Here is a 128,322-nt window from a genome sequence, read left to right on the forward strand (position 1 = left end):
GTGCACAGAATCTTGTCATATCGCTGACACCTTGCTAGATCACCTTGGTGACAGGGTATTGTACAAAATCGATAATCCGCAACGAACAAGGTCGCTGTATTTTCACGCCCCTCAGACTCGGATTATAGGCAATACATTAATTTAATTAATGAAAGTTAATCGTTTTTAATTGCTTACTGCCAAAATTGCAATTAATGTTGTGTCTCAAATTCTGCCGATAAAGGAAAGTATATTGAGTAAAACACAAACGCAAATCGGGATCTTTAGATGTCTTTACATAAAATATATTAAATTAAATTTTGGCATGATGTTATGCAAAATGTAAGCTTTCCTTCTTTGATTTGTCGGGGTAAATTACATCACTGTATAGCTTTCAACGTGCTTGTTATATTTAGATAAAATAAAATTTTATTAAATGAAAGCCCTGAAATTAATAAATTAATCGCCGTAGAAACAGCAATGTTACAACTATTTGGGGCTAGGCTAGACGCCGTTTGCGTGGAAAAAAAGTGTGTTAAATCAAATAGGTATGTCAAATATTTGACTACATTAAGATAGACTGAATATAAATGTACAATTTATTAAACATAGAATGTTAGATATGTGTTAAAAAAAACTTGTACACAAACATAAGTAATTCCAATAGACTTTCATCTAATAGCATTTACAAACACGAATTTAAACTAGAAAAACATCTACGCGTTATCTAAGCTAATCCATATATCAAGAGGATATCAAAATAAGCGATTAAAACACTGATATTTGGAAAAAGGCACTGCTGCACAGATTTATAAAGCAAGAAGGTCATGATGACCCTGGATCGCTCATGAGCTACATTGACAAGTGTAAGAGATCAGATAAGAAAGTCAAATGTAAGTAAGCATTGAAATCTTTTCTGAGTTGTGTGAACATGTTTCGAATGTCAAATTGATGCTAAAATATTAACAAAGTAGGTCACTGGAAGTCAGTTTTAAGATTGATGTGCAAAACTGTATATGACATCCAAATTTCAAGGCTGAATTAAAAAAAAGTAGGTCAGTATATCAAGGTCATGGTAAGGTGACCTATAATCACTTGGGGTCATCAGGTAATTATAATCAAACAGTCTAGGAAATAAGATCTGATAATACTTAAAGTATTTTTCCTATATAACTCAGATAACAAGTGACCCTCGGGGTGGGGCCTCTTTTCACCCCAGGGGTATAATTTGAACAATCTTGCTAGAGGTCCACTACTCAATACTACATACCAAATACCAAAGGCCTAGGCCTTGAACTTTCAGTAAAGAAGATTTTTCTTATATGGGTCTATGTAAAACTTTGGACCCCCAGGGCGGGGCCTCTTTTCACCCCATTGGACATAATTTGAATAATCTTGGTAGAGGACTACAAGGCAATGCAACATACCAAATATCAAAAACCTAGGCCTTGAAATTTCAGACAAGAAGATTTAAAAAAATATCCTATATAAGTCTTTGTTAAACTTGGGACCCCGGGGCAAGGCCTCTTTTCACCCCAGGGTCATATTTTCATAAAGAGCCATTAGATGATGTCACATGCTAAATATCAAGGCTCTACGCCTAGTGGTTTTAATACATGACGATTTTTTAAGTTTTTCCTTTCAGTTGCCATGGCAACGAGAGTTCTCCATTGATTTCAATTCTTTGGCAATTTTGAAAGTGGGCCACCCAAGGATCATTCCTGTGGAATTTGGTGTAAATCTGCCCAGTGGTTTTGAAGAAGAATATTTTTTTAGAAATTGTTGACACACGACGGACGATCGAGCGGTCACGACAAAAAAAGAGCTAAATATGTGGCCTTCTAGAATTAAGCCTACATTTATACGCCACTGGTAACCAGTGATCACAGAAAACCGTGAAAAACTGCCATACAAGAGACCTTGGAGCGATTGATGTAATCTATTAACAATTGAAACCGGCTTTGGATTTTTCAGAATTTAGATTTTCAAGATTTCAAGATTTTATTTACAATAAATGCATAAGTCCCACTATAGCGGGAAACATCAGCAGTATGATATCATATATTTATATATATCATACATAATGGAAAACGGCTATATATTACATTTACAGACAATATATAAAGTGCATATAAATTCGTACAAACGTATTTCAAACTTGAAACATATAAATGTATCATCTTAAGTATGTACAACATTTATAATCATGTTGATCATTTGCCATGTATGTTCAAGAAATTTACGCGACATGTACAGACAAGAAAAAAAAGAGTAAAAAAAAAACAAATACAAATTGCATGCCGATATTGTTTTGAAAAAGAAATATAAAACACTTAACTTTACATAATAAGCTTTTCAATAATTTGATCATAAAATAGCCTTATGACAATGTACATTTTAAAACCTGAAATCCATATAAAATTTGGCGGATATTAAAGGTGCCCCGTTTTCAGAATTGCGTAAACATTGGGTGAAGAAAATACCCTGTGAAATAAAGACTACGAGTACGGTGACCTGTGCCTTTTCTGCTCTTATTTGTCTTAGAAAATAATATTCTTCAAGCGCACAGGATATGTAAAAATTCTTCAATGTAGAAAAAAAACGATCCTACTTGCAAACCAACGTACCACTGGTTTATGGAGACATCTCTTAGCAAATGCATTTACAATATTGCTCAAAGAAGCCATGAGCAGAAAAAAAAGACTTTTTTAAATACCGGCACAATTATACCCTCGGTCCATTTCTCTGGAAAAAAACCAGATTCTAATATTGCATTGAAAATATCACAAAGATGGGAACACAAAATATCTATTGTTTCTGTAAAGCATTCATTCAAAATAAAATCTGAGCCTGGAGCATGTTATAAGCTCGTTTATTTATTGGAATGGACAATCCATAGAATTAAAATCATGTTCATTGCAAAATCTTTTTGATTCTTCATTTTGAGACTGAAATATACTATTTGACAAATTTTCAAAATACTGCATAAATTCGTCAACAGATATGTCATTTCGGGGCATACCAGATTTCTTTTTCTTAAAATGGCTCCAAAATTGTTTGGGTTTACAAAACCTTAATCTCTCAATTTCAGCATATTTGCGTTTTAAATAATTTTTCTTTTTCTTCCGAACCAACTCTTTACACTCTTTTTTATATTTACAGAAATTTTCTCTACTAGCAGTATTTTTACAGCTATTAAATGCTCTTAAAGCATTTAAATAAGTGTGTTTTGCTGATCTACAATCAGCGTCAAACCAGTCTGCATCATTTGAATAACTACGATCCAAAAACGAGACCTGTTTTTTTGTCGTGAATGCTTTAGAAAACAGAGGGTCTGCAACATCTCTAATTATACTAGTAAAATCATCTAAACTTTACTTACTGATAATCGGTCGCTCATGTCAATGTCAAAAGTAATTCGATTCAATATTGGTAGTTTAGCGATTAGACTGGTTCGAAAATTGTCCTTTAAGGTGTCATTCCATTTGTATTTAAGTCCAGTACTATCAGGTAAAACATGTATACAATAATTGGAATACAATGAACAAGAGCTGTCCGTAAGACAGCCAAGCTCGACTATTCGAAATATTGTCCCAGAAGCAGGAAAATATTACCCAAAAAGGTTAAATATCAAAAGAGTTTTAAGTCCAAAAGGGGGCATAATTTGCCCAAAACACATGCCAGAGTTATGGGACTTGACCCAGTGAGGTTGGTAATTGTTCTAAAACTTTAACCAGAATTTTAGAAGTCCAAAAGGGGGCATAATTTGCCCAAAATACATGCCAGAGTTATGGGACTTGACCCAGTGAGGTTGGTAATTGATCTAGAAAAAGAAAATATAAGTTTCAAATCTATATGCCTTTTAGTAATTGCTGTATGTACTTGCACGCAAAACTTTAACCAGGATTTTCTAAGTCCAAAAAGGGGAATAATTTGCTCAAAATACATGTAAGAGTTATGGGACTTGACCCAGAGAGGTTGGTAATTGACCTAGAAAAAGAAAAAATAAGTTTCAAAGCTATATGCCTTTAATTGATGGCTGTATGTACTTGCATGCAAAAACTTAACCAAGGTGTGACGCCGACGCCGACGCCGACGCCAGGGTGAGTAGAATAGCTAGACTATTCTTCGAATAGTCGAGCTAAAAACTAACGGGAGCATGATCACTCCATTCGTTTACAGATTGTATATTAAATGAACTTATCTCTGAAAAATGTCTCTCATTGAGATGAGATAATCAATAACTGACGCCCCGTTATGCGCAACATATGTATAGTTACCAACGTTAAAATCATTACCTAATCATCGCAGATTACTAGAGCGACACAGATCTATTAATTTCACTCCAAAATTATTACAGGTTTTATCTAAGGAGGCCCGTACCATATACGTGTCAGGAACATAAGTATCATCATCAATAGACTGGCTTATACGATCACAAATAATAAAATCGTTTTTAATACCCACTCTGCTATTAAAGTCGCCAATAAGATACACTGTACCTAGGTTTCCGAAATGGTTTACATCATTTTCCATACATTCAAATAAATCAACGTTGTCTGTATTATATGCGGGTGAGTCCTCACCCCAGAGGTATACACCGCAAATATAAATATCATCTGCTATATGAAAAAAGTTTTTATCTAGTTTCACCCAAATTAATGTATCATACCTATTTTCAACAATACTAATACCATCCGAAAGTGTCTCTTTATAGTACAAAGCGAGGCCCCCACTAGAACGTTTTGCTTTGCGGTGTTGAAATTTACGATATAAATTATGACTTACGTAACCGGATAGCTCAATATTACTGTCTTTTGTTGCAAATGTTTCATAAAGAAATATAATGTCGTGTTTTGATAACAAGCCTGCCAGTTCTATATTGTCTCTTTTGGCTTTACTCAAACCATTTATATTCCACGAAAGAATAGACAGTTCATCCCCGGCGTATTCCTAGTCTTTGACTGGTTTGCCATCAATGTACAGCGTATCGTATGATATACAGGCTGTCTTGCCTTGGTCCCTGGCCGCCTTCATCTTCGGATCAAGTCGCTTCCTCCTATCGACCACTTCCTTCGGGAATTGTTCATTCACATAGAACTTAGTACCGGCAAGTTCTTTCCATTGTCTTCGCACTAGCTCTTTCTCCTTGTACAGTGTGAATTTAGCCACGATACTACGATTGCGGCCATTTATGTTGCTGCCCATGCGATGCACTCTTTCGAATGAGATTTTATCAACAAGGTCCTGGGCTATTTTCATATTGTTTACTAGGAATTGTCTTAATTTCACCTCTGTCTCCTCATTTTTTTCTGACGGAGCCTCTGGTATATTGGAAAAAAACAAGATTGTTCCGCATTGATTGCGACTGTAGATACGTCATCTCTTCTTGTAAATCCTCCTTTTGTTTTTCCAATGCTGTGACTTTACTTGTAGCCTGCGCGAGTGCAAAATCAAACGAATCCGTTTTCTCCTCTACACTATTAATTCTATCCTTTGTTTTTATGTCCGTGTCATGTAGTTTGCACCAAATCTTTTTTAGTTCACTGTCGAAGTCATCTACTTTCTTTTCCAGCTTTTCAAGAGCCTGGAGTTTGCTATCCATGCATGTAATTTTCATGTCATTTTTTTTCATATATACCATCAAATCAGCATTACTTATTGTTTCGCTAGGTTTCTCCATGTTGTTTAAGTGCGAAAGTTGTGTATCACTAGGTTTTGAGTCAGTTAAAGTCTGATCCTGTAATCCGCTCGAAAGATTAAACACGTTATCGTCAGTATTTTCCGTATTATTATAAAGAATACCGTTAGCTTCATTTAGAACATTGCTCACTACCACCGGGCTACAACTTGTACTAGAATTTGAACGATATCTTCCCGCCTTTGGTGTTTGTATATTGTTCTCCCCCTGACTACTGTTTTTCCATTTTTCATTTCTATTACGCTTACTTTTTCCCCATGAAAATTTATTTATGAAATCCTCATTATATTGTCAAATGTTCCTCACAATTTGTTTTAGAGAAAAATGCTTTAAATTTAGATAAAATCCATTTTTTTTACTCCACAAATTTATATCGACTTTCACACCTGATCACGTGACTTTACGTGACAGAACGAGTAAACAATGGCTTGCAACCAAGCGGTCGATAATTTTACATGTTTTACTTTAGATGATTTAAAGATAATAAAGGTGAATGAACTGAACACGATTTTATGGATCAATAATGAAAGCCTTAGTGGTCAAAAAAGCGAAGCTGATTTCGCGAGTGTATTCCTTCATATGCCGCAAAAAGCGTATGACGACATTGTAATGAAAGGCACAGCATATAAGAAAGATAGTTCGTATTTGGGGATATTACATGAGTGTCTTTTCATATTGAATTTATTAAACTCGGCAGAGCCTCGCATTTTATTATTTTATTAACGAGTTTAATAAATTCAATGTGGAAAGTCACAAATGTAATATTCGTTTTATCACATGTTAGCCTTTCTTGTCGAAACATCAAAGATTCGACTTTCTTTTACTACATATTTCACAAGACAATTTGACCGACGTCGCTTATACAATAAATGACGTCGACGTCAAAGCTTTATTACAGAACAGAACAGAACAGAACATACCTTTATTAACTCAAAAAAAAAAAAAACAGTACAGGTATATGAGTATACAATGCGATACAATTATACAGATTCACATGACATGGTGATTGTTGTGTGTACATTGGAAAGAAGAAAAAAGGTTTACATATAGCATGGTACAATTTGGAGAAAGAAAATAAGACACATTAAGTAACAATCAATTGCTCAAAGTAACTGAGTGAAAAAATTGAATGCTTGCAGAAGGAAACTATGTAATAAGAACAGAGGGAGAGGGGGAAATGTTGTAAAAATGTAATCACCAATTATATAGCCTATGTTGAAACTCATTATGACTTGACCGATTAATAGTTTTGATATACACTTTACTGTGGGTAATTTTTGAAATAGACTATAAATATTCTATTTATATACTATAATACAGGTACTAATAAACTTTGATAATGTGGCAGTTGAGTCCAATAAGTCCAGGGGTGTTCAATGATAATCCGTCATAGATCTATTGTAAACCAAATATTGGATTTACCTGTATTGGAAATTAAACAGTGTCGATTGTATTTAGGTCAACTGCCACATTATCAAAGTTTATTAGTATTATTGGAAGTTTATGACCTACTAAAATAGCTGTGTAGAACATGTGCGTTTGTTTTTGTTTTAATGTCACAATGTGCAGTTGTGTAATAGTACAAACATGTGATAAACGTTTTTTAAATAGGGAAACGTAGGAAGCATTCAAACTGCACATAATTAGGGTTATTGCTCAAAAATAACCAGGTTTATTTTAGCGACGGTTATTCGTTTTGATTAGATATTAATCGTACAGAAGTTAAATAAATGAATAAGTAAATAAATAAATGAAATATAATTTACTATAAGAATAGCACTCCAGCTTTAGCGAATACGGCGGAAACTGCCGATGATTACCGAATTTGTCGTCATTATCAATAATGACGTCATAAGCACCCTCTTTTCACGAGGAAGCCAATGCCTGACTAGCAAAATTCTGACAAAAAACTTTATCCGATTTAATCGCTGAAATGAAGGAGAAACTTGCTAAGAGAAGAACGGCAGATGATAAACAAGTGCCTAGTACTTCTCAGAGCAAACGATCGAAGACGGGCGAGGCCGGTCCGACAGAAAATTCTGAAGTTTTGCTGAACATGTCAGATTGTTGGTTACACAAGATTCGGTGCATACAGGTAATGTTGATTGCAACGTTATAGATTGTGATTCTTTGCTAAATAAACTCACAGATAGTTTTAGTAATAGAATGTCAGGGTGTGGTGGTGATAGTCTGCCTTCTGTGGCAACAGATGCCTATTCTGCTTTATTGACCGGCCAAGCGGGTATCGAACCTATGAAATCGCCCTCAGACGACATGCCTATACATAGACCAATACTGTAAAGCATCAAACTCGCAAATATGGCGGGTGGAATATATAAAGCTGTATTGAGCTGTAAGTCATGCTTTAAATTTCAATTGCTGCACTGTAAGTATTCTGGGAAAGGAAGTGATTAATGAATTCATAGGTCTAATAGATCTAGATAAAATTTAATCGTGACAGTGAGGCGATGATTCGTACCCTTAATATTCCGATATCCAAATGCCTTTAGTAATTAGTATAGAATCTAGTTTAATAATAATTTATTGTATTTGTTATCAAGGCATACAAACAACAATATGAACATGATAATCATAAGGAGGATAATTAATTATTTATACAAATGGATTGGGCCAAAAGTTATGTCAACATTTTTGCAATTAATCACTTTCATTTCAGTCTGATTAGCCACGTCTGAAAAAAAGCGTTATCGTACATTAGTGATTCACATTAAATTAAACTGTAAGTTCCATATATTGATCTATAGGAAACGAAATAGATATTATAATTTGCTGTAGGTGGTACATTTATCTCGTGAACAGAAACTTTCTTCAGCATGTTCTGCATCAAACCTATAGAAAAACAGTTAGCATCTATTAAAATTATGAATGAACCTATTGCATAGAGCTTTAAGCACAATGTAAAGTCACGTTCGTTTTATCTTGGATGCTCACGAAAGAAAAAACACACAAGAATAGATATGAATATATCTCCTCAAATATTTTTGCTTTCAAATGTTGTAATTTGATGTTAGAACCTTGTAAAAATATAACTTATAGCGCTAATAGACTTAGAGCTATATAGTTGGCCAATGAATATACGTTACTTATTCGCTGTTATTCAATACTGGTACATGACGGCGAAAGAAATGCGCTGTGGCGTAATAAAGCTGTGACATCACCAATGGAGAAAAGCAAATCGATAATAAAGGTCAGAGGGTGACTTTCTTCAGGTAGTGCGAAGTGCTCATAACATGACATATAGCGTATAACACACAAAAAAAAGCATAAGAATAAATGTTCTATTTGGAAATATTTTTCTTTTCGCCCTTAAATCTTCATTGTGCTGGTACATCTTATCTGAAAGACCAAAGTACCTCAATTAGATTCTACGCCTATTTTAAATAGTTGACTCTAAATAAGTGACAGCTCATCTCTGTGAATAATTTTTCAGCTATGAACTTTGAACTATGATTAGATACAGATCATCAGTTCATTAAAGCAAGTTATTTTATTATGGTCGACCGCCAGCACCTGCAGCAACACACAAACACCACTTAAGGAACGCCAGTAGTTAAATACACGTATTAGTAAAACATTCTTAGCTCGAAAGCAGATCCGTACCTTGCATCGTACGTGCTATAATCTCTATAGCACATCTTCAACGTATAGTAATAGGTATTATAAAGAATTGCCCCTGTAATTGAATTTCTTTTCAAACTGAGGGCGCAGCACTCGATGTATTTCCATAATTAGAAATTTGGGTGATCAGTGTCGCGCATCCCGCACCAGCTTATCCTTATCGCATATTTTTCGAAATATATTTTAATAAACTCGACATTGTACGTATGGATTATTTTTCAAATTAAAATCAATATCCTTCACTGGAATTATTGCAAGGCCACTTCCGATTATATAATAATAACAATAAGATGAAAGACGAACCAGTTCCTACACAACATTTTGCAGTAATTTGAAGGAGCTACAATTTTTAAAAAATGAAATACCTGACTTTTATGTGGCTGGTGGTTTTTGTCCAATAATAAATGTCATCTAAGCTTTTGGACCAAATAATGGTCTTATTGTGAAGATGTTGTCATTTTGGCATGACATAAAACATAAAGAAATCAATTAAGTGGATCAAAGATTAACATTTATTCCGATTTAATAGGACATACTTGACACAATAACCGATACTTAGTATTTAAAATATCTACACGGTAACCATATTTAAGGTTTGAAGCAATGATATTTAGGTTAATCGTGCATCAATTTCGGATCGATAGCTATTTGATTTGAATTTTCGGGTGAATAATTTTAAAATTTATCGTAGTGGCAAAAATGAAAAACGGATAAGCGGGCAGGCGCATGTGTTGATAATTTAATTCGTTAATTTTATAGACTGAATATTATATGCGTTTACGGATTGATTTCTCCATGGGTAGTTCATAGTTGTTATTAATGTACTGTAAGAGATTTCAGTCTCAGTAGAAGTCAGTGCCTTGGTTGATTTACCGTGTATGTACACAACCGCAAGTTTGTCCGTAAAGGTAGGAACGTTCAAGTTTGTCCGTTAGTAATTATGTACCAAAACGCCATTCTGTCCGCAAAAGGAGTACCGCCGGTCTGTCTATTCAGTGCCAGGGTTTATATCAAGTAGTAAATTAAATGCAGTCAAACGCAAGCTTGTCCGTGTAAGTTATAAGGTATACAAATGTCTGTTGGTATGTGTAAGTGGTGCGGTATACAAATGCCAGTAGATCTATGTCCGTGTAAGTAATCAGGGCGTGTCCGTCCCCGTGTATAGAATCAGTTTTGTCCGTATAAGTGCAAAATTGTCCGTGTAAATAATAATGTGCACAAATGTCTGTTGGTATGTGCAAGTTGTGCGGTATACAAATGCCAGCATGTCCGTGTCAGTAATCAAGGTGTGTCCGTGTCCGTGTTTATACTAGCATCATTTTGTCCGTTTAAGTGCATATGTCTGTTGCTATGTGCAAGTTGTGCGATATACAAATGCCAGCATGTCCGTGTCCGTAATCAGGATGTGTCCGTGTCCGTGTTTATACTACCATCAGTTTGTCTGTTTGTGTGCAAACTTGTCCGTGTAAGTAATAATGTATACAATATCTTTTGGTATGTGTAAGTTGGGCGGTAAACAAATGCCAGCTTGTCCGTGTCAGTGATCAGGGCGTGTCCGTGTTTATACTAGCATCAGTTTGTCTGTTTAAGTGCAAACTTGTCCGTGTAAGTAATAATGTATACAAATGTCTGTTGGTATGTGTAAGTTGTGCGGTATACAAATGCCAGCATGTCCGTGTCAGTAATCAGGGCGTGTCCGTGTCCGTGTTTATATTATCATCAGTTGGTCCGTTAAAGTGCAAGCTTGTCCGTGTAAGTAATAATGTATACAAATGTCAGTTGGTATGTGTAAGTTGTGCGGTATACAAATGCCAGTATGTCTGTGTCAGTAATCAGGGCGTGTCCGTGCCTGTGTATATACTAGCATCAGTTTGTCCATTTAAATGCAAACTTGTCCGTGTAAGTAATAATGTGTCCGAGAAAGTTACTGTTCCGGGCGTGTCCATGTATATATCCTCGGCGTGTCAGGGCATATATCAGTTGTGTATAAAAGTGTACATGTCAGTTGTGTATGAAGTTATGTATATCCGTGTGTTGGTTTACGCGGTAAGGTTTTTGTAAACTCGTGTGTAGGAAAACTAGGTTTACGGTGTAATGTTATGTTAACCCGTGTGTTGGTTTTCGGTGTAAAGTTGTGTAAAGTTATGTAAACCTGTGTGGTGGTTTACGGTGTAAAGTTACGTAAACCCGTGTTGTGGTATATGATGTGAAGTTGTGCTAAGTTATGTAAACTCGTGTGTTGGTTTACTTGTGTTTCTGCCGGTCAGTTTAAGTGCGTGAACAAGGTTTTGCCTATGGAAGTGTTCCTAATTCCTAGTTTGACGGTTATGCTGGGCAATGTTACTCTAAACATTCAATTCGAAACTGTCAGGTTACACATGCTCCTACAACAGGCCTCCTTGATACCACAATGGTCCTCTCCTTGTGTATCGTTTCACGTGTCCATTGATAAACTTCGCCGTACAAATGGAATAGGGCATAAGGAAATAGTTCAGAACAGTCGTAACAGGATTCTCAAAATTGACATTTCTTATAAGCGATAGAATTATAATCATTATTTCGCGCAGATGTATCCATTCGTCTAACTCCGGCCTTGATTTTTTCACTTGATAAACTTTGCGTCGCACTTCGACTCGACGAGAGAACTTAGGCTAGAATTTGGCGGAAATTTTCTCGAGAAAATTTTGTGGCGGAAATTCTAGCTTTAGAGTTGCATGTATTTTCCAGCTATTCGAAATTCATTAAAACTGATAATCTTAGTAAATCTTTTACCATTAAACGTGTTAAAGTGAACGTATTTTAAGCCTCCCCTGTTACTGCGTACAACAAAATTTAAAAATACGATCTTACAGGGCCTCGAGGTTCGCTCGTGCATATTTTGGTGTCTCTCGAGTAATCCTTGTTGTTTGGCTAATGTTTTGGGGGGCGCTGCAGCCGGTTGGTGCATACCAGTGTAGCAAGTTGTGCTTGTGTAGCACGTTAGTGCGTGGTGTAACACATTAGTGTGTGGTGTAGCACGTTAGTGCTGTGTGACGTAATGCATGTTAGCACGTATAGTGCATGGTGTAGCACGTTGTCATGTGTACATGTACATGTAGCACGTTAGTGCGTGGTGTAGCACGTCAGTGCATGTGTAGCACGTTAGCGCATGGTGTAGCGCGTCCGTACATGGTGTAGCACGGTAGTGCATGGTGTAACAAATCTAGCGTGTTGTGTAACACTTTAATAACTTACCATATTAGTCCACTGGGTCAAGCAAATCAGGGGATGGCTTAAAATAGTTTTTATTCTTCGTTTGTCACATAACACCTTTTGGTGTCTCTCGAGTAATCCTTGTTGTTTGGCTAATGTTTTGGGGGGCCCTGCAGCCGGTTGGTGCATACTAGTGTAGCAAGTTGTGCATGTGTAGCACGTTAGTGCGTGGTGTAACACATTAGTGTGTGGTGTAGCACGTTAGTGCGTGGTGTAGCACGTTAGTGCATGGTGTAGCACGTCAGTACATGTGTAGCACGTTAGTGCGTGGTGTAGCACGTCAGTGCATGTGTAGCACGTTAGCGCATGGTGTAGCGCGTCCGTACATGGTGTAGCACGGTAGTGCATGGTGTAACAAATCTAGCGTGTTGTGTAACACTTTAATAACTTACCATATTAGTCCACTGGGTCAAGCAAATCAGGGGATGGCTTAAAATAGTTTTTATTCTTCGTTTGTCACATAACACCTTAAGCTTGAGTTTCCGCTACGCGCCAGTCAGATGTGCTTAGTGTGTTTCTATCGCGACTTCAGAATTACTTAGCGGCCACATATCTCCACAACGACAGCAGGACAAATTATAGGAAGCTTTACGCAATACAGGGACAGACGTTTAATTTGAAAACAGTGTTCTAAGGACTTGATCTATCTGTCGCCAATATGGTCCCGCGGTGGATCTGATCTATCTGTCGCCTATATGGTACCGCGGAGGATCTGATCTATCTGTCACCTATTTGGTACCGCAGAAGATCTATCTATTGAAATAAGCATATTGACACTGACTGTTTAAATAAGTAACAATTCATAGTGCTAGTTGTAATAAATTTATCACTGTGTGGGCATTTGCCCGATATGAATAATGATGATAATAATAATAATAATAATAATAATAATAACATGATGTCTTTAATTGAAGTAAAGTTGTTGTGTTTTTAATTATTGTTGGGAGACCTAATCTTCCGTTTGGGTATGAGATTCCCCCAAATGTACATGAATGGTCACCATAAACAAATATTACGCAAAGCAGACCAAGCTGTTCGGGAATCGAACCAAGTGTGTTGGATTATGGTAACCGGAGTCTTAAAATAATAAGAATTTGAGTGTTGTTCAAGCTAAGGTTATAGCTTCCATGAGAGGCTGTTCTTGTATCTGAGAACCAGGTAGATGTTCAACATGTATGCAAGTGTCCATCTTGGTAATACATTGATATATCACCTCATGATATTATTTTTGATATTGATAACTGGTACATAGTTCGTATTTCATACCCATCTCACATTTCGGCATTTTCAATGTCTTTTCGAGTGCTTCATGAAAATGCGGTCTTAAATGGAGTTAAAATCGGTTTTGACTAATTTTGCGGAAATTGAATAAAACTAGGTTTGACAGTTTATAATGTCTATAGAGCTAAATATAAATTTCAAAGCTGATGTGACATGCACTATTTATTGTAATTCGGATAAATATTATAATGTAAACCAAACAGACATCATGTTCAGGTTTAGGAACGTGGTATATTTAGATTCGTTAAATTTACAGATAATCTATAATTTCACAATCTGTAAGTGTACAGATCAAGTGTTTGGAAATTGCTTAAATCATATTTAGACTCAAAATCGCAGCTTGAAATTAATTGATTTACTTATGGTTTACATAAATAAAGGTCAGTTGTAACTTTCGGTTATTTCTGTTATCTTTGATTTTTCTGAAAATGTTAAAAACTCAGTCAACAAAAATGGCTGAAACTCACAAATGACCTTAAAGTACTGGTTTCCCAGTAGTTTCCGGAACGAAATCACTATTTTTTGCCAGTAACTTTCAAACAAAACATAGTAGAAACATAAAATTTTCACAGAAAAAGCTAGGTTCTTCGTTAACACCATGCAGAATTCGTATTACACTTGCGTTCATAACACAAATGTAGATGAGGCCTCAAACGGGGCAATTAATTCCATTAATATCTCAGTTAGTCCGAGTAGTTTTCCGGACCTTTCATTGTAACAGTTGTAACCTTTCTGTAAAAACAAACATTTCCGATTTCGTTACATTTATTCAAAATTAAAACGTAATTCTAAGGCGTGATGACGATTTGAAAAGTATATTTCAAGAATTTAACAAAATAATACTAGATTTATAATACGCTCATTACAGTTACGTCTAATAACGTTTGAATGACGTTTGCAACGTCATGCTAAAATGACTGGACGTATTAAGCGGACTCGTAATATTACAAAAAAAGAAATTAAGAACTTTTAATATAATTAACAGCTTAAAAAAAACGAACAAGACCGGTCTCAAAATTGGTATGCTAACGCCCTGACCACTCGTGCATGGACACTGCTGCTAAACATTTGATTGAAAGACGGTATCGTATGTAAATCCCTAACTATTTTGGTTCCTATTTTTAATCGATAATTTAATGCCCTAGTATAGTGAATAGGTCGATTTTTTCTGACTCATTGTTTTATTTTATTACTATCGGAATGTTCTTACTGTATCGTCTTTACACGGGAGCATCAATAGACTGATGTTTACCTTCATGGAGCCTCAGTTTCTGCGCATGCGCACTGTAACTTGAATTCCCCTGCAGTTGACAATCTCTTGGGTAAACATTACATCGAAATAAGTTAAAACAACCGGGATATTCAAATAATAAATAAGTTCGGTAATGCTAGGTTTTCGCTGCTATGTTAAGGCAACAAAGGTCTTGATATGATATTGTTACCCTGATGCTTTACGACGGCGTAATGTCTAAACAGCACGAAATGTAAAAGCTAGGTCCGGACAACTGCTTGGGTCCGGAAACTACTTGGAAACCAGTATATATACTGTAAATAAACCAATTAATTTCAAGCTGCGGTTTTGTGAATAAATGTGTTTTATCAGCTTTCATACACACAATCTGGTATACATATTAGCATTAGAAACTGTAGAAATTGGTATTTTAGAGTAAAAACCAAGTTTTTAAAATTTGGATGTATAAATATGGAATTTAGATATAGTCTCTTATTATTTTTATTAGTTTCGAATGAGCACACGTTTTAATGGTTTTATAGAGTGTGTATAAATTGTAAATGTGTATGAGACTTTATTCTAACACGATCCACAGCAATTGCTATATAAAACATATAGCGAAAAATCGCCTATACATGAATCTACGATAAAATATAGCCGTTCCATTCCACCCTACGATTGCAACATGACTGTGAGATTCTACTCTGCTTCCGTCATATGCCGACTAAATGCTCGGCCTTTTCAAGTAATAGAAATAAAAAAGCACATCAAATTTTCTGAATCAAACAATGTCTAACTGATGTCTTTTTAGTTTTCACCCTTAGAAAAATGTTTCAGCAAGTCTAGACAGTACCTCAACATCAGTGAGTCTCTATCTGGTCGTGTACTATAGTTTACATTTCTTTGTTGTAGGCACAACAAATGTCAACTATATTCTACTTTTACAGTAAATAGATAATAATATATGTTCCAATCTTCCAGACTCAAGTGTTACGTGTTTATATGCCGAAATGTTCTGGTGTGTATGTTAAAGTGTCATCATTGGTGACGTGCACTATTTTCAGACACTGCATAGAAAAACTTTGAATAAAGTATTTACTTCTGATTTTTTATATTATTATTATTATTATTATTATTAATAATATTATTATTATCATTATTATTATACAAGATTTATATAGCGCCGTTTTCATGATAAACACGTTCAAAGGCGCCTTACATATTATGACAAACGCAGCACACAGGCCGCGAAAATTCATCCTCTACTGGTACAGACACAGAGCGATCTGACCAGAGGCAGCGCGAGATAAAGCCCCCAGAGGTTAAAGGTCAGTAAATCAAATCCTCCTTTGTTTCAAATAGAAAACGACAATGTCAGGTCGTCTTTATGTATCTTTAGAGAACCACTTTTTCCTACACCTATCTTTCATGAAAGTTTTATAAAAAATAAACGAAAAAATGAAAAGAAAATAGGGGTTTGAATAGTTCCTAGTGAAATGCCAGTCAGATGAGGTCTACTAACCTAAAAATTGCGCATATTTGCTCTCGTCCGTGCAATAAACACCTACTTCCGATTTCGATCTGCAAAACTTGCCATGTGGGGTGTATGAACATGAACACCATCTCATTTCATGCAGAATGTATTCTAGCAGTGAAAAAGTGTGATTAAAGCACTCGTTCTTCACGAATTTGCGCAAAAAATGGGAAAATTAGGATCTATTTATTATAGACTTCTTTCGACTACATCACGGAAGCACATTTTCGACCGAATTACAGACCTTATTCCCAGAAGAGAGAGAAAGAACTTTTTTAGATACAGACGCGTCCGGCTAACTTAGCCTATCTATTTTCGAATAAATAGTCTGGTTCTTTAACGTGGCCGGTGTATAGCACCGATATACGCGAAGCCGTCTTTCCTGAGAAGAACCAGTACAGTATAGTTAGGTGGGAGCCATTCAAGAGCATCTCAGAAATTTCCAGTGCTGGACCGGGATTCGAACCCTGGATATCTGCATTGACAGTCAAGCATGTTACCGCTAGACCACCGGCCCATCATATATCCTTAAAAATAACATTTTCACAGCACTAACTAGATCTACTTACTATTTTAATTAAAGTTCACTGAATATCGGAAAATTACGTTATGCAACGCTTTCCATTTTTGGGGAGGTTTTTATAAATGCATACGAGGCAAGTCGAATGACGTATCGAACTAAAATGTAGTGCCGTAAAATGCGTTAAATTTGCGTGGTTAGAATCGAAATAATAAACGTGTTCAAATATCTTTATCGGTTAATAAAATATGAGCAGTCGTTCGGATGTGAATATTAAATCACTCGTGCAACGATCATACATTCCTTCCAGCGAAAAGTAGGACACTTTATGTTTTAAGCGTAACATTACTAAATATCCGGATTTATGTTCACAGTTCAATTTTACATGTAAACGGTAGAACATTTCTAAATGGGGAGAATTATTGTTCCTTCTCTTGAGAAGGAACACTTAGGGCCGGTAAGTCATACTTGACTGAGCAATTGACCTCGAAAGCCGTTGTCATTACAAGCTGGTCAATCAAGTGAACTTAGAAATAACCTCTGACGTTAAACTTATTATTTCCTAATTGAGGCGACTCCCTGACTGAACGCGGATATCATATGATGATTGATTGATTCTTTTATTTCCTCCATTCTTGAAGAGCATAACATATGTACAAACAGATAGACATATAGTTTTATTATATCAGCAAATTTACATGTAAACAACAAAATAAATATTATCATTACCTTCGAATGCATGGTCAATATGTGAAAACAAACCCCAATGCAACCCTCTAATTATGCGCAACAAATTCACGCAACATGTGGAAATGGATTGACGGGGTTAAATGTGTATAGCCAGTATATTCTTGTTACATACTTTGGATGTTCTTATCACAAGAGACACTGAAAATATTGTATCAAATATAGAAGTTACTGACCCAGGACTACCTGATTCTGATGGGAAGATATCACGCTACCATTTTGCTGTGATATTTCATATTCAAGCAGAAAAAACCTGCTCCAATAAAGAAAACTGTGATCTTCCGAAAGTTGAAATCCATTGACATTGAATCATTTAAAAACGAAATAAAATCTTCGGAGATTATTGACACGAACACGTTAATTTCTGATGTTGACGAGCATGTGGAATTATTAAACAACAGTTTGATATCACTCGTTGACCAGCACGCCCCTAGGCTTACTAAAACAATAGTGCTTAGACCGACTTGTCCATGGTATAATGAAGAACTACACGAAGCCAAACATTTGAAACGAAAACTTGAACGCAAATGGAGAAACACAAATCTGACAGCGGATCGTGAAACAGTCTTACAAACCGGTGTTACCACCGAGGAAATTTCGAACACGTAAATAGACAAACTTGTTGAATTCACTCCAGCCTCAGAGAATGAAGTGAAAAAAGTTATTTCAAAATCTGCAAGTAAATCATGTGAGCTAGATCCACTTCCAACATGGCTTTTAAAAGAATGCTTAGAAAAACTACTACCATCTCTCGCTAAAATAATCAATTATTCTTTGGAGAAAGCATATGTACCGAAATCCTTCAAAAGTTCGTTGATCAGACCACTCATCAAAAAGTCAGATCTAGATGCAAATGTTCTGAAGAACTACAGACCTGTATCTAATTTACCGTACGTGTCTAAAATACTTGAAAAGGTACTCGATGCTCGTTTGGAAAGCCACTTGTCTTTGAACAGTCTCCATGAAGAACACCAATCTGCATGCAGAAAATTTCATTCCACTGAGACTGCATTACTGAAAGTTCAAAATGACGTTCTCAACTCCCTTGACCAAAATGATGTAACAATGTTAGTGATGTTCGGCTGCTTCCGATGCCATCGACCACAAGACACTATTGCAACGCCTTGGTATCGTAGGGAAACCACTTGAATGGATAACTTCATATCTGAGCGACCGCTACCAAACAGTGACCATAGATGGTAAATTGTCAAAAACAGTGCAAATGACATACAGTGTCCCAGAGGGGTCCGTTCTCGGACCAAAAATTTTCACAATGTACACTAAACCAGTTGGTACAATATGTAAGAAACATGGACTAAATCATCATTTTTACGCCGCTGACGATGGGCAGCTTTATTTATCTTTCAAACCAACAAATCCGGTCTCTCAAAAAGATGCTTTACGCTGTGTTGAAAACTGTCTCGTAGAAATCGTATCTTGGATGAACAACAATTGTATTTACCTCTCAAAGAAACGAAAGACATATTGAATCGGTTACTGTGAAAATTGGAGAAGAGAACATTAAACCATCTAAATGTGTAAGGAATCTTGGTGCTTTTCTAGACTCCAAAATGAGCATGGAAAACATATTAACTCAGTTTGTAGATCAGGGCACGGACAGCTACGTCAAATAGGCCACATCAGGAAATATCTAAATACAGATGCCACAAAATCTCTAGTAAATTCACTCGTCACTTCACGCCTTGATTATTGCAATGCGCTCTTGTATGGTGTTCCGAATGTCTTGCTGAATAGACTTCAAAGTCTTCAGAACACTGCAGCTCGAATTATAACGAGAATATCGCGTTATGCCGGTATTGAAAGAACTGCATTGGGCACCAGTTACTCATACAGTGGACTTTAAGATTCTAGTTCACACATACAAAGCATTGCATAGCCAATCACCGTTCTATGTTAAAGACTTGCTGGAACTCTATCAGCCAGCAAGAAACTTGAGATCCAAGAACAACTCAAAACAACTGGTTGTTCCAAAAAGCAAAACTGTGAGGTACGGTGGCCGTAGTTTTTCATCAGCTGCACCGAAGTTATGGAATGCTCTTCCGGCTACCATTAGAGACGCTAAAAGCTTGGATGCTTTCAAACGATCATTGAAAACACTTTTTCTTCAAGGTCTATTGAAACTCACTTTGCACTGAAAAACAAGCTTTGCAATGGAAATTATTTCCTATTGTCTATTGTTCTTTACAATATTTAGCATATAAAGTAGTAGCCGCAACCGGGAATCGATCCGGGTCCGGTAATTGAACGCGGATCGCTGGCGTTGTAGTCCAAACTGCTAACCACTGCGCCACTGACTCCCTGATTTGACGGGAGGATACGGAATGTCAATAAGGTAGAATGGTCGATCCTGCGGTTCCATAAACAGATGACCAATATTTTAAACAGACATTGCAACCAAAATTTTACAAGATGATCATTATATTAGTAACGAGCACAAGGCAATGAACAGTGTGGTTCAATGATTAGACGTGAGAAAGTGAAACTTGAATTATTTGTGCTTCACCTTGAACCCATCCAGCTAAGTCGTTATTTATTTGCGGAGAAGAATGCAGTTTACGTTTAAAATAATCAAAGACAAAATCTAAATGAACACCCGTCAGATGAACAACTTCCTCTTTATAAAAACGTCCTTTACACGCCAAACAAACAAGCTCATCCTTAATTGTTGAAATCAAATTGTTCCCCTAAGAGGTCAACTAGTAGTTTATTGTAAGGTTCATAGAAATCTTCTAGTATTTTTCTGGTTTCCACTAACATCCCTCCCTTTTCTTTGTCACTTTTCTTCCTTTCATTTGCCCGCTTTTCTGGACTGGAAATTTGCCTTAACTGATCGTCTGGTAATTGCCCTGAAATAATGAGAAGATGATAATTAATCACATACTCTTTGATTTATACTGATATAACATGTCTTAATAACATTAACTTATTTTTACATGTACGTAACATATTCTATATTTAATTATTGTTTTAATTTTTTGTAACACATTTCCGATGATATCTCTGTGCAATATTCTATGCAACATTTATAGTAATAAAACTACCTTAAACGTCGTTGTCATTATTTTTAATGCGTGACAAACGTAGTAGAGTTCTACTGCATTATGTTACAGGCAATTCAAGAAATTCCAAAAATATAAAACATTCTCTAGAACTAATTGAACCACTTCTGTTTCTTGCTTTCCAATTCTTGCTTACAATTTATAACAAATAGAATACGTTTTCAACATCTTTATGATCTTTAAGTAGGTCAGTATAAACGTATACTTGCTAAATATATATATGCTTGTCTGAAAATGAAGAATAAAATATGCACTTACGTATCTTTAAAAATGAAAAGATTCTCCTCATGTATGACACTGTATTTTGAGAAAAATCTTCTAGCTTGATCACAAAAATCTGTTTCCTTGGGAACACGCGTAGGAATTCTTTAAGATGTAGAAAATAAACACCCCACCCTAGCATGATCTGAAAACAGAAAGTAGTAAATGACCAGAAACATTATTGCACTAACGGTAAGTATTTCTGCACAACCACAACAAGCCGAGAACCAGTCAATCCTGCTTCGCAGAAAAGTTAATTCAGCTCTTCTTTAAGGAAGGTATGATTAGTATTTACTAGAGGTAACCCTATTCCGTGAACTAAACGCTCTTTATTATTGTTGTTGGAAGAGTCAATCAGATATTCTAGTAGATACGTTGGCGAAATTTAGAAAGAATGCTGGAACCAGTTCTATTATATTCTTCTTTATTATCATGACTATCATTACCAACCAAACCCTACTCATCATCATCACCATCGTCGTCAACGTCATCATGATCATCATCAACAACAACACCATCATCCGCAGCAAACACAATAACATCAGCATCAACAAAAAGATCATCATCGGCATCGTTCTAATCATCATCATCATTAATAATAACAATATCATCATCACTAACGATACCATCAGAGGTCGCCATTATCATCACTTTACTAGATCTATCACATTCATCATCAGATCAGAGACCACCAATTCAAAAAGGTACAGGGATTTTTTTTTTTTGGAATGAGCTAATGTTTGTCCGTTCCCTTGGTCAGTAATGTAACAAACACAAGATTTGGTGGTTTTTGTTGGGGTTTTTTGTTGTTGTTGTTTTTCAAATTTTATTTTTTACTGCATTTACATCATTTTATTATACATTTTGGCAATATTTTGTTGTATTTGATGTGTACTGAAAAAAAAATCAAAAGGTTTTCTCCCGCGATACCAATGATGTAAGCAGTGTACATCTCATTTATGCGGAAAAAATACTCTAATAAACTGTCACTCTTCCTATGTTTTTCGTCCATTATTTTCGTGGAACTAAGACAGTTCTTGAGAAGAAAAACAATATGATTATATATACATGTTTCGATTCATGGAATGATAATAAAATGGAAGCCTGTTTGAAAATAATTGGTGGGCTCTAACCAAAATTAGCATCGTAATCATTATCATCACTATCATCACTATTATCTGTAGCGAAGTAATGCTTACCTCGGCCTGAGTGTTATTATCTGGCGCTTTGTAGAAACAGTAGCGTAAACTATTATATTTTAGGCACTCTCGTGTATATAGAATGTTCTTTTTCACCAGGTCATGGAACTCTTCAGGACTTCCGTGCATAAAGAACATATACTCAGAGTAAATTCTAAAAGTAGAAAGAGTCATATTTGAAATCGTACATCATTCACCCATATGCTGGTGATATATTCGAGAAATATTATGCAGTCACGGCCAACATACTTCAGGATATAGGATAAAACAAAACACTTTATGAAGAATTACATGATCTATTATTCGTCCTTAAGAATTAGAAGAGAAATCACATGAATTCGTGACCTGTAATCAGCCTTAAGGTAATGGTATCAGTAAATCGACATCAAATATAATTGAAAGTACAACAACTATTTTGGTTATTAATATGTTGAGTTCGCGACTTGTAATCAGACAAAATGTGGTTGTATCAGTAAATCGATTTCTCGTGTGTTTGCAAGATAATTTATATGAAAAGATTTCGAAATGTATTCGTAACTGAACAACAAAATAAACATCGAAGCAATTGTTTTTCATTAACTGATATTACATAGTTCATGTGTTCGTATGATAATATGTTTCCAACGTAAACATAGTCGACAATGTTTACGATTCGTCTTCTTCGGAAAATTATATCAGAAATTCAACGTCTCTAAGCAATTAGCGAAAATTAAGAGTTGCATTTGATGCAAAGATATTGGACATGTTATACGGACAAATCATGAATTATCTACGACTTCCCAGGCCAACGTAATTGCAATTTGCATTCGTAATTTAGATTAATTACAAATAATCATAATTAATTAAGCTGTAACCGAAGTCGAATGTGATGGATTGCACTTTGAAGTATAGTCAATTTCATGTCTGCCTCGGAGGCTAAAACAAATGGCTTTCATGTACCTTAGAACTCTCATGTAACTTACAAAAAAAATCATTTATGCAGTGTAAAATACAAACAGCAGGTCTCACACACTGCGTAGAAACACTAACGCAGCTAGAAACAAATGCCTCGCACACTGCGTAGAAATACTTATGCAGCTAGAAATAAATGTCTCGCACACTGCGTAGAAATACTAACGCAGCTACAAATAAATGCCTCCTACACTGCGTAGAAATACTAACGCAGCTAGAAATAAATGTCTCGCACACTGCGTAGAAATACTAACGCAGCTAGAAATAAATGTCTCGCACACTGGGTAGATATATCAACGCAGCTACAAATAAATGTCTCGCACACTGCGTAGAAATACTAACGCAGCTACAAATAAATGTCTCGCACACTGCGTAGAAATACTAACGCAGCTAGAAATAAATGTCTCGCACACTGCGTAGAAATACTAACGCAGCTAGAAATAAATGTCTCGCACACTGCGTAGAAATACTAAAGCAGCTAGAAATAAATATCTCGCACACTGCGTAGAAATACTAACGCAGCTAGAAATAAATGTCTCGCACACTGCGTAGAAATACTAACGCAGCTAGAAATAAATGTCTCGCATGCTGCGTAGAAATATTAAGCAGCTAGAAATAAATGTCTCGCACTCTGCGTAGAAATACTAAAGCAGCTAGAAATAAATGTCTCGCACTCTACGTAGAAATACTAACGCAGCTAGAAATAAATGTCTCGCACACTACGTAGAAATACTAACGCAGCTAGAAATAAATGTCTCCCACACTGCGTAGAAATACTAACGCAGCTAGAAATAAATGTCTCGCACACTGCGTAGAAATAATAATAACGCAGCTAGACATAAATGTCTCGCACTCTACGTAGAAAACTAACGCAGCTAGAAATAAATGTCTCGCACACTACGTAGAAATACTAACGCAGCTAGAAATAAATGTCTCGCACACTGCGTAGAAATACTAACGCAGCTAGAAATAAATGTCTCGCACACTGCGTAGAAATACTAACGCAGCTAGAAATAAATGTCTCGCACACTGCGTAGACACTGCGTAGAAATACTAACGCAGCTAGAAATAAATGTCTCGCACACTGCGTAGAAATACTAACGCAGCTAGAAATAAATGTCTCGCACACTGCGTAGAAATACATACGCAGCTAGAAATAAATGTCTTACACACTGCGTAGAAATAATAATAACGCAGCTCACTCACACTGCGCAAAAAAAAAAACGTTCCTTATTTGTTTCGCTTGAAATAGTCTCATATGCTTACCTATCTACTGGATTTCTCAACATGGCAATAATTTTTGCGTTGGGGTTTAGATGATGTACATAATCCGCGTTTGTGTATACTGGTTCGGATACGTTTTTGGATGGTGGGTGTATGGTCCAGTATCTGTTGTCTACCATTACCGTAGCAGAGCAATCACCTTTAAACAGACGAACAGAAATCAAAATAAACACTCGTTAACTGAGCCCTCTGCAAACCGAAGTTCTTCGGACAAATGTACTCACAGTATCAACATTCAAACCTTTCCTCTCAATTTGTCTAGATACCAACATACTTTTACATTTTATGTAAATATTAACGTATAGAAAACATCAATTTTAGATAATTTAGAGTTAAAGATATCAGAATTTTGTATATCATATCATCATACCAAATATCATAGGATGAAACCCAGAAGTGTCCTTGTTCTCCTGTATCTGTCGAGTTCCATCAGAAAATAAAGTAAGATAGTGCTCAAATTTCGGATACACATACCCTCTTTTCTGAAAGAAAAAATATGTTTGATGTCCATCAAGGAATAAGGTAACTATAATAATATAAACAAAAATACCCCGTAAAGAGACGTTGAGTTATGAAGGAAAATATGTGGATTCAGTGTTTATAAAACTCATTATACTGGACATGCTGACGGTGTCGATCTTAAACCCGGAAGTGCAATTTGGCACGAAGAGCTATTCATACAGCATCTACAAATTTCCCCGAGCAGTTTTGTCTTATCACCGTCTGAGTAGCCAACAGGTTATTTCAACACTAACGTGTGAAAAAAATTAAAAAAAAAAATACTTATCTGTTTCATTTACGGGATTTTTCTCTCTTACAAAATGTTGCGCTTACGGGGTTTAGTCTCCGCGCTTGCAGTTACAGTACAGATTTTGATTAAGCAACTTATGAAACCAGAGTTATGTCTGCTTTAAAGTATTATCATCTTATATACCATTTACAAGCAAGTCAATAGGACGTTAGCAGAAGAATATTTGCATACATCAAAAGAACCCCATTAGTGTATTTAAGCCTTACATATTATGTCGATACGCCGGTCATTAAACAAGACATAGATCTGATTCTAAAGATCTTTGTTCCAAGCTATAAATGAGCAATATCCTAAAAAGTTCCATTTTGCAGTTATGTAAAGCCCAGGTTTCTTTGCGGGTATTGTTAGATTAAAAAAATCAATGAAATCGAAACAGTTTTCAAGAAAGTTACCGTCCAGGCGGGCTTGTTGTTACAGCAACAAAGATAAAATAACATTGCTGCTTTTAGTGGTAAGGTAGATATATATTATTTCCCAAATAACTCATACTACACGGTTTATCATATACTGACTGACCGTTTGAAAGTTAAGGTTTTTGCTAACTGGTCCTCCCATTTGTTGATACCTGGCCAAAAAGTTCAAGCTTTCAGACTGTGCCAAAAAGACTCGAAAATAACAAATTGAGAATATAATTTGGCAGAATAAATGAGTAATGATTTCAACATTTTTAAGGACAGTTTTTTTCGGCGACGCCGTCTAAATTCGTTTTCGTTACCTATGCCACGTGACCTCAGTTTGCAAATCAAACTTCTTGATAACGCATTATAGATAATTTATCAAAATGGAAGATTTATGCAACACTCTGCCTGACTGGACGAGAGTGTCAATTTCTTTCACTCTGTTGATTGTGCTACGCTGAGTGAAATGTAGACAAAGCGTTTATCCTAAACGACGCTGTTCACAGTTTTAAAGCTAACTTTGGCTCAGTATATTTAGCAAGAATATTGATATATCTCAAAATGATAAGTAAGTTTAATAAATATGATAAAAACCTGTTCAAATACCAACATATATCAAATTAAAGAAAGAGCTGAATACGGTCTGCGTGAATTTAGACGGCGTCGCCGAAAAAGTAACCAACTTATTTTCATATTATTTCATAGCTGAAAAATGGTCCACTTATTTATGAAGTAGTACAAAATTAATGAGTATTCATTGTTCCGCCTACTATGGATTTCCCACATTCAGGGAGGGGAAGTAACTGCCAAAACAGGGACTGCGTGTCTATATAATGAAGGACCAAGTATATAAATATCAAATTGTGTTTTTTCTTCTTTTTAATAAAAGCTGTTCTTTCATAGTTCAAGTTTTACCTTTCACTCTTTGTATTATCTCCAAGATTAACTAAAATCAACTGTAAACCGGTGGTCAGTTACAGTACCGCTACTGGTCTAGAATAAACCAGAATGTAAATGTTGAGCAGCCGACAGTGGTATAATATTACTTTGTCTTGTTTTGTTTGTTAGTTACAGTTGCTTAAATCAATAGAACTGTTAGATTACTATGAGTTAAATCCGACATTATATTTACATTGAAGAAGAATGTAATATTGTGTTCTAAATCTACCCGTTACGTAAGTTGTCTACTATGTATTTACATCAACATGATCTTGTGTACAAACAACGTTGGCCACACCTCCCATTCAAATCTTAAACTTTTTTTCTCAAAGTCACCTTAGCAAAATAAAACGGAAACAGATTGTAAATAAGATATCGTAAAAAGTCACTGTGTACAAATGTGCAAATTAAAAAAGATCTTTCTACTGATTTAAAGGTTGTTCAAAAGAAGGGTTCCCTGTGTGGTTTAGATTACTTGTGACGGAGATGTCGCCGATTGATGAAGAGGGGCGTTTTAATTATAAGTCGGTAATAGATGCGCGCCGTTTCGGCAAACTTAATTGCATTAGAAAGTCAATAAATGATCTATAACCTATACATACAATATGTTTTCCCCAAGGCCATACCAAATTGATTAATAGTTCTTCGGAAAATTTTCAAAAAAAATGGGAGCGAGCGATTTTGATTTTTTCAGAGGCGGGTAGATTTTACATGGAGCGAGCGGGAATATTTTTTTTAAGCTTGGACTCTGAAAGGAGGCATAACCAGTTATGATTATACATTAAATTAACATTTCTTTAAGAATAACACAGAAATCAAACATTTACAGTGTGACTATCACAGTAGATAGCTTTTCTATATGTTTTAAAGACTACATGAATGGTTTTGCAAATAAATTCTTGCCAAAACTCACTGAATCAGTTTGTTTTTATTTTGTATTTATAATAACTAAGGAATGAGTGTCTTATTTTTAATTTTGATTGTTTTACATTAATCTGAAGGCGTGCCCATTTAACGACAGAGGATGAGGAATATTTAAGACAAGCGGAATAACATATCTTCTGAAACCCTGTTAGATGGCTTCGAAGAATGAGCAACTTTGTGTCCCTAGTGAAACTCCAAACGGTAGAGGTGAGGGGAAAGTAATAAATCACTTGACCAATGAGACCAAACAGAGTTGGGCACACACATGCTTCGACATTACTCGAATCCCACTAGAATAATTTCTAAACAGATCAGGCTAGCTTAAGTTTTTGTGGTAGAGGTTCATTTCAGTCAAAAATGATAACAGACGGACACAAAATGATCCCAATATGGCCACTCTTAAAAGTGTTATTTGTTGTGCTTTGATTGACCAAGAAATTCTGAGTTGGGAAGGTCTGTTTTTTTCAGTTTCTTTCTTTCGATCAATTCACAGCCAATTAATAGATATCTATACAAACTGGGGAAATTGGGGTTACAGTACGACAGAAATTATCTTTATATCTACACTACTTATTTGAAAAGCTAAACATTTTTTTAAATTGAATATATGCATTTTGATAGAATATCTGACTGCCATACTAAAGAAGTTAATTCAAAATGATTTGGGCCCGAGACAATTAAATTTAATGTGATGGATCAGTCAGGATCTGTGAACAAACTTTTTTTTTAAAGAAAGCACTTTGCATTGGCTCTAGATCTAACATATTGAACTAAACAACTGATAACAAATAGTTTGAAAACTTTATCTGAACAATATTTCTATGTTTAATCCAAATATTTTTAACTGAATCCCTGTGCACGTCTTACAAGTCGGGCTCTGTTCTTTTCAGTGTATTCTGTATTGAACAATCGTAGAACGTGCCTACTTCATCACCTACCGGCACATCGAAGGCCAAGTGTGGCATTAGCACAAGCACTCCAGATTTAAAACAAATGATGAACAACATCTTAATTCCTGGCTTTTTGAGTTTTGAGGAATAAGGTCAGTAATTCGGTCGAAAATGTGCTTCCGTGGTGAAGAAGTCCATAATAAATAGATCCTAATTTTCCCATTTTCTGCGCAAATTCGTGTAGAACGAGTGCTTTAATCACACTTTTTCGCTACTAGAATACATTCTGCATGAAATGAGACGGTTTTCATGTTCATACAACCCACATGGCAAGTTTTGCAAATCGAAACCGGAAGTAGGTGTTTATTGCGCGGAGGAGAGCAAATATGCGCTATTTTTAGGGTAGCAGACCACAACTGACTGGCATTTCACTAGAAACTATTCAACCCCCTATTTTCTTTTCATTTTTTCGTTAATTTGTGATAGAACTTTCATGAAAAATTGGTGTAGGAAATAGAGAATCCATCATTGGTGTTCGGTTAAGATCAGAAAATCCCAACCCGAGGGCGCACCGCTCAAGTCTTAAACGAGGCTGAGCCGAGTTTAAGACTTGAGCGGTGCGCCCGAGGGTTGGGATTTCCGATCTTCACCGAACACCAATGATGGATTCTATTTCTCACTTACCACAACAGAAACAATAAGAACAAGCATAAAAATATGAAACTACTTAAAACGCGGGAAATTGGCGTCCGTAAGCAGAAGTGACGTCGTGATATTTCAGTGACGCACAATAACAAAGTTCCGCTTTAGTTTTATCGTTTGTAACGTAACGGTACGTTCTTATCATAAAGTAATGAATTTTGAATCGAGAAATACACTATAAGGAAAGGAGAGAAAAGATAAAGGTACCTGATTTTTAATTATTTTACATAAATAATATGTATATTCAGCGCATGAAGGAGTCCGTCACAGGAGTGTGGGATAACCCATGTGAGATAAGATTTTCCAGCACTTCTAAAAGTAGAGATTTTTCTGTCCGATAGGTGAGAAAAAGTGATGTTCTCTAAAGATACGTAAAGACGACATGAAGTTGTCGTTTTTTTATATGAAACAAAGAAGGATTTGAATTACTGACCTTTAACCTTGAGTCATCAGCTACATGTATTACGAACGCATGAATTCCGATCAACATCACTTTGACGCATTAAAACAGCGATAAAACCTGTTTTGCCGTTATCATTCCGGACCGCGTAATCAGAAAAAAAAATTCGGAGATTTTTACCTGCGTGCGGGCGGATGAATTTCTTTTTCTTTTTCTCGGGAATGAAATCATTGATGCGGTAGTTTCGACGAACGACAAATCAATTTGGTATGGCCCAATACTGTCACCGAAAGAGGGAAGTTCTGTTGAAATCTCCTGACAAGTTGCTTATCATTCGTCATGTTAACTGGTTATTATTGAGTGAATGAGTACAAAAAGTAGTAAGTTTTTTTGTTTACGACACCAACAAAAAACAAATACTTCTTAGTTAACAATGCCAGAAGTGCTCCTTCCAAGCAGACATAATTTTCATTACAGTAAACTCTCCTCAGCAAGACCCTTTATGCAACAAACACTTTTCAACCTTCCCAATGCTATTCCTTCAAAAAAGGTGGCACTGTACTTACAAAAGCGGTTCCTACTGAACCATTGAGGTTCTTTCACGATACGATCAGAAATATCTGGGTGTTGTACAAGTCTTCTTTGTAAATCCGTTGTCCCGCATTTAGGAGCGCCTATTAAATAAAAGTACGGCAGGCACTTGAGTCCATTTGATGTATCACTCTCTTCGTCCTCAAACCAGCATGGATTTCGGTACTGTTCGTGAAATTTGAATGGACCCTGCAATTTCAAATTTTATAAAATATTTTGACAAAGATATAACGATTTAGGATATTTGATGTTTTTGCAATTGAAACCATGGATAACAGGTGAGCGTAAAAATGTAATTACCTTCAATCACTAATACATCGTTTCAATCTGATGTTTTCTGAAATATTTCACGGAAATCAAATTTCAACCCAGCAGTCTTTGAAACATGAAAAGAATGCATAAATATGATAATGTAGAAAAACCGAAGACGAGTCCTTCAAAACAAATATCTCTACTATAAGATCCTCTTTAATAGCACTTTCTTTGAAAAAAATTACAATATCTCTTATCTCTGAAGTGAGCCTAGAAAGAAAATGGTTTTCTGAGAAAATATCAGTGTCAGAATGAAGAAAGAAATTAACATTATTACAGATTATTTTATCTCACCAGACTTTGCAAGTCTAGACAAACCGTTATTACGTTGTGAAATCAGTACTTTTTCATAATTTGTTTCATTAACGAAACTCCTATATCAAAGTATATTTGAGACGCGCCACGAGAAAACCAACATAGTGACTTTGCGACCAGCATGGATCCAGACCAGCCTGCTGCGCAGTCTGGTCAGGATCCATGCTGTTCGCTTTCGGTTTCTCTTATTACTATAGGCATTGAAAGCAAACTGCATGGTTCCTAACCAGACTGCGCGGATGCGCAGGCTGGTCTGAATCCATGCTGGTCGCAAACCCACTATGTTGGTTTTCTCATGGCACGGCTCATTTAATCATAAGTATAATGTAACTGTTCCCGAACCATTCAATTAAGGCTACTAGTACCATTATAAGGGTATTACTTGAAAACCCGCCAGCTAAATATTGTCATTAATGGAATTTAGGAACGTAAAACACGGTAAAACAATAAAAAAACGTATGGAAAAAAATCTGAGAACAGCTGAATAACGTAAAGAAAAAGCACGCCAACTGTTGGTAACATCTGCAGCGCCAAGCGACATCCGACGTCATAACGTCGTTTCGTAAATCATAATGGAAATAAACCCAAGAGGCTAAATCTACAACAAATATAGATATATGTAGTATCAATTGTATTATATATATATAAACTCAGGCATACTGGTGGCCAAGCGGTAAGACGAGTTAACCAAGGAAGCCGGAATTACTTAAAGCATCTTTCTATTAAACTTTAAAGGAACTGGCCTCCAGATCGTTCGACAACAAAAAACATTAAGACTTTTAGATATACATGGGTTTTTTTTTAAACTATTAAAGGGCAATAACTCTAATGTAAATTGACCAATTAAAAAAATGACGGGTATCATCGAAGTATGTTGGTTCATATATATTTCAAGTTTCATAAAATTCTACCAGCTTGTTACTGAGAAATGGCTGCAGACGCGGATTTTTCATTAAATCAAGGGCAATAACTCTAAGGGAAATTGACCAATCAAAAAAAAAAAAAAAAATGTTTATTTAAAGTTTCATGAAATTCTACCAGCTAGTTACTAAGAAATGGCTGTGGAAGGACAATTTGGGCATTTTTCATTAAATCAAGGGCAATAACTCTAAGGGAAATTGAGTAAGAACAAAAAAAATAAAAAAACTTGACGGGCATCCCCTCAGTATGTTGGTTCATATTTATTTCAAGTTTCATGAAATTCTACCTGCTAGTTACTGAGAAATGGCTGCGGACGGACGGACGCACGCACGCACGGACGTGGACGGACAACGCCATTTCAATACCCCCCCCCCCCCCCTCCTCCCGATTTCATCGGCGGGGAATAATAAAAACTACAGATTTGTACATAACAAACCAACCAATTGATAGAATATCATTAAACTTCTTTCATTCTTTTCCATGAACATTTATTATAAACATGTGAAGTTGTGTACCCACACCTGGTCACCACCTTGCCTTGGTCACACACCCTCCCCCCCCCCCCCCCCCCCCCCAAAATGTATATGAAATTTTTATTTTGTTTTCAAACCTTCCATGAATATAAATCAACACGCAAAGTTTTACCGTTCCCCCACCTCACTCCTCCACCCAGTCATGCCCACCACCCCAATCATGCATAATCACTCACCCGCCACTCCCCCCCCCCCCCCCCATTCTTTTTTTTTTTAATTCTTAATTTTTAATCAACATGTGATATTTTGAACCCTCATCCGGTCACTCCCGCTGCCTCCCTACCCCCCCCCCCACCCCACCACCACCACCACCAAAAAAAGCATTCATTTTCTGTTAAATTGATTTTGTCTATTGAAATTGTTCGCTTCTTAGTAACATCCTTAACTTTTTGCCGGATATCTTTTTTGCCATTCCTCACCACAAACCCTTTCGGCGGGGGATACCAATTCATCGAATTTGCTTGTTGTCATAATTCACTGAACAGGAAGATGTCTTTGTTGCCGCGGCGATCCGATGTTCGATTCCCGGCGCGGTCATCTTTTTTTCTTGAGGTAGAATTTTTAGAACTGTTCATAATATGACCAAACTTTAATTTGAAAGATCATTATTTTAAGCCAAATCTGGAGGTCAGTGCCTTTAATCCTTTAAAAACAAATAAAAGCAACGCTGAGGCGTTAAAAAAAATGAAAACATAGAAATCATGAAACAATTCTAACATGACTCGGTTTGATTTCCAGTTAAACAAAGAAGGAAATCAAGCTCTGTATATTCTGTATAAACAAAGGTTGACGCGCGAGAGCATTATGACGTCAAATGGGACGTCAAATTGCTGCATGACGTCTGATACATAACTCCTCGCGTAAATGAATTCCAACATAATATTTATTAAAATATATCAATGAGCATGTCAGAATGAAAACAATCTAGGCCTTCTTGTGATTTATCGTCTAATTTACCACGGTTCATCGTTCAGATGCTTCAGTATTTAACCGCTCGGGCTAACGCCCTCGTGGTTCAATTCCTACGCATCTGAACTCTGAACCGTGGTAAATCAGACGATAAACCACTCGAAGGCCTAGATTATTTGTTGATTATACAATGGGAACCATTTGTGCGAAAAAGAAATTAAGAGTCAAATCTCATTTCCAGTTTACGGCGGTGCTACATTAGACTGATTACACATACCTGCGTGAAAAAAAACACGGTAAAACCTGTTCATTGCATGTCAGATCATTACAGTTAACAAGGTTATTAAAATACCAGCTTACACACACAGATTTAACCGTTCACTTATTAGTCAAAAATGGGTATAACTTTGGAAATACGTGGAGATACGTCCATGTCAAATCTTCTCACTGATGACAAGTGTGTGAAATTTCAATCAGTTTCCACTAGTTGTTACTGAGATATCAGCTTACATAAGAAAGTGCATTAAGACTTATTGTGGCTTACATGGGTACACACCAACGACTATAAATAGATACAAGTAAAGCATGTTTACCAATGTCATTATATCAACAGGCTTGTATTTTCCAGACGCAATGTTATGGTAGTCTTCTTCCGTCGGATGCATCCGTCTTTTAAGCAAAAACGTTCTTTTATCCATAGTTTCAGGAAGATACTCTTCCACCGGACCATAAATCGATGGGTTTAATGTCCTATTCCAGAGGTTTATGTCCTTGAAACTCAAAATTTTCAGTTTTGGTTTTCTCTTCTTCTTGGCTGAGTAATGGGCAGTGTCATATCTGCGTGGCAGAATAACAATGTCAAACAAAGAAGAAACATACAGTTTTTAACTTGTCCTTCGGTCCACTAATCCGTCTAGTATTTTTGTTTTCTGAACATTTCTAATCAATTAAAGCATATTAAAAGGTAGACAAATTTCTGACTGTTCCAAATTCTATAGCTGAAGATCATGGTCAGGGGTAGCTGATATTCGGTGGTGATATATATAAAATCACTAGGATATTATACAGGCATTAATACACTTCATTTCATAAGTGCGCTTATCTTGAATACAATAAATCATTCTGTTCTAAACTGAGAACTTGAGATATTCATATTTTCTGATACGTAATTAGATAAAGATGTAAAAGACATTGAAGGAACAAAGTACAATACGCAGTGTAATTTCTGCAAAAGCAAGCAGTGAAATTTGACGCGTGCGCCTTCGTTCAATTATGTGAGCAATATGGGGTTCGTTAATGTTGTATTACCCTTTAGTGTCAGTCATTTTTCCACTTTTTACGATCAGATGACTCCAGACGTTGAATGGAAACGACATCAGATTGAATATGTTCAACAGGAATACCACAAATAGCACCATCACCAAAAGATAAAATCGCCTCTGAAATGAAAGCGACACATCTATTTCATTGATATAGGAGACGGTTTCAAATAACTACTTTGAGAATTATCCTTATTATTATTGCTATAGATATTATCATCACTGTTATGACTGTTTTACTGTTATCATTATTATTATTAATATTATTACTGTTAATATTATACTGAGTGTAAAAGTATAAGCCAGGGATAGCATTCAACTCATGCCTTTTACGATCCCAGTATGTTGACTTTCTCCGACGTAAAATGGAAACATCATAAGATTGCATTTTGAAAGTTACCATCATTTTAATTCAATGCCATGGCGTTTTTTTTTCATTTATTCTGCATATTTATTTTCATAGTTTAATCACGAAAATCAGAGATCAGTGAATACTAATATGTAAGACTGCGAGTCGTGTATAACTTTCAGCTCCGCCATGTTGTGACGTCATGTTTCTGTTCACTGAGTAAGATTAAGGCCTATTTTTTCTACAGTTGTGTACTGTTTCCGGACTAATTTTTGTTAACGCAACACGACTCTACTCTTAGACTAGTATTTGCAAAACAAATAAAACAATGCAGGCTGTAAATGTTTTCATCTTTGAAATTCAAAGCAATCAGACCCTCCATATAACGTTTGAAAAGCTCGTAACAGAAACACTAGCTTGTGATATTCTATGTGATTGTATAATGGAAAGAAATATCAATGGAACACAACACCAGAATCTGTCCTCTTCTGAAATGTCTTTATATGCGTTTACACGTCACGTGTGGACGTATACAAGAATTTGTTCTAAGATCTATTCGTGATAGTGCTTATCTCAAAATACCAAAGAGGTCAATAATAATGTAAGGGAAGTAACACAATAAAATGTGTATTAGTACATCCTTTCATCTTCTGCTTATGATAATATTAAAATGAATGTTGTGTTCACTCTTATTAATCATATACAGTCGAAACTCGGTATCTCGAATTTCAAGGGACCGTGCTTTTTATTTCGAGATAACCGAAATTCGAGTTATGAGGAGGGATGTATATGGACGAAATGATGGAAAAAGTTGATTAAGTTACGAAAAGATTTAATAAGAAATAAAATCTGTTTCCTTGATGCCGTGTATACGCTCTGGGCACTTTACGCGTACACGATTCTGTACAGTTTGTGTTTATCAAAGTTTTCAGTTTTTCGAAGAATAAAAATGATACTAACCTCAGATGTTTTTTGAGGCAAGTTTCCTTTTCGTACCACGTTTCTCTCACGGAGGATTGATAGCATTTCGATCTGACATTTTGAACGAATGATGCTTTACCCAAAGAAGTTATTTTTTTTACAGTCTCATCGAGATTACCTCTAATTAATCCTTATTAATGATCCCAACTGATCAAACTAATGAATTCATTTAGTTTAAATTAAAAGCAGTTTTCATAACGTTTCAAAAACAAATGATCGCTGATTAAGAAATCTAGTGTTTACATCAAACAATTATCATTATGGCACGTGCAAACAAGTATGACATCATCTCACTTTGATAATGGCCGTACCTTTGATATGTCGGCATCACGGCTTTCTGGTTAGGCAATAAACATGAACATGTGTTAAAAACCAGCCACATTCACAATGAGATGTGTGAAATTTTATCGCATATTTTTCTCACTTCGACTTACCGAGTTTACAATGCACTTGAATTTTATTGACGGGACTGAAAATCCCTTTCAACATATCCGGAATCTCGATAAGTCAAATTTTGACGTAACCGGAGTTGAAGTACGTATGTAAAGAAGGAAATTTGACGGGACTTGAAAATTTCTTCGACTTAAGCGGGATTTCGAGGTAAGCGAGTTTGAGATACCGAGTTTCGACTGTACGTTATACATGTACTAAGAAAATTGTCAAAGGGCCATCACTCATGGTAAAATTGTCGAATATGAAATACATGTGCGAAGTCGTCGAGCATTCTTATCTTATAGTGAATATATTTTGAAAGAATTCGATGCCCAGTAGTTCAAAACCCTCAGATTGAGAACAAACAAAGAAGAAGAAGACAACGACGAAGGCAGTGTTAATGAAAACCGCGTCAAAAATCAGAAGTTATCGATATTTGCCAGCTATGAAAAGCATAACTGTATTGATGTAACAACTTTGTATGGAAGCCCTGGAGGGACAATTGATTTCCGTACTTCCCGCTTCTGACTTCTAACTTTTGCACTTCTCACTTCCAACTTCTTGACTTCCTACTTCTAACTTCCACACTTCTGACTCCTAACTTCCGCACTTTTGACTTCCAACTTCCTGACTTTCGACTTCTGATTTCCAACTTCCACACTTCTTACTTCCGACTTCTTGACTTCTTACTTCCTTCTTCTAACTTCCTGACTTCCGACTTCCAACTTCCGCACTTCTGACTTCCAACTTCCTGACTTCCAACTTCAGCACTTCTGACTTCCAACTTCCTGACTTCTTACTTCCGACTTCCAACTTCCACACTTCTTACTTCCGACTTCCAAAGAGGGAAAGTTGGAAGTCAGAAGTGCGGAAGCCAGGAAGTTAGAAGTCAGAAGTGTGGAAGTCAGAAGTGCGGAAGTTAGAAGATGGAAGTAAGAAGTCGGAAGTAAGAAATGTGGAAGCTGGAAATCAGAAGTCGAAAATCAGGAAATTAGAAGTCAGAAGTGCGGAAGATAGAAGTAAGAAGTGTGGAAGTTGGAAGTCGGAAGTAAGAAGTCAGGAAGTTGGAAGTCAGAAGTGCGGAAGTTGGAAGTTGGAAGTAAGAAGTGCGGAAGTTGGAAGTCAGGAAGTTAGAAGAAGGAAGTAAGAAGTCGGAAGTAAGAAGTTTGGAAGTTGGAAATCAGAAGTCGAAAGTCAGGAAGTTGGAAGTCAGAAGTGCGGAAGTTAGAAGTCAGAAGTGTGGAAGTTAGAAGTAGGAAGTAGGAAGTCAAGAAGTTGGAAGTGAGAAGTGCAAAAGTTAGAAGTCAGAAGTGGGAAGTACGGAAATCAATTGTCCCTCCAGGGCTTCCATAACTTTGTCTAAATTAAATTACCGATACGCAATGCAGCATAATGGTCGTTATACAAGATATGAGATCGATAAAACAAATGATCTTTAATCTATATAGTAGCTTTATCGATATTCAATAAGCCTAGTGTAATTGACATACCTCTTTGAAAGGGTGATTCATTGTCGATATAGGGCAGGTCATCTGAACATCTACCTATAAAAAGAAACAAGAAATGTTGTAAAACACAATTTTTTCCAGTAGGGTTGACAATTGATAATCCTCCTTAAAGTTTGACGATTGTAGGCCGAAATGTTCTATAGTCAACGAGCCGAAATCGTTTCAAGGTTCAAGGTAACTTAGTGACCAATGACCTACCGACCTACAAAACATTAGGGGTCAGCTTATGTGTTCTTTTGTTATTTAGAAGAAAACATACCGAGTCTTAAGGTCACTGTAATCTTAACCTTTGTCCTACTAATCCCACAAACATTAGGGACTGCAATCATTCTAAGAATTGTGAGACCAAGCAATCGGAAGTCGAATGGACTGACGGATCAACTGACAATAAGCTTGATAATCATAAAAAACATGAACGTATGTTGGTATAGCATAAGATATAAATAACAAGAAATATCTTTAAAAATGATGGTCGGCGAATTGTAATAAGGAAAGAAGTTTATGAATTTTTCATCTAACATTCATCTTTCATCTAACATTTTTCAAATTGCAAAACTAAACACCGCACTTTAACAATTTAAATGGTTCTCTTTTCATTTTTCGCAAAGGTTTCGTAGGGTTGCAATTTTGTTTCGTTTATCCTTAGACGAATAATTACAGCAGTAGTTTGATGAAGATTCATGAAGCGGTTCATGAGAAGAGGTCATTAAACGTGTTTATATTTTTAGCTAAATTGGTCCCTATCCCCATTTGTAACAAAATAGCAGGAGACCTTACGATATTGTTACACATCGAGTTTGATAAAAATCCATTACATTTTAGTGGTTAATGCGAAGAAAGGCATATCTACTTTTAGCAATAGTGGTCCCTAATAGGGCCTAAGTTCCTATATAAATAAATTTGGAAGAGGACCTTTTAATGATGCTCCAGACCAAGTATGACAAATGTCCCAGCTGAACAAAGTTGGCTGCGGGCCTAATAAAGATGTTACAAATCAAGTTTGATTAGAATACATGAGAAAAAATCAATTAAAGGATTTTTTTTATTTATTATTTTTATTTATTTCTAAAATAGGCCAACTGATCCCGCTTTAACAAATGCATATTCGCTATTCATGAATCTTTGGACAATGACGTCACACCTATAAAAAAGTGAAGGTCAAGCAAAACATACAATTGTAATTATTTCAATATTTTTGTTTCATAAGCAAAGTTTGACCGTAGTCATATCACATAGATAAACTGTATGCAGCGTACCTTCATTTCAGTGTAATGAGATTCAGTCATTATATAGCATATATATAATAAAACAGATTTCAACTGAGTTCAATATTTGCATACCATACTAAAGAAAAATATTCATATATAATAAATCAGTTAAATAATTTATAACAAATATATCAAAGCAAACAAGTACTCATTTTAATATGCAATCTGAATAAGTCACAAAAGCAAGAAACCTTTTCATATCATTTCCGCAGCCTTAACGTACTAAAACGTATTAGCGTCTGATGGCCCTTTCACGCTTCCGTAGAAACAACATTTATGACACGAAACTTATTTTGAAAATATTTCTGAAATGTCTAGGTCTGCAGCTCTCAAATACGGTTATATCTTACATCTGAGGCATATACTGACACTCTCAGACAACATCAAAAATGACATTTTGAGCGATTTGATGAAGTTCCAAAATTATCAATGTACCCTTGGTCCGTTACGGACCCCTGTGGGATTTCTGTTTATCCAGAGCTCATATATTTTTTCATAGATTAAAAGCTGACATGCTGTACTAAAGCCCAGGTAATTTCAATTTGTAATAAAGTGCTGGAAATTGGCTCCCCAATAGCAAAAAAAAAAAAAAAAAGAAGAAGTCCACGCCCATACATTTAGACTGGGTGACCCCTGCGCGTGACCCCTGACTATCTACGAATCAAAGTGCGGCTTTCGTTTTCAAGTTTAGCATTTCTACTTTTATACATTTTATTTACATTCCGGAAATAGCTGAAGGTCGAGTGACGTCATTTTCTGTGTTGTCAAAAACATACGTATGCCTGGCGAGATTGCATAAATATGTGCTGGCCGTCCTTAGGATATACATGTACAGACGACAATTGTAACAAGGAAAATCTTTAAAAAGCACTTCTCTACATAAAAGACTCTTATCACACCCTTATTCATGTGATACGCAGACCGTATTCAGCTCTTTCTTTAATTTGATATATGTTGGTATTTGAACAGGTTTTTATCATATTTATTATTATTTTGAGATATATCAATATTCCTGCTAAATATACTGAGCCAAAGTTAGCTTTAAAACTGTGAACAGCATCGTTTAGGACAAACGCTTTGTCTACATTTCACTCAGCGTAGCACAATCAACAGAGTGAAAGAAATTGACACTCTCGTCCAATCAGGCAGAGTGTTGCATAAATCTTCCATTTTGGTAAATTATCTATAATGCGTTATCAAGTAGTTTGATTTGCAAACTGAAGTCACGTGGCATAGGTAACGAAAACGAATTTAGACGGCGTTCGCCGAAAAATGTTGAGATTCAGCGTTCGATACACATACATTAATACTGCTTTTAAGTCCAACTGAATAGGAAGCAATGCATCAACGATACATCATCATAAGTTTTCATGAGTATGACATTCTCTTATCTGCCTAAATCAGGAACCAAATTCACCTGATTCTTTTAGACTTAAATAAAGCCTTTGACACGGTATAAATCATTAAGTCCAGACCTTTATAATGTATATGTATCTATTTATCTTTTTATACTGATTCACTCCTCTTTACGAGTATTACATGCAGCTGCGCGCCTGTACAAGAAATTTAAAAGTAGAATGGACATGAGAATAAAAGTAATACACGATGTGTATTGCGAGCATGAATACAGTTGATAGTGTTAAAAACAAGAAGGATTTACAGATAAAAGCAGTTTAAAAACAGGTCTATCGTGTTAAGCATTGTGTGCAAGTTTAGTCACACCCTGCTTAAACTGGTTCTGGGCGGGGCTTGCACAAGTTGTACTGGAAGGGAATTCCAAAGTACTATGGTGGCTGGAAAAAAAAGAGTACTTATAGTAATTACAGGGAGTGAGGATCTGGGTACAGGAGTGGGGATGCATATGTCTTGTTAGACGGGATCGGGGGCTGACATAGGGAGGAAGTGGTACAGCAACCAAACCATTCACTATTTTGTAGAACATAAGGAGGCGTGAATAAGATCTCCTATTTTCAAGGATACGCCATCTCAGCTGACTTAACATGTTTGTGACACTGCTGTAAGGGGAGTAGTCATAATTAACCCATCGCGCTGCTCTCCGCGATCATCATTTCGATCTGGTGGATGATAAGTTGGGTATAAGGGTTCCAGACGCAGCTAGCATATTCCAGCTGTGGCCTGACTAGGGCTTTATAAGCTACTTCCCGAACTTTTGGGTTTTTGCATCGGATATTTCGCTTAATGAAGTTAAGTATTCGAGTAGCTTTGGACGTGACTAAATTGATGTGTTTATTCCAGTTAAGATCTGAGGATATAGTAACCCAGAGATACTTTGCACCAGGAACTGTTTCCAAGACTTGGCCATGGAGTGTATACTTTGATTTGATTTAAACATATTTTATTTCAAACATATGTGCATATTACATTTTACAATTTACAATATCGAAATTATACATGTTGAAAAAGGATAAGATCCGAAAGCTAAGCTTATAAAGGTCTTCTCCTCTACCCATACTTTGATTTGAAAGGGTTTTTTGACCTTGTTATGTTCATAACTGTGCATTTTGAGGGGTTAAACACCATGTCCCACTTACTTTCCCATAACTGTAACCTATTCAAGTCTTGCTGGAGAATGTTTTCTTGGGCAGGACTATTTACAATTAAAAAGACAGCAGTATCATCGGTGAATAAACGGACCTGTGAAATCAGATTTTCAGGCAGGTCATCTATGTAGAGTAAAAACAGAAGGGGGCCTAGGACGGAGCTGATGTATTATACGAAAAAGGTGCACGTATAAAATTTTAATAGCTCATAACCCATGGAATATAATCTGAAAAGTAGATCCCAGATCCCTCGGAAGCACCGAGGCAAACAGTGAAAATTGCAGACTCGGTTAGATGGAGTCAGTTCATGAGCAGTAATGGAAAATGCAACACTGTCTTGCTGCTTCTATCAATTGCCCTGTATCTGCCGAACCCCTTGTGGGACGTAGACGTGCGGCGCGTCAAGTCACTCGGATGATAAAAGAAAACAGTAAAGTATAATAGACGTGGCAAGTACAGTTTTTCACTGTGTATGGAGTTGTGTATGGTGGCTGATTTCTGCCATTTCGTGTTGGCGTGTTGGCAGGGCGAAAACACAGCAACACTTAAACACTAAAACTCGACAAATACCTAATTTGTCGAGTTTTCGTGTCGACGGGGTGAAAACACGACACATTGTACATTCAGAAGACACGACACGACAAATTTATCTATCGAGTTTTCGTGTTGGCGGGTATAAATGTGTCGCCCTTTATTTGTCGTGCTTTCTCTCCGCCGACAAGAAAACACGACAAATGCTATATATAGTACATTTTAAACATCACCGATAAAACGTATAGTTATTCGGATGCCGGTGGAAAAGGGTTTTAAAAGCAATTTTCTTTCTATTTGAACGAACCGTCAATTGAGAATTTATATATTCACTAAAACTGTATCAGGAGATTTGAGATGCAATGCATATAAATATAATAAAACAGTTTAATAATATGTCAGAAATCAATTACTGTTTCAATAATATGAAGTGTAAGTATAACAGACACGGTTCCAGACATATATCGACAGGGTGGGGTGAGCGGCACAAATTAAGAATGAAGCCGTGTGGATTGAATACGGAAGTGGGTAACTCTCCTTTAAGGCGAGTCAGGGCATATTTGAAATACATGTATATTCATTTATTTTGTTGGATTTATCGTCGCTCCAAAACAAGTTTAGGTCATATGGTGACTTTCCAGCTTTGGTGATGGAGGAAGACCCCAGGTGCCCCTCCGTGCATTATTGCATTACGAGCGGGCACCTGGGTAGAACCTTCCTCACATGAAGAACTCAATGCCTTGAGTGAATCCACATCGATGAGAGGCAAGTAATTTGGAGTTAGTGACCCTAACCACTCGGCCACGGAGGTCCCTCGTTTAAAATATAATATGTATAAAATAGTGGGCTCTGTTGCATTTTTGAGTCCAAATTTTGAGGTACAAGAGGAATTAACCCCCTCCTGGCAGTGAAATCACAGGAGCTATCTCTGGTCATTTATCAAATATAAGTATGTTTTTTTTTTGTTCACAAACTTGTAAATCATAAAATTTATTTTATTTTTATTTTGTTGGGTTTAACGTCGCACCGACACAATTTTAGGTCATATGGCGACTTTCCAGCTTTTTAATGGTGGAGGAAGACCCCAGGTGCCCCTCCGTGCACTATTTCATCACGAGCGGGCACCTGGGTAGAACCACCGACCTTCCGTAAGCCAGCTTGATGGCTTCCTCACGTGAAGAATTGTAAATCATAATATGATCTTTAACTATCTTAATGCTGTTTCAGAAGTCTAGCCCTAGGTCAGTTTTTACTTAATTGGATAAGCAATCCGAATAGGAAAATGCCCGAGGTCCTTTATTGTATGTGTAGTGTGGTGCTTTATCATGCGTTTAATGTTTTATAAGAACAAATCATAATGATAAATCAAAGCCCGTACAAACGTATAAACGAGAGAAGTTAATCTTCATTGAGACCCACGTGTACACGTAATTTCTAATTGTACAGGCTCGAATCCAGGGCCGGTCCCGAAGGGGTTCGTGCTAGGGGTGTCCGTGCCCCCTCCCCCAATTGACCGGCTGAGAAGTGACCTGTACTCATCAAAGTTGCGCCCAACTATTTTTATAAATGTTGATGGTAGTGAAGTTTTAAATGTGCGCTGGGCATTAAAAATTATAGGCGAAATTAGTTATCATTTAATCTGGGCCTACAGATAATTCAGGAAACTGAAAAACTAAACACACCAAAAATGCAATATAAAGGGACCTTGAAAAGAGCAAATAATGCATCTAGAACGTGCCCAAATGTGTCATAAAATGCTTAATCCTAGGCACCCCTGGACTCACAGTGACCTAGGCAGTCCCCTACATCCCTCCGCAACAACTGAAAAGGGCCAGCTACGCCAATGCATGTCAAAATAATTGAGGCCAGCTACACAACTGCGTGTATTCAATATAATACACGGTCAGTTTTGTAAATGCATGTATCAATACAGTACATCATTGATGCAACCATCAAAGACGCCGCCAAGTGTTGTGTCTGAAGTACATTTACTACTCCCACTTCATGGCAGGCTAGAACTAACATCTCCGGATTTCGTGGAAAATTGTATTGAACTAACAATGAAACAGTTGAAACGGGCTTAATCCAAAAACGAACAATTATTTAATGTTTCAGGTTTCAAGTTTATTGGCATAATCAGCAAAAATAATTTTCCTTTGGCCATTTACAAATAGTTAGCAAGAAAAATGGCAAAGGCATTAAGCACAGCAATATATTACACATATAAAATATACATAAATAGTTCAGCTAAGGAAACAGTCATAACTTCCAGAGTATTTTACTTCAAAAGCGTCCTTAATAAACCGTGTCAGATTATAAATCCTTGTTTTTATTTGTAGACGACATTTAAGTATTAATCTCAGGCCATGATATATGATTCAAGTATTTTCTTCGGACTTGCGAGTATTTAGTACAGCATAATATACAAGAGCTCCGCCAAGAACAACAAAGGAAAGAAATTCAAAAAAAATTTAAGTCCACAAAAAATCATTACCATGCAGGTACAGGTATGTCAAAATACACCTAAAATTGGAGGTACCATCCATGTTGTACCACAGAAAAGTGGTCTCGGGTTTTCCCTACGGCCAATAATAAAAACGTTTCAAAATAAGCTATTTAAAGTAACATAAAAGGAAAGTAATTAAAAAAAATATATTGAAAATGAACAAAAAAAAAAAGGATCTGCCAAATAAAAACAACAGCACAGCAATGCAGAGTAATATACACAAAACAAAGTCATACTTGACATTTGACCTCTAAGTGTGACCTGGACCTTAAAGCAAGTCATCCGAAACATGCGCTCTGCACGTCGTTTCGGTGTGGTGAACATTTGTGTCAAGTTTCTTTGAAATCCTTCAAGGGAGTTACAGAGCGGACACGAAATTTCTAACGTACGGACGGACACCGGGGTATAACATAATACGTCCATTCGGGCGTATAAAAATGCTATTCAATTTCTGTGACATTTGCATTACACATTTTACATAATAGCCTGTCAGAGTAACTTCTCTCGTTCGTTTGTACGGGCTTTGGTTTTATTATTTTGATATAAAATTGGCTAAATTGGTATATATGTTGAAAACTATTAGTAGTGAGCCATACATAAAATTTCGAGCAAAGACAATTTATATTGAATGCGACACGATTGTGTAAAATGTTTTATCAAATTATGTAACTGAAGTATTATTTTTATGCAAGTAATCCTTCTATTTGTACTTTTCAAACATTCTCATCAATTTGATTGTCATTCTGTGACTGTCACATTACTATTGTTGCCATTATTGCCATGCTATTATTTATATCTATATTGGCTTATGTCGATGTGCTTTATATGCATAAGACTTAATGAAATTTCTAATCTTTTTCTGATATTTTTTTCTATAAAACATTAAACGTATGGCAAAGCACAACCTTTAATATCATAGAAATAAATTGTTATTCTGTAAAGTCGTCGTGGAATTAAAACCAGACATATCGAATATTTATCCCGCAATTTTAATACTACCTATTGATAAGCTATTCCCTTTACAAACGGTTAACAGTTTTAATCCAAAAGGATTTATGACGTGTTGACCCTAACGGGTAAATGAATAGATTGACCCGTATTGTCCGGTATATTGACATAGCGCTACGAAAACTAACACCAAACGAAGCAGTTTTACGGTAAACTTGGTAGATTTCCACTGTCTGTGTTAGCTTAAGAAAGAGCAATTAAATCCTGGTTAAAAGTAAAATGAATCATGGTACATCTATTAACACTATGTACACTGAACAATGTAACAACACTGATGGGAAAAGTTGGGGATATTGCATGAACTCTTTGTTAGAAAATTTAGGATATTCATACTTTTAACTGATTTTGATGAAAATTTTAATTAGTTCAGTAATCTAAAAAGACGTCTACGAGATCAGTACATACAGGACTGGCATGTGTCTATTAGTAATAAGCCTAGAGATCCTACTTTCCACCAAGGAAAATGACATGTTTGGCTGTCACAGTGGCGGTGAAGGATTCGTTCGATTAAAAATAAAATTGAGGCGGAGTAGTAAGAGTAAGGTAAACCATTAGGCACTATATTCTTTGTTGAGACGACATAGCTGGCAAATAACTGATATCTCTCTGTGCCAGAGTTTCGCACACAGTATTTGGAGAAGATTGTGATTTTGTCAGTTTCTCTCCTCCTTTGTTCTTTGATCCCATTCGATCTTTTTAACACATTAGCCGACATTTACATTAGCTACTACAAATAGTATGGCCCAAGGCAAATAATGTTCCTTACACCGACGAAAAATGTCATTAAGGCAGTCAGTGGTTAGCAGGTTGGACTACAACGCCAGCGGTCCGGGTTCGATTTCCGGTCGCGGCTGATATCCCGACTAGTGTTCAGTGCCGGGTGATTTACTTAAATTGATACTGTTACCAGCAGTATTGGCCTAGACTGGATGCTGAGGAGGTAAATATGACACCTGCCGTGGGTTCGGCTCAATCCATTCCAGGTGGGGACTTTCGTCGACTACCCAAATTAAACAAGAAACTTTTGTTTATTTACCTAGTGAGCGGAATTCACTTAATCCGATAAAATCCAGTAATTGTTTCATAAAATATTGTAACAACGTTAATATCCTTTGTTTTATTCGTTAGATTTTATGCTTTAACTCATTTTCCACAATTCCACATAAATTTCCACAAGAAATACCAAAATTAAAGCACTGAAAACATGTTTTTAAGAGCACAAAACAACGCGACGTATCGATACTTCGTCATTAATAATAGACGGGTATGTATTAATCTATAACATACATTAATTGTAAAATAATTACAGATATTAAATATTACATTTGTATTTGTGTATTTATTACATTATCTAATTGCAAAAAAATAATCTTTCAAGTTTACCTCTTAATTAAGAAATACGGTTTCCTATGCATATCCTTTAAGAACCAATCTTTCAATACCAATTTTAAAGAGTGAATGCTGTACTGTACTTTCAAATAATCCATTATACATACATGTTTTCATATACAATGTTTCAATAACAAGCGAAACCAATTTACCAAATTGTGTACATAAGAATGGTTCAATTTATTCTGTTGTTAATCCGCTTATTGAACGCGACATGTCCTGGTTATTGCCAAAGGCAGATAAATGCCGACTTGCAAATAAACTTGACCTGACATGACTTGACATGATTAACATTGCCACTTAGGCTTAGTTGTAGCCTGGGAAGCCGTTGATAATATTTGTGCTTTGTCAGAAGAAATCATACCTAATACCTATGCATTAAAGATCACTTAATTTGCGCTAATTAGTGTTAATTGGCATTCATCGAGTTTCTGATATTATCAACTGTCAATTTGCAGGTATTAAAAAAGTTAGAAATTGTCAGACTGGATTCCCAGGCTAGCTTAGTTGTTGAGGGCGATGTATTCATGTAAGTATGCGCCAATAAATTAATCCATTGGTTGCTATAGATTTGTTAGATTTGTTAGATCATAACATGAGTAAGATTAAAATCGAATATGGAATAAGGAACTGGTAAATGGTTTAGTGGTAACATTGTTTGACTATGCAACCAGAGGTCGTGAGTTCGAGCCCCGCTCCTCTAACTAAAAACTGCTAACATTGGAATAAGAGTCCCATGTATATGTGCTTTACACATGGCACGTTAAAGAACCAGGGAAGCTTCTGGAATTGGAGCGTCTTCTGTATCTTGCACTATCCTGCTACTAACATAACTAACAGCCTTCTGGAGGAGCCGCCCATATGGGTAACCGGTGGCGACTATAAATAATACATTGTATATTTCATTGTTTTATACTATGGTTGTTCCAAATTCTTAGATATACAAGTACATTAAATAAAGTTATATACACACGTAGGAACTGTTTTTCTATTTCTTTTTCAAAAGTCGAATAAGGAATAGAACATAGAAAATGAAAATACTTTAATCGCAATAAAATCGTTTTAAAAAATGCATGTTTTGTTTTAAAGATATATATCAAAGTAGTATTAAAAGGCATGTCGTTTTAACTGTGCTAAAGGGGGAATGCGCCTAATGCGTCTGTGTACCCTATTCGCGTCGAAGAGGCGACAACGGAAACCTGTGGCAATGCTACTGAAATTTTCCCTGGGGACTGTGTATGAACTGTAGAGGAGGATGCCTTGATAAGCAATTGGATCAAGTATAGAGATAAAGCTGAAATTAGAACATTGCAAAGTCAAGATACGGCTATTTCTGAATTTTACAATGTATCAGTTCAGGCACCGAGGATGGGGACGTATCGGTTCAAATCCCGGGCGAGCAAGTAGTTGAATTTTCACCTGAACCCGAACTAAAGCCCGAACTGGAGCCCGAACTGGAGCCTCAGAGTCCCATATGAACCAGAGTGGGTCGAGCGGTAAAACCGCGCGTACGGTACCCGTCGTAAGATTAATAGGGTATCAGTTTAGATTTAACAGTATTAAAGTTTGTCTTGAAATAAAGGTGAATCGCATCAATGTTAAATGTTTAATATTTAGAGTGTTATCATGTATAAATTTATTAAATATAACATAATGGTGGTTCAATTTGAGTAAATAAAGTATCATAGTTATAGATGTCAGTGTACTACCAGAATTTAGTGACCTTATTTATATTGAGCCTCATCCCTTGAAATTTTGTCCGCCTGGGTCCGTGACATTACACTGTATGTTTTGGACGTAAAACTATATATGAGCCGCGCCATGAGAAAACCAACATAGTGGGTATGCGACCAGCATGGATCCAGACCAGCCTGCGCATCCGCGCAGTCTGGTCAGGCTCCATGCTGTTCGCTTTTAAAGCCTATTGGAATTGGAAAAACTGTTAGTGAACAGCATGGATCCTGACCAGACTGCGCGGATGCGCAGGCTGGTCTGGATCCATGCTGGTCGCACACCCACTATGTTGGTTTTCTCATGGCATGGCTCATATATAATTCAACATAATGGGGAAAGCAGTTCCTATATGTTTTTCAAAATGGTAATCCCCGTTGTTTCTGTTTAAATATTTAAATATTTTGGTGCCCCTTATCTTTATAGTTACTAGGTCACAGTGTTTGTAATTGTTTACCTTTTTATAACGGTAAACTACCCTACTTACTAATAAAGATATGAATTCACATCTGTTCAATTCAGAGTCAAACTTCCTAGAACGTTTGCATTCATTTAGTTAGTACACTTGTGCTTATCGTTCGTTAAGTACTTTTGTACCCCTTTCTTGCACAAGTAAATTGATGCTTTATTTCATTTACTTATTCTAACGCTAAATTTATACAGTACATTTCCCATTCTTGTTCTTTTGTACTTCCTACTTACATTATTAATAATAAAATAATGTAGATTAGGGAATACTGGGTTGATACAACAAAATTTTGTTTTCTTTGGATAAATAATAAGCAAATGCTAGTCCCCATGGCAACGTCATGTGACGTCATCCGGTCCAGTTTTGTCTCCTTTTCTATAATACATGCGCTAAAACTGGCGTATTTTTCAAGCTACCTTTTCTTTAATTGGGCAAATATAAAATATGAAGTGTAAGCGCTACGCCAATAACGTCAAATTATAAATGTGGCATCATTTAAATGTTTGGCAGGCATATTGTGTTGGCCATCGCTTGAAAGTCAGTGTTTAACGGAGTCATGAGATTAATAATGTCTGTCATGTGCTTACGAATCGGATAGAAATATCCGTCCCGAGGGCACCTGCGCATTGGACGGTAATGAGGCTTGCCGAATTACCGCCCATGCGCAGGTGGCCGAGGGACGGATATTTCCATCCGATTCGTAAACACATGACTGATATTTTTTCTTGCATATCGTATACATGTTAGCATTTTATTCTGGCAAATAATTTTTCTTGCATACCGTATTTTACAAATAACAGGTCGAAATACTTTCTTTGTTGCACTCTTTCTTATAGTAGAGCGCGGGAAATTAACGTCCGTAAGCAGAAGTGACGTCATGATGTTTTGCGTTACGCACAATAACAAAGTTCCACTTTAGTTTTATCGTTTGTAGCGTAACGTTATGTTCTTTCGGTAAACTAACGTATTTTGAATCGAGAAATATACTATAAGGAACGGAGAGAAATTATCAAGGTACCTGCTTTTTTCGTGTTTTTACATAAACAATATATTATCAGTGCATGAACCACGAGTTGTCATTAACAGCACGAGAGTCATCTGGCATGGGGGTGCCAGATGGGTTTTGCCGGCATGGGTAAAATCACCGGAAACGCCAGTCCGGTGTGCAAGAATAATAATATCTGTCATGTGTTTACGAATCGGATAGAAATATCCGTCCCGAGGGCACCTGCGCATTGGGCGGTAATGAGGCTTGCCGAATTACCGCCCGTGCGCAGGTGGCCGGGGGACGGATATTTCCATCCGATTCGTAAACACATGACTGATATTTTTTCTTGCATATCGTATACATGTAAGCATTTTATTCTGGCAGATAATTTTTCTTGCATACCGTATTTTACAAAAAGTAGATATCCTTTCTTTTTAGCACTCTTTCTTATAGTACAGAATGAACTCAAGCTCTATACTTGACCTCTTCTTCGTTTCTAATCCAAGATCTGTTGTAGCTTCCGGTGTCAGTGATCACTTCCTGGAACAGGAGCTCAGATATCATTGTCCCACGTACTGTATTCTTAAATTCTGTAAACCTAAGCCAATTACGTTTACAAGGCTTATTTGGATGTACGATCAATGCAACTTTGACCTCTTGCGACAAAGTCTTTCGTCAGCAGATTGGGAATCGTGTTCCAACGCAGATGTCAATGCGTACGCTTCTAACATAACAGACACAATTTTATCGATATGTAAAAACCTTATTCCAAATAAAACTGTTACTGTACGTCCTAGAGATGTCCCATGGATGACAAGCGCAATACGACGGTGTATTCGGAGGCGTAAACGTGCATATAAAAAGCAAAACTGTCGGGATCTGCCGAGCACTGGTCTAAATTTCGAAGGATCCGTAATGACACTATACGTTCCATCAAGCAGGCCAAATCCACGTACTACATTAATCTCGTAGATAAACTTAAAACCTGCACATCTTCTTCAAAAGACTGATGGAATACATTGAAGCCTTTCATAACTAAAGATTCTTCTGTTTCTATCCCACCCCTTATCGATCCTGTCACTAATATGCCAACCACAAGTGATGCAGAAAAGGCTGACCTTTTAAATACGTACTTTGCAAATCAGACTCAACTAAATGATGACGGTAAAACTCCACCGAATCCAACCGTCCCTCCAATTGAACGCCAGCTATCATCTGTGACTCTTATCCAGAATGAAGTTGAGGATGTTCTCAGAAACTTGCAAATAGGGAAGGTTTCTGGTCCCGACGGAATTAGTAACCGTATACTGCGCGAGGCTTCTCGGCAACTTTCCGGCCCTCTCTGTTCTTTATTCAACTATTCTCTGCACTCAGCAAACGTTCCTCTGTCCTGGAAAGATGCAAACGTGTGTGCTGTTTTTAAGAAAGGCGACTCCTCTCTCCCAAACAACTATCGGCCTATATCCCTTCTCAGCTGTGTAGAAAAAGCATTTGAAAAAGTTTTATTTAAACATATTTACAATCACCTTCATGACACAAATTTTCTAACCCCGGTGCAGTCTGGTTTCTTACCTGGCCACTCCACTGTCAGTCAGTTGACCCTTCTCTACAATACATTTTGCAAAGCTCTAGATGAAGGGCTTGAGGTAAGGGCTGTCTTTTTTGACATCAGCAAAGCTTTTGACAAGGTTTGGCACAAAGGTCTTCTTGTAAAACTACAAAATGCAGGTATTACTGGATCTTTACTTGAATGGTTTTCTAACTATCTTTTCAATAGACGCCAACGGGTTATCCTTCCTGGAACCTCTTCTACTTGGAAAGGTATCGGTGCTGGTGTCCCCAAGGATCTATTCTTGGGCCTCTTCTGTTCTTGATTTTTATTAATGACATTGTAGTTGACATTGGCAGTGAAATCAGCTTGTTTGCTGATGATACTAGCCTTTATATTATTGTTGACCAACCTGAACAGGCAACTCAGTTACTACAGACGGACATCCAGAAAATATCCAGATGGGCCGATAAATGGTTAGTACAGTTCAACCCTGCAAAATCTGAATCTTTACTGTTTTCTCGCAAAGCAAATCAACATTTACATCTACCCCTCTTTATGGCAGGACTCCAGATTCCTGAGGTTTCCTATCATCAACATCTTGGTGTCACTCTGTCAAACGATTGTAAATGGCATCATCATATCAACTACATAACAAGCAAGGCTTGGAAAAGGGTTCATGTTATGCGCAAGCTGAAAATTGTCTTAGATCGAAGATCTCTTGAAACGATATACCTTTCCTTTATACGACCGATTTTGGAATATGCAGATGTAATCTGGAACAACTGCACAGGATATGAAAAGGAACAACTTGACAAAATTGAAAATGAGTGTGCCAGAATCGTAACTGGAGCCACCAAGCTAGTATCACTGCATGACTTCAGACTAGAGGTGAATTGGAGGACGCTTGAAGATAGAAGGCGCGATCACAGAATTATCATGTTTTTTCAAATGTGCACAGGCGCTTCTCTTTCGTATCTGGTCAGTCTCGTCCCGCCGGTCGTTAATTCAGTTTCCGTCGCTTAGTGTGTTAAAGAGGCGTCTTAAGGCCGACCAGCGTCAAACTCCCTCTTATTATTACTGTGGAAGTAGAAAAGCACAAATTCTTCATGCTAGACTTCGTATGAAATGCAGTTGTCTCAATTATCATTTGTTCTTACGTAATATTGTTAACTCTCCGCTTTGTCATTGCGGACAACCCGAGACCAGCTCACATTTTTTGCTTGAATGTAGACTGTATTACCTTCCTCGGCATGTAATGTTAATTTCTGTTGGTAATTTCACCCAGTCTATCACTGTTAACACCTTACTTTATGGTGATACTTCTCTGTCTGATACTGACAACAGACAAATCTTCACAGCTGTCCAACAATTTATCCTTGGAAGCCATAGGTTCGCTTGACTTGTGATCTGACCCCTATACTGTTTCACACTGTCATTATCTCCAGACAACAAGATTGTTAAGTATATAAAGCTAGGAGTGGTTTGGGGCAGCTGAACATTTTCTCTACATATTTTCTTCCTTCCCTTTTCATTCTAGAGAATATAGTTCTTTTATGTACTATTTCATACTTTAACCATTATGGTTACCTAATTTTGCTAAAATATTCTAAATACTAAAAAGGCGATGTACTAATACTTTTATTTCATCTTTACCTTCCATTTCTGAGCATTTTGTTGTTTTTCCTTTTTTTTTTTGGTTTTTCATTTTGCATTTTTTTCCTTTTCATGAATAACTAAGAATGTGTTACACATTAGTTTAACAGCCATCCATAGTATTGTAAATATTATCTTTCCGGAGGTTGACTCGATAAGTATTTCAATACTTCCGTCAATATCCTATTGCTTGTGTTGTTATGTCTGTCTGTATGTGTATGAATGTATCTTGTGTAACATTTGCAATAAAATATTCTTAAACTAACACAAAGCGTGGGAAATTAACGTCCGTAAGCAGAAGTGACGTCATGATGTTTTGCGTTACGCACAATAACAAAGTTCCACTTTAGTTTTATCGTTTGTAGCGTAATATTATGTTTTTAAGGTAAACTAACATATTTTGAATCGAGAAATATACTATAAGGAACGGAGAGAAACTAGCAAGGTACCTGCTTTTTTCGTATTTTATATAACAATATATTATCAGTGCATGAACTACTAATAGTTGTCATTAACAGCACGAGAGTCATCTGGCATGTGGGGTGCCAGATGGGTTTTGCCGGCATGGGTAAATTCACCGGAAACGCCAGTCCGGTGTGCTAGAAAACACTTTGTTTTGAATCGAAAATCGAGAAAAGAGACAAATGCTATACTGCTAAAGATTTAATGGGCAATGCCCTGAAGAAAAAAAAATTTTGTTACTGGAACGCGACGTTTAAAAGTAGTCAGGATAATATCTCTGACGACCCGTGGTACAGACATGAAAAATGACGTTCAGTTACGTTTTATCAATTAAAGAGCACCTTGATACGGCATCACAGTTCAGTGTCCCATTTCATCAATACGACAGAAATATCATATGACCAATATTTGTTTATCTGTAAAAGTTGTAGAAAATGCATTTAATTGCGATATACATTGAACTAATGGTAATCACGAGTTGTATCGATTAATTGTTTGTGATATGACAGCGTCTTAATGACGTTGGGTCGCTTTTTAGGAAATGAGGTTGCCTAGGAGATGATAAATAAATATTATGCATGTTCATATATCTGTAATTAAATAGTCGCATTTATTATGTTTATATCCGTCATATTTTCAAATTTCAGAATAATAGGACCAGAAATAAAGAAATGAGAGCACATTTCCGCGTATTTATTGAAAAGCCCTAGTACACTAGTGTAATAAAGTTTTGACGTTGACGTTATTTATTTATAAGAGATCTTGAGCGAATTTACTTGGTCTATAAAAGGTAAAGAAAGAAGAAATTTTGATGTTTAACTAGGAAAAGCATGTGATGAAAAGAATATTACATTTGTATCTTTCCACATTGAATTTATTAAACTCGTTTAATAAAATTGATAAAATGCTTGACAGAGCCTCGCATTTTATCATTTTATTCAACTCTCTTAATAAATTCAGAATGAAAAGACACTCATATAAATAGAGGATATTACATGAGTGTCTTTTCATATTGAATTTATTAAACGAGTTGAATAAAATAATAAAATGCGAGGCTCTGCCGAGCATTTTATCAATTTTATTCAACGAGTTTAATAAATTCAATGTGGAAAGTCACAAATGTAATATTCTTTTTATCACATGTTATACTTTCTTGTCAAAACATCAAAAAATCGACTTTCTTTCACTATATAAACAAGACAATTTGACCGACGTCGCTTACACTATAAATGACGTCGACGTCAAAGCTTTATTACACTAGTGTATTATCATTTTTATTTAATGGCATTATTACACTCCCGCGACGTCAAACATGTGATAATATCCTTTATTAAACGTTGCGTCCCTTAATATATATTGTTTCTTGCATACCAGACGAGGATTTCGGTATTTTTACCGGTGCTGGAAAAATCCATCTTACACCCCGGGGTGTAAGATGACTCTCGTGCTTTAAATGACGTATTACGAACTACATTTATGTAGTTATTTATATTTTATTTCTAAAAACGGAATAAAAATCCAATACCTTGGCAGTTCCTCTTTGTTCCTGATAGTATATTTCTCGATTCAAAACACGTTATTTTATCAAAAATCCATAACGTTACGCTGGAACTGATAAAACAAAACCGGAACTAAACATTGTTGTTTGTCTTTGAAACGTTATGACGTCTTTCCTGTTTACGGTCGTTGATTTCCCGCGCTTTGTTTAAATACGCTGCTATAAGAAATAGTTCTAAAAAGAAAGCCGTTCGACTGATTTTATCTTTATTATTATATCTTGATATCGGATAGCTAATTTGCCACGGTTTATAGTTGAGATGCGTAGGAATTGAACCACGAGGGCGTTTGCCCTCGTGGTTAGATACCGACGCATCTGAACGATGAAACGTGGTAAAATCAGAGGTAGGCCTTGACTGTTTTCATTTTGACGTACTCATTGCATTGACATATTCTAATAAATATGCCGGACTTCATTTAACCGAGGAAAAATGTTTCGGGCGTCTTGCGACAATTTGACGCCATAATTGATGTCAAAATGCTCTCTTACCGGTTCGCGCATCAGCCTTTATTTATCGCAGAATATACATAATATAGAGTTTGCTTTCATTCTTTACATTTCTTCACATGTTTGACGTCGCGGGAGTGTAATAAAGCCAATGTTACATAAAAATGATAACATACTAATGTAACAAAGCTTTGACGTTGACGTCGTTTACAGTGCTGGAAACGTTGGCCAAATTTATTTAATCAAGCCTTTGAGTGGTTTATCGTCTGATTTACAACGGTTCAGAGTTCAGATGCGTAGGAATTGAACCATGAGGGCGTTAACCCAAGTGGTTAAATACTGAAGCATCTGAACGATGAATCGTAATGAATTAGACGATAAATCACAAGAATGCCTTGATTGTTTTCACTCTGACATGCGCATTGACATAATTAATATTATGCTGGACTTCATTTACCCGGGGAGTAATGTATTGGACATCATGCGGCAATTTGACGTCATAATGCTCTCTTACCGGTCCGCGCGTCAACCGTTGTTTATCGCAGAATATACAGAGCTTGATTTTCTTCTTTGTTTAAATAGAAATCAAATCGAGTCATGTTAGAATATAAGATTCTTTCACTGGTTGTAGGTGCAGATGGGAATATCCGGCCTCGAGGGTAACTGTTTAGGCGGTAACGAGGCTCCCTGCCGAGTTACCGCCTAAACAGTTACCCGAGAGCCGGATATTTCCATCTGCACCTATAGCCAGTGACAGAATCTTTTTCTTGCATACCGATTTCAAGAAATAATAATAGAAATAAAATCAATCGAACCGCTTTCTTTTTAGAACTATTTCATATGGCAGTGTATCTAAACAAAGCGCGGGAAACCAACGTCCGTGAACAGGAAAGACGTCATGACGTTTCAAAACAAATAACAATGTTTAGTTCAGGTTTTGTTTTATCAGTTGCAGCGTAACGTTATGAATTTTTGATAAAATAACGTGATTTGAATTGAGAAATATACTGTCAGGAACCAATAGGAACTGTCAAGGTATTGAATTTTTATTCCGTTTTTTTTTAAATAAGGCTGGTCTGGATCCATGCTGGTCGCAAACCCACTATGTTGGTTTTCCCATGGCACGGCTCATATAATATTTACTCGAGTCTCATCAATGTACATGCAGTATATTATACAAAGTTATAAACAAAAAACAATATAAAAGTACATATCCACTCGTGTAATGAGTTATAGGAGTCCTTTAGTACATTTAACATTACATTATTTCACTAAACTATTTACATACATAAGAAGTAGACGCTAATCTATTTATTAAGATTATACTAAAAAAAATAAAAAAGATTATACTAAAATGAGCGTTTAAAACACTGATATTTGAAAAAAAAAGCACTACTCCGCAGATTAGAAAAAAAGAGAGAGCTAAAAATGTTAGCCAGTGATCAAAAAACCTGTGACATACAAACATTCGCAGATTTGTCATACAGGAGAACTTAGAGCGGTTGATGTAATCTATTAACAATAGAAGCCGGCTTTGAAATTTTAAGAAATTATAATCAGTTGACAACTTTTGTGTTGATCATTTGGCATGTATGTTCAAGAAATTTACGCGGCATGTACATACATAAATATAAAAAAATAATATATAAAAAAATAACAGAGTCAGAAAAAATTCTACAAACTGCATGCCGAAATTATTAAAAAAGAAAAAACACAAAACAACAACAACACACACACACACACACACACACAACCACTGTACCGCTGGTTTAAGCGATTGTATTTACAGTATTACTCAAAGTAGCCATGATTTGTCTTTAACGGACAGAAAAATGACTGTGGATATTTTTTATTGCCCAACGTTTAAAATATCAAGTATTTTGAATAAAATCCAAGATGAAACCGACCCGCGGCAAGCTGGAAACATACAAAATATATAAACCAAGTATATGATTATATATATGTACTCTCATAATGCAATTAACTGAATCTTGTCAAAATAGTTGATATACAAAGTTAAAAATGTGTCTTACACGCCGCACCCGTGAAATGAACTAGCAAATATTCACGAATGTCAGTCTTGTGCTCACCGTCTTTTACTTAACATACCATACTGACAGGGCGTTTTTCAAATTATCTATTATGAATTTAATCAGATAAATCTCGGTAACTTGGTTTTATCCCGAAATGGTTTATAGATTCCTTTTACAATGGTTAGTCGTTAATAATCAAACCATGAAGCTTTTTCAACAATTTTAAACATGTTATTAAAGCTTCTCAGGTGTAAGTATTGTATATGTATTCCTGCGCCGACCTAGAAGAATAGAACAGAACAGAACATATATTTTATTAGATTTGTACATAGTACATCATCAATATAAATTTAACATTTACATTGCATATAGTATAGCATCACGTGTAACTGTATAATAAATTATAATAAAAAACAGTTTACATAGAGGATGATCATAGATCATAGTTTGCAAGACATTTATAATAGTATTTCTAATTTCTAAACTTTCTTTAACATATTTTGCAAGTTTGTATAATAGAGGTTTGCAACAGCTGAATAAATTTGAGCATTGATGATCTTACATAAAAGTATTTCTTTATATACGTAAATTCCTGTAACAAGGACAAATTAAAATAAAGTGGTACTCATCTTCGATACATGGGTATTACAACATTGGCAATGTCTCTCATTTCGTGGCAGTCTATTTCTATTAAAACGACAGGTTTGTATTCTGAGAGAATGAGCGGATAGTCTTAATCTAGAAATGTAAAATCTTAAGTTACCTGGTAAAATATTAAGATAATTTTCATATGACAAACTTGTTTTACATTGTATTTATTCATTTAGTTGGGTTTTACCATTTACGGCGCACCAACACAGTTTAGGTTATATTGTAAGTAAAGTTCTAACACCTTGCTGTTTTGAATGGAGTTATGCCAGTCTTGCATGTATTTATAAATCAATCTTTGTTTAAATATATTAGGGAATGTTTCATAATATATCTTAACACTAATTAAATTCGAGATGTACAGCCAAATATTATCGTGTGTATGATGCTATTCCTTGATTTCGTAAATCTTAAGTCTTGACTTACAGATTAGGACATGTTCTATTTCGTAAGTTTTGCCTTACGTACCACCCGCGTTGACAAGCAACAAATTGGTAAATAATTAGTTGATAAGAGGTAAAGCCCTCTACAGACGGTAGGTTTTTGTTGTACAACACTAATTATCTCAAAGATGTACAATTTTGAAATTGTACATTTTTCACATACAGACAGTATTCCATTCCCATATAAATCACAGAGATTTACCTAGTAAACATAGTGCATCAGGTACTGAAAAGAATGTAACCATTGATAATATAAATGATATTCACCTTTTTATGTCCCATGAATTTGATTACGAATGACATAAATAAGCCACGCCATGAGAAAACCAACATCGTGGCTTTGCGACCAGCATGGATGCAGACCAGCCAGTGCATCCGCGCAGTCTGGTCAGGATCAATGATGTTTGATTTCAAAGTCTATTGCAATTAGAGAAACCGTTAGCGAACAGCATGGACCAGACTGCGCGGATGCTGGTCGGAAACGCATTATGTTGGTTTTCTCATGGCGCGGCTCAAATCATTTAACTTTCCAGTGTCATCCTTCTTCCATTATGCATTAGAAGCCATTTTATATTCAGATTTGTGTTTATTTTTGGGGCAATTGTTTCTGGAATTTCATTCACTTGCCTCTTTATCAACTAATTATTTACCAATTTGTTGCTTGTCAACGTGGGTGGTACGTAAGGCAAAACTTACGAAATAGAACATGTCCTAATCTGTTAAGCCCTCTACAGACGGTAGGTTTTTGTTGTACAACACTAATTATCTCAAAGATGTACAATTTTGAAATTGTACATTTTTCACATACAGACAGTATTCCATTCCCATATAAATCACAGAGATTTACCTAGTTAACATAGTGCATCAGGTACTGAAAAGAATGTAACCATTGATAATATAAATGATATTCACCTTTTTATGTCCCATGAATTTGATTACGCATGACACAAATGAGCCACGCCATGAGAAAACCAACATCGTGGCTTTGCGACCAGCATTGATGCAGACCAGCCTGTGCATCCGCGCAGTCTGGTCAAGATCAATGATGTTTGTTTTCAAAGTCTATTGCAATTAGAGAAACCGTTAGCGAACAGCATGGACCAGACTGCGCGGATGCTGGTCGGAAATGTACTATGTTGGTTTTCTCATGGCGCGGCTCAAATCATTTAACTTTTCAGTGTCATCCTTCTTCCATTATGCATTAGAATTCATTTTATATTCAGATTTGTGTTTATTTTTTGGGCAATTGTTTCTGGAATTTCATTCACTAAAACAGTCAGAAAATCCATACGTGTCTAACAATCTTTTGACATTTGATAGCCAGTTTTTACAACCTTTAGAGCAATCGGAAACATTTTGCTCATAAATCCTTTTCGATATAATATTGTCTGTACTTAACAACTTACACCAAATATCTAATTACCCTAACATATCGAGAAATAACAGAGGATATCTCCCTAATTCACCATACACTCAAGCATTACATGTGCTTAATCTAACCTTAAGAATACTTTTACAAAATTTGAGGTGAATACGCTCCGTTTCTTTAGATTTAGTACAACCCCAAACCTCAGCAGAATAATTTAAGATAGAGCCGACAAAAGAATCAAATAACTGGCACTGGAGTTTAGGTTTGACATCATATTTTTTTTTACAATTGAGCATCAGTACTTTCAACGCTTTTAGTGATTTGCCTGTTAGATGTTCTAGATTCATTGAAAAATTACCAGTATAATTGAAAATGGTACCGATAGTTAAAATTATCTACAGTTTCTTAAGACTCCCCCTTATATAATCACTTTTTAGTTGCAAGAATATTGCCTCTTTTTCTAAATACCATTACTTTAGTTTTATGGGTATTAACTTCTAATCCCCAGAGAGAACAATAATCAGACAAACTATCAAGGCTGTTTTGTAGGTCTTCAGGTGATTTTCCCAGGATTACCATATCATCAGCAAATAGCAATAATATTAAAACAATATCATCAAAAAGCAAACCAGAATCACTATTACTTTGTAAATGTAGTTCTAAGTCTTCAACAAATAAAGAAAAGTGCAGAGGCGAAATTACCTCCCCTTGACGCAATCCGACTGCATAGCTGAAGAAATCTGAAAACGTGTTACAACATCGTACACACGATTTCACCTTTTCATACATGTCTTTAATAAGGCGTAAAATTTTACCTTGGATGCCATTGCTATATAATTTAAGCCACAAACAGTTTCTATTTATGCTATCAAAACAGGATTTCAAATCAATAAATCCAACATATAAACGTTGATTGTTACTCAAATAATGTTGTATAACGGAATGCAAGATATATATAGCGTCTACAGTAGATTTGCCTTTGCGCATCAGAACAGAAATAGACAGTCGACACACAACACGATGCGGCAATCTAACACGACATGACTCACTACAATGCGATCTAACACGACATGACTCACGACAGTGCGATACGACGCGCGTCATGGCCTGTTGTGTTGTCAGCTCTTTTAACTTGAAACATGACATTTGATACAACAAAATTAAAAAAAAAAAGAAACACGTGATAACAATTACTAAAACTAAACTTTAACTTCGATGTTGGCAATCTTTGCAAATTTGCAAAAAAAGCAGACAGGCAACTAAATATTTTTCAAACACTTAGAAATAACCTGAACAAACTTAACAAACTTAAAATCTTTCATACATTTATACTTTCGAACTTTAATTTCTGTCTAATGGCATGGCATTTTTGCTCAGAATATAACACAAAAAAAGTGGAAAAACAGCAAGAAAGGGCATTAAGATTTGTATACAATGACAACTCTTCCAGTTACAAAAATAAATTTACCAAGCTTGCATATTAGAAGAATGAGAATGATGGCAATGGAAACATATAGAATCTTAAATGAAATTTCTCCAGTTGTTCTTTCAGATCTTGTTATAAAAAGAAATTCAAGTTTTAACTTCAGATATTCAAATATTTTGCAGGTTCCTATAGTAAAAACAACAATCTATGGTAAGAATTCTTTTAGGTATGCTGCCCCCTTGATGTGGAACTCTTTACCAGATGATTACAGAACTACGGCAAGCTTCAATCAGTTCAAGAAGTTGATATGTTCTCATGAACGGGAACTGATTGTGTGTTGCATGTTCGTAAGGAGCACAGCACAGGGGTTGCTGCCAATATTTCAGTGTAAATTTTTGTCGTTGTGTCCTACCTTATTTATTTGTGCATTATTTTTACTGACTTTTTCTCTCATTTATTTGCTGAATTGTTTTTGTTTGATCTGTGCTAATACATGTACAATGTTTCATTATATTTTTGTTGATAAATGTTCTTTATTTATTGCTTTCAATGTTCTTACCTATATTCCCATCACACTTGCATGTACTTGTAGATGTATCATTTAACAGCTTATAATGTTTCTTTTGTTTGTTCCTATAACAACAACAACAACAACATTACCTTTATTAAACTCAGATCACAAAGTGACACAAGAGTATACAGTTACATATATCTGAAAAATGTATACCAGAAATATATATGTGTTTTCCTACAATATATGTACAATTAACAACAAAAAATATCAGTCAATAATATATGTCTATTGCTTTTGTTTTAATCCTGAATTTTTTGTAATTTGTACGTCTATGAAGGAGTTGCGGATCAGTTATCCCCAAATCTGATTTGGGGTGACAATAGGTCTTTTAGATTTGGGGTGATAATAGGTCTTTTATAACCATTTTCTAACTATACACAACTATACACAACTATGTCGTTTTTTCTCTAGATCTTCTCATAGTAGTTTTTAAGGCCCTTAGGACAAGATTAGCAAATCCAGCATTCCTTTAATTATGACTTGCTCGAGTTGTCTCTCTTGTTTTACAGCTTTTTGGTTGCGGGTTTATCCCGCTACCAAAGTTACAAGTGTATTTCTGACAATCATATAGCATCTTTATTCTGTTCCGAATCACATCCAAAGGATGTTCATGTGCTACACAAAATAGTCCCATTAATGAACAATGCGGATAAATTATCAATTATTCAACCTGTAGGTCAGGGACCACCAATTCAAAAAAGTACAGGGAACTTACTGGGAATGAGGTAAGTGTATACCTGGGAATAAGGTAACGTCTGTGCGTTCTGATTGGCCAGTCATGTAAACAAACCCAGGAAGTGATTATTTTTTCAAAATTGATATTTTTTCACTGCATTTACAGTATTTTATTATACATTTTGACAAAATTTGCTACATTTTATGTGTATTGAAAAAAAGTTTTATCAAACGAATTTCTCCCGCCATGTCAATGATGTAAACAGGGGGTCATCTCATTCAAACGAAAATTACTTAAATAAAGTATCACTATTCATATGTTTTTCGTCCGATATTTTGGTAGAACTAGGATAGTTCTTGAAAAACTTGTAATTAGATATACATGTTTCGATGTATGGAAGGCCGTACACGACATAATGTTACAATGTAAGTCTATGGGAAAACAATTGGTGGTCTCTAACCTGTATCCACTCACACTGACCATTTAGATTATATAAGATCTATCAATGATAAGGTATTCCAGCCCATGGTTAAATCACAAGCTAGGTCAGGCAGAGTTCATCTTAGATATGAGGCACATTAAATTTGTATTTGTTTCTCATTCATGTATATTCATAGACTGGCGTTTAAACAGAAAATAAATCTACCAAGAACCCGCAACCATCAGACATTTCAAGGCTTTGATTATAGTCATGTTATTAGTCGGTTCAAAAGCTCTTCAGGGCTTATGTTATAATGTTGCTTTCTTGCCGACTTTAAATAAATCTTATCTTATCTTATCTTACTAAATGAGTAAATAAGGCAAATGAATGAAAATTGGGATAATGTGTAAACCGAAAACAATATAAAAAGATGGGATTTAGCAAAATTAATTCCTATGCCTTATTCCTAATTCTGCGTATATAGTTTTACGGGAAAATGCTGGCAATATGCAAAATAACATATGTTTTTATGCTAATTAAATTGAGCTCGACAGTGTTGAAAGCTTAAATCTTATTTGAAGCACTTTCAAGTCTTCTATGTGGAAAAACCATTACTGTGTCATATAAGGTGTGATCATGACCTGTATGGGACTTGAACCTACAACCTTCAGCTCGAGCTACCGGCAACTTTATTCATTATTTTTCTATTTTATTACTAGAAAGCTAGACTGAAATCCACTTGGCACTTTTGGAGATTTTTTGTACACTGATACAACTTAGGTTCCAGGTTTGAATGATAGAGATAACAATAGTCGCCCCTCCGGGCATAATTTCGTCACAGGCCGGCACCTGTGCAGATCCGCTGTCTTTCTACAATTAACTTACTGGATGGCTTTGTCACATGAAGAAATCTATGCACCAGGCGGTCTCTAACTGATCGGTAAATGGCAGTTACCTCAACCATTAGGCTATCGGGGTCTCTCTTCTGGCGATATTTTTAAACCAATCTTGAAAACAAAATAGGTTTTACAAGAGTGTGGTATGACACAATGCGATGCGTAGAAAATTTTTAACATTTTCCATGTGCTCCATGCGACAACATGAAATTTGACTCCAGAAATTTGGCCTGAACAAACCTGTTCAGAGTTCCACTTATTAATCTACACGTGAAACAGGACAAACTTATCTATAATAAATGGTAAGACCTTAGCCATTGTCTTTTTTATCAATCTTAGGTATACTGCGACTTTGACCTTTAACCTTAAAAACCACAGGGGGCTCATGTAATATCAATATTCATCTTCATTTGGAATTTGATATTGGTCCTAGCGTTATCATAAACAGTCTAAACACACTGGTTCCAAGAACATCTACTGGACGTTTAGGAGTTCTTCTGTTTGAAACTGTTTTCAATCTTGAGGTGACTTTGACCTACTAACGCTCTAAGATACACGAATCACTCACTTACTGGTCCCATGTGGTTCTGGGACGATCTATGTATGAAAAGAATTGGAACCACTGCCTTACCCTTGCATGATCGTAAGAGGCGACTAAAAGGGTCTTAACACTTAGATTTGCTGTGACTCTGTGATTCCAGCAGTTATGCAAATTTTGATTCCACACCTCGTTTTTATTTCGATGTAAATGCGATGTGGAACCAAAATTTGTAGTCCTGTTTGGCGCCATGTTGGTGCACCGTAAAACCAAAATAAATAAATAAATAAATAACTCACTTACTGATGATTTGACAACCATATACTGACCACATAAAATGACATTTAATGAGTGTAGGCCCAAGCATTCTACAGTTATTGAACAGAAACCAAACTGTCTACCAAAAAACCAACCAACATGACTAAACCAGTAATACAAAGGCCAAACATTTACATCCATCAAGCTGTATTAGACATACTTTTGTGGAAAACTGAAACACACTCGTAGAACACAACACATTCAGTGACTACACAAGGAACAGAAATTATTTGGTCACTGCAGTGCACTGAACATTTGACATACCGACCTCAAATGAATAATTATGGGTCATTTACTAGTCATAAGTGACCTCTGTATCAAATATGATCTTAAACCAAAGCATTCTCTAGTTACTTGGCAAAACGAGTTCTACTGTTCTGCGTCGATGTGGCCTTGAACTACTGACCTCAAAATCAATAGGGGTCATCTGCTGGTCATGATCAACGTCCCTATTAAGTTTCGTGATCCTTGGCCCAAGTGTTCTCAAGTTATTGTCCGAAAATGGTATAACTGTTCCGGGTCACTGTGACCTTGACCTTTGACCTACTAACCCTGAAGTCAAGAGATCAACTGCTGGTCATGACCAATCTCCCTATCAACTTTCATGATCCTAGGCCCAAGCGTTCTTGAGTTATCAACCGGTAACCATTTAACTGTTCAGGATCACTGTGACCTTTACCTTTGACCTCAATATCAATAGGAGTCATTTGCTGGTCATGACCAAGCTCCCTATCAACTCTCATGATCCTAGATCTAAGGGTTCTTGAGTTACCATCCAGAACCAGTATAAGGTATTAGGTCACTAACAGTAATGTTTACAAAATGGCCTTTGCTTGGTATATTCTGAAAGATAACCATGTTGTACACTATTTTGCAAAATTTAACAACTTTTACCGTGCCGTTTTTTTTTATAAATTTTGAATAACTTATGGTATCTCCTCAAGCTCAAGTAGAGACAAATTTCAAAGTTATAGCCACTATCCAAAACGTTTGCAAAGAACTCATTTTACCATTAATTTCAATAGAAGAAACATCAAACTATTGGTAAACAATTATAAAACACAAAATAAAATATGTCGATACCATTTTCTCTACGGTGCCTCAAGTAAACGGATTTAATGAGACAGAATTCATACTTCAACATTGAAAAAATAAGGTCGAATGCTGTGTTTCTGTTTTGAATTTTGCTTATTCCATTTAAAAATAACCTAAGGGAAGATGTAAATCCTACCTAAATTTCTTCCACAATATATAATCTAAGAGCGAAAGCAAAACAGGGAACTTTCACCGCATGTAACTCAATATTTTTAAAGATGTGTAACTCTACCCCTTCTGTTTAAGTAGTAAAATCGCTTTGAACACCAAGAAATTGCTTATAAGATTAATCTTTTTCCATTTTTGTACAAAAATCAATAATAAGTCTTGAAAGAAGTAAAAACTTACTAGTAAAAAAGGAAAATAAGGAGAAAAAAATTTGGTCCCAGTAGGGCTTGAACCTACGCACCACTAAGAATTGCTGTAAAAGTAGGTTTATTGTAGGAATTGAATACTCTTCAAAAAGGAGGTTCTCTATTAGTGATCTAATACCTTAACTGTTCCAGGTTAATGTGACCTTTGACCTACCGACCTCAATATCATTACCGGTCATCTGCTGGTCATGACCTACCTCCATATTAATGATCCTAGGCCAAAGCGTTCTTGAGTTATCATCTGGAAACAGTTTACCTTATCCAGGTCACTGTGACCTTGACCTTTGACTGACCTCAAAATCAATTGGGGTCATCTGCTGGTCATGACCAACCAGTTATCATCTGAAACATCTGCAGATGTCTCTAAATTGCTTTTTGTACTTTTAGCATGTGTAAATGTCGAGTTCTGCTCAACCCGGGGCTAGGGGGCGTGGACGGTAGCAGGCATTTCCACTACCATCCATGTACAGGCTCAATCAAACCGAGCCTGCAACATTTTCGTTTTTGTCGTGTTGGGCGACTTGTGAAGTTTCCACTTTTTCTATTCTAATTGATCTACATACCGACCGACATCTGCAAAACAATATACCCCACCTTCTATAAAGGCGTAGGCGGAGGGGGTGGCATAAATATGTCTCACATATCCGCCTTATGAAAAGACATTAGTGTCTGCTTTACACTGATTTTCCAACTTTGATGGTGGAGGAAGACCCAATGTGCCCCTTTGTATATCATTTCATCACGAGCAGGCACCTGGGTAGGACCAATGACCTTGTGTAAGCCGGCTTGATGGCTTGAACCCACATTGGTGAAAGACAAGTGAATTGAAGAAAGTGACCTTAACCACTCGGCCATGGAGGCCAAACATAAAGGCACAAATCAATAACATAGACATATTATTTTTGAAGCATTGCTTTTTATATAAACAAATAAGACTTTTCAACAAATGATACTACATGTATGTTCTTACATACAATATATTTACTTTACAAGCATTGCAGAATGAAATGTACAAGCAAATATACAATATTTAACTTAAAATATCAACAAAATTATATCACAAAATCAAATAACGAAAGTACTAAGTAAACAAAATTATGACAAAAATTAGAATGGCAATCACCTAACTGATAAAATAACAAGTGATCCAGGTCCTGTTTGTTTCATGTTGACTTGCCAATGTAGAAACACAATTACTAAAGTGGAATTTATTTATTTATTTTGTTGGGTTTAACGTCGCACCGACACAATTTTAGGTCATATGGCGACTTTCCAGCTTTGATGGTGGAGGAAGACCCCAGGTGCCCCTCCATGCATTATTTCATTACGAGCGGGCATCTGGGTAGAACCACCGACCTTCTGTAAGCCAGCTGGATGGCTCCCTCACAGAAGAATTCAACGCCCCGAGTGAGGCTCGAACCCACATCGATGAGGGGAAAGTGATTTGAAGTCAGCGACCTTAACCATTCGGCCATGGAGGCCCCACTAAAGTGGAAATAATTATAAATTCTCTACTTGGCTTATGTGACCAATGAACTAATTCATGATACCGATTCCAACAATGTTCTACATATGCAGTAAGTTTAATCAGCAAAGGAGGAATTACTTATTGAAACATTAACCAAAGGCGTGATAGTATTTTTTCTGTGACCTTCCAAATAATGCAACTTTTATTGCCAACATGTATTTTTTCCTTTGTAAAATTGTGTCCCAAGGAAAAACTGTACCTTTTCTACTAGGAAATGTTGCTTTAGTTCCAATAAAATTATACACTCCATCATAAAATTGAGTCAATATTAATGCTAAAAACTTTTTGGTGCGCAAAATGACTGGTCTGTTTCTGTCAAAAAATTCAAAACTTATGAAATACTGAAAATCAAAATAGTTCCTATTACCATCCTTAAAAATTCTGTAGACTGATGTATAATATGAATCATGCTGTCTCATTGTTAAAGAAAATTCAAGAAGAAACATTGCTACTAAAAAAATGATGATCTTTTTAGTCTTGTTAGGAACATTGACTTGCAGCAAGCTATCTGTACTGCCAAAATTGGGTTTCAAACGCACAGGTAAGTGGCCAAGTGATTCAAGGTCAGCAAGTATAACCACTCAGCCATGCACATACCACAGTTGCTTATAACTGTATATGCAAAGAATGACAACATCACCATGCCTAAAAGCAAGCCATTTTTTTAGAATTTATAAAGAAAATATTAGATAGTATTATTATGCCAGTTATTGCTGTACAGTCATTAGTCAAATTTCCATATTTTTCCATAGATTTTAATGTTTCACCTAACACAATGCTGCATAATCCCACGAGGCAGGTGGTCTTTGGCACAGGTATCACTGTTTCACATTAACTTTATTAGGCAGTGTATTTTTCAAGTAAGGTCTTCTTTCAGAAGTAACAACTATTTACTAAGTAAGCCTGTCCACCTGGTTCAACATGGAGCTCACAGATACACAGAATCATGGGGCTGTAAGTTCAATCCCTAGCTGAGGTGTATGTTTCTCCCTGAAAATTTGTTAGAAGACAATGTGTGGAAAATCATTTGTCCTTTTATATTACGACTGATTCATGTGGAAAAGTCAGCAGTCATTGCAGCAAACAAATTAACCCTCACCCTGCTAAATTTCTATAATGAACTTGTCTATCTTTCAATCTGGAAACTGTTAAACGGGGCGCTTACCAAAAAGACACCGACTGAATGGCAGAGTGCAGATCATGATCAGACTGCACAGATGTGCAGGCTGATCATGATCTACACTGGTCTCAATGGCGGAATCAATTGTGTCCAGCATGATGAGGGTTAATACTGGTACTGAATTCAGGACCACTGCAACTGAATACTGTTGAAAAATTGTGGTAAAACTGTGTCTGACCTGGGTGTATGAATTCTCTTTCCACTGTAAACATCATCAGCTAACGAATTAAATGTGATACTACTTGATCAGATTTTGCTGCAATGACTCTAGGCAATGGCCTAAACAAATAGTCCGGAGTTTGATTCACAAATTATGTTCTTCTAACCTAACCTATTTCCGTACTTATTATTTCTTGACGAAGGTAAGTAGATACATTTTGTTAAACAAATTCTCTTAAATTAAACTTCCTCAATAAATGCCAGTGTAACAAGGCAGTCTGAAAGACAGCTAAATCCCCCGCCACTGCTATGGATAGTGAAAGGGTAAACCTTTGATTTTAGCTGTGACCTTGACCTTGAACTGACATGGCTAACTCATGAATTCTGCACAACGTCTTGATGAGGTGATTATTTGACCAAAGTTTCATGAAAATCCTTCAAGGGGTTTAGGAGATACAGAGCTGAAACCTTTGACCTTCAGTTGTGACCTTGACCTTTAGTTGACATGGCTGACTCATGAGTTCTTGATGAGGTGATCATTTGACCCAAGTTTGATGAAAATCTTTCAAGGGGTTAAGGAGATCAGAGTGGACACCAAATGGAATGCTCAAACCTTCGACCCTTAGTTGTGACCTTGACCTTGAGCTGGCATGGTTGACTCATGATTTCTGCACATCGTTCTGATGAGGTAATCATTTGACCCAAGTTTCATGAAAATCCTTCAAGGGGTTTAGGAGATATGGACCGGACACGATTTTGTTACGGACGGAAGGACAGACGGAAGGACGGACGCAGACCATTCCTATAATCCCTCCGCCATGGCGGGGGATTAAAAATGGCATTCAAAGAGACATTTAAAATGTGACATGCAAATAACGAAGTGTGCCCATTTCAATTAAGGCATGTAATAAAAGAAAAGTTAAATGGCAATGGCATCTCTTAAGTGCAACTTGTAACTTTATAACCTATAACTGCACTCTTTCCGCTTAATAAGAGCAAATAATAATAAATCTGTATTAAAACCAAGAAAAAAACTGAACAGGAAAACATTTCCACTTCTAAAGCATTTACGAACAAAGTGAATTTAAAGAGACTTCAGAATATAGCTGAATGAGGTACTCAACAGATTTGAAGTGACAGTGATACATGACCTACTTTTCTTACACTGAGCTAAGATTGGTTGAATAATTGTGCATTGTAAAAATATAACTCTAAAATGTCTACATGGAATGCTACGTTCTTTTGAAAAAGAAAATGCAACTGATTTAGGATATCTCATATTTTGTATAAACATTTGCCACATTTTTCCTCTTACAAAGTTACTCTGGGGACAAGTGTAAGGCAAGGTTGTACTGTAACATGTAAAATTACAACATACACTATAAGGTGACATACAATGCCTTATTAGGTTTCTAGTCCTTTATCATATTTAGAAAGTATTTAAACTATTACATTTTTGGTAGACTGCTTAAAATAAACAAGAGCTGTCGGATGACAGCACGCTCGACTATTCAAAGAATTGATTGAAGAATGGGGTCAAAATATTAACACAGATTTTCAGACAAAAAAAAAATAGATTTGACAAACAATGTTCCTGTGTTTGTGGATTTCGCTAAGTCTTGCACAAAATGGCAATGTGCGACCATGATGGTAATGAAGTGTTCAAAGTTTCAAAGTCAAACAGTTTAAACAAAATATGGAATGGTATGAGAAACTTAACTTATTTCTATGTCAAAAAAGGGCTAAACTGAGTTAAAGTCCTGGCCTAGTTATGAAGTCTTGCCTATATAATGTAAACTGTCATGGTAAACAAGTGGTCAAAATTTCAAAGCCATATGACAGACTTGTACGAAATATTTAACTGATTTCCAAGTCCAAAAAGGGCCATAATTCAGCCAAAATAGTTGACAGAGTTATGTACTCTTACCTGCAGATGGAAATCATGTTGATAAACAAGTGTATAAAGTTTCAAAGCCAGTTCAAATAGTTTTGAAAAAACGCTGACTTGTACGAAAAACCAAACCAATTTCAAAGTCAAAAAAGGGCCATAATTCAGCCAAAATAGCTGACAGAGTTATGTTCTCTTGCCTACAGATGGAAATCATGATGATAAACAAGTGTTCAAAATTTAAAAATCATATGTCAAATAGTTTTGACAAAACATGGGCTTGTATGAAAACAGAACAAATTTCCAAGTCCAAAAAGGGCCATAATTCAGCCAAAATAGAGTTATGTACTCTTGCCTACACATGGAGACTATTATACTGAACAAGTGATAAAAGTTTCAAAGCCATATGCAAATCACTTTACAAAAAATATAAACCGGTACAAAAAACTTAACCAAGATTTCTAAGTCAAAAGGGGCCATAATTCAGTCAAAATCCTTGATGGAGTTATGTACTCTTGCCTATAACTGGACATGGTGATGGTAAACATGTGTTGAAAGTTTCAAAGCTTTATCTCAAAAGACTTTGTCAAAATGTGGACTGGTACGAAAAACTTAACCATGATTTCTAAGTCAAAAGGGGCCATAATTCAGCCAAAATCCTTGACTGGTACGAAAAACTTAACCAAGGTGTGACGCCGACGTGAGTAGGATAGCTCTACTTATTCTTCAGATAGTCGAGCTAAAAATTAGAATTCGTCATAAAACATTTGTAACAAAAATGATTTTTTTTTGTTCTTTTCTATGCTAAATTTTGCTTGACAATTTACACAGACACTTGTTGCTAGGTTACCAAGTGAAATATTGATAGGAAATATTGGAAAGTTGAAGCATGTAAACACCTCACTCATGTCACTGTAGCAAACACTGTAAATAACCTGCACTTGTTACACAATACCAATATAACAGACATAATATCAAAAATATTATATATATGAAAACTGAAATATTCTTTGGATGAAAAAGCATGATAGTATTTGATACAGTTACTCCACTACAACATAAAAATATGTTTTATCTATACAATATTGATGACTGGCGATCTATATAAACTGCTCATATATTTTTTAAGACTTTTAAACTGAAAAAAAAAATGGCATATTCAAAGAACAAAAAAAAACAAAATGAAATTCATTTACAGAATTAAGTATTGTATACTTCCTTGACAAACTCGAGCATTAAATCATAGTTTTTTTCTGATCATTTCTTTTTGTGAACACTTGCAGCAAACGCCATAATTTTTAATTTTCAATTTTTGGCTCCAAGTCCTCCTCAAAACAATTTAAGCTGTGGTGAATACTCAGTTTATATAACACATCTGTATTTCATGCTTGCTATGATTTTGAAACTATCCAGGACTATCCACTAAGAAAATGTTTAGAAATCTATTTCTTCCCAGGTGTTTTGCTACTAGGAAGTTATTAACACTTTTCAACGTCATTTGTCAATGAGCACTATCAAACCTTTCAGGCTGTGGACAGTACTACAACATCAATATGTTAAACAAATACAAAAACAGAAACATACTTAAACACTTGTTATGCTTAACATAGTTCAAAATGTCATTTTTAACAGTATTTCAGATGAAAAATTAACTTGTGTTTAAATCCAGAAATAGTTTTCCTTCAGGAATGAGAAAAATACTTAAAAAGTGTTGTCTGATCAAAACGGGTAATAAAGAAAATTTCAAAGGACAGCATTTTATAAAGAAAAGACTAGACAAGTAACTGTCGTCAATCCTGGCAGTCAAAAGATTGAAATCTGGACCAGTCCTGAAAAATCCTAGGTCTATACAGATACACAAAGCTTGCTTCTTCTTTTCTTTCATAATGATTGTTTTTTGAAAACCATATACAACATGAATGTTACTATTAAAGTGAAATTTACAGCCTTTTAAAGTGTAAGACTTTGTAAGACTTTATTTTTCTAACCATGGTGTCCATTAGGCAGGTCAGAATTGATGTTAACTTGTCTGCATTGACTGCAATCAGCCCAATATAAGCAAATTACCTACTTACTTAGCTTTTTATTGCAGGTTCACAGATATTTTTAAGGTAGACCCAACGTTCCATACTATGTATTAAAGAGGCATGCACACAGATCTATATCAGAGTATCAAATGTTCTTAAAAGTTAAAATGATGACAAATCTATAAAGTATCAAAAATCATGAATCAATGTTCCCTAATTTGTAATTTTATGAGTACAATGTAAAGTACAGTATATTCCATCTACCATACCTCACATTGTTACAATGTGACTAATGTAGGCAGTTGACCATCACTTTTGTTTTTACTGATAAATATTACCCAGAACTCACTGAACCCCTGTGTTTACTTTTTTTTAACAACTTACTAACAAAATGAAAACTTTGTATTTACAAAGAAAAAGAAAAACTGCCATTAATCTAATAGAGTTTTACCAGGACACAGATTACAATCAATTCTTTTGAAGTAACACAGCCATCTCTATTCTTTATTCTATCTAACTTACATGTCATATATTTTGAAATTAAAGTAGGTAATTTTATCGACCAGTGAAATAATAACAAACTACAATAGCACTATCATTACCAATTATGTTGTTTATCAAACTCAAGTTCATTGTATTGATCATTAAGGCTTTAAGTATCTTTAATCCACAATTTTGGAAGTTGGAGAAATTCTGCCATTCTTCATCGCCAATTCGCAGCTTTCACGTCTAGCACGTTTCATATTACCACTTAGTACATCCACTTCTTTATTACATAATTCTTCACTTTTACTTTTCTCCGAGACAGAGTCATCAATTTGACATTTCTTCTTTTTATAGATTTCTTCACTCCTACATTTTGAGAGGGTCTTTTCTTCACTGTTACTGTACTTACAGAATTTCATTGACATTGACGAGACGCTACTGTTCAGACTGACAACAACATCATTACTACTGCCATCAGAGAGTGGCGGTGTTAACGACATTGTACTTTTCTGTTTATCACTACTGTCGCTATCACAATCCACATGTTTATCAATGTGTGGCTCGACATGAATAAACCCAGGATGATCATTTTCAACCTCAGTTAATAAAACTGCTGGTTCTGAATTTATTCTTCCAGACGTGCGTCTTTTACTGCACCTATCCAATGCTTCGTCTGAATCAAAGCCGTCTTCATTGCACATTTCCGAAAGAGAATCAATACCATGTTTACCCATTGGCAGGTCAAGGACAGCATCGTCTGCCTGGAAACTTTGCAAACTGACTTGGTCCGAAAAATGAACATTCATTTGTTCTGTTGCATTTTTTTCTGCAAGTTTCGCTGCACGGCGACACTTCCTGCACCTAGCACTGTGGTGGCGGGAACCATCCTCATGTTCTAACATCATGCCACAGCTAGAATGAGGGGAACCAGGACAGGAACTTGTCTTCTTTTTGTCATCATGAGAGATTCCTGCAAAAGTCATTTCAATTCTGTACTTTTTGTAGAGTTCTAATACTTTGTTTTAGCTTAAGCTTTTTTTTTTTAAATGTCATTGAAAGACCCTTGGTGCTTCTCCAAGCATAATTTCAGGCACACATGGTAGAAACACCGACATCCTGAAGTTCCTCAAATAAGCTTAATGGTTTCCTCATGTAACAACTGGAGAAACTTGAAACTGTTTTATTTGATTAAACGCCTATTTTTACGTAAAATATATTCAATGGCATTTTACAAACACATAAAAATTTTTACATCTAACAAGAGCTGTCCGTAAGACAGCCAAGCTCGACTATTCGAAATATTGTCCCAGAAGCAGGAAAATATTACCCAAAAAGGTTAAATATCAAAAGAGTTTTAAGTTCAAAAGGGGGAATAATTTGATCAAAATGCATATCAGTTATGGGACTTGCTGCTATCAACTAGTTTTATAACCCCAAAGGCACATGTGAAGTTTCAATTCAATATCTGCATTAGTTTTGGAGATAGAAACTCGCATGTAAAACTTTGACCAGAATTTTCAAAGTCCAAAAGGGGGCATAATTTGCCCAAAATACATGCCAGAGTTATGGGACTTGATCCAGTGAGGATCTTTAACCAGAATTTCCTAAGTCCAAAAGGGGGCATAATTTGGCCAAAATGAAGGTCAGAGTTATGGGACTTGCTGCTATCAACTAGTTTTATAACCCTGAAGACACATGTGAAGTTTTAAATCAATATCTGCATTAGTTTTGGAGATAATAACTTGCATGTAAAACTTTAACCAAAATTTTCTAAGTCTAAAAGGGGGCATAATTTGCTCAAAAAACATGTCAGAGTTATGGGACTTGATCCACTGAGGTAAGTAATTGATCTAGAAAAAGAAAAAATAAGTTTCAAATCTATATGCCTTTTAGAAATAGCTGTATGTACTTGCACGCAAAACTTTAACCAGAATTTTCTATGTCCAAAAGGGGGCATAATTTGGCCAAAATGAAGGTCAGAGTTATGGGACTTGCTGCTATCAACTAGTTTTATAACCCAGAAGACACATGTGAAGTTTTAAATCAATATCTGCATTAGTTTTAGAGATAGTAACTTGCATGTAAAACTTCAACCAAAATTTTCTAAGTCTAAAAGGGGGCATAATTTGCTCAAAATACATGTCAGAGTTATTGGTCTTGACCCAGTGAGGTTGGTAATTGATCTAGAAAAAGAAAAAATAAGTTTCAAATCTATATGCCTTTTAGAAATAGCTGTTACGTACTTGCACGCAAAACTTTAACCAGAATTTTCTAAGTCCAAAAGGGGGCATAATTTGGCCAAAATGAAGGTCAGAGTTATGGGACTTGCTGCTATCAACTAGTTTTATAACCCAGAAGACACATGTGAAGTTTCAAATCAATATCTGCATTAGTTTTGGAGATAGTAACTTGCATGTAAAACTTTAACCAAAATTTTCTAAGTCCAAAAGGGGGCATAATTTGCTCAAAATACATGTCAGAGTTATGGGACTTGACCCAGAGAGGTTGGTAATTGTCCTAGAAAAAGAAAAAATAAGTTTCAAAGCTATATGCCTTTAATTGATGGCTGTATGTACTTGCATGCAAAAACTTAACCAAGGTGTGACGCCGACGCCAGGGTGAGTAGAATAGCTAGACTATTCTTTGAATAGTCGAGCTAAAAGTTAAGAGATTTTAAAGATGTAAGAAATAAATGAGCATAAATATCATTGTGAATAAACTATTTAGTAAGTATTAAACAAAAGATCAGGCATCAGATAAGATTAATAAAATATGAGAATATTAAGATACAGTAAGATAGCTGTTTTGTTTGTAAGTAAGTAAAGTGAGTTATTGTGACATGTCCATAACAACTATACTTTTGTAATAAACAGTGATAAAGTTGTTCATATTATACACAGTAAAATTCATCCAGTTCATGTTACCATAATATCTTCAAAAAGATTGGTTCAAACTAGAAGATGCTTTTGCAGGAAAGCGCATATCTCCCCCAAAGCATAGTAGTGATAGGCAAGAAGTTAATCTGGGACAGGAGCAAAAATCAAAGAGACACTGAGTTGACTTAGTGATAGAAATGCAACAGATAAAGTTTCAATGTTCTGGGTCAAGTGGTTCTCAAGTTTTTTGTTTTGTTTGTTTTGGGTTTAACGCCGTTTTTCAACAGTATTTCAGTCATGTAACGGTGGGCAGTTAACCTAACCAGTGTTCCTGGATTCTGTACCAGTACAAACCTGTTCTCCGCAAGTAACTGCCAACTTCCCCACATGAATTATCAGAGGTGGAGGACTAATGATTTCAGACACAATGTCGTTTATCAAATAGTCATGGAGAACATACGCCCTGCCCGAGGATCGAACTCGCGACCCCACGATCCGTAGACCAACGCTCTTACGTACTGAGCTAAGCGGGCGGGCTGGTTCTCAAGTTAAAGATTAAAAACAATTTTTCCATGTTCTGGCCCCTATGACCTTTACCTTTGACTGAGTGACCCCAAAATCAATATGGGTCATGAACTTTATGTCCAATCATCCTAAAAAGTTTCAACATTCTGGGACAAGAGGTTCTCAAGTTATTGAGCAGAAATGGTTTCCATGTTCAGGCCCCTGTGACCCTGACCTTTGACTAAGTGACCCCAAAAACAATAGGGGTCATCTACTCTGTAAGTCCCATCATCCTATGAAGTGTGACCTTGACCTTTGATCAAGTTACCCCAAAATCTACAGGGGTCATCTACTATGCATGTCCAGTCATCCTATGAAGTTTCGACATTCTGGGTCAAGTGGTTCTAGAGTAACTGATTTGAAACAGTTTTCTATGTTCAGGTCCCTGTAATCTTTGATGGAGTGATCCAAACAATCAATAGCGGCCATCTACTCTGCATGTTCAATCATCTTTTGAAGTTTCAACATTCTGGGTCAAGTGGTTCTCAAGTAATTGATTGGAAATGGTTTTCCATGTTCAGGCCCCTGTGACCTTGACCTTTGATGGAGTGACCCCAAAATCAATAGGGGTTATCTACTCCAAAAGCCCTATCAAACTATTAAGTTTCAAAGTTCTAGGTGAAATGGTTCTCCAGTTATTGATCGGAAATGAAGTGTGATGGACCTTTAATCCTGTGACCCCAAAATCTATTGGGGTCATCTTACTGGCATGTCCAATCATCCTACAAAGTTTCAACATTCTGGGTCAAGTGGTTCTCAAGTTCTTGATCGGAAACAGTTTTTCTTTTTTAGCTCCCTGTGTCCTTTGATGAAGTGACCCAAAAAAACAATAGGGGCTGTCTACTCCATAAGCCCTACCATCCTATTAAGTTTCAAAGTTCTAGGTCAAATGATTCACCAGTTATTGTTTGTTTGTTTGTTTTGGGTTTAACGCCGTTTTCCGTATTTAAGTCATGTAACGGCGGGCAGTTAACTTAACCAGTGTTCCTGGATTCTGTACCAGTACAAACCTGTTCTCCGCAAGTAACTGCCAACTTCCCCACATGGATTATCAGAGGTGGAGGACGAATGATTTGAGACACAATGTCTTTTATCAAATCGTCACGGAGAACATATGCCCCGCCCGGGGATCGAACTCGCGAATCCGCGATCCGTAGACCAACGCTCTCTGGCGGGTTCACCAGTTATTGATTGGAATTGAAGTGTGACAGACGGACAGACGTTCCTACATATGGGTATTTATGTGGCTATTCTTCTGTTCTCTCTATTGTTCCTTTAGCCATGTAAAAGGAAAATAGCCACATAAAAGCATACGGAATGAATGACATCAAAGAAAAAGTACAGTTACAATTGTTCCAATAGCCACCTAAGTATGCAAATGTAAGCACAGACTGACTGACAGACAATACAGACAAACAGGGCAAAAACAATGTGAGGAGACATAACTAATAGAAGTAAAGGGAGAGTGGTACCAAAACACAAACCATTACCACTCTGAAAATGAGCCCAAGAAACAAAGACATGGTAAATTATGTAAGTATCCAAATGTTATTAATATTTCTCTTGTTTTATTAAACATTGTAGAAACAATGTTTACAAGTACTTACTTGAAGAGAGGCTAGAGATATCAAGATCTCTAGGTGTGGAACGTCCTCCTTCAGTTGCTGTATGTAAATGATCTACATCTGCTCTAGACGTTGATGATTTGGCCAAATCAACATGAACATCTGATGGAGTTAAAGATGTGGAGTCAAATCTTAAAAGGAATGATTTTGTTTGCATGAAAAATATATCATCTGGCTGACAAAGTGTTAACAAAGTAATAAATTGTAAGACAGTGAAACTAGGGAGTCTGTGGCATAGTGGTTAATTGGTTAGACTTCAGGGCTAGCTACCAAGGTTTGTTGTAACTGATAACTCAACAAGTGTTAAGCTCTTGACAATTAATTTTGTACCATTGCCAGCTGTATCTGTATAGACTGATGCTGGACTCATCTAAACTGTTCAATTTCATCCATTTAAATTTGGGACTTTGACTACGTATGTGTTAAATAAGAAACAGGGCCTCCTCTGCCATTTGCCAATGAAGCCAAATGCTAGAAATTCAAAGAAATGGCTACAGATTTTTGAAAGTGGCAACAAGAATTTTATTAAAATATGGCCACATTTCAGCAATTCAGCTTCAATTTGGCAGTTTCTCTCAAAGAGTGGCTACAACTTTCTGAGGCCCAGTAGAGGCCCTGAGAAGCCTCCATCTTTCTGAAAATCCAATGTTTGAAAATTTACAAGTTTAACAGATAAAATAAGGCTTTTTTATTTCTTTTAGAAAAAAACGGAGCATACTTATAGTTAGCTATTGAACCAGCCAGGCCACGTGTACTGGCATCATCACCCATGACAGATTTCTCGCCCAGTGACTTTTCTCCGATACTGAAGTTGGCTGAACCACTGCTAAAACTTGCACGCTTTCCAGTCGGCACATCTGCCTCAAGCTCAGCCTGTACTTCCAGTCTGCAAAGAAACCAGAAGGCTTTTACAGTTTTACATCACATATCTTTATAAATGTGATAAGTAAAATGCCTAGTCAAGGTTAATTGAATAATTATTCTAGCATAAAACTGCTGTTCTTGTCACTTTTCGGGAATGTTTTAACAAGAGAGAAAACGTGTGTTAACAGAGAGATTCTCGCGTTCACATGCTGTTGTAACACATTTTTATATATGCGTGTTCCATGGCAAAGCGTAAATGTATTACGACCCCAAAACGGATAATTCAAATAGAAATGACGTCAACGTGAAAAACAACACAGATATTCCCGCGCATTCCATGGAAATTTAATGACAATGAGGTAGAATGTATTCATTTATTAGTTTCTTTTCGCATTTTATGCTAGAATAGCATTAGCGCATGTTCATTTCGTGTTATATCATCTTCAGAATACCTCGGGATACGTTGGTACCCTTGCCCTACGGGCTCATGCACCAACCAATCCCTCGGGATTCTGCAGATGTTATAACACGAAAAAACATACCTACATAAATAAATGATCAGTCAAGATCACGTTTTTATCTGACAAGCAATTTTTTTTTCTGTTGTAACATTATTACTGTAATATTATTTATGCTTTTTATTTGTAATATTTTTAACATTTGTGACATTAATTTGAACAATGTATTTCACAGTACTTTTTTTATAACAGCTTAAACAATGACTTTATTTTGTCCACATACAGAGAGATACAGCACTCGACCTTTCGGTCCAATGGTATATATATTTTTATTCTAAAACAAAACATAAATCTTGGTATATCAAAATACCAATATTTTTTAATATCAACCTATTTTCTATACCAGAACAACCTGCTGAAGTCACAGACTTACCATTTAAGTGTTGTAGGTAGAAATGACTTACTTTGTATGCATTCCAATGACAGCAGCATAGGTACTACCACACATGCTGCCATTTAGACTTGAACCTGCTATGGCCCTATGACTGGCAGAGTCTCGATCACTCTCGTCCTCACGGTTCACACCAACCCTGTCTATGTGGTTTCCGCTTCCACTGTATATGCTGTTGTTCATACCAACACTAGCCTCACCAATGCTTGGCGCAATACTCGGGTTGGGCACCTGGTGACCTGTACCAACACTCTGGCTATCAACAGCACCTACAGGAATATTGTTAATATTATTACAATAAATAGTAACAATATAACATTACTAATGACACCTCTGAACATCAACTAGTATTCTAATATGCTTTTCTCTGTTAAAACACTCTTACGCTTGAATGACATCATGTTAACGTTCAGTGACATCAATGTTTTTGTTGTGACCAAGAAAGAGCGCTACTATATTTTATCTACTGTTTTAGATTAAGGGCATATTAGAATCAAAATAATTTATACCAAAACCGTATTTTAACAATATTTACACACTCGGGCGGTAATACGTCGTACAAATAATTTCACGAGGGCTGTACCCTCGTGAAATTATTACGGCCGACGTATAACCACCCATCGTGCATAAATAAGTGTTAAAACACTCTTTTGCTATAAATCATTTCTCAAATGTCTCGATGTTGTTTTTTTTATTTAATGAAATTCTTAATGAACTAATCTTCCCAAAGCATCAACCTCTGCAAATCAATCTTTCAAGGTGTATTTTCTCTAAAATGGTTCAATGATACTGCAAACAACTTTTCAATTTTCTATTAATTACAACACTGCTAGTGGTTGTAAATATTCTAACATGACTAAAGACTTTATCATATAGATGTCTTATTACATATAGTAACATTAAGCTATTCCCTTCTTAGAATTTATATTTCTAGACTATGTCAGAAATGATTCTATATACTGGACATATTTTTATGGATCTTGCTTTTGTGTCCATTTACAAAATTCTATCAGATTTACTTACTGATTTTAAATTCACAAATTAAAGTCTTTTTAACATAACCCAGGGGTCAAATTTAACAATAGTTTGTACTAGCTGAAATTAGCTAGTGCCCTTTTTGATCACTAGCTAAAATGAAAAGCTACCAGCTAAAGTTAATAATATTTAATTACTCTAATAATATTTAACTGGCCAAAACCGATTGATCTCTTTTAGTAGCCAGTCTCAAACAAGAATATTTTCTATTAGCTTAAAATAGCTTGTGCCATTTTTGTTGAACAATAAAATATCATAAACATAAATGATAACATTCCTTTCATGAAGAAAAATGTGTACCTTCAAAACAATTAAACTTTATTACAGTTCTGAAGACATTTGCTTGTTATATTATTGACTAGCTGAAATTAGCTAGTACATTTCAAACCCACTAGCTATTTTAAAATTCCACTAGCATTTAGCTTGTATGCTTGTCTAAATTTGAACCCTGTAACCATTCTAGTTGTAAGCACAAACTAAATTACATCTTGTAGTATTTTCTTAAAGTAATTCCAGAACAAAATTTATATCTATATGTATTATATATGTATGTAAATTTGAGTGATTTTCCCCCCAAAAGTGTTGTAATATTTCAGATATTTCATTACCTGCGTAAGTTGAGTTGCCAGTTTCGTTTTCCTCAAACTCGAACCTGACACCGCCACTGTTAGTGGTCCTTACCCCACAGCCTCCACTTCTACACAGAGAGATTGGGACTACACCGTACACATAGCCAAGCAGTATAGGTACCCCAATACCTGCAAGATTAAATTTTGTAATGACTATTGGTAACAACACATTTTTTGGGATTTTTTTACTTCACACTTTGAGAGTGAGTAGTTTATTAAATAGCAGTCTTTTGGTACGAGTGACAAGTACAACTGGCAAAATATCAAAGCAAAATATCTGAAACCGAGTGCAGTCCACACTTTTTTACAGATGGATTAGCGAATACTGATAGAATTTACATTCTTTGAACATCCGGAGGGTGTAAATATAATTATCATATTAGGTATATATAGCCTTTACTGGGAAGGTCACAGTGAATCACTTTTATAACAGTCCATGACTTCAAATATTTAAGACAATCTCAAGACTGTTTTCAATTCAGGTGTTTTTATCTGTTAATGCAAATTTTAAATATACTATATAGCTTTTTGCTGTGGGCTACCAGCAAGTATATAAATTTGTCAGACACTGCATATGTCGGTGTATTTTTTCAGTTTTGAGAGAATTATGGCTGGGGCCATTAGGCCAGAAATTCATCACAATGTAACAACTGAAACTGGAAGAAAATTGTGTAATAATAAAATAGTATTGTTCATAAATATGTTACACTCTAGTGGAAAATGACTTAAAATCACGATGTCTAGAGTTTTAAATGGTATGGTTTACACAAGTATGAACATGTTCTATAAGTTTTGGTTGGAAAATGTAAAACAAAACAAAAAATCTTAATCTTATCTTTTTCATTATTTTTTGTCAAACATGTTTCTTTGAGAGAGAAATGGGGCTGACTTTTGGCCCAAAAACATTGTATGTATAAACCCTAGGCATCAAAGATGATAGCATCATCATCTTAATCTAAATACACTTTTTCATAATTTTCTTACACATTTAGCTCAAAATTTTCACCACTAATACTGCATCATTTCCTTTTTTTCAGAATTCACTCACCTACTGCTAGTCCAGCTACTACTGGGGAAACAAGTATGGATGCTGTTACCCCACCCACTATAGCTAAATTATGTCTATGTTTCGAAGAATGTTCAAATCGGGAATGTATCTGAAATTGAAAAATATATATTTTGTAAACAAAAGAACTATCAAAACAAAAAAGTGGGCACTTAATATAAAAGTAACATTTTTTTTATATCATTTTATATATATATATATATTTTTTTTTTTTTGAAGTTGCCTTTCTGACTACTGGTTAAGACACATTATGAAAGGAGTTAAATCTGCTTAAGATTTGAGAAGTCTACCCCTATTCTGGATGACTAAATGATGAAAAGAGCCTACAAATCAGACATGCCATAACTTTTCCAGAATCTGTCAAAACAATCAACAATGTATTTCATAAACTAAACCACTGCACTACCAATGCTGGACTAAGTTTCTCTGACCTAGCTGCCCAGAACACAAAAGATACTTAACACTTACTTCAACTTACCAAGGTAAACATTATACGAACTAAGAATTAATTTGATGTTTTATACATAATTAATATACTGTACTTAACATTCTACCTTATGTAAGTACATTTAACAGATTAAAAATTACATTCTACCTTATGTAAGTACATTTGACAGATTAAAAATTATACAATTTAATATTTCAAGCAAAATCATCTTTAAGCTGGAATCTGAAGTGCCCTGTGCAGAGTGCATTAGGACATCCTACTAATTATTCTGGCTTGCCCTCCAGATCTTTGACTTAATATGGGCACATTAAATTTTGTGTTTCAAACACAACACTGCCATCAGTTGAAAAAATCTATTCAAGAAATTTATTCAAGATGGCATGAAGAGTAAACATGTGCTTTTTTGTTGTTTTGTGGACAATTTAGATGTAATGTCCATGCAGCATCCAACTTTTTCCTTTTGCTTGTATTTGTTTTTCCCTACTTAAATTGTTCTCAAGATAAAACCCATCTTTTTCTCAAAGATAACACCAGAGGTACCTACTACACAGCATTAGCCAAGGTAAATGGTGCCACTTATTCAAAATACACAGTCATGTGTATGAGAATCTATACAAACCTTTCTTCCAACCCAGACTGGAATACCAATTATCATGGCTGGTACCGCAATTCCTGCTAGCAGCGTAATACCTACAGGAGCACCAACCAGGGTACCAAGCTGCCATAATATTTTCTTTTTTCTACTCCAAGGTTTTTTACCCCAAAATGTGCAACCAGATGGACTGAAAGAAAACAATTTACAAAGTAGATAAAATTTGTAATCAAAGTAAAAACGCAGGTAGGTAAATTATGTAAATTTTTTTTAAGCATGTGAAAGCTAAATTTAGGTGAAACAAATATACTTCTATGACATGCACTGATATTTTTTTAAAGATGTACAAGTTATGCATACTGCTTTTTACATCAATTTTGTTAAAAGAATCACTAAAATCGCTGCCAAAATTAATAATCTTCAGTATACTACTTTTAAAAACATTTAATTTCTCAATGTCACATACTTTTATACAGTTTACACCAAATTCTGTCACAACAAAGATAGTCATTGTTTCATCCTTACTGTTAATGTTAATTTCAAGCATGGGTGGGAACCAGGGTAGAACCACTGACCTTCCATTAGACAGCTAAACAGCTGCATCACATGAAACAATTCTACACCCCAAGCACGGTTTAAAAATCCACAGCAGTAACATGAGTAAGGGGCAACTGATTCTATGTCAGCAACCTTAACTAACTGCCAATTTTCAGAACACAACCCACACTGTGTTAGGAGTTGAAAATTTAAGCAACAATACCTATGTGAAATAACAATTAATAACAAAGATTCTATCACAAATCTGCAGAAGGGGATTTTTTGCAACTGAGAACGAGATATTTTACTAATTTATATTTATAACAGCCAAGTCTGCATTGTCTGATACATATATATCGTATTGATCTATACATGTCATATTTAAACAACAGCACTGAACATGTAACTAGGGTAACTATGGTTTAACATTCCATGTTAGCAGGTTAACACTTGTGATGTTCATGTTAGAAGCACTTTGTAAATGAATGAAGTTAAGCAAATTATTGACTTTCTTGCATGCTAAATACGTATTATTTACTACAATGCTGTCTGCTTTGGCTCTAAGGATACGGTAGTTTGTTTGCTGCACTGTTGACTTGAATATTTTGAACACTTAAGTAAACAGAGTAAGGATCAAAATAACTACTGAACATGTAACAGCAATACTTGCTGACGAATGCTGACATTTTCATTTTTATATCAAATGCTTTCCATTGTTCATAGAGAACATCAGAGATAAGACTCAAGGACTTTTCAAGTACTCTTTTTTCAAAATTTCAAGGACTTTTCTTAATACCATATCTTGAAATTATAGTGTGAACTCTGAACAGCATTATCAACTAACTCAAACAGATTGTTTTCATCACTTGTAAAATCTATAGAAAGTTCATTCAATACATTAACTAGGCTAGGTACAAAGAAGAACATTATCAACTTAAGATTTGTCCTACTGTTGCTGTGGCTTTTCAGTGCACATTGCCCCATTCATAATACTTTATATTTACATTTTTGTTGAACAGCATTTTAAATATCAACTTTCAAACAGTTTTTAGTAGCACTTGTCCAATTTATTTTAGTACACGCCCTGGATTTTCTTAATCATAATTTCAGCTGTTTTTTTTTTTTTTATAATGCAGAAATGTAAAATGGTGTCATGGTAGAAATTGCACTCTGCATAAAAATTTAATCACAATAACAAGTGACCATAGCCTGCTACCATTGCACACCAAGATCAGTACGTATCAAAATATCACATTTTCTTTCAAATTATCTTCTTTTTTCTGTAAGTATTGTAAATAAATGCATACCTTCTACAAAAACAATGCTAACTAACCTTAAATAATGAAGATCAGAGATTTCTTTCATACAGAGCCAACAAAACTCTGCCCCACATACAGTGCATGTCATGTGATTACACGATCCGTCATTCTCTTTCACTATAAAGGCTGAACATCGTGGACACGGCTTGATGAAATCTTCTGAAACAGATAATGTGTATGTATATAGCATAGTTACATGATGACATTTACATGACTAATTGATAAATAGCTAATGTCAAAACCAGTAAAAAGTCTACATGAATTTCTTAGCCAGCCTGATTCACAAACAGAGAATATGTAGAATACATAATAATGAAAGTTCAACAGATATTGCCATCTGTCCTAACAGGTCCACTATCTTGGAAAACAATGATGTAGAAAAGACACTACTGTGCGATGATTAAAATAATCTGAATTTAAATAGTAAGGTTAACATTTGAGCATATTTGTGATATCACAGTGATATCATATCAAATATACACATTGTATGTAAGAAAAAACAACATACTTTGAGAATCAGATTCGGGACTGAAGGTGATAGAGCCACTGCGTAGAGCCATTATGGCACGTTCTGCTCGTGCAGTATCACATGTTTTATTTGGATGCCAGTGTTGTTTACAGTGGTAACAGAAATAAGTATTACACCCAGGTCGCTCACACTTTATCTTAGGACATCCTGCACACTCTGTGGCAATTACTGCATATCTGAAAATAACACAGATGACATTTATGAAGTTGCATTGAACCTTAATTAATACATATACCATGTATTACATTTAATTGTGACCTCTAGAATGTTAACTGTCAAATTATTGACAATGTGCAATGGACACAGGGTGATCACAACAGCTCATCTTGAGAACTCTGTGCTCAGGGGAGCTAAAAATCAAAATGATTTTGTCTGCCTCAGGGCAAGATAATGGGGATGGGGACATCTAGGGGTGCAAATTTCCTCCTTTGTCTTGTTGACTTTTTATTCTGATCGAAAGGTTTTTATTACATTTTCAAAACAAAAACACATAAACAATATTTAAATTTCAATGGCATAAACTGATTGCATTTACATTGATTTAACATGAAATCAAGCTATAAATTTGACTCTTGACCTCATGGTGTGACCATCGACCTTGTAAGAAGTGACCTGGGCTGTGTGCTTTGCACATCATCTTGATGGACTCATCCCAGGGGCTAAGATATGGAGCAGACATGAATCATGGATGGACTGTCCAACAGACAGACATGCAGTCTCCAATAAAGCCCCCGGCGAGAGTAAAAATGGTTGATCAAAACTGTGAGTAAAGCTGAAACTTGTCAAGTTAGAATAACTTGTTTTAGCACAAAAGAAGTTCTAGTATGATCTTAATTCAAATCTGATCTACAAAATACAAAACAAATTTATATAACTTATATTCAAAGCAAATTTCTTACCCACAATCAGGTGCTGGACACCATCTTGCATCTGGATCAGCTACCAGTACCCTTCGCAACATAAAATCCTCATACTTCGACATAAGCACCATATCTCCTACAATCTCCTTAATATCATTGGGATGAAACTTCTCAGAGCATTCCGGACAGGCTATGTTTACCCTACTCTCTGTGATTTCAATTTTTAAATACATCTGAAGGCAATTTAAACAAGACCTATGATAACATGTTGAGATTTCCGGAAACTTGTCTGATGGGTGTTCAATTAGGCACAAAGGGCACTCGCGTGAACCGTCTTTACTTTTTCGTCTGACCAGAGTTTGTCCTGGTCCATAATGTGTCAAAGATGGCACAGATAAAGTTGCTGCTGTTGTACTTGGAGCAGCAGTGGCACCTAATGCTGATCCATCTGTCCGGTCACGGTCGCTGATTGAAAACCCAACGTCAGACTGCGCAGATGAGGTAGAGTTCAAACTCATCCGAGACAGTCCTGACCTCCCAGCGTAAAAGATACGTCTGATAGAGAACCGATTCTTCCTCCTGTCGGACCCCTTTGAGGTGCTCGAGGTCGTGGAGATGACCTCACTATCATGCCTCTTCATCTCCTGAAACAAAAAATGACAGTCAGTGATATAACATCCAAGACTTTAAAAACAGATCATAAAATGGATTCAGCAGGATAAAACAATCTTGAGCTATCATAGGAGACAACGTGCTAGACTATTTTGATGCTGGATTGTGAAAAAGGGCACACCTGAGGAAGCTGCTGGAGCTATCACTTTAGTGTCCTAACTCATGGAATATTTCTGCAAGAGTAACAAGAGTAATGCACCATGTTTCATAAATCATGTAGTTTATAATGTGGCCCTTAGTTGTTCACCTGAAATTGATATCTGGCTTTGAATAATCACTCATGAGTTGATATGACACGCTGAACCATGGAAGTTAACTGTGTTTAGTATAAAAGACACAAAAGAGGTCAAGTGCCTACATTTGACTAAATCTGAGACTCATGGTAGTACGATGATACTGTATCAAAGAGAATAGAGATAACTTACAGCACTTTCGTCATCAAAACCATATGCAATCTATATTTAGAGGTAAACAAATATACTCTTTAGTTTTGAGGATGACCCACTGCAACTTTATTCAGTGGAAATTTCAAGTGTTGGGTATAAAAATTACTGGAGATACTGTGAAGTTTTAAAAAGTGTCTGGTTGCTGGTCTCCGACCAGTATATAGATTTTTAATTAGTAATTTTCAAATTTGCTCAACTAAGACAATTTCTGAGAGCATTTTCCCAATTTCAGCGGTGGTAGTGGCATTCCCAATATGATGAAGAAAAGGCCCTATAAAGGTCTATAAAAACGACGAGATCCAAGCCCTATCTGTCTATCTATCTTCTGTTTCTTCATAACCAGGACCAAAGAGCTATAAAAATAAATAGATCAACAACATGAAAGGCATGTGGAGCAAATCTCGCCAACATCACATGGGAACTGAATGAGATCTTGTTTTACCTGTGTATGAAACAGACAGCAGAAGCATAAAAATTTGTGCCGTGAACAAATTTCAGTCAGATCATTTGTTAGAAATGATAATGGTGTCTTTTGAATGCTATTAGTTTTTTCTACAAGGGGAAGGAATCAATTTATGACTGCCTTTTGGAAGTCTGAGAAAGCAACAGTTGTCGTTTGAAAATTGGACCCAATCTGGTTTATTACATGCCAGCCGTATTGCCAGTGTAATACTTAAATAAACTTACATCTGTTGATTTGATCAGAGTTCAGACTGGTCAAGTCAGCAAATGCTTTAATAAGATAAAGCGCTGACATAAGCTTAGGTAAGATTATCTTCTGTTGCCATTCTGTGTATTCTTCAATTCAATTCTTCAATCATGTCCCCTCTCAGTCGCAATATTTCTTTTATGAGCGCCCTCTACCAATTGTTTATGTTCACAACAGTGACAACAGTGTCACTGGTTACTTTCAGTTTCTGTTTAGAAAAGTTTTTCAGCAAAAACATGTTCAAACCAATGGTAAGTATCATAACTGAAAGTTGTACAACAGATTTTAACAAAATCTTACGCATGATACACTGATGTGACATTTTGTTTGCCATTTCTGCTTATTGATCATATGTTTGTCTGCAAAACAAAAAGTCACAAGACCACTTCCTGTCAATTTCTTTTCAACTACGGAACGCCGAACAGGCTTTCCATAGTTTGAAAAAAAGAATGATTCTATAATGGTGTGAGACTATGAGTATGACCTATTTTTTACCCGGTTTCAACATAGCTGCTTCAGCTGCTTGTAGTTGACGTTTTTTACCACATAAAATGACATTTCCTTAAGATTCTTTGCATGATTAGAAGGGAAAGGGATTAAATGATTGCATATTGATGAAATATAAACTTTATAATAAAGGTAAGCTGTATTTTCTTTATTGCACTTGACATACATTAACTAGATGGATACAATGGGGTTCCAGGCTATCATTTTACGTAAGTAAATCGATTAATTTCAAGCTGCTATTTTGAGTCTAAATATAATTTTAGCAAGTTTCAAACACTTTATCTGTAAATTTATCGATAATCTGTAAATATACCACTTTCCTAGATTTCATTTTTGAAGTCGCAAAAATAAAGATCTATAAGGTATTCTATGCAATGCAGGACGAAGCCAGCCCTTTTTTTGTAAATTTGGGGAAGGGTACCAGGTCCCTTTTGGAGGGGAAATTCACGTCGCGAAATCATTGTTTGGAGGAATATATTTGCTGAAAAGTTGTTAAAATCAGGACTGAAAATCAAAACTATTAATTTCATTTTTTTTGCATGGGGAATTTTTGGCCAAGGTGGGGAAAAAAGTATACTTTTTAGATTGGGGAATGGGGCCGAATTTCGGCCCTAAAATCAGCATAAAAAAGGGCCTGGAAGCGTACCACATATGAAATATATAGTGAAATCATTAATAGTGGGACGCTATTTAGATAGGTGTTAAATAACACATAAATTATATTGACCATTAATAGACCAGATTGAGAATTCTGAGCTTTTCAATTACTTTAGATGTTTGAATGTGTTAGACAGAACTCTTGAAAAAGTGTCATTTTTACTTCTTTTATTCTTTTTTAAGGCAACTGAAAGTATAATATAATTAACATTTTTTTTTACACAAAGGTAATAATCAATTATTTTTTATTCTAATTAAATACGTGTCTTCCATATTAAAGTAGACCTTCGTGTATTTTTTCATGAAAACAATACAGTGCTCCAGCTAGCTATTTACTGCAGGGCGCATTGCCTGTTCCGAAATTCGTTCCGCCATGTTGCCCCGCCAGGCACCCAGCACCCTGCCTTTTTATCAAGTGATACAAGCCGGGGGGCATTGACATAATTAGCAAACAATTACCTGCTGTAATCGTGCCCGAGGCAGACCGTGATATTTTAGACTGCTCCACTAGCATTAAAATCACTGAAGCTTAGTGTTAAAACAATTTGCAAACCAGTCTGAAAAGTATAGGTTAATTACTGCAACCACTAACTATTGCAAGTTTTCTTATTTTCCGAGATCAGTGTACCATTGGAACCAACTCCCACTCTAAATTTTTATCACTATATTCTTTCTCTTTTTGATTTTGATGTGCAAACTATGTTCCCGCAAGGGGTTTGACGTCAACGGAAGATAGATAGTATTATTATTTTTGCGCCTCCTGTCAAAGTGTACTTTCGTTTTCTACCGCGTAGAAGTGCCCTTTTCAGTGCCAGCACCCTGCCCTTTTTAAATCCTAGCTGGAGCACTGCAATAGTTTGCAAATATATATTTTTCACTATATATTTGCAGATTTCTGAAACCCTGGTTATATGACAAAGCGTACCATATATATATATAATATATAGTGGTAAGATAATTAAAGCCTCGGGCGTGTATCTCTTGATAAACAAGGGGATTAAAGACAACTATCAAATTTATGTTTGAAGACTAAATTATTGATTTCCGGGCTACGCGATACGGAGTTTCAAGGTAGCCCGGCGGACACGCTCTGAAAAAATTAGTAACCCGACAGAATTTTATGGTAGCCCCCAGGTTCTGGACATGGGATTTCTGAAACCCTGATATAACATGTATAAAGTGGTATGCTACGTCCTGCCGTGACGGTACACTTGTGCAGTGGTACGCTTTGTCCTACATTCATTGTAGCTATTTGGGCAGCTTTGTGCCAATATTTTTAATTGTAACATTTTACATTAAATATGAATATATTAACTCACCAACAAGAGAAGATCCCAGTTTGAATGAAACAGGGAGTGTCTAAATACCTCGAAAATAATTTTCTGAGTAGGAAGAAAAAATGACAAATAATACAAAGCGTAACAGCATTACCTTTGACTACTGGACACTTTTTACCTAAACTACATATATTTTTACACTATTAACAATCGTGTCGTTAATCATTTAAAAACATAAAAGCAAAATCCTGGCATTTTCTGTTTTGTTTTGAAATAATTTTGTTCCTCCTCTGACCAAAATGGCCGACGGTAACAATCAGGTCACGTGATTTTAAAAACACCTTTTAACCCAAAGGAATCCAATAATCGGAAAGAAATGTCTTTTTGCTCAAATGTAGCATTGTCGGTCGTTTCTACAGCGCATTTTTTCACACACAGAACAACAATAATAATAATAATAATAATTTCTTTATTTTACGAAGGTAAACTCATTATGCAATCACATAAGCAGATACAAATGAAATCACATATTTACAAAGAGGCCTTCAACAAGGTACAAAGTATTTTAAAAAAAATGCATATTAAAACAATACAATATAAAAAAAACAACAAAAGGTAAAAAACACATTTGATCTGAGCACCTGTAGCATTATTATTATGCAGCGCAGACTTCATCAAATAAAAGCTTTTTGTAACTGTATTTGAAAGAGTTCACATTCGCTGCATTTCGGATAATAACTGGTATAGAATTCCACACTTTCATTGATAAAAATTTGAAAGATTGTTTCATATAATCTGAATTGAGTCTGAAATGAGTAATTAAACCTTGGGAATTAGATCTTAGGTTGTATGACTTGTTGTCGGAAACAGTAATCAACTGAGTAATATATTCCGGGGTTGAACCATGTAGAGCTTTAAACGTCATACAGCTATATGTAATTTATGTCTGTTTTCGACAGAAAGCCATTTCAGTTCTTTAAACATAGCAACAGAAGAAGATAACAAAGGTTTTGCTAATATCCATCTAGCAATACTTTTCTGAAACACCGATACTTTTGAAAAGTATGTTTTGGGAGCATTACACCAAATCATCGCACCGTAGTTAATAATCGGAATGATGTAGGCATTATAAAACATTTGTTTCATTTCTAGTGTAAGAAATTTTGAGATCTTTCGTAGAAGTGTATTTGTTAGATAATTTTTTGCAGACATTTTCTATGTGAACATCCCACTTTAAATGCTGATCGATATGTACACCTAAAACTTTTTGATTTGTGACAAAATTTATACGACAGTTATTCACTGTTAGATTCAGAGAGACAGAATGTCTTATTTTATACTGGGAACCTATCAGCATCGAAGTAGTTTTTACAGGATTAAGTACCATTTTGTTTGCAGCGCACCATTTATCTATGATATGTAAGTCAGACTGTAAATTTGACTCAATAAGATCAGCCACATATAAAGTTGAATCATCAGCATACATGTCTAGGTTAGAATTTTTCAAATGTAAAGGCAAATCGTTAACGTACGTATAAGAGAAACAATAAAGGGCCTAAAATTGAATCTTGAGGCACTCCTGTGTTTTTATGAATGATTCATTAGAAACACTAGTATTTAACTTAACAGACTGCGTTCTATTTGAAAGATAAGATCGAAACCAGCCAACAGAGGAGGGAGAAAAATGATACAATTTCAATTTTTGAAGCAAAATTTCGTGATCAACCAAATCAAATGCTTTACGGAAGTCAAGAAAAAGACTGCCGACTACATTACCCGAATCTATTTCTTTCAAACATTTATTTACAAGGTGAATTAAGGCAGTGTGACACGAGTGGTTTTTCTGAAACCTGACGGAGCCGCATGCAAAATATCAGTTGACTGAAAAAGTTTTGTAATTGTAAAGCAACATGCCTTTCAAATATTTTTGATAAAGTCGGTAAAATAGAAATAGGTCTATAATTATTTGGGTCGTCTGGAGGGCCAGTTTTATGTAAAGTTTTTCTGGGAAAACACTCTGGTCAATACATTTATTTATTAAACTGGTTATACAATTTATTAAGTAGTCAGAGGACATTTTTATAACACGAGGTCCTATACCATCAACACCAGTTGCTTTAGTTGTGTTTAAAGTGTTAATAAGACTTTTAACTTCATGTACTGTTATGTGTTCAATGTTAAAAGTCACATTATTCAATTTCACATCGCAAAATGTTTTAAGATCAGAGAAATTTATAAACGTGGCTATGTGAGTGTCACGTTTTAAAAAAAAATAAACGCTGCACACCGATGTTTTAGCTATGATGATAATAAATTCTGAAAGGTCTAGCATTCCACTGATTAGCTAGGGCAGAATAAGCTGAAATTAAAGATCAGTGCATGATAGCATGTTAAAAGGTGAAGAGAAAAGAAACAATTTAAAAAAAAAGATAAAATGCATTACTTTTTGTTTTGATAATTGAAGATTGTGACAGCCACATTGAAATAATTGGAAGATCAGAGATGGCGACAGTCTGACCAGACATTATTCAAGAATACGACTGAGTGGGAAAGAAAAGAAAGAGAATTTATCTTAAAATGAGAGTCGGCTTGAGTTCATGTTGTTGTAAATCTCTAGCATTTGAGATTACGGTGACCATTCAATGTTTCTGTTTGGTGTTGCATGTTAGATACTACCAATTGTTTTCCCATAGACTTACATTATAGCATTATATGGCGTGTACGGCCTTCCATAAATCGAAACATGCACATGCATATCTTATTACATGTTTTTCATGAAGTATCTTAGTTCTACCAAAACTGTCGAACGAAAAACATATGAATAGTGATACTTTATTTAAGTAATTTTCGTATGAATGGGATGACCCCCTGTTTACATAATTGGCATGGCGGGATCTCGAAATTCGTTTGATAAAACTTGTTTTGCAATACAAATAAAATGAAGCAAATTTTGTCAAAATCTATAATAAGATACTGTAAATGTAGTAAAAAATATCAATTTTGAAAATAATAATCACTTCTTGGGTTTGTTTACATGACTGACCAATCAGAACGCACAAACGTTACCTTATTCCCAGATATACACTTACCTCATTCCCAGTAAGTTCCTTTCACTTTTTTGAATTGGTGGTCTCTGACCTGAATGATTCATAAACGGGCTCAATCGAACCAAGTCGGCTACAAGTCAAATGGTTTATCGCGGCCAGAAATTTGTACAAACCGGACAGAAGTTGCGAAATTGTCATTTGTGCAGGAATGAAGCGTTTACCATAATGTCCAGTACTGGACAGGTATAGTGACCATGCAGGGACACAGCCAATTTTCTCAGAGGGGGTCCGATCCCCTGCCCCCACCCCCCACCCGCCCTGGAAATTTTGCAATTTGGCACTTCATTTTTTGCATTCTGGGACAGTTTTATGGACTAACCTGTTAAATTTGCGAAAATGATAAAATCAAGCTTTCTTGAAGGTAAAATTCTTAGTTTCTTTTAGATAAATAATATGAATTATGTCGGGGTCGTATGTAGCAGCAGCCGCATATACTTTACATGCAGTCCTAATGTTGCCTTTTTCGAAAAACATTTTCTTTCCTTCTTGTCTTCTTTCCTTTTTTTAAAGATTTTCCAGAGGGGGTCCGGACCCCGGTCCCCACCCCCCATCTGGATCCGCGCATGGTGACATATCATGCTTTCTGTTTATGCAGGTAAACTTGTGTTTGGTTAAATTTCAACAGAGCACAATTGTCTGAACAGTGTACAAACTCATTACTGTTTTTTCAGGCAAGGGTGGAAAAAAAAAGGTAGACAATGAAAGCAGTAACATTTTTATTAAAAAAAAATAAACAATGAGACAAAAGTTTCCAACATCTTTGGACGGTTCAAAAATCCCATGTTAAACATACGATAAAGCCCGAAACGCGTGAAAATGTTCCGAATGTAAATCGGGTGAAGTAAGCGCTCTATGTAGATTATGCGTCTAGATTGATTAAACTGGGCGAGTCTACTTACTTATTACTTGAGGATGAAAAAAAACGTGTTTTTTTAAATGTTGCTCTTAAACAAGGGTGGCGGTTGAACTACTAAAAGTACAACAACAGTTGATTCACAACAAATCGTACGGTATGTTTTATAATCAGTAGAAGCTAGTCGTATTTACGCTTATGAGACCTGTTTCACCCATAAGTAAAGAATTGACAGGTCCATCATGAAATATTTTCCCCATCGTGCAAATACTTGTCCTATTCAATATGATCGCGGCCTCGGCCGCGATCAATTATATTGATTGCTTGCGCTAAATATGCTTCCAAAACTGCCATGTCTGTAGGATTTGTATATCAATTAATCACGCTCAGGGTTATGGACAACGTAGTGCATCGTGTTTTGCTGCTCAATGATTTGACTTGGAACTGATAATAAAATAATATTGACCGAGACTGGGGAAAATATTGACGTCTCAAAAGTCCTAGGTAGGTGAATTGAAACTTCATATGAAATACCATTTCATATTGTACGGCTGAATAGTCTATTTTTATTTTTACCAACAATTTCCTAGCAGTTATTCTATTAATTGTGTAATAACCACATTAACCAAATATTACTAGTATATGTTACACTCTTTTATGAACTGGACGGCAGCCATCGAATAAAGAGGGAAATGATGACATATGACTGTACATAATGCATAGCTAATTTTGTCAACACACTGAATGAAACATAGTTTTCTTTTTAAATATACATGTATCTTTTTTTTTCACAGACGGCAACCAAACAAAATATACAAGCCGAGAAATATTTTATCAGTATTATATATATTAGTTACGTATAATAATGTGACCAAATAAATTAGATATCATTATATAGTACATAGCGTTTATATTACAGCTGGATTAATGTATTCTTGTCATGAATGACATGTATGCCATTTTGGGTACATTATTTACTGTATAGTAATATTGTGATATCACTTTTAATATGAAATAAATATTTAGCATGACTGAGAAAATATCAAATGTGTAAACATGTGCTTTCAGCTGTAGCCAAGGTAGTCTGTACACAGTGAGAATGATCGATCGAGAGAAGTCAAAAGCTACCTAATATTTATGGGATTCGTTCTACACTACTGGCGAAGCGGCTAGTGATTCATCAGTCCACACACTTACTCAAGGTCTGGTAAGTTAAGTTAAACGATGATATTTAAAAAATCTTCACGATTATTTATTGTGTATATTTCATGTATACATATGAGAACATATATAGCGATTCGGTATTATAGTATTGATTTTATCTTTAATAACATTATTAAGATAGCGGTTAAATGTGTTGATACTTATTATAAATGGGCACAGGCGTAGCCAAATGTTATGCGTACGTTGAGGTTTCAAAAGTACATGCAAAATATAGGGCATCAGTAAAACAGTTAGTTTTTTTTTTTTGGTAACTTTACAGTGACGTCACACGGTACTACGATGTTTACAAAACAAAATAGGTATGTCAGTGTATCAAATGTCAGTTGATGTTTATATGAATTTTTGTGACTTTTAAAACTGGGTACAAAAATGAATTGAAATGTATTTCAACCTTTTCCGATTTCATTGAAATTTTAATACGTTGATCAAACCATAAATTTCAAAAATGTTCTTTATATTACAGGGTGTCCCAGAATATATGTCCACTTAACAAATGTTAATAACTTTGTCAAAAATGCTTCAATACTAACAAATTTGGTCTCAGATGAAAAGTAATGGATGTAAGTTTTTCCTCATTGCAAAAACGGCATCGTGGGATGTCACGGTAACGTCTGATGACGTCATCAATGACGTCATTCATATTCAGGCTTCCAAGATGGCTGACATTACTGAAATTGTTAGGCTCTACTATGAAAATGGCAAATTTCCATCTATTGTTCGAAGAAAGTTGATTAAAATGCATCCTTCAATAAAGGCACCTTCCAATAAACAAATCATCCGAGTAGTTCAAAAATTTGAGAAGCATGGAACAGTTTTAGATCGCAGGAAAGATAATGCCGGGAGACCGAGAAGTGCCCGTTCCGAAGAACTGATTCAAGCAGTGTCTGAAGTTGTAGGAGAAACTCCCAGAACATCTGTAAGAAAGGTACTGAGTGACATTACATATAGATCTACGTGTAAATCTACAGTGCATAGAATTTTGAAATATGACTTGAAGCTAACAGCTTATAAAATTTCAATGATGCAACACTTAAAAGACGATGACATTTCAGCAAGGATTGCATTTGCAGAGTGGATGCGGTCACATGAAGAATTAACAGACAGTATTTGGTTTAGCGACGAATCACATTTTCATCTTGATGGCTATGTCAATAAGCAAAACATCAGTTTCTGGGGATCTACGAAACCTGACTTTCATGACGAAAAGCCGCTGCATAGTCAGAAAGTTACCGTCTGGGCTGCCGTGAGTGCATCCAGGATAATCGGGCCATTCTTTTACGAGGAGAATGGCGAGTGTTGTACCGTGACTGCTAAACGATACTTGAAAATTCTGCAGAATAAGTTCATTCCAGAACTGATAAAAAAGGGAACAGTGAATGAAAGATGTTGGTTTCAACAATAAGGGACGACCCCCCACACTGCAAATGATGTTTTAAAGTGGTTAGAGCAAACATTTGGCACCCACTTGATTTCTTTGAAAACCGAGAAAGTTTGGCCTCCGTATTCACCAGATCTCAGCCCCCTGGACTTTCATCTGTGGGGATACTTGAAGGGCAATGTTTATTACCCCAAACCAACATCCATTAGAGAGTTAAAAGCCGCTATTCGTAGAGAGAGATAAGAAAAAATTCAAGAGACACATGTGCCAACGTCATACGTAACTTTAGAGAGCGGATTGAGCTAGTCAGGCAAAATAATGGCGGTCACTTAGAACATATACTATAGAAACTGTAAGTAAATAATCAAGGTAATTGTTTGATGTACAAAAACTTATGTATGTACTCTTTCAAATGAGATATAATTTGCTTATGTGTGACTCTTCTGTGAAAAGTTATTAGCATTTGTTAAGTGGACATATATTCTGGGACACCCTGTATATGGAATCTATTGCAAAAATATACCCAGGGGACGTAGGAAGTTTCGTAAAGTATATAAGGTATTTCAAGAAACTACTGCTTACATGTCTTATTGCCGCTAAAACGGATTCATATATAATATATATTTAATTATACATGTAATCTGTTGCTTTTACTATCTTTTCTTTTCATATCATTTCTAGATAACAAATAATGCCGCTACATTAAAATGAATTCACGAGCAGCACAGAACAAGGGGCAGGGGGCTCAGTACAGCTTGCAAACGATCATGAAGCTTTTTATTTATCAACATCACATGAAAAGAACTGGCATTTTGTTTACACAAGGATGTGAAATATTGTGTTGGGGACTACTTTTCTTGTCAAACGATGTTTATTCCCGACACAGTAATGTGGAATTATTACTCGGAATAATTTACCTGTACTTATTCATTCGGACTATAAATATGGATGTATTAGTCTGTTCTAAGGGTAGAGAAGATGAATTTGATTGGAAGAGACTTACTATGAGACAGCGAACAGCTTTATTTGGAGCAATTATTTCTATGAATGTCCTATTCATTACACCAGTGCTGTTTATATTGACGTTTGAAGAAATGTTTCTTACAGTTATATTATTGGGCCTGGTACTCCCTGTTCTATACAAAGAGGTATATTTCTTTTTTATTGATTTAGTGTTAGTGAAGAATTCAAAAGAGTCATTGAATACATGTTTATATGTATCTCTTAAATTATTGCATATGTATTTTATATTGCTATGTTCAATGGTAATATGGTTGCATCGGAATGAAGGGTTTCTGCACAAGTTTTATTCTAACAATGGTATTGTACAGTATCAAGCACCAGTTTTAGATGGAAGTGGAATTCGTAAATGCGATCTCATAACTCACATACTGCCGATGTCACATCGCAAGTTTGGACTAGACAAAGGTAGAACAAACAAACTTGATCCATGCTCTGCAATTCTTGGAGAGTATGTAACGTTCAATTGTAGGATAAACAGTAGTGATTCTAACAATATTGTATTTAGATGGATGAAAGGTGCAGAACACATAAGCATACGTGCGAATGAAAGATACAGAATTTCGAAAGGTTGGCATAGGAATAGTTTGTCAAAGAAACTTATTTGGAGCTCAAATTTGACAATAAATAGAATAACTACAACAGATTACGATATATACACTTGCTTAGCAAGGACTGTTGTTTGTAAGAAACATAGAGTTAAGGAAAGATTTATGCTTTTAATTCAAGACAGGATGATCTGTAGTGATCAGGTGAATTATAAATTGCTGTTAAATTCATCAGTCGCATTACATATGTTTACAGGAAGTCAACACGTTGTACGAGCACCGTTAGGTTATCTGCTCAGACTACAAAATGTTTTCCCGCTAAGATTTGTAGAGAAGATATCGGAGATAACCTTCATAAACGACGACTTTAATAAAAGTTTTAAACTGCCCTTTCAATTCTGTTCTGACAGTGTAAAGAGGTTGCACAATCTTGATAAAAGGAAAATTGACCAGTTTTCAGAAACTACATTTTGTACATTTTTGTATTATGGTAGATATTTGCTACAGGCAAAATTTAACACAGGCAATAAACTTTTGCATCCAAATTCACTAACTATTCTCCCTTACACGGACATAAGTGCTTATTTTCATATACATTCGCGGTTTCTCTTTTCTAAATTGTATAAAAACCTGATTTCAAACATCACATCTTTTAGTAAAGATAACCCTAATGCTATATTAATCAACACTATACAGGAATTAATATATCATCATATGCAAGTAATTGAAAGTCATGAACATACACTAATGCAACTCATAGTGGCTATTGTTCTACTTGTGGAATTCAAAATTTATCATTTTATTCTACATCTTACTCGTAGATCCATGGGTTTAGAACGGAAGGATATAATACGTGTTGATAAGAGGGATTATGACATATTTTTATCTTTCTGCGAGCAAAGCCAGGCGGATCAAGCTTTTGTTGTAGAAAAGCTTCTACCATACATGGAAAACAATCAGAATTTAAAAATCAGACCTTGTCATTTAATTCAGTCAGGTAGTCACCTATTTGAAACATTTTCGGAAGAAATTCAGAACTGTAAAAAGGTCGTGATACTATGGTCTGAAGAATACGCTGAAGATCCTGAATGCCGGCAGATTCTCAGTGCGGTGATTCTTGGTCTCCATAGCAACGAGCTTCTTAAACTTTCCGACATCATAACTTTAAGGTATCGGTCTACACAACTGCCATTTCGCTTTTCATTTTTTCTCCAAGAGTATTCAGCAGATGTGCCTGATGATTCGGACGACAGTCTACAAGATATTAATGATTTCATAAAGAATTCTTTTAGAAAAGACCAAAGTGTAGTCGATAAAGTAGGAAACAATAATACTTTCAGATTGTGCGTATATATAGTAGAGGTATTTTTCAATTTTTATTTGTCGTCCAGTGGCAAAGTGCAACATTTCATACACGCGATATTCGCCATCTGTTTTGTCTGTGTATTTATATGGATATCATCAATGTAAAATACTGTTTTTGTTTTGCGCTTAACGCCGTTTTTCAAAAGTATTCCAATTATGTAACGGCGGGTAGTTAACCTAACCAGTGTTCCTGGATTCTCTACCAGTACAAACCTGTTCTCCACAAGTAATTGTCTCAACATGTTTAGAATAGAATACACCTTATCACGGACAGCGTCATGACTTATGGCACAATTTTATTGTTTCCAATCTTCTTTAAAGCACATTGTAACAGTACATAAATATCGTCGTGAAGGTCAAATTTTGTTATGATAAAAATTAGATCATTTGAAAATAATGTATGGTTTTGTCTTTTTTTTTTTGCTATGACAGAGGAATCAAGAATATCCTCTATAAAGATTTTAGCAAGTTGCTATTCGATTATGTTTAGTGAAAATTCCAAAATGTTACAAAAGCACCGTTGAAATTAAATTTTGCTGAGTCCACGGTTTTGGAACCAGCCCCTGAACTTCAGCACCTGGTCAGTATTTTTGACAAAAAGCTTGAATCTGACGAAAGTCAATAATATCTTCTACGATAAGTCATCACGAAAAGTTGTTCTGAACTCAACCGGTAAACATTGAGTAGATGGTGCGCGCGCGCACACATACACACACACGCATGCACATACGCGAACGCATGTATACGCAAGCACACACACGCACACACACGCTCATACGCATACACACGCACACACACATACACTATAATAGCTTACTCCTGAAGAAGACTGTTAGACACTGAGGCAGATGAATTGGGGAACCAAACCTGTCGAAAATACTAGTATGCGTCCCATTTTAAACCTGTTTTGCAGTTCATGAAGCTAACATAGCGCAGCACTCATTATGGAACAAACATTCCATGTAGTTTCAATGCGAGGGCGGTTTTCACTCAAATCGTGTCATTATTGATGGTGACTTCTGTCTAGGCATTGCGTACATCGATGTTTGAATCCCAAGGTTTTCTTTTTTACATTTACATGTATTTACACGAGTACTTTCTGTGTTTATATTTACGTATAAGTGATTCACCGAGTGGGCATATATATATATATATCTTATTTACACTCTCCTGTGTCCTTTTGAACAAGATGGAGGTTATGAGTGAGAGCTCAGGTGGTATTTTGTGCCTGGCCATTACAAGGTGGATCCTCACCTTTGTATGGTCCCTGTGGCCTGTCCTGTTTTACCTTGTCCATGTATTTTTGTGTCAGTTATTACACACCTATCCATGTCCATGCAAGGTTTCTATTTGGTGAGACTGCGCTCTTAGATAGTGTTTATCCATTCCTATCGATCTTTGTCATTAAGAATGATTTATAAGTTTGATAATGACATGAGATTTGTAAACGGAGGAGTAAATAAATATCAATAATAAACTAGATTATTAGGTCATTAGTGTTTACAACCCAAAATTTCTCTACTTACAAAATGACGGGTGAGACAAGTTGTACATTTCATTCATTACCTCTCATGAACAGACTCAATCAAACCGAGTCTGCTAATATTCGTCTTGGTTGAATTCTTTGTTTCCAAAGGATCTTTTTACATATTTTATTAACTATCACAACAGCAATCTTTAAGTGCAACGTGGCAGCTGTAAAAAGTCTCCCCGTACTTGGATTCAGTGTTGTTATATTTTCTGGTCCTTTGGAATCATGGAGTCCATTCAACATGTGTGTTATAGATCTCCGCTTAAGTCGGTGCTAGGGGGTGTGAAAGGTGTTGCACATTTCATTACCTCTCATGAACAGACTCAGTCAAACCGAGTCTGCTATTATTCTTCTCGGTTGCATTCTTTGCTTCCAAAGGATCTTTTTACAGATTTTATAAACTACCACTACAACAATCTTTAAGTGCCGCGTGGCGGCTGTAAAAAGTCTCTCCGTACTTGGATTCAGTGTTGTTATATTTTCTGGTCCTTTGGGATCACGGAGTTCATTCAACGTGTGTTATAGAGTTCCGCTTAAGCCGTTGCTGGGGTGCGTGAGAGATGTTGCACATTTCATTACCTTTCATGAACAGACTTAATCAAAACGAGTCTCCTGTTATTCTTCCTGGTTGCATTCTTTGCTTCCAAAGGATGTTTATACAGATTTTATTAACTATCACAACAACAATCTTTAAGTGCCGTGTAGCGGCTGTAAAATGTCTCCCCGTACTTGGATTCAATTTTGTTACATTTTCTGGTCCTGTGGGATCACAGAGTCCATTCAACATGTGTGTATAGAGTTCCGCTTAAGCCGGTTTTAGGGGGCGTGAGAGGTGTTGCACATTTTATTACCTATCATGAACAGATTCAATCAAATCGAGTCTGCTATTATTCTTCTCGGTTGCATTCTTTGCTTCCAAAGGATATTTTTACAGATTTTATTTTCTACTTTTTGATTATGTTTTGTTTTAGCTTGAGCTCACGTTTTTTTCTATACAAGACGCACTAAGATATGGAACCATGAGTTAAGGTTACAAAACGCAATCTTTTATGTTTACAAACATGATGTTTACGGAATCAAACTGTTGTTTTATTTTGAGAAAATAATTTCACATGATCGGAATAATGCGAGGGCTTATGTCTAATCAGAAACACAAACCATTAAAACATAACGATATTGTAACAGCATGCTATTCAAGTAACATAACGTAAGTCATTGAGATTTAGTGTCAGATATTTCATTTAACGATTTGTCACATATTTTCACGACTTCAAATACCAGTATTGTATGATAATGGCCAGCTTTAGGTGACATTTGAACAGTTTCGAATTATGGCCCCTGGTCGATTTTTAAATATTTAGGGTAGCTTTGTTCAAAGTGTATTAATATTAATGTTTTTATTACCGGTATTGAAAGCTTATTCTTAAAGAAGTCAATGTGTACATGCATGTAGCTATAATAAGCAGATGCGAATATTTGGCTACACCTAGTTTCATAAATTTTGTGAGTCATTATTTCTTTAGACTTTTAGAAAAAGTGGGAGAGGAGGTTGTATTTGGTGAAGTGAAACTCAATTTTAGTATGAGTAGTGCTTCCAGGTCACAGCAGTGTGATTTTGATGTGATTTTACTGTAAGCAGATGTGACAAGAGAAATTTGTCTTAGAAGATACATGACTATGGAAGGGGATATCCGCCACGTCTCACATTATAGTAGTTGAAATTTCAATATGCTAATTCATTTCCCATATTGCTTTTTAGAAGTGCATTATCCCTATTTATATGTAAACTTGTAATATTTTAATTATAACACTACTTTTAATGTTGTAACCAATGAAAATTAAAATGATTTTTATAATTCAGTCATAAGAATTCATATGCAGATTTCTTAATAATAATTAAGTATTCAATTTGCTAACTATGCCAACAATATGGAAACCGTTGCGTCAAAATTAACTTAAAGGACTTGTTTCAATTATTATTAAGAATTTATTTTGCTAACTTTGTCATTTTAAGTAAGCTTAAAATGGCATTGATAAACTTCTTATTCCTATATTCAATTTTATTTTGATTTGGTCATATGAATGACATTTTAGTCATTTCAGTTGTATGTTGTCAAGATAAATTCGTTTCTTTGCGCTAAAATGGGCCCTTTTAAGTAAAAAATAGGTAAGACGGTAGTAATGCGCCGGTATTCCTCCGTGGTCCACTCGAATGTAGTCCCTGACACTATATAGATCAAATTTTTTTTGGGGTAAAAAAGGCTTTTTCATGCTAGGTATTGCTTTTATTTTCAATTTAATCAGTAATAATATCCTTCTAGAGTATTTTAGAAGAGGACAGACATATGGAAGATGGTTATATGTAGTTTTGTGATATTGCTTAGTGACAGCTGAGGATGCTGGGCAAGTTTGCGGAAGAATACATTGTTTACAATAGTGATGTCATTCGAAGTTAGCCGGTACCCTTGCATTATGGTCGACATATTGTTTGTTTTCTCTGTGTTTTCAATAGGATTTGGATTATTTTATACAAGAAACAAGGTCTGGCAACAAGTGAAAGGAAGGAAAAGTAAAATAAAACACTGTAGACTCGGACAATTTAATATGACTCAAAGAAGAAATGTTTTTAATACTGTCATACCTAAAGGGGAATGACTGGTAAAACAGTAAAAAATAATAAACGCTCCCCGTACCGGTGTCGACAATATTTTATACTAAGAAAATAAGCCCTCCTGCAGCCGTTCCATTAAAAAATAAAGCTTAGGTAATTCTGAATATTTAAATGATGTCCCCGGTATCAAAAAACACAGTAGTAACCAAAGAAACAGTCAAAACTCAAACGGGTCAAAGTTCAAGTCTTTCTTTCGACTTAGAAAGTGAACCCGGTCGGGATTTTCCGATGGCCTTTGGTTGGTACCCAAGTAGATCTACCAAACAATTGGCCTTGACCCGACCCCCTAACCCTGACCTTAAAAAAAATCAACCGCAAAAAAATGAGGAAATCGAAAATTCCAAATTCCCAGAATGATGCACTTTTTTTTTTAGATTTTCACTTTTCACCATTTCATTTTTCAGCTCTTAGACTACCAAATAAAATCATAGATTTTTTTCTAAAGGGCTTAAAAATGGGCACACCCAGGCAAAGTCCCGCAGGGGTTACGCAGTCGATATGCAAAAGATTAAGGTCAGATTCGAACATCTTTCCTCTCACCCATAGGGTCCGGGTGTCGGATATGTCCCTGATATCGAATTTTTGAAATCGATATTAATGTGCCAAAAACTGTATTTTTCTCGTAGGGTTTGACATTTTTAGCTAGATATTGTGTATTATTTAATACTACACAATAAAAAACATTCAGAACCCCTGGTTGGATCAGACCGGCCTCTAGAGGGGTTAGGGCCCTCGGGCCTGAAATCAATTTTAAAAAATGGTCATTTTCAGTCAAATATTATGACAAAAGTACTACGGATATCTTAATAAAAGTTACATGTATTTGTAGAACTTTCCAATAACTATTCCATAAAGGGATAGCACAAGGTTTAAACCCGATCCTAATGATCGACCGGGCTCGAACATGTGTGCCAGGTCCAAACGTAAAAATAAACACGTAAATGTACCTTATTTATCTAAAATTCTAACATGGCTCGAATTGATTTCCAGTTAAACAAAGAAGAAAATCAAACGCAATATATCCTGCGATAAACAACGGTTGACGCACGGACCGGTAAGAGAGCATTATGACGTCAATTTTGACGTCATGTAGCCGCCTGACGTCAGATACATTACCCCTCGCGTAAATGAATTCCAGCATAATATTTATTGAAATATATCAACGTGCATGTCAGAATGAAAACAATCAAGGCCTTCTTGTGATTTATCGTCTAATTTACCACGGTTCATCGTTCAGATGCTTCAGTATTTAACCACGCGGGCTAACGCCCTCGTGGTTCAATTCCTACGCATCTGAACTCTGAACCGTTGTAAATTAGACCATAAACAACGCGAAGGCCTAGCTTGATTAATTGTTAAACATTTACAACAACTAAAGTAACACGCTTTTGGTATATATTGTTGCGCTTGACCTCAAATAAATGACTGGTGTCGCTGGCAAGGCTACTCGCAGTCCAAGCTGTAAGTCTGAACCTAGAGTCGCAACATAAAACCTAATATGGCACATGGGTTCGAATAGGACACCTTTAAGATTTCTGAATGTATAAGCTGACAAATTCAACCAGTTCATATATTTATTATATTTTGTATGGTTATATTTATATTTCAATGATACAAATACAGATATGCATGAATCTCATGTAAACATAAGTTGAGACCGGATTCGGTCAAGTATCAGATTGGGTCACTCTGACCAGATTGGGTAAAAATCACTATCTTCTATAATTATAGTAAAATAAATGTCAGGATAAGTAAAAACCGAGCTCCCGTATATAATAAGAATACCTAAGAAAGGTTCGTTTATAACCTTACAAGAACTTGACCAGATTGGGTCAAGTCTAGCCTACTACACCGGGTCTAAAGGATCTCTATAAAAATAGTGTTTAAACGTTAAATCTGGGTTAGTGACCATTAAAAATACGCTAAATAGATAGAATAATAAAAAAAGGGTAAGCACCTCCACGTTGGAGTACATTTCTAGAGGCAACTGCCCGGCTCAGTGATAGAAACACAACTGACAACTAGCTGTCAAAAGATGTAATGAAAGATCCGCAGTATAGCGTTTGGCCGCATGTGAATGCCAATATGACGTCACGTCCGGATAAACAAATGTGCAGAGGAATCGCGCGTATATTTAGGAGCTTGATTTCTACGATAAATATGATGAATGGAATGGTAATATCAATTGAAATTAATACGGGAAAACCGAAGGTTTTTCCGTCTATAGATAATGTGTACGTGTATATATGTCAAAGTAAACCTATATACCGTTCAACGTGGGAATAAGTTCTATACCTTCACCGGTTTTGTTGTTGTTGTTCTCCCATAATTCTACCGGATCTGCTGCCGTGCTTGCGCAATAAATAATTTTCAGGACGACATTTGATAAAATAAAATTTCTTATGAACGATCGGGCGCCGCATTATTTAAACAAATTATTCTATCCAGTTGAAAGTTCACGGTATCAATAGAAATCGGTGTTATTCGGGTTTCTTCATGAAACGAGTTTATGGATGATTCATGCGGCCCGCTTTTTGTTTCCAATAATGAATTATGATGTAAGCTACATTACTGCACTGTTTGAATAAAAAAACAATGTTTATTTATTTCTTTGAATGTAGAAAAGCCAATAATTTCAAAAACGTCAATGTAAAACGAATATAGACACGCTGTCCTAACAAAATTTATTTATATATATAATTTTATCACTCATTTATGTCACAAGTCACTGTGGTCCAGTGGTTAGCGCACATATTTTCCATGCGCGAGGTCCGAGTTCGAATCTCGTAAGGTACTTGAAAATATATTTTTTTTTTTTTAGCTTAGGCCCAATTTCATTTTTTTTCTTTATATTTATCACACTTCTTTCAATTACTGGAACACAAATCAATAATAAGTATAGTTAACCAATGTTCTGTCTGTAAATTTTGAACAAAATATTCGAAGGCATAGAAAAGCGTATATCGATATTGCTTATCTCCCCTCCCTTCCACAATCTTTCACATACATTGCAACTACTTTCTAAAAGTCAATTCATTGACTAGAGTTTTAGTAAAATTACACTTGGAAAAAAATGTTGGCTATAAACTTGAGAGGCTCACTACGATCACTATCAAGCTAAGAAATTAACCTTAATCATATTCAAAAAAAGGTCCCAGACTGTTAGCAGTTAGGTAAATTAAATTGAATTTCGACCAAGAGTGTTTGTGTTATATATAAAATTCTGGTCAAGAACTTTTTACAATGAATTTGAAATAAGAATTTCTCAAGTAAATGGTTGTTTGTCATTCTCACATACACGAGTTTTACCATAGCTGTATTAGTGGAACACAATTTGTCCTAAAAGAGTGTCATTTGACAATAATGGCATTTAAAAGAATTAAAATAGTCCGTGTTTAGGATAGCAGGATTATGTAAGTTCCGGTATCTATACTACAAAAGAATATCAGAACAAGATGATATTGAATGTGATGTCACGCAGGCATAATGTGTAAATTGTTGTGTTTTATTTTTTGGATTGTTTTGTCGTTTTTAGAAACTATTTGTTTGTAACAAATGAACTGAAAAGAATATGTGCATTTCCGGATTCAGAAATTTGTATTAGAGAAACAAATAGCAAAGGCATGATCGTTGTAAACAGAAACAAATTTGGTAATATTATGTATAAATAAATGACTTGCATTTATCTGTATATAATAAAATATTTATCCAAAACTACTGAGGAAGAGTGTGTTTTACGCATGCTCACTGACAACACATAAAGACCTGATATTGGGTCACTTTTGAATGACTGTTGCACCATATATAATACTATGAGGAAAATTTTGTAAATGACAAAGTGTTCGAATTTATCAATGTTCGTACAACCCCCATTTTACATACCCCTTTCCGGCGCTCACTTCGTGTGAGTTAAAATTTGCTTACTAGATATAAATTTGAATTATGTTGAATTATGTAAAGTTTTCAGCAAAAGCATTATTTTGATACCAAGAGATGATAACAATTTGCAGAAATAAAAAAGTGACAGGTCAAAAATCCCCCGTTATCTGTCCGGGTTTATGCAACAGTTTCGTTTTTGTCGTGTAGAGCGACATGTGAAGTTTCCACTTTTCTCTATTTTATCATCAGTACAACTAATGGTGCATTTTGGGACTAGATTCTGTGCACCCAAATATCACTATTATCTTTAACTCATGAACACTATTTTCCATTGTCTGTCTAGTCTTGATACATTTGAAGAAATGATTAGATCTATGTTCATTTAAACAAAACTTTATAAAACATTTCCCCTTCTTATTTTTATAACAATAGCAAAACCATCAGGCTTACTGTCAAAACTGAAAGCCAAACAGAAAATATCAGAAAGAACAATTTAATGCAGACAAAAAGAAAGAATCCGTATCACCATCACTAGGTTTTCCCGTCAGATAGGCAGCGCCTAATTTCATATTAAAGTACAGTCCATAATTAATATGAATTAAGGCACTGCCTAGCATGGGGATTTATCTGTTATATATCTATTTACGAAGAAATATTCAACACTCAAAAGAAATAAAACTTCGCTCTAAACAGTTTACATTTAGTGTCCTCATACCTCTTACAGCGAATATCATACTTTGCAAAATTTACGAGAAGCCGCGACGGTGACGTCATGCACCGCGTTCTCGCACTGGCTTTAGGATTTTATTGTTTGTTTGCACTCCACGCAGGAACTTGACGGCCTTTACACTTCCTTACTGTTTTAAAAGTGTTTTTCAATTGCATGTACAGTTTTCATTACGAAAAAGAAGTAAAAAGAATCATGTTGGCGAGGTTTACGAATTTCTGTGACTGATTCGGGGTGCTCGGATGTTCTTGCAGATAACCAGTCTGCGTTGTGTACATAAACCGGAACCGGAAAACATCGAAGAAATTGCCTCAGTATATGCAGACAACAAAGACGAATAACTATATACGGACGTTACCGTCTCGGAGATTTTCATCCCTACTAACAAAACCAACGATCCAGGTTGACAAAGAGAAATAAGCGCAAAAATAGCGATATAAGTGGAGTCAATCTGGGTCGCCAGACGCACATAAAAGGTATAGTAAGAAAGCGTCTCAAAACTGTCAGTTAAATGTCAAGCTCGGTAGGCTGTTCATAGCATTGCCCCCTCCTGTAAGAACTGGTCCCCAATTTAGAATGACATGAAAGCAATAAAGGTACCAAACTATAATAAAGGCAAAACAGTTGAAGAGCTTGCATCTGACTAAAAGTTTTGACTACAGAAAAATTACAGATGTATAGATTTAAGGATGTAGGAGCGAATTTTTTCTAACGTTAAGCATTTTTTCATACTCTGGGAGCTTGAAGAACATTTGTTTCCAAGACAAACTAGAGAAGAAAAAACATAGGTCACCGAACTAGTTTTAATTTCATAAAGCATTTTCTTCACCCACTGCTTTTAAGCATTTCTGAAATTCTGTAAAATGAGAAAAATTGTGGTACTTTTTAAAACCTATAATATCCTACAGGGATTTCAGGTGTTACAGGTTAATATGAATACAAGGTAATGCCAGTATTATATAAGCATAAATGTCACTAACAATTGTCTTTCATTTTTACATATTGACATAATTACCCCACCCACTTTATTGTCAATGGAAAAAAAACGTATTTAGATCTACAAAAAAAAATTCTGACGTTAAAATTTTCAAACTGTTTTGCAGCTTTAATGACCCACAAAAATGCTTCAAAATGGAAAGAAAAAAAGTTCGGGTCACCGTGCATCTAAGTGATTTATTAAGAAAAAAAACTGTTAAAAATTGGTGAATTTTTATATTTTTTGTTCTTTTTGTTTTAATATATGTTTTCAAGATAATATAATGTTCTGTACTGAAAACCTTTATTTCACTTATAGATTATCATTATATGTATCAGGCAGGAAAATTTCAAAACCAAACCTGATCTACTTTAATAGATATTTGACATTACCTACCCCTACCCCATTGTAAATCTTACGTCATTTTTAGGCAAATACCAGCCAAAAATAAGGGTGAAATTTTTTTTTTCGCAAAAAGTAGATTCTATTTGGTTAAATGGTACATTATTAGCCACATATTAATTATTTATCATTAATTTATAGCAAAACTTTTGTTAGAAAGCAATATTCGGAGAAACATTTTTCAAAATGGCGGATATCCTTAAAAAAACGCTAGTACATCTTTAATGAATTCAATATGAATGAAATTCAGATATGAACTGGTAAAGACAAATCATGTTAAAACTGCAGTTGATTACTTTAACAATTTAACTATTTTCAGATATGCTAATAACGGTCCATTTAAGCCTGGTTCATTTACACAATAATTTACCTAACTTATAATCTGTACATATTTAATTAACAGTTGTATTAGAATTAAACTTCAGTTGCACAATGTCTTGCATGACTTAATTCGTTACATATGCATAATACACATACAAATTTATCATTTAAGAAATAATAAATCTGTTCCTATATTTTATCAGTTAATAAAATATGGGCAGGAGTTTGGATGCGAATGATTAAATCACTCGTGCGTTTTATTAATTGATAAAATTATTGGAACAGATTTATTATTTCGATTCTAACATTGCAAATAATTCGCATTTTACAGTACTACATTTTCAGCGTAATACGTCATTCGGGTGATACGCTGTTACAATTTACCCCCTATGGTTAGAAAGAGTTGCATAGCCAATGGAACGTATAGATATATATTTTTTTCTTTTTATCAGAATTTTGAGAAGTATTTATAATTTAGTAATCTAACAGCTCGCAAACTAATTATGAAGAGAATCATCAAATTAGGCGAGTTGACCATGTGTTACATGTTACGATGTTAACTTTATATGACGTCAAATCTTCATGACGTCATACTTTATGTCATACATTTATGACATCACCGCTGAATCTTAATTAAGCTAATTGAATTCGCTCGTAGAGATCGAAACGTATTTTACGGTGTTTTACGGTCCTACACATAAGTCAGTATGACTTTTTATCATATTTATGTTTTTGAAATGCTGTTTTCAACCGTTTGACTTTGAAATAATTTGTATGTAATGGAACTGAAGTAGAATCTCTTATGTCACAATCATAGGGGGTGAAATGTAACAGCCAACCATATTTTATCGTAGATTCATGTATAGGCATTCTCATCCATCAGATGTTCTGGTATGCGAGAATGTGTATAGGCGATTTCGCTATATGTTTATATAGCAATTGCTGAAGATCGTGTTAGAATTCAGAGTATTAAAGTACAAGAGAACCATTTGCAGACGTACTGTGACACACTTATACGGATAAACAGACATACTGGAATTTTAACTCGGCATAACAGGAGTATACAATATTTTTGTAATATGTCTGATTTAAGGCTTCAACTATATTTAATAAAAATAATGCTACCAGATACGGTGTAGACTGAGTGCTTCCAAAACATGTAGCCTATATGCTACCAGATACGGTGTAACCTGAATGCTACCAAAACATGTAGCCTATATGCTACCAGATACGGTGTAGACCGAGTGCTTCCAAAACATGTAGCCTATATGCTACCAGATACGGTGTAACCTGAATGCTACCAACATTCTCGAAGCCTTGTTTTACTTACTAGTGTATCATTTTTAAACTGAATGACAAAATATGTAATAATATTTTATATTATAGTAATACATGGCACAATTACATATGAATATTGAGCATAAAGAACAACAGTAGCTGATAAGAAAACAACAACATAGAGGAAATATCAGCTGTAGCATAGTCTTCAACATTAATATAGGCTACTAATGAAATAATGAACAATAATGCATATATAGAAGACTTAACATTAACGAACAGCAATATGAATGAAATATGAATACATATGAATATTATGCGGCATAAATGAAACATACTCATGTATCATACAAATATTACTCAATATAAAGGCATGTCTTGCCAAGATGTCTATTTTACTATCGTAATTCTAAAATTCAATAGTAATTTAAAGACACTTCTGCGAGAAGGTATTTCTAAACCCGTTTTTTATGGGGATGTGGCTTACAAACTTCGTAAGATCTTGGGTCATGGTAATTTTCCAAATGTATTTGGTAAAATTATAAAACGTTTTATTAAAAGAGGTTACGACCCAACTGTTTTGAGACATACCGCATGTTTAGTGTTCAACCCGTTTACAGTTGGACACTACGCTTTCCTCTTTGATTGTGTCTGACGGAAGAGGGGGAGGACTCTATGATAAGCAGTTTTTAAATCCTACCAGGACTGAACTGTTTTGATATCTGTCTTCTGGCTTGTTTCGTCGGGCCCTTAAGGGTGTTTCTCTTGTTGCTCTGTCTTCTGAAAAGGCATCGAGTACATACGTTTTTGGTTCTAAAGGTTTGCTTTTTACATGTATATATTTATACACGAGCATTTTTGTGTTTTACGTGCCATGCCTTTTTGTTTCCATAACGTGTGTTAGAGATTCACCTGGAGGGGATTACTTTTATTTACACTTCCCGTGTCTTTGGAACATGGTGGTGGGTAAGAGTGAGGTTGGGTGCGCACCATAAACCCGTTTAAGCTCCCCAGTGGTGTTTTTGCCACTGACCGTTCCAAGGCGGTGCCCCACTGTGTTCCTTTGTTTGTTCGTTTTGTCCTAATGTGTTGGCTTTGTGTGTGCGCGTGTATGTGTGTGTGTGTTTGTGGTATATTGGCTTTGTGTGTGTGCGCGTGTATGTGTGTGTGTGTGTGAGGGGTGGTGTGCACGTCTGGGTGCTGTAGGTTTCGTTTTGGGGAGGCTGCGTTTTTGGTGCGTGGCATTCCTTGTTTGATATTTGTCTTTGTTTTTTGTCAGTCCAATAATTACATTATTTACATAACTCCTTAATGTACATTATAACTTTGCATTTTTCAGACAGAAGTCCTAATACAACACTTACAGCAACCATAATGACGAATGCAGAGAAAAATTGTGGAGACTCTTTTAAAAGTATATACAATCCTATAATACTGAATATTACAACTTGTGACATGTACCCATCTTTTACCATGTCTGTAAATATTACACATAATTCTGCGAAGTGCAGAGTATGCAAAAATGAGGTGTGGCTCACAGTCTAACAATGCAATAGGACATACCTACAACCACCATTACAAAGTTAAGATCCTGGATTCAAACCAGTACCTAATATATATTATACCCAGAATTGCATAATAACAATATATTTAGTTACAAACACCTGTTAATAATACAGTGCCTAATTCTGTAAATATGTAGGAAAAAGGTAGCAGAAATTGTCTACCTGAAATACTTTGATTATTTCTACCTACATGTAAGTACTACACTAACAGTTTGAGTCTTGAAATTTAAATGCTTGTATTTAAATTTAAATTATTTTTTTTACAATATGCAGAAACAACAATATGTAAAAATTTAATTACAATTCTTTCTTAACATTTTACTTGAAACTTGAAACTTATAATTTTGCAGAAGCAGTACCAGCCCTAATATTATGTGAAAATGCAGAGAAGTGATGACTAGAGAGTAAACTTTAAAAGTAAGTCAAGGGTGACGTAATGGTAAAGTAAACAAATTTGAAATTACATATTTTCCTAAGTTTTATCTAATCTAATACAGTCTTCTTAGTTAATACAATATACATCTGTCTGACTTCTGATAGTGGTTTCTGGAATCCTTTTCACTGTATTTCTTCTTCATTTTCATTACATTTCAAATGTTAAATTTCTTCTTCCTTTTCATTATATTTCAAATGTTGCATTTTTTCTTCATTTCTATTATATTTCAAATTCTGTAATTCTTTTTCATTAACTAATACAGTAACCTTTATCTTTCTTTTCTTTCACTAGCTTTTCCAAAATAGGAAGGGCATAAAATTTTGTTTCAAACAGCAACTCTTTCAATTCACTTCTACTGCTGGGAAGAATGTTTAACGGGAAACTGTCCTTGTTGGCTTCACTTCTTAAATAATTTAGAATAATGTGAAAAATTTGAAATCTCTGTCCAAAAATATTTCTTCCGTGTCAAGATCTGCTAGGTCACTTAAAACGCCTGCAGATGCCTTCAGTGTAGTGGTTGTCGTTTCGTAGATCTTTCCAGATACATTCAGTCTAATTCTTTTTTGTTAGCAATTTCTTCTCATTTCAAATTTATTTAGTTTCTTTTTGTTCTCTCTTTGTCTATCATCCAATCGTTTCTTTTCTGTTTTATTAATTTCTTCTTCATTTTTCTTCTCTTGTTCTTTCTTTTTTCCATTCCTTCTTTGTTCAGCCTTTTTCTCCTCTTCTTTCTTCTTCATTTCCTCCTCTTTCTTTCTTTCTTTCTCCTCTTCTCGTATCTTCCTCTCCTCCTCATTCTTTCTTTGTTTCTCTGCTTCTATCTTCTTCATTTCCTCCTCTTTCTTTCTTGCTTTCTCTTTCTCCTCTTCTATCTTCTTCATTTCCTCCTCTTTTTTCCGTTGTTCTTCTATCTCCCTATTTCTCATTTCTTCCTCCTTCTGTGCTTCCTTTTCCTTGTGCTGTCTTTTTTCCTCAATCTTTCTCATTTCTTCTTTCTTTTTCTGTGCCTCCATCTCTTCTTTCTTCTTCATTTCATCTTTCTTTTTCTGTTCATTTTTCTCCTTTCTTCCATTTCTAATTCCATTTCTTCTTTCCTAATTTCTTCCTCAATCCGTTTCCTTTCTTTCTCTTCCTCTGCCCTTCTCTTCCTGTCCTCTTCCTTTTGTTTTTTTTAATTTCTCTCTTTCAACGTATATGCCCTCATTACTTGTTTCACTCAATCGCAAATCAATTACAGTGCTTTCAAGGTCTTCCATTTCACTTGTTGATGATGAAGTGTTAGTACTTGATGATGAATTTGACGTTGATGATGAATTTGATGATGTTGACGAAGAACGTGATGAAGAGGACAAATTCGGTGAAGATTTTGCTGATGATGATCTATCTCTGTTACAAGGACGTTTATTTCCTTGATCATTAGCTGAAGTTAAGTTAATCTTTCTTTTGTTACCATAGGAAGCTCTTGGTCTAGTTGGGATTCTTATCATTGGTGCATGTTGGTCTACACATTTCTAATGTATTCTTGCAGAATCTTCTCTGCCTCCACCTCTCTTGCACCAGAAACTGTGATACCTTACAAAGTGGCAATAATTTCCAGGGGTATTTCGTAAAAAGATCTTCCCACAGTTTATACATTTGTAACTGATTTGGCTGTGCTGCTCAATCAGATGCGACCGATATTTGCCTCTTGTTGTAAAGTGAATGTCCCCACAAATTTTGCAAGTATATCTTTTCTGGAAGCAAAAAAAAAACTGATTAAGTACAGTTTCTCAATATTCTAACCCATATTGCTTTACAGTGTATAATCATAATGTATTTTACTTCTAGCAATGTCGTTTTCTTTTAATAGGTGCGAACACAGAAAAACTGGAGAACTTCGGACTGGTAGATAACACAGGATGGCTGTAAATTGAATGGTAATTCTGCACCTAATTTGTTTTTCTGCATAATGCTGCAAATTCAAATAGATTTATGAAAATAAAAAGGCCAAGCTGTAATTGTACATTATCAGTTTGTTACATTAACTATACAACACAATCTTGCTATGCTATGCAGACATGTGGTTTTAGTTTGTCGTGAATTTACTACCTCGCCCGACTTTCCTTTGTGGGTTATAATACCACACCTGATCACCTACATCATACTGTTGAAAGTTAGTATCGATGTCATATTTCTTTTTCATGACCTCACTAGAGACTTTAAGTTTGTTCCTAGCATATTCATGTATTATTACTATTCTACTTTCCAAAGCATTTACATAATCAGAACCATATTTTAGTCTCGTTTCAGCATTTTCTAATTCAGGCTGTCCAAAGACAAGATCAATTGGGAGCCTTATTTCAGAGCCATAGACCATAGATGCGGGTGTGACACCAATGGCTTCATGTACAGAACTACGATGGGCCATTAAACATAAAGGTACATACTTGTCCCAGTCATTTCTGTGCTCGGACACAAATACTGTTAGCATGTCGAGAATACTTCTGTTTACACGCTCAATAAAACCTGAACTCTGTGGTCGAAATGGGGTATATCTAGTCTTTTAAATACCTAGTAGTTTACATAACTCTTGAAACAACTTTGACTCAAATTGCGCTCCTTGATCAGAATAGAAAGCGGTATGCCAAACCTTGAAAATACATTTTCAATTAATGCGTTAGCGACTGTAACTGTTTCTAAATTCGGTAATGGCACTGCTTCTGGTACTACCATTAAATATAGGTTATTGTTTGCAATTTTACCAAGTGGGCTGACAAAATCTATAGCTACTCTTTCCCATTTAGCACCAGAGGTGAACTGTTTCATAGGGACCTTAAATTTAGTTTTTGTCATCTTTCGAGATGCACATACACTACATTATCTACACCACTTCTCCACTGCATCACACACACCGTAAAAGAAAAATTTCTGTCTTATTCTTTTCAAGGTTTTCTTCACACCTAGATGTGAACTGGTCAGAGAGTCGTGAGATTCCGACAATATAAACTCGGTCAAACATCTCGGTACTACTAGTTGGAACTCGGTTAAACTTCCAACATCATTTTCCATAAAGCAAACCGTTTCTTATTACGAATGATTCCCACCTGTACCAGTAATACTTCAACTCTACCCCAAATGGAGAAACCTGATTCCAGTCTGGTTTTTCATTAGTCATTACCCACTGCATGACATGTTTGAGAATTGGGTCAGCCCTTTGTAACTCGCCTACATGTTCTAAATCTAAGTTCTCGATATTCAACTTAGGAACATTTTCGCTACTTTGATTGGCGTCATTTGCCTGCCTGTTCACTTGCAAATTTGAATTGTCAACAATTCCTTGCGATTCTGCAATAGACTGGTTACTTGACCTTGAACTGACATGGCTGACTCATGAATTCTGCACAGCATCTTGATGAGGTGATCATTTGACCGAAGTTTGATGAAAATCCTTCAAGGGGTTTAGGAGATACAGAGTGGACACAAAAGGGAAGGCTCAAACCTTTGACCCTCAGTTGTGACTTTGACATTGAGCTGGCATGGCTGACTCATAATTTCTGCACATCGTTTTGATGAGGTTATCATTTGACCCAAGTTTTATAAAATTCCTTCAAGTGGTTTTGGAGATATAGAGCGGGCACGAAATTGAAGGCTCAAACCTTTGACCTTCAGCTGATACCTTGACCTTGAGTCGACATGGCTGACTCATAAGTTCTGCGCATCGCCTTGATGAGGTGATCGTTTGACCCAAGTTTGATGAAAATCCTTCAAGGGGTTTAGGAGATATAGAGCTGACACAAAATGGAAGGCTCAAACCTTTGACCTTAAGTTGTGACCTTGACCTTGAGCCGGCATGACTGATTCATGGGTTCTGCACATCGTCTTGATGAGGTGATCATTTGACCCAAGTTTTATAAAATTCCTTTAAGGGGGTTAGGAGATATAGAGCGGACACAAAATGGAAGGCTCAAACTTTTGACCTCAAGTTGTGACCTTGACCTTGAGCCAACAAGGCTGACTTATGGGTTTTGCACATCGTCTTGATGAGGTGATCATTTGACCCAAGTTTCATGAAAATCCTTTAAGGGGTTTAGGAGATATGGAGCGGACACAAAGTGTTACAGACAGACGGTCGGAAGGACGGACGGAGACCATTCCTATAACCCCCCACCACTTGTGGCGGGGGATTAAAAACTTGGTAGAGGGCCACTATATGATGCTACATGCCAAATATCAAAGCCCTAAGCCCTGTGGTTTTGGACAAGAAGATTTTCAAAGTTTTTCCTATATAAGTCTATGTAAACCATACGGCCCCCGAGGTGGGGCCATATTTGACCCTAGGGGGTTAATCTGAACTAACTTGGTAGAGGATCATTAGATGATGCCACATACCAAATATCAAAGTCCTAGTTACTGTGGTTTTAGACAAGAAGATTTTTAAAGTTTTTCCTTTCGGTTGCCATGGCAAACAGAGTTCTTCATGGATTCCAATTCTTTAGGCAATTTTGCTAAGGGGGCACCCAAGGATCATTTCTGTAAAATTTAGTGTAAATCTACCAAGTGGTTTTGAAGAAGAAGATTTTTGAAATTTACAAAATAGCCAAAATGGAAAATAAGCCCTGGCAGCCAAGTTTTTTCACTGAAACAAAATGGCTCAGACAATTTTGTAGAGGGTCACCTTGAGATCATTTCTACAAAATATTTTTGAAATCTGGCTAACAGTTTCTGAAAAGAAGATTTTCAAAGTTTTTCTTTTCGGTTGCCATGGCAGCCAGAGTTCTGCATGGAATTAAATTCTTTGGGCAATTTTAAAAGGGGGCCACCAAGGATCATTCCTGCTAAGTTTGGTATAAATCTGCCCAGTGGTTTTGAAGTAGAAGATTTTTTAACAAATTGTTAAATGATGCACGTCGAGCGGTCACAAAAGCTCACATCGAGCCTCTGGAAAAGTCCATAATAAACTCTTTATTAGGTAGAGATAGGTAAAAATACACCTAAAATTGGATGTAACATGCATGTTGTACTAAAGAAAGTGGTCTTAATTTTTCCCTCCGGCCAGAAATAGAAAACTTACAATATACAGTTACAGACTGGACAGAAAAGCCCTTTCAGCCTTTTACTTCCCAAGTGTGACCTTCACCTTGCAACTAAGGGCCCGGGTTTTGCACAAGACAAATTGTCTGATCCAGGGAAATATTTGTGCAAAGTTACAGACTGGACAGGAAAAAAAATCCTATTGACCTTTGATCTTCAAGTGTGACCTTGACCTTAAAGCTAGGGTTCTGGGTGTTGTGCATGACAATTTGCCTCATTATAGGGAACATTTATATACATTATGCCAAGTAATACTGAATTCCCTTGATGGATGACAGAGTTTTGGACCTGACAAAAAAAACCCCTTTTAACCTTTTACCTCCAATTCTGGCCTTGACCTTTAAGGTAGGGGTCAGGAATTTGCGCATGACACCTTGACTTATCATGGGGAACATTTGTGCCAAGTGATAATAAAATCCCTTAATGAGTGACAGAGTTATGGACCGGCCAAGAAACAGACCCTGTTCTTGCAATGTCAATATCTGACTGCAAAGTGGGACCTTGACCTTTAAGCTAGGGGTCTGAAAATTGTGCATGACACATCATCTTATTATGAGGTACATTTGTGCCAAGTAATATTAAATCCCTTCATGGATGGTAGAGTTATTGACCAGGCAGGAAAAAAAAGCCATGTTGACTTTTGACCTCCAATTGTGACCTTGACTTTTGAGCTAGGGGTCTGGGTTTTGTGCATGACAATTTTTCTCATCACGTGGAACATCTTTGCAAGTAATATTAAAAACCCTTCATGGATGGCAAAAGTTAAGAACTGGACATGAAATTGCAGACTGATGGACTGAAATGCCCATTATTATAGTCCCCGAAACTCGTTTTATACCAGTCGGGGACTAATAAGCAGTGGTAGGATAAATAGAAAATCAACCAGTATGTCTCCTGTTTTACTTGGATAAGAGGCTTAACCCGTAACCTGTTAAATTTCTACAATGAACATGTCCATCTTTCAATTTGGACAGTACCATTAACTGTTAACAAGAGCTCATGGAACACGAAATGCCCCCCTTGATGCATTCAGTAATTGCACAAGGAACAGAAATTATTAGCTCACTGTAAACAAAAGTTCTACTGTTCTTGTTCAATGTGACATTAACCTTTGACCTATTGACCTCAAAATCAACAGGTGTCATCTGCTGATTATGATCAACCTCCCTATTAAGTTAAGTGATCCTAGGCCCAAGCGTTCTCCAGGTACCATCCGGAAAGGGTTAAACTGTTCCGGCTCAATGTGACCTTGATTTTTAACCTACAGATCTCAAAATCTATAGGGGTCATCTATAGGTCATGACCAACCTCTCTATGAAGTTTCATAATCCTAGACCCAAGCGTTCTCAAGTTATTGTCTGGACATAGTTTAACTGTTCCTGGTCACTGTAACCTTGACCTTTGACATACTGACCTTAAAATCAATAGGGTCATCTGCTGGTCAGAGACCACCAATTCATAAAAGTACAGGGAACTTAGTGGGAATAAGGTAAGTGTATACCTGGGAATAAGGTAACGTCTGTGCGTTCTGATTGGTCAGTCATGTAAACAAACCCAGGAAGTGATTATTTTTTCAAAACTGATATTTTTTTCACTGCATTTACTGTATTTCATTATACATTTTGACAAAATTTGCTACATTTTGTGTGTATTGAAAAAAAGTTTTATCAAACGAATTTCTCCCGCCATGCCAATGACGAAAATTACTTAAATAAAGTATCACTATTCATATGTTTTTCGTCCGATATTTTGGTAGAACCAAGATAGTTCTTGAAAAACTTGTTTCGATGTATGGAAGGCCTTACACGCCATAATGTTACAATGTAAGTCTATGGGAAAACAATTGGTGGTCTCTACCCTAAAATAGAGCTAAAACATGACTTTCGTCGGAAGCCATCGCAGGTAATGTAAATGGCCACAAATCTGTTGTAAATGATGTAGAAAGATATTTTTCGTGCAAAAATAAGCGTGAGATTTGATTTGTTTTTAAATTTTGGCTTCTTTTTTAACAGGTGTGTCCATTTCTATCTGAGCTTTTGGGCCAAAAAGGATCATTTTTATCTCTGTTATGTTAGAGAATGATCAAAATTATTAGACTTTATCTTTATTTTTTACGGAATGAATCGTATTTCAGCTTTCAAGTCAAATCAAATGCAGATAACTGAAATTTTCGCGAAACATTACAATCTGACGACGACAGAGACTGAGTCTGGGCATATAAATCGACAGTGGGGTACCTCAGTAAACTGTCCAATTCTTTCTTAAAACTGAACATTTCTGGATGAAACTTTGTAAGACATTTGGTATTGGATCATGTTTCACAATATCACTGTAAAATTAGAAAATGTGATACGAAATATTCATCTATAGGTCAGAGACCACCAATTCAAGAAAGTACAGGGAACTTACGGGGAATGAGGTAAGTGTATACCTGGGAATAAGGTAACGTCTGTGCGTTCTAATTGGTCAGTCGTGTAAACAAACACAGGAAGTGATTATTTTTTCAAAATTGATATTTTTTCACTGCATTTACTGTATTTCGTTATACATTTTGACAAAATTTGCTACATTTTATGTGTATTGAAAAAAAGTTTTATCAAACGAATTTCTCCCGCCATGCCAATGATGTAAACAGAGGGTCATCTCATTCACACGAAAATTACTTTAATAAAGTATCACTATTCATATGTTTTTCGTTTGATAGTTTGGTAGAACTAAGATAGTTCTTGAAAAACTTGTAATTAGATATACATGTTTCGATGTATGGAAGGCCGTACACGCCATAATGTTACAATGTAAGTCTATGGGAAAACAATTGGTGGTCTCTACCCTGCTGGTCATGATGAACCTCTCTATCATCTTTCATGACCCTTGGCCCAAGCGTTCTCAAGTTATCGTCCAATAACCATTTAACTGTTCCTGGCTAATCTGACCTTGAACTTTGACCAAATGACCTCAAAATCAATAGGGGTCATCTGCTGGTCATGATCAATCTCCCTATCAATTTTCCTGATCCTAGGCACAAGTGTTCTTGAGTTATCGCCCGGAAATCGTTTTACTGTTCCTGGTCACTGTGACCTTAACCTTTGACCTACTGACCTCAAAATCAATATAGGTCATCTGGTGGTCAAGTGCAACCTCCCTATCAACTTTCACGATCCTAGGCTCAAGCAATCTTGAGTTATCATCCGGAAACCGTTAAACTGTTGCGGGTCACTGTGACCTTGAACTTTGACATACTGACCTCAAAATCAATAAGGGTCATCTGCCGGTGATGACCAACCTTCCTTTCAATTCTCATGATTCTAGGCCCAAGCGTTCTTGAGTTATCATCCGGAAATGGATTGGTCTACATACAGACTGGCTGACAGACAGACTGACCGACATCTGCTAAACAATATACCCCTCCTTCTTCGAAGGGGGGCATAAAAAGGGGCTCTTACCAAAATAAAATACTGACTGAATGGCAAACAGGGTAGATCATGATCAGACTGCACAGATGTGCAGTCTTGAAACCCAAAGAAATGGAAGGATTTTTCAATGAACTCTTAAGTGTATCCCAAAGTGTTTATTTTATAAAAACACCCCAATTTTCATTCATTTTTTTTATATGCTGAAGGTATTATCCTCAAAATATATGTCAGTAAAGTAAATCTACCAAACATGAGGCCTCTCAGAAAATCCAGAAAAAGAAATTGTTTTGTCTGGAGGCTTGGTCTTCAAAATTCAAGGTTAAAATAAAATCAAAGTCAAAAGACACAACAAAACAAAATATTACCTGTGATCAGCAAAGTTTTCATCACTATTGGCATTCAAAGTTCCTGCTATGGCAAACATTATTGTGGTGTCGAGATTGGCTATGATACAACTGGTGGTGTGGGCAGAATTTATACAAGCCTGGGTACCTTGTGAGCCCGACTGTAGATTTGCAAGGATAAAAGAAACCTGCAATTGTAAACTATGATGAAGGTTTTAATTTTCACCTCAATATGTAAACCTCTATAATTTATAATGCAAGCTTAGCAAAATGAGATCCTGACAAAAGAAGTTGTGATAAGTCAACAGAAACAGCTGCAAAGCTTGTAAGGTGTTGGCAATTTAACTCAGGACGTCGAGGATTAAATTCCTGCTCTGCACTCCCTCAAAACAACTACTTTTCAAAGTAAGTTTACATAAGTGTGATTCATAGGGATTCTTTATAAGCAAGCTAAAATATGTTTAGATAGTGTTAAGTCGATACAATAGTCATGTTTACTAAACAAGATCAGCTATCAATTTTTTGTTTTGTTTTAAGTGAACTTAAAGTCAAACTAATACAGGTTTGGTCACATGGTGACTTTCCAGCTGTAATTGATGGGGAATGACCATAAGTTCCTAACAGGCAATACTTAAGGCAAGATTGGGCAGTACAGTAGGACCAACAACCCTTTGAAAGGTGGCTGGATGACTTTCTCATTTGAAGGACATACATCCCAAGCAATATTTTGAGTCAAAAGAGGTGTTGGACAAGTAATTCTATGTCAGCAATGTTGAGGCCCCCAAAAGCATGAATTCCAAGAATGAAATGTACACCTCAGGTATTGTTAATTTATACCTTTTTTAAACTTTTTCTTTGGAACAAACTTGCAAGTAACCGTATTTACTTCCCTGTAAGACCAGGATTTTCTCTTTAAAATGATGGTCTTATATGCAGGTCAAAAGGTTTACTTACTCAGCAGAAACAACAACTTACTTTTGCAGTAACAATGCGTGCATGCTGGGTAATATCTTGTTTAGTGTACGAGCCACTTGTGTTGGCCTGTAAGTTTCCAAGGTCCTGTACAGGCTCTATACAAATTTTACCCAGATCTTGTATGTTCACTGTGATTCTACTTGCAATCTATGAAAAACATCAAAATTCAATTTGTTGTGATTCACATATAGCTGAATGGAATATCCTTGCAAATAAATCTAAATAATCCAACTTGTCCTATTCAAAAGAATCTGATATTCAACAGTTAAAAAGATGATAACATCAATGTCAGTTCATTAATTAACAGGCTATTTAAGCCTTGCCATGAGAAAACCAACATAGTTGCTTTGCGACCAGCATGGATCCAGACCAGCCTGCGCATCCGCGCAATCTGGTTAGGATCCATGATGTTCGCTTTCAAAGCCTATTGCAATTAGAGAATTTGTTAGCGAACAGCATGGATCCTGCCCAGATTGCGCAGATGCGCAGGCTGGTCTGGACACATGCTGGTCGCAAAGACACTATGTTGTTGTTCTCATGGCGCAGCTCTTTTTTTTCCATTGCCAAAAATTAAAAAACTCCACATCATTTATATCAATCAGAAGTCTGGAATTTTAACCCAGTCTACCAGTTTATTTATGTAATCTTTTAGCAGATTAAATGACTGTTATTTACTTATTCAAACTGGCCACGGTACAATGAAATCTTCGATAAATAAACTTAAAATTTCAGGCAGCCAATGCAAAGAGGCAAAAGAGTAGAAAACTGTGCAGAATATTGTATGTATGTGCTTACACATACCTCTGCATTTTGTGCAGATGCCGCTACACTCTTGAGTCACTGGGTTGCAGATCAAAGTCCATGGTCAGCTAATTGGCCAGTAGTTCAAGGTTCTCAACATCTGTTCCAGATTTGCCAACCTAAAGAACAGAAATAACTCCTTGCTGAATATATATGTGTATCACAGTATAAAATATATCTTTAGATAGTAACTTATTCAAATCAATAGTGGTCATGTACACATCATGACTGATATACCTAAAAAATTCTAGTCTTAGGTGAAATACTTTCCCAGATATTGAACCAAAACCATTTTCAATGTTCAGGTCCCTGTGACCTTGACCTTTGACCCAGAGACACAAAAATCTATAGCGGTCATAAACACATCAAGATCAACATACCTATGATGTAAGTTTCAAGGTCCTAAGTGAAATACTTGTCCAGATATTGGGTGAACTAAAAGGTTCATATGAGACTCGTTATCCCGTCCATCCGCACGAACAGCCCTTAAATACAGGCCGGACCTTTCTTTGAAAATCCAGCCAAACATAGGAATAAATGTGGCAAAAAGTAGAGAAAAGTAGGAAGAAATAAGGAAATTTAACGAAAGAAGAAGGAGTTTAATGTAAGGTACAGACTTTGACAAAAAGAGCTTTTGGGGACAAAAAAGGGCTTTTGCACTGGAATCATGACATTTCACTGTTCACAATTGAATGCAGTAAAGATGCACCTATTGAATAAAAACTACTTTCATAAACAACAGTATATACTTTTTTGAACACTGACAAAAACACTTTGATTTTGGGGTTCAAAAAATGCATTTTTACTAGCGCTGATATGAAAAAGTACGAGTATTGGATGTTTTATATAAAAGTAGAAAAAAAAATTAGTAGGACAAGTAGGAAAAAGTACAAATGCTGGAAAGCCTGACTTTACTAACAATGTTAACACACTCCTCATATCCTGTGCAGTTTTTGCAATATTCTTTGCCAGTTTCACCACGTTGGTACGGTAGTCAACAAATCCAAGACCTTGTTTCAACTGAAAGAAGTCTAGGTGCATATAACCAAAGAAGCAATTATACTTCTTTTGCTTATTTAATTTAAATTTAAATACTGAATGGTTTTGTTGTAAGTTTCTTTATGGACAACTTGAGTACAACAGACTCTCTGACCTTTATTATTATATTTTGTTAAATTGTTGTTTAGTAAAATGAACCACTCTGACCTACCAACAATGTGACTAACTTGTGTCACCCAGTGTTAGCTGCAACTACTAACAAACATTTTCCTTGCAGAGAAAAAATGACATTAAAAAATAAAAGCTCTGATAAAATTTGCATTAAATCGAAGTTTGCAACATCGAATGCTTTTGTTATCACAAGATAGACAATGGAATCACAAATCTGACAGAGAAACATGATTACTTGAGCCTTAAAAGTAATGCATTTATATCACCATAGCCCCCTATATACCATTCAAATATAGCTATCACATAGTAGCCATGATTCTGATCTAAAAATAGCCTTTAGGCCACACCAAATTGAAAAGTTGTTCATTGGATTTTTTTCTGAAAAATAAATGAGGCGGCGAGCGAAATATTAATTTAAATATTTTTTTTTTGGTTTTTGAGAAAATCAGGAGCGAGCGAAGAGCGAAGAAATATATTTGGCTCTCGAGTGACAAAAAAAACCTTAAAAAAGAATGTATAGCCCTTTTACATCAAAACATAATTCCCCAGGGCTTGAGAAAATCTGACCTGCAGACGTACAACAAAGCAAACTCGTGAAAAAAGGTAATAACATAGGCATATATTACACTGTAATCAAATATTGAATGTACTGTGAAATCATTAATATTCGTGGGGGACTAATTTTCGTGGATTTCGTGGTTGATTCAATCCACGAAATTTAATCCCAACGAACAAATAAAATTCCCATTCATTTTATGTTCAAAAGTATGTACATCAAATTCATAAATTCCCCAGCGGAAAATTGCCGTTAGACCAAAAGCACCGGAAAAAGGTAATACATGCAATATTTACACTGTATTGATTAATGTATGTTTTTGAAAATGCTGTTAGTAAATATGTAATAAACAATAATGCACCTTAAACCATAGATCTACTTATCACATACATATCCTCGAGTGTCCATATTCCGATGACATAAGGGAATCGATCCACATAAATGCAAAAATATCAAAATGAAATATAGAAAAAGATACATAAAATGAAAGAATTAA

General features: G+C 35.7%; 5 protein-coding genes across 7 annotated transcripts; 1 reads left to right on the top strand and 4 right to left on the bottom strand.

The window, feature by feature from the left end:
• Positions 1-17,885: 17,885 nt before the first annotated feature.
• Positions 17,886-25,357, bottom strand: LOC123539695 (carbohydrate sulfotransferase 15-like). The gene is made up of 5 exons (XM_053525757.1): positions 25,030-25,357; positions 24,642-24,798; positions 22,425-22,578; positions 21,223-21,370; positions 17,886-20,751 (listed from the first exon to the last, which is right to left on the bottom strand). The coding sequence occupies exons 1-5, from the start codon at positions 25,037-25,039 to the stop codon at positions 20,564-20,566; spliced, it is 657 nt and encodes a 218-aa protein (XP_053381732.1). The 5' UTR covers positions 25,040-25,357; the 3' UTR covers positions 17,886-20,563.
• A 4,837-nt stretch (positions 25,358-30,194) lies between these two features.
• Positions 30,195-47,179, bottom strand: LOC123541018 (uncharacterized). The gene is made up of 5 exons (XM_053526010.1): positions 47,151-47,179; positions 37,876-37,929; positions 34,613-34,743; positions 33,898-34,141; positions 30,195-30,503 (listed from the first exon to the last, which is right to left on the bottom strand). Exons 2-5 carry the CDS (start codon positions 37,915-37,917, stop codon positions 30,195-30,197), a joined length of 726 nt encoding a protein of 241 aa, XP_053381985.1. The 5' UTR covers positions 37,918-37,929; positions 47,151-47,179.
• A 26,920-nt stretch (positions 47,180-74,099) lies between these two features.
• Positions 74,100-92,527, bottom strand: LOC123539617 (E3 ubiquitin-protein ligase RNF19A-like). Of its 2 annotated transcripts, none has more exons than XM_045324289.2 (11): positions 92,371-92,527; positions 87,988-88,592; positions 87,068-87,264; positions 86,574-86,715; positions 84,731-84,893; positions 83,646-83,754; positions 82,577-82,726; positions 80,947-81,202; positions 79,879-80,046; positions 79,143-79,291; positions 74,100-75,065 (listed from the first exon to the last, which is right to left on the bottom strand). In XM_045324289.2, the coding sequence occupies exons 2-11, from the start codon at positions 88,587-88,589 to the stop codon at positions 74,272-74,274; spliced, it is 2,730 nt and encodes a 909-aa protein (XP_045180224.2). In that variant the 5' UTR covers positions 88,590-88,592; positions 92,371-92,527; the 3' UTR covers positions 74,100-74,271. The 2 variants fall into 2 exon arrangements, with proteins under 2 accessions (XP_045180224.2, XP_053383301.1); XM_053527326.1 differs by having other exon boundaries at positions 86,574-86,718.
• A 3,334-nt stretch (positions 92,528-95,861) lies between these two features.
• On the top strand, positions 95,862-102,342 carry LOC123541219 (uncharacterized). 2 transcript variants are annotated; one of them, XM_045326634.2, is made up of 3 exons: positions 95,862-96,680; positions 97,245-97,383; positions 99,460-102,342. In XM_045326634.2, the coding sequence occupies exon 3, from the start codon at positions 99,486-99,488 to the stop codon at positions 101,814-101,816; it is 2,331 nt and encodes a 776-aa protein (XP_045182569.2). In that variant the 5' UTR covers positions 95,862-96,680; positions 97,245-97,383; positions 99,460-99,485; the 3' UTR covers positions 101,817-102,342. The 2 variants fall into 2 exon arrangements, with proteins under 2 accessions (XP_045182569.2, XP_045182570.2); XM_045326635.2 differs by having other exon boundaries at positions 97,245-97,378.
• Positions 102,343-115,482: 13,140 nt separating this feature from the next.
• Positions 115,483-116,634, bottom strand: LOC123541340 (uncharacterized). Its single transcript, XM_053525758.1, has one exon. The coding sequence runs from the start codon at positions 116,526-116,528 to the stop codon at positions 116,064-116,066; it is 465 nt and encodes a 154-aa protein (XP_053381733.1). The 5' UTR covers positions 116,529-116,634; the 3' UTR covers positions 115,483-116,063.
• Positions 116,635-128,322: the final 11,688 nt, after the last annotated feature.

This window comes from Mercenaria mercenaria, chromosome 16, assembly GCF_021730395.1.
Source record: "Mercenaria mercenaria strain notata chromosome 16, MADL_Memer_1, whole genome shotgun sequence".
NCBI lineage: Eukaryota > Metazoa > Mollusca > Bivalvia > Venerida > Veneridae > Mercenaria > Mercenaria mercenaria.

What these genes read in the sequence shown, in the direction of transcription:
- LOC123541340 (XM_053525758.1), bottom strand. Translation starts at nt 116,528, where the DNA reads ATGAAGAAGAAAGAAGAGATGGAGGCACAGAAAAAGAAAGAAGAAATG.
- LOC123539695 (XM_053525757.1), bottom strand. An exon ending in ATAATAACACTCAGGCCGAG is followed by an intron (nt 21,371 to 22,424) that starts GTAAGCATTACT and finishes TTCTGTTTTCAG; the next exon opens with ATCATGCTAGGGTGGGGTGT. An exon ending in CTTTTCATTTTTAAAGATAC is followed by an intron (nt 20,752 to 21,222) that starts GTAAGTGCATAT and finishes TCATTATTTCAG; the next exon opens with GGCAATTACCAGACGATCAG.
- LOC123541219 (XM_045326634.2), top strand. Translation starts at nt 99,486, where the DNA reads ATGAATTCACGAGCAGCACAGAACAAGGGGCAGGGGGCTCAGTACAGC.
- LOC123539617 (XM_053527326.1), bottom strand. Translation starts at nt 88,589, where the DNA reads ATGAAGAGGCATGATAGTGAGGTCATCTCCACGACCTCGAGCACCTCA. An exon ending in GTCATTGGAATGCATACAAA is followed by an intron (nt 80,047 to 80,946) that starts GTAAGTCATTTC and finishes GTTTCTTTGCAG; the next exon opens with ACTGGAAGTACAGGCTGAGC. An exon ending in GGTTCAATAGCTAACTATAA is followed by an intron (nt 79,292 to 79,878) that starts GTATGCTCCGTT and finishes ATTCCTTTTAAG; the next exon opens with ATTTGACTCCACATCTTTAA.
- LOC123541018 (XM_053526010.1), bottom strand. Translation starts at nt 37,917, where the DNA reads ATGACCTGCCCTATATCGACAATGAATCACCCTTTCAAAGAG. An exon ending in TGAATCACCCTTTCAAAGAG is followed by an intron (nt 34,744 to 37,875) that starts GTATGTCAATTA and finishes CTTTCATTTCAG; the next exon opens with AGGCGATTTTATCTTTTGGT. An exon ending in AAAATGACTGACACTAAAGG is followed by an intron (nt 34,142 to 34,612) that starts GTAATACAACAT and finishes TCTGCCACGCAG; the next exon opens with ATATGACACTGCCCATTACT.